Below are 138,059 nucleotides of genomic sequence, written 5' to 3'. Positions count from 1 at the left end.
AATATATATAGAGAGAAATGATAAACACAGAAAGGGCACACTGATGTATGGCAATGTGGATGTTGAGAAACTTAGGAATTTTTTTCTTGAAGCGAGCTGGGAAAAATTCTACAAAGATGAAAAACAAGTGGAAGAAAAATGGATGATTCTGGTGAAGATTTATAAAGGAGTGGAATCACGTGTTCTTGCGATTTATTCGCACAAAGGAATGGAAAAACATGTACCAAAGCAAAAACAGAAAGGGGGTACATAAAGTGTTCGTTTAATAGAAGTTGCAGTGAAGCGAAAGATAGAATAGACAAAGCTTGGAAGAGATGGAGAAAATACAAGAAACCTATAAAGTGGCAATCATATGTTAACCAAAGGAACAAATACGTAAAAATACGTAGGGAAGAAAAGTGTAAATATAAGAAAGATATAAAAGTTAAATGTAGAGATCAGCCAAAACTATTCTATGGATATGTAAATGAGAAACTGAAAAACAAACAGGAAATAGTGAAACTACGCCAAGGAAACACAGAATACACTGAAGATACCGAAATGGCAAACATTTTAAGTCGGTTTTCACTAGAGAAAAAATGCAACAGGTTAAAGGGAGAGAAGGGAACCCCCCCCCCCCATGAAGGAAATTATAACATGTAAAGAAATGATGGGTCAAATAATGAACCTCAATGTCAGAAAATCACATGGCCCGGATGGAATAGCAATTTGGATATTAAAAGAATGTGAAGATCTAGTAGACAAAATATACAACATAATATATTTCTCGTTCAAAGAAGGAAAAAAGCCACAAGACTGGAAAATTTCTGATTTTGTACCAATCTATAAAGGAGGAAATAAAGAAGACCAACAAATTACAGACCAATTTTCCCTAGAAGCACAGTAGCAAAAATCTGCGAAAATTTTATAAAAAATAAAATAAAATAAAAGTAAAAAGTAGATGGATAAAAACCTGGAGGAGAACAATATACTAAATCCGAGACAATTTGGATTCAGACAAGAAAGATCGTGCACCACAAATTTTATCTGCTTTTACTCAAGGCTACTAGATATAATACAGGAAAGGGGTGGATGGGCCGATTGTGCTTCCCTAGATCTACAAAAAGCTTTTCATAAGGTCCTTTACAAAAAAAAAAAAAAAAAAAAAAAAATTAAGAAAGATGGAAACTATAGGAGAGATACAATGTAAACTACTGAAATGGATGGAGGACTTTTTGCGTGGAAGAAAAATAAGGGTAGTGGTCAGACAAGACTTCTACTTGGGAAGAGGTAATTAGTGGAGTTTTACAAGGATCAGTGCTGGTTCCAATAATATTTGCTATTTGTGTGAATGACATGGACGAGGTAGTGGAATGCTATACGAGTTTCTTTGCAGATGATGCAAAATTGTTAAAGAGAGGACTGAAACGGACTGCGAATCATTACAGAGAGATCTAAACAGGGTTTGGGAATGGAGTCAGAGGCGGGAAGTGGAATTCAACACTAAAATGTAGCATAATGGCATTTGGAAAAAGTAAAAAAAAAAAAAATGAAAACAAATATATCTGGAAGATATAAACTTGGTGAAAAAGAAGTTAAGAAAGTGGGATCTGAAAAAGACCTGGGAGTGATCATCACAAAAGATATCTCCCCTAACAAACATATAAACAAGATTGTCGGCGATTCCTACAACTTACTAAGAGCAATAAAAGTGGCTTTTACTTACTTGGATGTAGAAATGGTAAAGAAAATACTAGCCACAATGATGAGACCTAATATAAAAAAGAATATAAAAAAGATTGAGATAATCCAGAGAGCAGCTACAAGGATGGCGCCAGAACTATCAAAACTCCCATATGAAGAAAGACTTAAAATTGGAGTTACCGACTCTGGAACAGAGGAGAGAAAGAGGTGACTTGTTGACCATCTATAGAATTATAAAGGGCATGGAAGTCCTTGACAGAGAAGACTTATTGAATTGGGATAAAAAAAAAACCGCAAGAGGGCATGGAAAGAAGCTTAAAAATGACAATTACCCATAGATCGGTCGTATAAGCTCTGAGCTCTCTTCCAGGTCCAACATGTGATCTAAGACCATGGTGAATCATACACACTAACACAGCAACGCATAGTCACGGCAGAAAGAAGTGGGTTGCATCGACGCTACAAAAGAAAGCAAATTATCCGTCTTCATTGATTTATTTGCCTAGTGTGTCATAAAAGGAGCAGTTAGATGTCGGAGTTCATCTTATGCCGTTGTTACACTATGCGGGAGTGCCGGATGTGGTAAGATTATGTTTGCAAGTTCAGTTAGCTTAATAAAATCAACTGAACTTTATATAATGATCACTATCCCCCCCTGGTCGTAATACTATCATAATCTTTTGAGTCTGATGACTCATAAAACTTTGCTAAAGCCAACAACAAGCTGCAACGGCGGCGTCGGACAGTGAGACACATCTTACGAAGCGAAGAACAAATAAAGTCATACGTCACAGATGTGTCAACCAGCTTTTCTATCCTTGAACGTAAAAGACATCACCACGCCAAAAAGAGTATCATAGAGTTGGTAAACGAGAGATTTAAAGACACTAGAAGAAAGGAGGGATTGTAAAATTTGGAAGTTATCAACATCGTCTCCTGGGTATTAATCTCCAATCACAAAAGAATGTTGCGTGGCTTTGGTCCGTAAGAATGCCATTAGAATTCTTGAAATACTAATTCTGTAAAACTTAATCAATATTCCATACGGAGAGAGAAAGGCAGGGAGAGATTTTTTTCTCTCGTGGTAAATTCCAAGACTTACCGATTACTTCATTTGCCATGGCTTGCGACTTGAACTTTATTTTCATTGGACGCGCGCCATTACTCTTCTTTTCCTGACCAAGCCGAAATATGTTATCAGTCTTTTCTATTACATCCAAATATTTCACCAGAATCACATAGTTAATTTCCCTAACCTTTTGTATCTCCTGTTTCTGGTGAACCTTTCATGAAGTGACGTGGTGTTCTCGTCTATCAACTATATCTCTGACAAAAGACCTTTTTTTTAATAATCTTTACTATTCCTTCTTCTAGCCAATTAGTTTCTCTTCTCTGTTGCTCCATAATATCTTTAACCCATTCAACTCCGATGACAAGATGTCTTGTCATTTGGTCAAATAAAACAAAAAATCATAAAACACCAAAATGTTTGATCAAACACCAGAAAAATATGACGTCAGTCCTCGCTTCGCTGCGAGCGAAGCGAGGATTGACGTCATATTTTTCTGGTGTTTGATCAAACATTTTGGTGTTTTATGATTTTTTGTTTTATTTGACCAAATGACAAGACATCTTGTCATCGGAGTTGAATGGGTTAAAGGTTACCTGAATCCCGTTTATCCTCGTTTACTGACCTGGCCTCGCTTTTTTCATGGTACTGAGAAAACTTGTTCTCTCGTTTGGCAAAATTTCATTTTCCCTTTTATAGTTTAGCAATCCCTGTTTTCCGAGCCAGGCTTCATTCTTTTTCTGGTTCAAGCTTTCGCTCTAGGTTATGTAATCTTGTGTTGCAAGATGATTGAAGGAAATATTCAATCCTTTGGATGTCCAGCGTGCACACGCGTACACGCACGCATTAGCTACAAGATGTCAGGTCTGACCTCTCCAGAGAACTCCCGCGGGACCGCTTATTGTGTCTGACCTCACCGCGGTCATTTTCGTCCGAGCGCGAAAGGACACCGGCGTCTGAAATTGCCAATTGCAAGTCATCATATGACCAATATAAAACTTGATACATGTTCCATGCTTGTATATTAATAACCTATGCATAAATACCGAGCGTCCATACTCAGTTCATGCATCGTACATTGTAAAAGTAGAGTAAGCAGTCGTCGTCGGCACCAGCTCGTGTCCGAATATTGGTTTCTGTCGACGATCTTTCGCTCTCTTCATTGTTAGTGCTTATGAGTGATGTGACTTAAAAGGCCTAATCTACGATGGAAGAGACGCGGGCAGTGTTCGCAGGGGAGGGTAGGAGGTGGGCGGGGTTATTCTGCTCTCTCTTCTTCTTTTTGCCTCTTCGTTCTCTTTCCTAGAGTAAGCAGTAGATAGTAAAGAATAAATCATCTACAGCTCTTTAATTTGGCAACAGCCACATGTTTATGTAAATGCTACCATTGGCAACTGCCAGTGTTTTCCTCGGGGAATGTTCAGAGATGCAGATCAGTCTAGACGGAGAGATTAAAGACCATAAACCACAGCGTCGTTTGTCTTGACGCCTCCAGGTTCAATGTAGACCACAAACAAATCTACACTTGACTCATGGGAACCTCTAAATCGTTTAAAATCAACTGAAATTTCACGTACCTCCATGGAATAGTTGCATCCATCTCGTAACCAATATTTTTATTCTTTGTCCCAAGCAGCACACTGATGAATTTCCTCAATGGAATTACTCGTTTGTTGGAAATTTTCAAAAATTGCCATATTTAGTGTAAGTGCAACAAAAAGACAAACTTTGTATTTTTTTTATTTTTTTTTATCGTGAGCGACGTCGGCGATAAGGAAAAGAAATCTATATCTCCCTTCCCTGACTATTCCCAAAGTTGGAATCAGCAATTCTGTGCCTCTACAGTGACTGAATAGCGTTGATTCGCCCCTGTCCACTCGATTGGCAAATATTTTCATCTGGATGCCTTTAAAAGACTAAATCTCTAAATGTCAATCGTCGGCCGTCAACCTTCATCGCGTGTGCATGTTCGAGTGCAGAATGATGAGGGCGTGTTCCTTACAGCACAACACGTATTAATTACTTCTAACATTCTTGCATTCTTGTATGCATAAAAGGGGACGGAAATAAAGAAAATCCTCTCACTTTATTTTCTCTTAGTATACATTTTTCAACTGTCTCGCTTACTGCTCTTCCATTTTCTTTGATTTACTACAATTTCATTTCGTTCTCGTTAGATTTTATCATTTGTAATTATTTTTATTTATTTATTTATCTATTTTGCAATCTCTTCAATACTTGTAAATCCATAACAAAGAATTAAAATGGCATTTGTTGTCCACGAATACAAGCTTATCCTTCAAATCTTAGGATTTGAAAGCTTTATAATTATGATAGGCGTTGCTCCAGAAAACATTTGTATTTTTTTTTCTTTTTTGCAAGTTAAAAACTAAATTAGTTTTCAATGGAAAAGTTATCTAAAATGGTATATCTAGCCATGAATGCCTCAGAACTATAGATGTACTTTGGGACTTTTTCTTTTATTGAAGTCAAGGAGAGACCCATGGTTAGATAGCCATGTTTTAAAGTTACAAAAGAAGGAGAGTGTGATGAAAAAGCGAGGGACTCGAGACCCCCTGTGTTTTCATCGGGGGTTAACCAGGCTTGCTTGCCTTTAGGTTGTTGTTTTTTTCATTGCAGTGTATATAGTTACGGGGTTGTTCTGATGCAGAATGTATTGGTAGCATTGTTTATCTCTGGGTTTTGGTGTCATTTTGGTCACTCTTGGATTAAACCACCATCTCACCCACAGGTCAAGGGCCACCAGGCCTCCTCCAGATTTCATTTGGACACCACTCAGGCACTAGAGGCGGAAATCTGATATGAAAATGCCTTATCTCTGGCTGGGCCCCATGCACACGTTCTTGGGTCCAGGTTCGTCACATGTACATAGAAGTGCCCTGTGCACGACTCTTTTCTTCTGGGGGAAGTGTGGGCCAAATTGGGCGACCTGAGTTTTGGCAAAATCCATGGGTTACCTTTTTTTATTTTGGTTTCTCTCCGATTTGGGCCACTATCTCCCTCATAAATCGAGGCCCATGAGGCCTCCTGTAGATTGAACTTGAACACTACTCAGGCCAAAGGTGCGGGTGCTAGAGGTGGAAATATGAAATGAATATATATATATATATATACATATATATATAAACATATACATATATATATACATATACATATATATATACATATACATATACATATATATATATATATATATATGTGTGTGTGTGTGTGTGTGTGTGTGTGTGTGTGTGTGTGTGTGTGTGTGTGTGTGTGTGTGTGTGTGTGTGTGTGGAAATAAGCTCTACCGCAAGGACTCGAACCTTTGCCTTAGCGACTGCTTACTATGAAGCAAAGTCGATAGCATCGGCCTGTCTGGCTCGATGCTACCGCCTTTGTTTCATAATAAGCAGTCGCTAAAGCAAAGGTTCGAGTCCTTGCGGTGGAGCTTATTTCCATTTGTCAAAATGCAAAATGACACACACACACACACACACACATATATATATATATATATATATATATATATATATTATATATATATATATATATATATATACACACACACACTTTGGCAGGGTCCCACGCACATGCCCTTCGGTCCAGGTTTCTCATTTACTTGTCCCTAACAGTGCCCTGTACACGACTCTCTTCCTCAGGTCGCCCAATTTGGCTCAAACTTGCCCCAGAGGGAGAGTCATACACAGGGCATTGTGAGGTACATGTGAAGAACCTGGACTAAGGGCGTGTGCATGGAGCCCTGTCAAAATTCAAGCTCTGGGTGGATTTTTGCCTTTCCACCTCTGGCGCCCGCACCTTTGGCCTGAGAGGTGTCCAAGCAAAATCTGTACGAGGCCTCGTAGCCCTCGACCTGTGAATAAGATGGTGGCCCAATCAGAACAAATTACTAAAATTAACCCCGAAAACCCTAGAGGACCAATATTGTCAGAACGGCCTATCTGGCCCAAATTTCTCTCAGAGGGAGTCATACCCAGGGCACTGTGAGGTATATGTGAGGAACCTGTACTCAAGGGCGTGTGTGGGGGGCCCAGTCATATTTCTGGCTCTGGGTGGGTTTTTTGCTTTTTCACCTCTGGCGCCCGCATCTTTGGCCTGAATGATGTCCACGTGAAATCCGCACAAGGCCTCGTGACCTTCGACCTGTGGGTGAGAGGATGGCTAAATCGGAGCAAGTGGCTAAAATGACCCCCCAAAACAGACGAGACCTATGGACTTGGACCAAAATCATCAGGATGGCCAATTGGTCCCAGACTTGCCCCACCGGGAGAGAGTCGTCCACAGGAGTCATGAAGAACCTGGACTCAAGGGCGTGTGCATAGGGCCCAGCCAAATTTCAGACTTTGTGTAGACGCTTGCCTCTCCGCCTCTTGTTACAGTCAACATGTGCAACACTTCGGTGACTTGCACATTTTCATAGTTGATCATCTTCGTAGCTGTGCCTCCCTTCGATATTGGCGTGCACGCGCGCGCACGCACAATATGCTACAAGATGTGGTTTCAACGAAAGCTACGAATCTCCCTAGGTACTTCTGTGACCAAGCTAACCGACCTTTCTTGACAACGCCCTTTTTGACAACAAAAGATTCTGGGCTCTCAGGTCAAGAACAATAGCCCAGCTGTGTCTCTCGGGTCAGCCACCTGCAACCGATCGGCCGATGTCTCAACCGACATGACCTAACTTCTAAATATTCTTCATATGGCAACCTTGTATTTTGTAAAATATGTTTGGCAACACTCCAAGCATTCCTGGGGGCTTGCCGTGTATGTAGTAGTTAGAACAGAATAGATCCTCAACTGAAGTATTATAGCCAAGAATTCCGCCTGAGTATCCTTCTCCACCAATTCCAACGTAGAACACACTTTCTACATTCTGGCGGGCAGCGGTGGGATGACGAATCTACACTCTACATACTGGTGGCCATCGCTGAAGCAACTTACATACGAGGCAACCCCTCGTAGCTGCACCGCCCGCAACCACGAAACGAAGCCCTAGTTCTACACCGATCCCTCTCAGCTGCTTTCTCCACCACCACCACGCCCGCCGCTCCACCACGTCAACATACAGACGTATTCTTCAGCCCCAACGGAAAATCTCCACCAGAGGCATTTCTCCACCACCACGACTCCTGCCGCTCCACCACGTCAACATAAACGCATGCTCTAACACCTACAAGGAAATCTCCATCAGAGGCAATTGTCCACCACCAACCATGCCCGCCGCCTCCACCACGACAACACAGAGACATTGGACTACCCTTCACCGCTGCACGAGTCGGGCCATCTCCCCCTCCAACATCGTATCACGCTCCGCCCGATAATCTCCACGAGCCAGAGATCGTCGCAACATCTCCGAGCCAACGCTCCACCACTCACCGCATCTAAGCTACACAAGAATCTCTCACCTTTATCTCATTCTCGTATGATCCAGTCACATCTTGATTGCATATACTCTTTCCCACAACCATTTACTAATTGATTACCCTGTTTCCAGCAGTGCATCCTTACATATCTTCTCGCCCCCACTGCGCCCCCCCCCCCACTGCAAAACCTGATATAACACCAATTAATTCTAGAACAACTGTTCAAACTAACTCTGCTTCATCACACAAGGATGCACCAGCTATTAACTCAGATGGCACTGACACACACACACATTCCCACGAATCTAACTCCTCTATCTCATGCCCAGCTGTAGACATTCTTTCCAAGTGAAACAAATGCACTAACTCTCCACACATGTCAAAATCAGCGAAACTCAGGACAAGACGCCCTGTAAATACCATTGATGTTTACATTGTTTACATTTCTAATTACACCCCCATTTCAATGCTCTCCCCCAAACTCTCTGGAACCTATTGTATCTTTGGACATCAGTCAAAGAACAAAGTCAAAGAACTCAGTTTGCACAATCTTATAGAGACCGTCTTGCAATCATAGAATCACACTATTCCTGCTATAGAGGACCATCAACAAGCCTCTCAACCAAAACCTTCAGTTCCCCTTCCCTGCTATATAACCTTAGAAATCAAGCAACAAATTCATAGAATGTATATTCTTGCCTAGGTGAATGGAAACAATATCTACTTTCCGCATGTCCATACTACTGTTCATACCATTAAGCATATTTCCTTATATTCATGAATGTTTTACAGTTACCACCATCCTAACACCATTTTGTGAATATGTCTTCATGCTCAGGTCCTGTAATCAGGCCTGGCTGGCCTTGGGTTATTCTCTTTTTTTATCTCTGTAGCACCAATATCACTGGGGTCAGTGATAGTAGCGAACCGAGCCATGTTATAGTCAACATATACAATACTTCAGTGACTTGCGCATCTTCGTAGCTGTGTCTCCCTTCGATATTGGCATGCACGCGCTCACAGGCACAATATGCTACAAGATGTGGTTTCAACGAAAGCTACGAATCTCCCTAGGTACTTCTGTGACCAAGCTAACCAACCTTTCTTGACAACACCTTTTTTGACAACAAAATATTCAGGGCACTCAGGTCAAGAACAATAACCCAGCTATGTTTCTCAGGTCAGCCACCTGCAACCGATCGGCCGACGTCTCAACCGACATGACCCAACTTCCAAATATTCTTCATATGGCAACCTTGTATTTTGTAAAATATGTTTGTCAATACTACGAGCTTTCCTGAGGGCTTGTTGTGTATGTAATAGTTAGAACAGAATAGATCCTCAACTGGAGCATTAAATCCAACTGTGGGTGAGATGACCAAATAGACAAAGTGGCCAAAATACCCCACAAATATATATACAGTACTACCTCTCATTAACGGGCTAAAAGGGGGGTAACAGTGTCCATTGATGTGAATAATCCGTTGATTTGGAGTGGTTTTTGGGTGGCATAGTGATTGCACAGCACTAAACAGCACCAAAAACATCGAAAACACAGCGAAAACACCACAAACACAGCTAATTAATGTCCGTTAATGAGAGGTAGTACTGTATATGTATATATATATATATATATATATATATATATATATATATATATATATATATATATACTCCCTTGCTCAATAAGTAATGAGAAAATGTCAGGAGAGACACTATTTATTTTCATAAGCTTACAAAACTTTGTCTCCTTCAAAATAATTGCCTCTTACATCTACACACTTCTGCATGCATCTTTCTCAATCCTGGAAGACCTCAAAGTAATTTTTCAGTAGTCCCTTCAGGTAACTTTCTGATACCTCTTTCAGCTCCTCTGTAGACTGGAATCTGGTTCCACAGAGGAGCAGGAAGAATTCACAAGGAGCTAGGTCAGGGCTGTAGGGTGGGTGTTGTACCACTTTCATTCCCCTGTCGGACATCCAGGTGGTCACTAGCATTGACTTGTGGCATGGGGCATTGACCACTCCTCCACTGCTGAGGCCTCTTCTTCTTCCTCATCTTCTCCCTGAACCTTTTCAGAACAGTAAGGTAATATTCCTTATTGACGGTTTGACCCTGAGGAACCCATTCAACATGAATAAGCCCCTGGGAGTCAAAGAAAGGAATGACCATGGCCTTCTCTTGCGACCTGCTCATCTTTGCCTTTTTGGGTCTGGGGGAGGTCGCGTGCTTCCACTGAGCACTCTGATGTTTGCTCTCAGGGTCATAGATGAACACCCAACTCTTGTCACAAGTCACTACCTTATTCAGGAAACCTGAATCAGCCTCTATCATTTCGAGAACGTCAGAGAAACATTCCACACGAAACTGCCTCTGGTCATTGGAGGGGATCTTTGGCACGAACTTGGCACAGATTTTAGGGAGCTTCAGATCTTCAGTCAGAACTGTCTCTACTGTGCCAATACTAATACCAACAGCTTCAGATATCATCCTCACAGATATTCGACGGTCTTGCATCACTAACCTTTGCACTTCCTCAATGTTTTCCTCCTTGCGTGCACTTTTCGGTGCTCCAGATCTGGGTTCATCCTAAACCTGTTCATTTCCCTCAGAAAATCTGTTAAGCCACTGATAGAAACTTGCTTGGCTCATCTGTTCATCCCCATAGGCCTCCTTTAACATTCCATAAGCTTCTTGTTTGGTTTTCTTAAGTTTAACACAAAATTTGATGGCGTAACGTTTCTCCATGTTTCCCTGCATCTTGACAATTGTTCACAGATCAGCAAACCGAATCAGACTGGTTCCACCCCGTTCACCGCTGCACTCAGACCTACAAATATAGAAAGTTGCCAGTTAGTCATCTTATAGAATATATGTATGTGTACTTCACAATGAAGTAGTATTTTGATCAAATCATATTTAATGTCTCGCCTGACATTTTCTCATTACTTATTGAGCAAGGGAGTATATATGTATAATATATATATATATATATATACATACATATACATGTATATATATATATATATATAATATACATATATATATATACACATACATACATATACCAAAGGCTTTTTCCCCCTTACATGGGGGGTAGCCAAAAAGAAAAAGGCATAGAAATCACTCTCACCCATTTTCATTTCCCATATATTCCACTCCCCTCCACCCTCCTCCCTCCTTCCTATCTTGGCACCTCCTGGATGACGGGTCATCCCTGCATCCTGTCCACTGCCCTGGGTCAGAAGCAGTGTCACAAGACACAGTACATCCACAGCAAGGCCGCTTCATAAATTCGGCGACCCCCCCCTCTCCATCCCCTCATGCAGGAAAGGAGAAGACAGGGAGAAATCCCTTTGGGCTGCATCAAAATTTTTCTCATACATACTTCCTCACTCCCCATCCCCCACCCACTCCCCCTCATGCATCACAGCACAACCCTTCTCCATTCACCCCTATCTTATGTCCTCTCCCGTCCTTCCTCTACAGACATTCGCCTCCTCTTCCTCTTTTAACTTCCTTTCAAAACATTTTTTTATTACTTTCAAAATTTGCTGTCATACTCTTTTCCCATTTCACATCTGCTCTCCTCTTTGCTTCCTTTATCTTATGCTTAACTTCCTTTCTCTTTACTTTGTACCTCTCATACAATTCCCTCGTCCTAATTTGTAGCCAATCTAGGAATGCCTGCTTCTCTTCTACACCCTTCTTTGCTTCCTCATCCCACCACTCACTACCCTTCCTTCTATTTCCTCCCGCCCTCCTTGTTCCACACACCATCTTTGCACACCTTATGACTCCCTCCTTGAACCATCCCCATTCCTCCTCAACTCCTAGTTCTACTCTATCCTTTACTCTCTCCCACTCCTCTCTCAACTTCTTATACTCATTCTCCTTTTTTTCCTCATTTAAGCAATTCACTCTAAGCACCTCCCTACCTTCTGACCTTTTCCTCTTTCTCCACCTATTCTCCACTCTCAATTTACCTTCCACCAGGTAATGATCTGATATTCCCCCACTCTCTCCCCTTAGAACATGTACATCCTTAACTCTTCCTACCGTACTCCTGGTCACCACTATATAGTCCATTAATGCTCTATCTGTCACCCTTCCATCCACCACTCTCTCCCATGTGTACTTATGCTTGACTTTCTTCTTAAACACTGTATTTGCTATCATCAACTCTCTTTCAAGACACATCTCCACCATCAATTCTCCACTACGATTTTTGCCTCGAACTCCATACTTCCCAATCACTCCATCAATTGGTTCATTTCCTACCCTAGCATTTAGGTCTCCTAATACAACTACATTGACATTTCTCCCTAATCCCTCTATGCACTCATTTATATCTACCCAAAATGCCTCCCTTTCCTCTACGTTCTTCTCACTACCAGGTCTATACACACTTACAAAAACCCACATCTCCTTTCCCAGCTTCACCTTCATCCACGTCAACCTTGATGACACCTCCTTCCACTCCACTACCCGCTTACTTATCTCTTCACTTACTAGTATAGCCACCCCTTCTCTCCCTCGTCCCCTCTTCACTCCTGAGTACCTCCCAGCTACACTACCAAACTCACAGTTGCCCTTTCCTTTCATTTTAGTTTCACTCAAAGCCAGTACATCCATCTTTCTTCTCACAAACATTCTGCCTATCCCTTCCCTTTTACTCTCATCTGTACCACATCCATGCACATTAAAAGACCCAAACCTTAGGGTACTGGTTGCAAAGCTCCCAGACCCGCTTATGCCTTTACTTTCTTTTTTAGGAATGTCCCCTTTTGGGGCTACAGGTAGTAGGACTCCTAATCCCATCCCCCATCCCTTTTTTGTTGCCTTTTAAGACTCAAGTGGAAATACTTAGTGGCAGTATTCTTTTCCCCCACCACAGGGTAGGTAGGCAAAAAAAGGAAATCAATATTCAGAGAAATGGTACAGGACAGTAACAAGAGGTTGGGGGGACAGCATAACAGAGGGACAGTCATAGTATGTGTATATATATATATATATATATATATATATATATATATATATATATATATATATATATATATATATATATATATATATATATATATATATATATATATATACATATATATATATATATATATATATATATATATATATATACATAACTATCTTTCCTTCTGTTCCCATCCATCTTCCTCATACCACATATGAATTTTACCCATTTTGTCACTTCCTCCTTCAATTCCTTCTTCTACTCCTTCCCCTTAATTCTTCACCACCTCCTACACTTCTCTCAGCTTCTGGTAATCATTCTTTTTATCATTCTCATTCAAATTGTTTACTCTCATCACCTCTCTCACTTTTCTTCCACTTTCAATTTTCCTTCTCTCAAATAATTATCCAACACTTCCCCACCCTCTTCTTGGAAAACATGTACATCCAGAATTCTTCTAATCTTTCCTTTAGGTACCACTACTTGATACTATATATGTGTATTTACCTAACTGTAATATACAGGAAAGGATCATGTCTCTCTCCATTTATTATACCTTATTGAAGGGAGGATAGAACAACTTTCTTTACTGCATCCAAGGTTAGAGTTGGATAAGAAAATGCAATATATCTTTATACAAATTATATTCCCACAATTTCAATGTGTTGTCACCATAGGAAATATGAGAACATTTCTGTAAACAAATATTGTTCTGTACTCATCACATAAGTAACACTGATAACTTTGTGCCTTTTGAAATGTACATCCTAACTACTGAATTCCATTTAACACTGTACAAAATTTACATAGTACTTACACTGTATGTGGCAGTTACATAAAGCTGACTAGATGGTTTCCAACTTAGGAAGTTTGGGTTATTTACTTTTTACTTCAGTTTTGTAAAAACTGAAATTCATAAAACAATAAATATAATTTATGGTGAATTTACTTTGGTAATAATGCTTTAGAAATTTATAACTATATACATGCTGAAAGTTGAAAAATCATCAATATGGTCAATCAATCTGCCCTTGGTCTATTGCAAATGACACATGGCCTCCAGGAATTCAGCAACAGCCCATGTGCAGAACCACAAGTCACTCAGAGAGATTTTGTGTTGTCTGGGGATTGTTAGTGTGGGGTATGGGGTGTTCCATGTCTTCTGTGAGGTGATTGCATCTGCACTTTAGAATCAGTGGCCAGCCCTATTCTGTGTTTGGTACTGTCTTAATACTGGATAAAGTCCTGAGCACAGGCATGCCCAGTGTGGTTCTTGTCAGGTATGTGAGGGTTTTCTCTGTCAGACTTATATGTAGGGGTTGTTGTTGGAGTATTGAGTTTGGTGGCCTTTTTTTGAATGGCTTGTTTAGTTTTTTGGGTGTGAATGTGTTTCTGTGTGGTATAATTGGTAGATTCTGATATATGTTTGAGGAGTATGATGCTGGTGCAGTTTTTTATTGCAATCTGTTGGTGGTGCTAGTGAAATGTAGTATGAAGGGTGTGTGTTGCTTAGGGTTCTGGCATAGAATTATGTCCCTGTCATTTTTACAAGATGCTATGTTGGGAGGATTTTGGTTTCTTTGTGTAGGTGCATCTTGTTATTCTCAATGCTTCATCCTTCAGTCTTTGTGCACTCTGTTCAATTTGCTGATTGTTGAGAACCATGCTGCGGAGGCAAAATCTAGGGTGGTTCAGTTTATGGTTCTTATAAACTGTTTTAAGATGGTTATTAGTATCTTTTTGTTGTTCAAAGTTTGTGCAGATGATGGTTTTTAACCTCTTCACTCCGGGGCACATCGCACGTCTGGCAGCATTAGCTGCCCGACGTGCGATGTTGCGTCATAATAATCGCATTATAAAAAATAAAGTCAGGGCTCAATCGTTCGTTCTCTTTCACCCGTGTATTTTGATAACCATAGAAAATTTATAAAACCAGTTTAGAGAGAATGGAAATTACATAGGTACGACTACAATAAATATAATCAAGATGGCGACGTCGGCATCATCGAGTACCCACTTGCTCCTCATGCCACCTACGTAGGCGTCACCGTATGGAAGTGGTTAATTGGTTTGTTTCCTTGTAAATTTTTTGCTGCCGAGTCTTTGACATGTGAGCAGAATGTCATACGAGTATCAAATGTTAGGCCCAGAAGTTTTGGGTTCCTTTCTAGTGGAAGATTCTGGCCATTTACTTTTACTTTAGAGTGGTGTTTTGATTCACGGTTGTCTGGAGTGAGTATTGTTACTGTTGATTTCTGGGGTGAAGCTTCCATTCTGTTATCTTCAAGCCATTATTCCAGTTTGTTCAAGTAAGCTTGAGTATTCTTTGCTCCTATGGTTCAGAAATAATGGAATGGAAGCTTCACCCTTGAAATCAACAGTCATTGCTCACTCCAGACATCCATAATATATATATATATATATATATATATATATATATATATATATATATATATATATATATATATATATATATATATATATATATATATATAATATATACATATATATATATATATATATATATATAAATATATATGTATATATATTATATATATATATATATATATATATAGATATATATATATATTATATATATATATATATATATATAGATATATATATATATATATATATATATATAATATATATAATTATAAATATTTTTTTATATAAATATATATTTTTATATATATATATATATATATATATATATATATATATATATATATATATATATATATATAAACATATACATATACATATATATATATATATATATATATACACATATTATGTATATACATATATATACATATATATATATATATATATATATGCACACGATATATACATATATATGTATATATATATATATATATATATATAAATGTTTTGGGCAAAGTCTTTCTCGTAAACAATTCCTATCAAATGCTAAAGCACAAGTGGCGTCAATGATTTTAAGAGAACATTTCTCTAACGCTCTGTATTTCCTTTTCTCTTCATATTTCAAACTCTGTAGGAAATAGTAAAAGGCTTCATAATGTTGATTCATTTTACCATTCTGAAGCCTTTTACTATTTCCTTCAGAGTTTGAAATATGAAGAAAAAGGGAAATACAGAGAGTTAGAGAAATGTTCTCTTAAAATCATTGACGCCACTTTTGCTTTAGCATTTAATAGGAATATATATATATATACATATATATATATATATATATATATATATATATATATAGATAGATATATAGATATATATATATATATATTAAAATCAAATTACCAAACCTTTCCATTAGAAAGGAACCCAAAAATTCTGTGTCCAACTTCTGATACTTGTATGACATTCAGCCTACATGTCAAAGATCTAACAACAAAAATAAAAAAAGCATTAACTTTGGACAACACAAAGAAATTTTAATAACCATTAATAAACAATTCATGAGAACTACCCTTGACTATGCCTCCACAGTATGGTTCTCAACAATCAGCAAATCAAACACAAACTTACAAATACTACAAAATGGAATACTAAGAGGGCTGCACTAAAACCACCCCCTACAAGACACCTACAAGAAACAAAAATACTCCCAATAGAATATTGCATGAAAATGATAGGAACACATTTCTATGACAGAGCCCTTAACAACACACACACAGAACTATACATGATTTTAAGAATAAACTGGATGTGGAGAGATACAAAAACGGGTCACTATGAGCATATCTCTCGTCCTGTGAAATACAACTAGGTAAATACATCTAACAAGCATGACCAACAGAATACAACAAAACACTACACCAGCAGCATTCTACTCAAATATCTACCACAACCTACCACCCAAACCACGCAAAACATTCACACAGAAACACATTCACATCCCCAGGAGGCTGTAGGTCTTTAGCAAGAGAGATCAAGGTCAATGGATTGGTTGATTGCTGCCATTTCGTATTTACCATGCTGGGTTATTACTGTCAAGTCATCTACTGTACATATGAGAAAACATTGGTGTTTAGTTCTGGTTCTGGGATTAATAGATACCTCAAGAAGAGGATGAACAGCAAGCATCAATACGAATTAAATTCAATTTGAACTTCTTACTGCCATTTAATATGGCAGTCCTTTTGACTTCTACTAGACTGGCAAATCAAACAAAGATGCCACACTGATTATTCTCTTAGGTAGTCTGGGGCATTCTTCAACAAGAGTCACTCATCCATTAACAAACATCATTATTTTTTGTGCACAAAAAACATACAACACAATTAATCCCTTCCATACTGGAGACACTTATCCTTTTGTTCTTGTGAATGAAAGGTCATGATCCTTCATCCACAAAGAGCTCAGATAAGAGGGAAACAAGGGTGGTACATGGGAGTGGAATGAGTGGGAGTGGGTGCATGCCTCTGACTCTGGTGACCTCCCTTATAAGGAGGAAGAAGCCCTTGGTATACAGATATAGATAAACCATTTGGATATCTTATTAACAAGTTAGCAATCATAAGGGTGATACATATCTGAATCAATCATCCTGGCAGTAGCCATGATAGAAATCCACCAAATGTGAAGAGGTTACTAAAGACAGATTGAACTCACTGCTACTAATAAGGTATCACACAGGTTATTAAAAAGAGCCTAGCAGCAGCTGCAACAAAAGGATAATTGCCACCTATTACAGCAGGTTTAATCAAGATAGGATGATTTCTTCACTAACACTGGGGTACCACAAAGATGGAAAACCTAGGCAGCAGTCAAAATAAAAAGAAGTGTCACCTGGTACAAATGATGTTCTGTGGTAGTACCCCTTCAGTATAGAAAATGTTAGAACCTGCAGGGTTCAATGATGGATACCTGCACATGTGGTGGTCCTGCAAGGTGGATAAAGATAATCACTTCACCACTAATCTTCATATCCCACCAACCTCCTTACTTCTTGGGTGCAGGCACTAGGTCTATGGACTATGCCCAAAATCTCTCTTTATCAACTTCAACTATCATATAAAGAGAGTTGACAACTAGCAATAACCCTCCTCCTAATCCTATCTGGTGATCAATCAATCAATCAGTCTGTTTCCCTAGTTTTCTTGCAGCTTACCCTTGGCTCCCATGTACCCAGCAACAGTAACCAAGTTGACCCACAAGTCATTCATAGAGATGTTATGTTGTCTGGGTATGTTAAGAGTAAGGTAAGACATGGTGGTGGTGTACCCACCCAGGGCAATGCTGACATCCAAGAGGAATCAGCAACCTGCAGGGCAACCCAGAGATCCCGTGAGCCCTTGTTATCTTCAGGATGCAAGACACTACAACACACCCCACTTCCACCCGTCGGTGCAGCCTCAATGATCCTGGTCTTTGGAACAAGCCCAGAAACTCAGTTGGCGAAATAGAAAGAGACTCACACTAATACTACACAAAAAGTATAACATTTCTATCTGGAGAGTTATTCAGGAGGACCCAAGGATTTGCAGACTACTGTGGAGCTGCAATTTCCAGCCAGATGAACTCTTGGAAACAATTATTATTATTATTATTATTATTATTATTATTATTATTATTATTATTATTATTATTATTATTATTATTATTATTATCATTATTATAAGGAGTTTGAATGTGTTTGAGATGAGGTGTCTGAGAAGTATGGTGGGGGTTACTAGGCTGGATAGAGTGAGAAATGAGGAGGTGAGGAGGAGAACAGGGGTGAAAAAGGATTTGGGAGATAGGGTTGATGAAAGAATATTAGGATGGTTTGGACACATGGAAAGAATGAGTGAAGAAAGACTAGTAAAAGAGGTATGGAAGGCAGATGTGGAGGGAGTGAATATGAGGGGACGTCCTAGGATGAGGTGGATGGATGGGGTGAAGGGGGCTTTGGGGAAGAGGGGAATGTCTGTTGAGGAAGGAAGGGAGAGGACGGAAGACAGAGGTGAGTGGAGAATGGTTGTATATGGATGATGTTGTGACTGCATGAGGAGAAATGGGTGGGGGGGTGGGGGGTGGGGTAGTATGTGTGAGTGAATTTTGACGCAGCCCGAAGGGATTTCTCCCCGTCCTCGCCTTATATGCAAAGGGGGACGGAGAGGGGGGGTCGCCGATTAAATGAAGCGGCCTTGCTGTGGATGTACTGTGTCTTGCGACACTGCTTCTGACCCAGGGCGGTGGGCAGGGTGCAGGGATGACCCGTCATCCAGGAGGTGCTCAGATGAGAGGGAGGGTGGGAGGGGTGTGGAGTGTATTTAGGGATGAAATGGGTGGGATTGTTTTTATGCCTTTCCCTTTCTGGCTACCTCCCTTGGAAGGGGGAAAAAGCCTTGGTATATGTATGTATGTATGTATCATTATTATTAGCCATCTGGTATGGAGTGGGTGGAGAAGGTGTGGAAGATGAGGTTGCTTATCCATTTATTTTTATTGCTACCAGCCTATTTTATGTAGATGTTTGGTATCCCTTCAGTAAGAGCTTCCATTTCCTTTTTACTTCAAGTAAAAATTATGACTGTTTTACATCAAACTTTTAAAGAAGAAGGTGAGGAGCATACACCAGGAATTGTATAGCTGCAGCTGAAGCTGTCTCCTTTGCTCTGTGCATTTTGACTGTTTGGGCAGAGACCAAACCTTTAATTAAGTGAAGGTGAGACCAGCATGCTTACAATAATGCCACAAGCACACAAACTTTTGAATATTTCAAAATTTAACAACACAACACTGTAGTGGTTGTAATGATATAATGTAATGTGTAATTTATAACAGTGTGTGACCTGAATAGAATTGCTGATGATGGCAATGTCAATCAAATAATTCCAACAGTCATCCCCAGACTCGAACCGTCAGCCTTGCATCTCACAAGACCTCGGTTTGAGTCCGGGGACGACTGTTGGAATTATTTGTTATAACTGTGTATTTATCTACATGCATTCTCTAGTGCAGCAACCTAACATACGCCAATATGTCGATGCCACATTGTATGATATATAACTATGAAGACCTATGCATATATTCTATCTGAATCCAGCCCTACCTTTTCATGTAACACCTTAGCATGCTCATAATGTAATTCTGTATATACAATATACGTATGTCCTATGTAGATAGGTTAGATGTGGCAACTCTGTATGTCCAGGCAGAGACGCAGGAGGCCTACGACCTAGGGTGAATGAGATGGAGTAAGCTGCTTGCATTGGTTACTTGCTATGCTAGAAAATGTGCATAGATAAATACGCAGTTATAAATTACACATTACATTATATTACATTATATTACAACTGCTACAGCACACATGCTACCAAAAATAAATACATACATATATCAAAGGCTTTTTCCTCCTTACAAGGGAAGTGGCCAAAAAACAAAGGCATACAGTAAAAACCACTCCCACCCATTCCATCCCCACATCTACTCCCATTCACCCACCTCCCTCCCTCTTATCTTGGCTCCTCCTGGATGACAGGTAATCCCAGCATCTCGCCCACTGCCCTGGGTCAGAAGCAGTGTTGCAAGACACAGCACATCCACAGCAAGGCCACTTCATTAAATCAGTGATCCAACCCCCCTGTCCCCTAATGTAGAAAGGGAGAAGATGGGGAGAAATCCCTTTGGGCTGCATCAATTTATTTCTAACACACTCCCTCACCCCCCATCCCCCACCCACTCCCCCCATGCATCACAGCATCATCCATATACAACCATTCTCCATTCACCTCTGTCTTCTGTCCTCTCCCATCCTTCCTCAACAGACATTCCCCTCTTTCTCAATGCCCCTTTTACCTCACCCATCCATCTCATCTTTGGTCACCCCCTCATGTTCACTCCTTCCACCTCTGCTTTCCAAACCTCTTTTACTAATCTTTCTTCACTCATTCTTTCCATGTGTACAAACCATCCCAATACTCTTTCATTAACCCTATCTCCAGCTCTCTTTCCACCCCTGTTCTCCTCCTCACTTCATTTCTCACTCTTTCCAGCCTAGTAACCCCTATCATACTTCTCAGGCACCTCATCTCTCATTCAAACTCCTCTCTTTTTCTCTTATGTTCCATGTTTCTGCCCCATACAGTACTGTCAGCAAAATCACTCCTTCATACAATCTCCTCTTAGCATCCATTCCCAAATGTCTATTTCTCATTACATATTTTAATCCACCAAGGCATTTACTTGTTTCTCTCAATCTACATTCTACCTCCACCTCCATTCCTTCCTTTCCCACCACATTTGCACCCAAGTATTTAAAACTATCCACTTCCTCCAGTCTCCCTTAATATTCACTTCCAGTCAGCTGCCACTTTCTCCCCTTGTACATCTCATCACCATACTTTTACCCACATTTATCTTCAACTTCCTTCTTTTGCACACCCTTCCAAACTCTGTCACTAACTTCCTCAATCCCTCTGATCCTGCCACAAGTGCAGTGTTGTCAGCAAACAACAACTGGCTTATCTAACACTTTTCTGCATTTTCTTTAACCATCTCCAATCCCTGACCCACTACTCTTGCATTTACCTCTTGCACCACCTCATCCATGTACAAATTGAACAGCCAGGGCAACATAAAACATCCCTGGCAAAGTCCCACCTTTACCTCAAACCACTCACTCTCTCCATTTCTGATTCCAACACAAGCTCTACTACTCTTGTAAAAACTCATGACTGCTCTTAACAGCTTTCCTCCTATCCTGTCTACCCTGTCATAAGCTTTTTCTAAATCCATAAAAGCCCAAAAAACATCCTTACCTTTTCCTAGTTTTCTCACATATCTGTCTTACCAGAAAAATCTGATCCATACAACCCCTACCTGTCCTAAATCCACACTGTTCCTCACCAATTACTCCCTCTGTTCCTCTCCTTATCCTCTCAATCAGGACCCTCCCAAAAATAAATGATTACACAAATTAATATTAAGTAGATGATAATCTCTTTTATCAAATGTTTAAATAGCCTGTTTCAGTGTTTTATTTAGTCTCTTGCATATATCTCAAAAAATATATTAATCTTGTCAAAAGTTTGATTCTATCAGGTTTTACCCCCTAACAATGCACTCCAATTTCATATGGTGATATCCAGTACTTTGTTTTGGTTTCCTTAATTCATGTTGTCCTAATAATTTTCCCATTCTGAACCCTAATACTTTTTTTTAACCATTGCACATGTGTGATCAGTATTTTCCAGACCACAAGTCAATCTTTCTCTGAATTAATCTTAAAACTTTTCAACATTTTTACTGGTTCACTACTTTCAAGATCACTGTTTTTAGCTGTCATGAACCCATTTATTCTTCTTTGACTTTTGGAGTCCTACGTGACAAAATGCATGCCAGGACTGCACCCACTCCTGCTGAGAAAGTACCAGTCAAACCAGGTCCATATACACTTATCTCCTGAGTTATTCCAGCAATAAGGGGAGTCATCATACGTGATATGGATGTGATGCTTTGACTAAATCCAGTCACTGAACCAATCTGGAAAAAATAACAACAAATTTGAGTTATAATAATGTTTTTTATATAAAATTCACACTACATTTCTATACTCTATAAAACACATACAACACCTCCAAACTAGAGCTCCAAAGGCTTTGAATAAGATGAAAATTCTCAATAGTGCAAGGAAAACAAGAGGCCTGGTTTGTATTGAATGGAAGGGGGACCATTTGTGGTTACCCAAAAATATTTATCTCCACTGTTAAATTAATCTAATCAGTGAAAATGTAAGAAAATAGAAATTATCATTTTGAGCCAAATGTCAACTATGCTGAAATTAAATGTAAACAGAGGCCTTCAAATGCCTAAGATGTTTCAACTGTATAATGAAGACACTTTTTCTGGTTTTGGTAGGTACGAAAGAAGAAATTTTAGTCAAATCTTAGACATGGAAAGGTGTGCACCACTTTGATGACTTGCGCATCTTTGTAGCTGTGTCTCCCTTCATACTTGCATGCACACGCATGCACACACATTTACAAAGGATTACAAAGGATTACAAAGGCGGAGCATACCGACAGGAGACCTTTTGATCCATATCTAGGTCGGATGCGAAAAAAAAATCATATTAATAATAAAATAATAAATAAAAACTATGATAATGTAAATAACAAATAAAATACATAAATAAATGCATAGGTATAGTTAAATAATAAACAAACAGGTAAATAGTAAATAATAATAAATTGACATACAACTAATAATAAATAAAAATCAGACAGACAAATGATAACAAAACAAAAACAAATAATATAAGATAAATTATAATCATTACAGCATCTTACTTAGGTATTTATCTAAATGATTCTTAAAGCTTTGAACTGAACTACATTGCACTACCTGTGCAGGAAGTTTATTCCATTCATTAACTACACGGTTGGCAAAGTTGTTTCTACCTACTTCCAAATTGAATCTATTTCCGGACAGTTTGAGACCATTGTTTCTTGTCTGATTCTCATTCAATGTAAAAATTTGGTCACTTTTGATGTTGTCAATTCCCTTTAGAATTTTAAAGACCTGTATCAAGTCACCTCTGAGTCTACGCTTTTTTAGGGAAAACAGATTCATATGTTTTAGTCGATTTTTGTATGATTTATTTTTGATATTTGGAATCAGTTTTGTGGCTCGCCGTTGTACTCTTTCCAATCTGTCAATGTCTTTAATGAGATTCGGTGACCATACGGAAACAGCATATTCCAAATGTGGACGAACTAACGATTTATATAGCTTGTTAATGAGTGATGGACTTTTGAAATCAAAAGATCGCGCAATCAGTCCTAGAATCTTATTCGCTTTCTCAGAGGCTGAAATACACTGCTTGGATGATTTGAGGTCGTTACTGATAATTACGCCGAGATCTTTTTCACTATCCACTTTTGTTAACGAATTTCCAAATAACTTGTAATCGTACTTACTGTTATTTTTACCTATGTGTATTACCTTGCATTTACTTGTGTTAAATTTCATTAGCCACTTTTCAGACCATTGCTGTAATTTATCTAAATCTTCTTGAATATCTAATTGGTTTGAGTGATCATTTGCCACTCCGCACAGTTTTGTATCATCAGCAAATTTGGAAACAGTAGATTTTAGTCCATGGTCTATATCATTTATATATACTATGAATAGAAGTGGCCCAAGAACGGAACCTTGAGGAACTCCACTTGCAACACTTTTCCATTCAGAAGTTTTTCCATTTAAAACAACTCTCTGTTTTCGATCATTCAACCAATTACTAGTCCAACCTAATAGGCTACCACTTATTCCATGCAAAGCTAATTTAGTAAGTAGTCTTTCGTGTGGGACGGTACTTTCAATGACAAGACTACTGTCCCAAGGCCCATTGTTTTCGGTGACCAAACCATCCAACCTTTCTTGACAACACCCTTTTTGACAACTAAAGATTCTGGGCACTCAGGTCAAGACAGAAGCGCTGCATCCTCGGGTCAGCCACCCGCAACCGATCGGCTGAGACCTTGACTGAAGCGACCCAACTTCCATATATTCCTCATATGGCAACTTTTGTAAATATTTGGTATACATGTCTGGCAACCCTCCAAACTTTGCTGAGGGGTTGCCATGTATGTAGAACAGAATAGATCCTCAACTGGAGCATTAAAACCAAGAATTCTGCCTGAGTTTCCTTCACCACCAATTCAAATGTAGAACACATTCTACATTTTAGTGGCCATCGATGGACGACAACATTACAACTAAAATTCTGATGGGCAGCTCAAACACTATGACTACGAAGACTACAAAACTTACACATACATTCTAGTGACCATCAGAGGGATTCAAATCTACACACTAACTTCTACAACTGTGGACATCAAAGGACCAGTGCAACACTAATTACTTCAAAGCATCTTCCAGCAGATAATTTAGGTGAGGAAAAATTGCAGAACATTAAGAAATGGAATGAAAACAGAGAAAATGAAAAATTGCTTTTAAGGAAACAGTACAACAACAGATACAAATTGGGTCAGAGACGCAGTGGATAAGAAAAAGTGTATTGCGGTATATGGACTAAAGAAAAAACATGGTCTGGAGAGGTACATGAGAGAAAAAGCAGAAAGAGAAGTAGCAATAACAATTCTAAAAGAAATACAAGATGGTGACCAGGAAGTAGAGAAAGATATAGAAGTGTATAGCATACATACATACATACATACATACATATAACAAAGGCTTTCTTCCCCCTTACATGGGAAGTGGCCAAAAAACAAAGGCATAGAAACCACCCCCACCTATTCCATCCCCTACATACTCCACTCCCCTCTACCCTCTTCCCTCCCTCTTATCTTGACACCTACTGGATGAGGTGTCATCCCTGCATCTTGTCCATTTCCCCTGGGTCAGAAGCAGTGTTGCAAGACACAGCACATCCACAGAAAGGCCGCTTCATTAATTCAGCAACCCCCCCTCTCCATCCCCTCATGCAGAAAAGGAGATGGGGAGAAATTCCTTTGGGCTGCAACAATTTATTTCTCCTATATACCCCTTCATCCCCCACCCACTCCCCCTCGTGCATTACAGCATCATCCATATACAACCATTCTCCATTCACCCCTATCTCCTCCCATCCTTCCTCAACAGACATTCCCCTCTTTCCCAATGCCCCTTTTACCCCATCCATTTCATCCTAGGTCGCACCCTCATGTTCACTCCTTCCACACCTCTTTTACTAGTCTTTCTTCACTCATTCTTTCCATGTGTCCAAACCATCCTAATACTCTTTCATCAACCCTATCTCCCAGCTCCCTTTCCACTCCTGCTCTCCTCCTCACCTCATTTCTCACTCAATCTAGCCTCGTAACCCCTATCATACTTCTCAGACATTTCATCTCAAACACATTCTAACTCCTCTCTTCCTTTCTTATGTTCTATGTTTTTGCCCCATACAGTGCTGTCAGTACAATCACTCCTTCATACAACCTCCTCTTTGCATCCATTCCCAACTGTCTATTTCTCATTACATTTTTTAATCCACCAAGGCATTTACTTGCTTCTCTCAGTCTACATTCTACCTCCACCTCCACTTTCCTGCCAAATTCACACCCAACTATCTAAAAGTATCCACTTCCTCCAGTCTCTCTCCTTTAATAATCTGCTGCCACTTTCTCCCCTTGTACATCTCATCACCTTACATTTACCCACAATTATCTTCAACTTCTTTCTTTCATACACCTTCCCAAACTCTGTCACTAACTTCCTCAATCCCTCCTCTGATCCTGATACAAGTGCAGTGCTGTCAGCAAACAACAACTGGCTTATCTAACACTTTTCTCCATTTTCTTTAACATTCTCCAATCCTGAACCACTACCCTTGCATTCACCTCACACACCACCCCATCCATGTATAAATTGAACAGCCAGGGCAACATAATGAAGTCCCACCTTTACCTCAAGCCACTCACTCTCTCCATTTCTAATCCTAACACAAGCTCTACTACTCTCATAAAAACTCTTGACTGCTCTTAACAGCTTTCCTCCTATCCCATATATCTGCAGTACCTCCCACAGTGCCTTCCTGTCTACCCTGTCGTAAGCCTTTTCCATATTCATAAAAGCCCAAAAAACTTACCTTTTCCTATAGCTTTCTCACATATCTGTCTTACCACAAAAACCTGATCTACACAACCCCTACCTGTCCTAAACCCACTGTTCCTCACCAATTACCCCCTCTGTTTCTTTCCTAACCCTTTCAATTAAGACCTCCCATAAGCCTTCCCAACTACATTTAACAAACTGATCCCTCTAAAACTACTACACTCACACTTGTCCTCTTTTCCCTTGTAAAGTGAAACTATACAGGCACTCCTCCAGTCCTCTGGCACTCTAGCCTCTCTTAAACAAACATTAAATAACTTCACCAGCCAGTCCACCATCACTGTACCTCCTTTTTTCAGACATTCTGCATGGCATCCATCCAATCCGGATGCCTTACCTGCTCTCATCTTAACAGCTGCTTTCACTTCACCTTTCCTAATTTCTCCTCCATTTTCCTCACTAATCACTGTCATTTTCTTAGTGCTTCCCACTGCAACTACCTTCCCCTCCCTATCCTTCACATTTAGCAACTCCCTAAAATATTCTAAAGAAAGAAATCAACATCTAAAGATGAAACTAAGATCACAAATGGTAGTAGAAGACATATTAGAAAAACTAGGCAAGTTAGCAAAGAGTGAACATTATAATAAATATATGGTTAAAGAGAGAAATGAATGTTGAGGAAAGAGAAAGTGAGAAGACACTAAGAGGTGAAGCCAAGGGGAAAAAATGCAAAGAGAATGGAGACCAAAAGCAAGGAGTTCTATTGGAAGGTCTTAGACATAAGGCTGAGAAAATGGTACACTACCACTTAATAGTGCTGGACATGGGTTATACAATTATTGTAACAAAAACAGAAATGTGAAACAGGGAGGAATTATGTTCTTGGCCAGGAAAAACTGAAATGTGACAAAGGTTACTGAGGGTAAAAACAGTGAAAATGATCATGAGGTGTATAGAGAAACTCAAAATTAATAAAACACCAGGGTCTGATGGTTAGCATCCAAGAATCGTAAAGGAAATGAAAAATTAAATTGTTGTTCCATTAGAAATTATTTTCAAGAAATCCATCATATCTGCAGATGTCCCAATAGAATGGAAGCTAACAGTACTCCCATATTCAAAAAAGATGACAAAAAGAAGCCAAATAACTACAAGCCTAAAGTTTGACATCAATCATTGGAAAAATGATGGAAATTATCATCAGAGATGCTAACAAACATCATTTAGAAAGTAACTATTTGATAAATGGTAGCCAGCATAGATTCAGATGGAAACATTCTTGTGTGACTAACTTGCTCAAATTCTACAACACAGTCATCTTGAATTATGACAAAAAAAATATAGATTTAATATATTTAGACTTTGCAAAAGCTTTTGATACTGTCCCCCACGAAAGGCTACTTACTAAATTAGCTTCACATGGAGTAAGTGGTAGCATATTAACCCCTTCCATACGGTGCAGCACACGTAAGCGTCATGGGGAGCGAGTGTATTCACAAGGCTGCCATATCGGCGTCTTGATTATATTTATTGTAGTTGCCCCTCCATAATGACATTCTTTCTAATTCTTTTGTAATCGCATTTTCTATGGTTATCAAAATTCACGGGTGAAGAGAGAACGATCGATATAAGCGGTGACTATATTTTATGATGCGAGTATTATTACGACACGTCGTACGGCTGGCATTGGCTGCTGCCACCGAGATCTAAGTCCATGACGCCTACGTGTGCGGCACCGTATGGAAGGGGTTAAGTTGGACTAGATATCAGTTGAATGATCAAAAACAGAGAGATATTCTAAATGACAAAACTTCTAGATGGAAAAATATTACGAGTGGAGTTCCTCAGGGTTTCATTCTTGGGCCACTTCTATTCATAGTATATATAAATGATGTAGACCACAAACTATAATCTATTGTCTCCAAATTTGCTGATGATACAAAATTGTGTGTAATGGCAAATGATCACTTAAATCAATTAGATATTCAAGAGGATTTAGAAAAATTACAGCAATAGTTTGAAAAGTGGCTAATGAAATTTAACACAAGTAAATGCAAGGTTATGTACATAGGTAAAAATAACAGTAAGTACAATTACAAGTTATTTGGAAATTCATTCACAAAAGTGGATAATGAAAAGGATCTCAGCATAATTATCAGTAACAATCTTAAATCGTCTAAGCAGTGTATTTCAGCCTCTAAGAAAGCAAATAAGATTCTAGGACTGATTGTGCCATGTTTTGACTTCAAAAGTCCATCTCTCATTAACAAGCTATATAAATCATTAGTTCATCCACATTTGGAATATGCTGTTTCTGCATGGTCACCGAATCTCATTAAAGACATTGAGAGATTGGAAAAAGTACAACGGCGAGCCACAAAACTGATTCCAAATATCAAAAATAAATCATAAGAAAATTGACTAAACCATGTATGTTTTCCCTAAAAAAGCGTAAAATCCAAGGTGACTTGATACAGGTCTTTAAGATTCTAAAGGGAGTTGAGTACATCAAAAGTGACAAAATTTTTGCACTGAATGAGAAGACGACAAGAAATAATGGTCCCAAACTGTCAGGAAATACATCTAATTTGGATGTGGGTAGAGACAACTTTGCCAACCATGTAGTTAATGAATGGAATAAACTTCCTGTAGAGGTAGTACAATGTAGTTCAGTTTGAAGCTTTAAGGGAGTGTTGTATCGCTTCATAGAGTAGGTGAAATTAAATTTTCAAATATGTATTTAATGAACTTGTGAAGCTCTAATTACTTAATGGAAAATCCTTCCACATCATTCAGCTTGGTATAAAATTAAAGTTTAGAGTCTGGGGAACAAAAACTATTGAATACATTTTTTCAAACTTATACCTCTGATTTTTATTAATTTGTTTCTCTGAATAATTAAAAAATGCTGCAAAATTCAGTTTCACAAAAAAAAAAAAAATCATATTTCTTATTTCTTTTATTTTTACTGTAGGAAAGAGAGAGCATGATGTTTTCTTTCAAATGAAACAAAAATGACAAAAATCCATAAAGAACAACCAAAGATATTACAACAGAACAGAAAGAACAAAAACATAAACTTTACAGGATGGAGAATTTAAATTTTTGCCACCATTTGTTTGATGGTTGTGATGTCTAGCAAATTTCCAATTTCCTCTTTGCTGATGAGGTGTGAAGTGAGGGTGAGTGGTGTGGTGTGGGTGGAAGAGGTGTAAGGTGGGCATGGCTAGTAGATGCTTGCGAAGTGCTGGGTGCAGCTATTATGCCTTTCTCCTCTTTCTTTTTTCTTCTAGTTTCTTTTTCAGGCACTCACGGGCCCTCTCTATATTCTGCTACTTCACTCTCTTGTTTCTTGTTAATTTTCCCATCATCACAGCAACAATACAGGGTGAGGAATCAAAATTGTGTTGTATGGTGAGAGCGCCAGGAGCAACATCATCTTACTTTTTGACATTTTCAAGAGTAATGATACCCTGTCCACTGTCTTTGTTGGGTATGCTGGTGGGAGGAGTTGTCAAATATCTCCATAAACACAATTCTGTAGCAAAAAATTAAATAGCTATAGAAATGTTGATGTTATGTTGATTGTTTCTTATGCAATGGGGTTCCCAGAGATTGCCAATATTTTATATATTTTATGTTGTATAAAATGATGCATGAGGTGGAATGGGTGGGGGGATGAGGGGTGAGGTAGTATGTTTAAGTAAAATTTGACGCACCCCGAAGGGATTTCTCCCCGTCTTCTCCTTTTATGCATGAGGGGACGGAGAGGGTTTTTTTTTTTTTTTTTCGCCGATTTAATGAAGCGGCCTTGCTGTGGATGTGCTGTGTCTTGCAACGCTGCTTCTGACCCAGGGCAGTGGACAAGGTGTAGGGATGACCCATCATCCAAGAGGTGCTAAGATAAGAGGAAGGGTGGAGGGGTGTGGAGTGTATTCAGGGATAGAATGGATGGGAATGATTTTATGCCTTTTCCTTTTTGGCTACCTCCCTTGTAAGGGGGAAAAAGCCTTAGTATATGTATGTATGTATGTTGTATAGAAAAAACAGAAATGAAATACAGCTGCATAACTTTGTATGAGTGTTGCCACCATCATAGAGATTCTTATGAAATGTTTACCTAAAATTCGCTCGTGTGCCAGAATTTTTCAAATGATCGCTGGCGACACTCCCTTAAGATGCATTTAGATAAACACCTAAGCAAGATACTGTAATGTCTCCCATTTATTTTATATTATTTATTTGTTTGTTATTGTCTGTTTATTATTTGTTTGATTTTCATTTATTATTAGACATCTGTAAATATATTATTTACTATTTACCTGTTTGTTTATTATTTAACTATACCTATGCATTTATTTATTCTATTTATCATTATATTATTAAAAAATTTATTCATTCATCATTATCATAATTTTCTTTTCGCATCCAACCTAATTATGGACCAAAAGGCCTTTTGTCGGCATGCTCCACCTTTGTAATCCTTTGTAATATAACATAACCCTGGTACAGTCCCACCTTCATTGACTTTCTCCATTCACCACATTCACACAAGCTCTACTGCAAACATCTTTTAGAAATTTTCTTACCTGTAAAGGATCACAGCTGGAAACAATGAGAGATGTGGTGCTAACTCTGATGACAGCAGAACCAACACACAAAGGCACAAGGCACAGTAGCAATAGTGTCAAGGAGGGAGCCACAGTTAGTAAAAATAGAGAAGTAGTTAATAAAACTGAGCTATGGAACAATTCTTGCTTTGAATTGCCATAGTAACGAGACACTGCTCCAGTTGAAAATCCAGCCAAGGCACTGATTATTCCCTGAAATTAAAATGAATATGTCTTTCATCATTCATTTAAGGAGTATAACATTTTGTTAATTTTACAGCATTAATAATAAAGTAACAACATATACACAAAGAAAATATACATTTGATAAAAATATCATGGTAACCTCTTTCACATAGTGGCACAGTTTATATATCCTGCTCTGGCAATCAACAAATAATTTTACTTAGTTAAGAATGGCCCATAGCATCTCAAATGATAATGGCCCCTTTCAGTCCTGGATTTTCCCACTAATTAAATTTAACTTCCTGGTATCTGACACAGCAAAATACATAAACTACCAGCATGTTGCAGGCACCCAACTGACTTTCAGTAAAGACATAAATACCTGAAAAGAAATGAGGTAGCCTATGATTTTTGGGCTGGCTCCAAAGTTCTGGTCAATCAACAGAGAGAAGTTGGATCGATAGACTAAAGCAGAGAAGCTTAACAAAAATCTAATCATGAATATCTCCCCAAATATATCCCAATTGATTTCTTTAACAAAAGTAAAGAACCCTCCAAGATTCTCTGCTTCAGTCTTAGGTGTAGATTCTTTCTTTACATTCTCAATTTCTGGCAAATAAAACCAACAAAGCACTGCAAGAATAAAAGAAAATATAAACTTTAACATACATAAAGGGTACAGATTGCATAAGATAATATTAGTCAATATTTCTGGGGTCATACATTATTCTTTATACTTGTTCACAAAAGAATGCAGAGACATTTTGTAATTTTTACTATTCTTCCTTACTACTATACTTGCTCACAAAAGAATGCAGAGCCATTTGGTAATTTTTACTATTCTTCCTTCAATCTCAGTTTAATCTTACAGTTTGAGGTGAATCTGGGGCTGTGTCAGGGTTGTGTAATGTTGCCATGGTTTGATCAACCAATTATTGCCAAAATCACAAAGAGAAAAACTTGCAGCTCTACAGTGACTGGCACTGGTCCTCAGAACCTACCATGGAGAGATGAGATGAAGCAGGAAGAGATTTTGGACTACTGTTTGTGCTGTATCAATATGGAACTGTCTCTATGTCACTGACTCAAAGTGGTAGGTAGAGGAGAACAATTCCAGTTGTCAACTCTCATATATACATATACCAATGGCTTTCTTCCCCCTTACAAGGGAGGTAGCCAAAAAACAGTCATAAAAACCACTCCCACCCATTCCATTCCTATCACACTCCACCCCCTTCCCTCCCTCTTATCTTGGCACCTCCTGGATGACGGGTCATCCCTGCATCTTGTCCACCCCTGTCTTCTTCTGTCCTCTCCCGTCCTTCCTCAACAGACATTCCCCACTTCCCCAAAGCCCCTTTCACCCCATCTATCCATCTCATCTTAGGTCACCCACTCATGTTCACTCCTTTCAAATCTACCTTTCACACCTCTTTTACTAGTCTTCACTCATTCTTTCCATGTGTCCAAACCATCCTAATACTCTTTCATCTACCCTCTCTCTCAACTCCCTTTCCACCCCCGTTCTCCTCCTCACCTCCTCATTTCTCACTCTATCCAGCCTAGTAACCCCTATCATACTTCTCAGACACCTCATCTTAACCCCTTCCATACGGTGCCGCACACGTAGGCGTCATGGGGAGCGAGTGTATTCGCGAGGCTGCCATATCGGCGTCTTGATTATATTTATTGTAGTCGCCCCTCCATAATGACATTCTTTCTAATTCTTTTGTAATCGCATTTTCTATGGTTATCAAAATTCACGGGTGAAGAGAGAACGATCGATATAAGCGGTGACTATATTTTATGATGCGAGTATTATTACGACACGTCGTACGGCTGGCATTGGCTGCTGCCACCAAGATCTAAGTCCATGACGCCTACGTGTGCGGCACCGTATGGAAGGGGTTAACAAATATGTACCACAAAAGGAACAAAAAGAAATTTATATAAAATGTTGGTTCAACAAAAGATGTAGTGAGGCTAAAGCCAGGAGAGACAAAGCCTGGAAAAAAATGGAAAAAATACAGAAAAACATCTAAATGGCAAACATACACTAAACTTAGGGACGAATTTGTAAATATACGCAGGAAAGAAAAAAGATAATATGAAAGGGATATCATAGACAAATGTAAGGATCAACCAAAACTCTTTTACAGATATATAAATGACAAACTAAAGGATAAGCATGATATAGTAAAACGCATGATGGAGATAAAGAATACATAGATGACACTGAGATGGCAGAAGTTATGATCAGACATTTCAGGTCTCTTTTTACAATTGAGAGCTCACAATCCTGGGAGGATGGACAAGAAAGATCACCCATGATGAAAGAAATAAAAATAACACAATGGGAAAAAGAGACCAAATAAGAAGCCTAGATATCAGAAAGTCGCACGGACCAGATGGAATTGCAAATTGGATACTAAAAGAGTGCATGGATGAACTGACAGACAAACTATACAAGATAATTGACTTCTCACTCAAAGAGGGAAAGGTACTGCAAGAGTTGGAAAGATGCAAACATAGCACCAATACATAAAGGAGGAAATAAGGAAGATCCTACAAACTTCAGACCGGTGTCCTTCACAAGCACAGTAGCAAAAATATGGGAAAAGGTCATCAGGAACAAATGGACCAAACACTTGGAAGATAACAAAATAATAAATCCCAAACAATTTGGTTTAAGATGTGGAAGATTGTGCACGACAAACCTGATCTGCTTTTACTCGAGACTAATTGAAATAATACAAGAAAGGGATGGATGGGCAGACTGCACCTTCTTGGATTTGCAGAAAGCATTTGACAAGGTACAACATAAAAAATTAATAAGTAGAATTGAAAAAATAGGAGGAATTCAAGGCAAACTGTTGGAATGGGTGAAGGATTTCTTTACTGGGAGAAAAATGAGAGTGGTACTTTGAGACAAAAATTCGAAATGGGAAGATGTAAAAAGTGGCGTCCCCCAAGGCTCTGTTTTGGCTCCTTTAATGTTTGCCATATACATAAATGATATGGATGAAGGAGTAAATTGTTACATGAACTGTTTTGCTGACGATGCCATTACTCAAGAGAGTGAAAACAGAAGAAGATTGCAGATTGCTGCAAGATGACCTGGATAAAGTATGGGAATGGAGCCGGAGACATGATTGGAAACAAAGAAGTCAAAAAAAGTAAACTCAGAGAGGGACCTAGGAGTAATCATCTCTAGTGACTTGACACCTGACAAACATGTAAATAAATTATTTGGCGAGACTTTCAACTTATTAAGATCAATGAAAGTGCCCTTTGATTACATGGATGAGGAGATGGTTAAGAAAATAATTGTTACACTGATAAGACCAAAATAAGAATATGCTGTATCAATGTGGGCACCTACAACAACAAAAAACATAAGAAAATTGGAAAGAATCCAAAGAGCAGCGACAAAAATGGCACCCACACTGTTAAATCTGACATATGAACAAAGATTGGAGAAATTACTGCCGTCAACACAAGAGCAGAGAAGGGAAAGAAGCGATTTGTTGACCATTTTCAGAATTATGAAAGGGATGGAAGTTCTCAATAGAGATGACCTATTAAAATGGGACAAAAGAGAAACAAGAGGACATGAAAAGAAACTAAAGAAAGACAGTTACAGAAGAGACCTGAAAAAAATTAGCTTCCCACAGCATGATCGATGTCTGGAACAAACTGAACAGAGAAACAGTAAATGCCATCTGAGAGGTACAAAGAAAAAAGAAGAGAAGTAAAGCATAAGACAGGGGAGGCAGAGGAGAGCAGATGTGAAATGGGATAAGAGTATGACAGAAAATTTTGAAAGCAATAAAAAGAAGTTTTGGAAAGAAATTAAGAGAGAAAGAAGAGGTGAATCAAGTAGAGAAGAAAAAGTAAAAGGTGCAGATGGAGAGATGATAATGGAAGAGTAGGCAGTAAGAGGAAGATGGGCAGAGTATTTTAGGGAGTTGCTAAATGTGGAGGATAGGGAGGGAAAGGTAGTTGCAGTGGGAAGCACTAAGAAAATTACAGTGATGAGTGAGGAAAATGGAGGAGAAATAAGGAAAGATGAAGTGAAGTCAGTTGTTAAGATGATGAGAGCAAGTAGGGCTGGTGAGTTTATTAAATGTGTGCTTAAGAAAGGGTAGAGTGCCGGAGGACTGGAGGAGTACCTGTATAGTTCCACTTTACAAGGGTAAGTGTAATACTTTCAGAGGGATCAGTTTGTTAAGTGTAGTTGGGAAGGCATCAGCGAAAAAAATACACGGGAGCAACGAGCAATTTCGCTCGGGAAAGTTCCAATGTCGCTCTCACAAATCCAATAGCGGGAGCGATCCCCCACAAAAAAAATCGCTCCCGCGGCAAGATTCAACATTTTTCATGCATTATCTATCATTTGGCAATCCCTGAATCCCATCACCATTGATGAAAGGATCAGAACAAACACAACTTACCACAGATCAATCATTGCATTATCAATCGATATCATAAACGCAACGCATCAATCAACTTTAATTTGTTGCTGTACGTACATATGTGTACGCGGTATAGCTGCTAGAGTTCAATGGCTTACCTAGCCTAGCTTCGTATCAGCTACATGCGCGCATATACTAGTACATGTTGACTAGACTCTACATGACTATCGTGCTACATAATGTCACTAGTTTTGAATTGCATGGTACCTGTATGCAGGGAAGTTCATTGGTTGCATGCAGCTAGCTGCCCAATCGACGCGCTGACTACATGTACAATGCACCATACCTAATACCACATCACCGCATGCATATGTACACTGTTCATATGCAAACTTGCTCCAACATGAGTAATGAGTTAGCCTTCCAATAGTTTGAAGGAAATCAAACCTGCAAAAACATGGCTCTGGAAGTATCAAAAATGGCTCTGGTAATTAAAAAAATGGCTCTGGTGAAATTAAAAAAAAAAAAAATGAAAAATGGCTCTGGAAAAAAAAGAAAAGTATTTTTTTCCCTGGAAGGCATATGGTAGAGTTTTGATTAAGAGGATTAGGAGAGGAACAGAGGGAGTAATTGGTGAGGAACAGTGAGGGTTTACAACAGGTATAGGTTGTGTGGATCAAATTTTTGTGGTAACACAGATATGTGAGAAAGTTATAGGAAAAGGTAAGGATGTCTTTTTAAGCTTTTATGGATTTGGAAAAGGCTTATGACAGGGTAGACAGGAAGGCACTGTGGGAGGTATTGCAGATACATGGGATAGGAGGAAAGCTGTTAAGAGCAATCAAGAGTTTTTATGAGAGTAGTGGAGCTTGTGTTAGAATCAGAAATGGAGAGTGAGTGGTTAGAGGTAAAGGTGGGACTTTGTTTGGGATGTGTTATGTCATCTTGGCAGTTCAATTTATATATGGATGGGTGGTGTGAGAGGTAAATGCAAGGGTAATGGGTCAGGGATTGGATATGGTTAAAGGAAATGGAGAAAAGTGGGAGATAAACCAGTTGTTGTCTGCTGATGATACTGCACTTGAGGCAGGATCAGAGGAGGAATTGAGGAAGTTAGTGAGAGTTTGGGAAGGTGTGTGAAAGACGAAAGTTGAAGATACATACATACATATACCAAAGGCTTTTTTTCCCCTTACACAGGAGGTAGCCAAAAAGAAAAAGACATAGAAACCACTCCCACCCATTCCATCCCCTGCATACTCCACTCCCCTCCACCCTCCTCCCTCCCTCCCATCTTAGCACCTCCTGGATGACTGGTCATCCCTGCATCCTGTCCACTGCCCTGGGTCAGAAGCAGTGTCGCAAGACACAGCACATCCACAGAAAGGCCGCTTCATAAATTCGGCGACCCCCACTTTCCGTCCCATCATGCAAAAAGGAGAAGACGGGGAGAAATCCCTTCGGGCTGCATCAATTTTTTTTCTCATACATACTTACTCACCCCCCATCCCCCACCCACTCCCCCTCATGCATCACAGCATCATCTATACACAACCCCTCTCCATTCACACCTATCTTCTGTCCTCTCTTGTCCTTCCTCCACAGACATTCCTCTCTTTTGTAATGCCCCTTTCACCCCATCCATCCATCTCATCCTAGGATGCCCCCTCATATTCACTCCTTCCACACCTCTTTTACTAATCTTTCTTCACTCATTCTTTCCATGTGTCCAAACCATCCTAATACCCTTTCATCAACCCTATCTCCCAGTTCCCTTTCCACCCCTGTTCTCCTCCTCACCTCCTCATTTCTCACTCTATCTAGCCTCATAACCCCTATCATACTTCTCAGACATTTCATCTCAAACACATTCAAACTCCTTCTCTCTTCCTCTCTCATGTTCTATGTTTCTGCCCCGTACAATGCTGTTGGCACAATCACTCCTTCATACAACCTCCTCTTAGCATCCATTCCCAGATGTCTATTTCTCATTACACTTTTTAATCCACCAAGGCATTTACTTGCTTCTCTCAATCTTCATTCTACCTCCACCTCCACTCCTCCCTTTCCTGCCACATTCGCACCCAAGTATCTAAAACTATCCACTTCCTCCAGTCTTTCACCCTTAATGCTCACCTCCAGCCTGCTGTCACTCTCTCCCCTTGTACATCTCATCACCTTACTTTTGCCCACATTTATCTTCAGCTTCCTTCTTTCACACACCTCAAACTCTGTCACTAACTTCCTCAATCCCTCTTCTGATCCTGCTACAAGCGCAGTGTCGTCAGCAAACAAAAACTGGTTCACCTCCCAATTTTCTCCATTATTTTAATCCTCTCCAACCCCTGACCCACTACCCTTGCATTCACCTCTCGCACCACCCCATCCATGTAAAGATTGAACAGCCAGGGCGACATAACACATCCCTGACGAGGTCCCACCTTTAACTCAAACCATTCCCTCTCTCCATTTCTAATCCTAACACAAGCTCTACTACTCTCATAAAAACTCTTGACTGCTCGTAACACCTTTCCTTCTATCCCATATATCTGCAGTACCTCCCACTGTGCCTTCCTGTCTACCCTGTCATAAGCCATTTCCAGATCCATAAAAGCCCAAAAAACATCCTTACCTTTTCCTATAGCTTTCTCACATATCTGTCTTACCACAGAGATCTGATCTACACATCCCCTACCTGTCCTAAACCCACATTGTTCCTCACCAATTACTCCCTCTGTTCCTCTCCTAATCCTCTCAATCAAGATCCTCCCATAAGCCTTCCCATCTACACTCAACAAGCTCCCTCTGAAACTAGTACACTCACACTTGTCCCCCTTTCCCTTGTAAAGCGGAACTATACAGGGACTCCTCCAGTCCTCCGGCACTCTACCCTCTCTTAAACAAACATTAAATAACCTCACCAACCAGTCCACCATCACTGCACCTCCTTTCTTCAGACATTCTGCATGGCATCCATCCAGATCAGGTGCCTTGCCTACTTTCATCATCTTAACAGCTGCTTTCACTTCATCCTTCCTTATTTCTCCTCCATTTTCCTCACTCATCACTCTCATTTTCTTAGCACTTCCCACTGCAACTACCTTTCCCACCCTATCCTCCTTCACATTTAGCAACTCCCTAAAATACTCTGCCCACCTTCCTCTCACTGCCCTCTCTTCCATTATCATCGCTCCATCTGCACCTTTTACCTTTTCTTCTCTACTTGATTTGCCTCCTTTTTCTCTTTTAATTTCCTTCCAAAACATATTTTTATTACTTTCAAAATTTTCTGTCATACTCTTACCCCATTTCACATCTGCTCTCCTCTTTGCTTCCTTTATCTTATGCTTAGCTTCCCTTCTCTTTACTTGGTACCTCTCATATGATTCCCTCGTCCTAATTTGCAGCCAATCTATGAATGCCTGCTTCTTCTCTTCTACACACTTCTTTGTTTCCTCATCCCACCACTCACTACCCTTCCTTCTTTTTCCTACCGCCCTCCTTGTTCCACACACCATCTTTGCACACCTTATGACTCCCTCCTTGAACCATCCCCATTCCTCCTCCACTCCTAGTTCTACTCTATCCTTTACTCCCTCCCACTCCTCTTTCAGTTTCTTCTTAAACTCACTCTCCTTTTCTTTCTCATTTAAGCAGTCCACTCTAAGTACCTCCCTACCTTCTGCCCTTTTCCTCTTTCTCCACCTATTCTCCACTTTCATTTTACCTTCCACCAGAAAATGATCTGATATTCCCCCACTCTCTCTCCTTAGAACATGTACATCCTTAACTCTTCCTACCATACTCCTGGTCACCACTATATAGTCCATTAATGCTCTGCCACCCTTCCACCCACCACCCTCTCCCATGTGTACTTATGCTTGACTTTCTTCTTAAACACTGTATTTGCTATCATCAACTCTCTTTAAAGACACATCTCCACCATCATTTCTCCACTACCTACAGTACCCACAGTATTGTATGGAGCTAAGGGATGCAGAGAGGAAGAGACCAAATATTTTAGTGATGACAAAATTGAGGAATATAATAGGTATTACAGGAATAAAGTGAAAAATGTAAAAGTAAGGTAGAGTGGAGATGAGAAAGGAACTCTCATGTAGGTTAGAACAGAGAGTGCTGAAATGGTTTGGGCATATAGAAAGAATGAACAAGGAAAGTACTAGTAAAGGGAGTGTGGAAAGTAAAAGTAGACATAGTGAACTTTAGAAGAAGATTGAGAATGAGATGGATAGATGGAAATAAGGAACTTTGGATGTACAAGGAATGTCTCATGAGCTTGGAAGGGTAAGTGCAAAAGACAAAAGTGAATAGATGACAGGATGATACAGCCTAAAAAGGAAATTTTTCTCATCTGCATTATATTTTACTTGAGGGAGGTTGTCAGCATTCCTTGGCTAGCCACCTCCCTTATATGGAAAAAAGGGTCATTTGGTATATGTATGTATGTATGTAGGTATAGATGAGTGACAAGGGGAGGGGGTGGTCACCATATGGTGAAGTGGTAGGGGTCACCATATGGTGAAGTGGTGGGGGTACACCATCATCACCTGTCAGGTCCTGCTGAGTGAGCTGTACCTCACTGCATTGCTTTTGACCCAAGCAGTGTCATGGAAGGCATGGCAACCCTTTATCTTCCAAGGTGTTGAGATGGAAGGGATGGTTAAATATTTTTTCCTTCTTTATTTATAATGTGGGTGTGTGATTTGACTCATCCACCCCCATGAGAAAAAGGGTCTCTGTTATATGTACAAGAGATGGTTACTTCTTACAACATTGGCAAGGAAATATGGACCAACCTGACTGAGCAATCAATGTCCAATAGCTAACTGGACTCAAGATTTAGACCTGTCATACTAAACAACCAATGACCAAGAGGTAAAACTAAACTCAAAACCACTTGAAGAAACTGCATTGTTAGTATTAAAATTCAACTACTTAGTATATTTTCTCAAGAAAAGCCACACCCTTCATGTATTACTCTGGAATGTTAATTGTCAGTTGTTCTTCCATATGAAATAGCTCCAACTGTTAATACATATAACCCATAGTTTCATGGGAACAACAGATTTACTACATATAAATACCAAAAGGTCTCTTCCTTCTTATAAGGAAGATAGCCAGCCAAGGCATGCACCCACCCTTCACCCATCCCACATCCATTTCTTGTCCTCTCTTTGTGGATGAAGGGTTGGGATGGCCCTTCATCCACATCCAGGATGTCCTCTGCCCACTGCCCAGGTCAGAAGTAATGTAGTAAGACACAGAACTTCCACAGAAGGGCTCAACATTCAAAGCTGATTTACCCCAATTGCTTCATTACATGGCAAGCCTCCCCTCCACATCCACTCAAGAATTTATATAAGACAAGAAGAAATCATTTCAGACTACATCAATTTATCATCTATTCACAATCACCCTCCACTCACACCTATCTCTTGCCCTTTCCCTTCCTTCTTCAAGATATTCCTCTTATTTATTTTTTCCATATGCTGAAACCATCTCAGTATTCATTACATGGCAAGCCTCCCCTCCACATCCACTCAAGAATTTATATAAGACAAGAAGAAATAATTTCAGGCTACATCAATGTATCATCTATTCACAATCACCCTCCACTCACACCTATCTCTTGCCCTTTCCCTTACTTCTTCAAGACATTCCTATTATTTATTTTTTTCCAAATGCTGAAACCCTCTCAGTATTCTTTGATAAAATTCATCTGCCAACTTTTTCCACCCCTGCCCTCTACTACATCTCATTGCTCATTCTATTCATCCACATTTCTTGGCCACTTCATCTCAAATATTTTTAAAACCCTCCTTTCTGCCTCCCTTAAAATCCAAGTCTCTACCACATACAGTGTCATGAGCACAATTCTTTTCATACAGGATTCTCTTTGCATTCATCTCCTCATACCTATTTCTCATGACACTTTTCATTCCCCCCAAGACATATATCTGCTTCCCTTACTCTTTAACTTACCCAACTCCTCTATTCCCTGGTAAATGTAACCCAAAATACTTGAAACTCTTCACTTCCTCCAGCTTCCCTCCCTTATGACTTACTTCTAACTTGCTGCCACCTTTTCCCCTTGTATATCTCATCACCTTACTTTTACCCACATTTACTTTCAGCTTTCTCCTTTCATAAAGCCTCAGACTAAGTCACAAGCACAGTTGCCTCAACTTCCACTGACTGGAAACCAGCAACCCCACAATGACTGGCAATGGTCCTCAGGCCCCCACGCCCCTATAGATTTTGATGTAGAAAAACTAACTGTAATGCTGCATTAGTGTGGGACTTTCTAAGTTGCTGACTGACAGGAGGAGGACAGCATTTGCCAGCTGTCAGTTCTTCACATACAAAAATGCAGAAGAAATAGCTAAAGTTGATAGAGATATCCTGGGCCCAGTCCAGAGACTAAGTATCAGCCCCTCTGGGCTGCACCTTCAGATAGAAATTAGGGGATTGGTGGATTTTCAAAATGAGCAGCAGAGAGATGATCCTCTCTGCTGTCCATGTTGTAGGACCACCACTAGCAGGTACCCATCATTGCTCCCTAGCTCAAATTACTTACCAAAATCCAGAATGAAAAAGGATGCACCTATTAAGCAGACCCAAAAGAATCCATGTTCAACTTCAGACAAATGTCCTGAAAAAAAAATAATAAATTAATATATATATATATATATATATATAAGGACATAAGAATGAAGGAGACTGCAAGAGACCATAAGGCCTACATGTATATATATATCAAAATTACATAAATAAAATACATAATCCACACTTATGTATAGTGAGAAATGAGGAGGTGAGGAGGAGAACAGGGGAGGAAAGGGAGCTGAGAGATAGGGTTGAAAGAGTATTAGGATGGACACATGGAAAGAATGAGTGAAGAAAGATTAGTAAAAGAAGTGTGGAAGGCAGAGGTGGAAGGAGTGAATATGAGGGGGCGTCCTAGGATGAGATGGATGGATGGGGTGAAAGGGGCATTACAAAAGAGAGGAATGTCTGTGGAGGAAGGACAGGAGAGGACAAAAGATAGGGGTGAATGGAGAGGGGTTGTGTATAGATGAGGCTGTGATGCATGAAGGGGAGTGGGTGGGGGATGGGGGGTGAGGAAGTATGAGAAAAAATTTGATGCAGCCCGAATTGATTTCTCCCCGTCGTCTTTTCTGCATGAGGGGACGGAGAGAGGGGGGTCGCCGAATTTATGAAGCGGCCTTGCTGTGGATGTGCTGTGTCTTGCAACACTGCTTCTGACCCAGGGCAGTGGACAGGATGCAGGGATGACCCGTCATCCAGGAGGTGCCAAGATAGGAGGGAGGGAGGAGGGTGGAGGGGAGTGGAATATATGGGAAATGAAATGGGTGGGAGTGATTTCTATGCCTTTTTCTTTTTGGCTACCCCCCGTGTAAGGGGGAAAAAGCCTTTGGTATATGTATGTATGAACTACCACTTCATCAAATGAACCAGAACTTGCAGATATGTTTAAAAGAAAGAAGGCATGGATGAATGTTAAGTAGAGTATGATCAGGCACTTAAAAGGCTGAGAGGGATGGGGCTCCATTGAAAAAAAAGAGTACTTCCCTAACATTGTCAAACATGAAATGCATAATGCCATGTGAGCTATATGTAAATACACACAAAGAAGTTTTAGAATTGTATGTGATGAGGCACCTGAATTGATTGGGTGTCCTGCATTGTCTGACAAAAGGAGGAACAGTACTATTGGATTGGCTAGTAATATTGTTTAATGTGTGCCTCAGGGAGGAGTGTGCCAGAGAATTGGAGGAGTATATGTATGGTTCTGCTTTACAAATGTGACTGTAGAAGTTTTAGAGGGATCAGTTTGTTGAGCATAGTTGAAAAGGTATATGAGAGGATGTTGACTGATAGCATCAGGAGTGGAACAGAGGGAATAACTGGTGAGGAACAGTGTGGGTTTAAAAAATGTAGAGGGTCCATGAATCAAATTTTTGTAGTAAGGTAGATTTGTGAGACATTTTGGCAAGAAAAGAAAGAGAGAAAAAAAAAAAAAGGGGGGGGGATATTTTTGGGCCTATATTGTGGGGTAATATCAGATCATTTTCTGGTGGAAGGTAAGTTGAGAGTGGAGAGCAGCTGGAGAAAGAGGAATGACAAAAGGTCGGGAGGTGCTTAGAGTGAACTGCTTAAATGAGAAAGAAAAGGAGGAGTACAAGAATAAGCTGAGAGAGGAGTGGGAGGGAGTGAGGAATAGAGAAGAGCTAGGAATGGAGGAGGAATGGGGATAGTTCAAGGAGGGAGTCACAAGGTGTGCAAAGATGGTGTGTGGAATAACGAGGATGGGAGGAGATAGAATGAAGGGTAGTGAATGGTGGGATGAGGAAGCAAAGAAGGTTGTAGAAGAGAAGAAGCGAATTTTCACAGATTCGTTACAAAACAGGTCAAGGGAAACATATGAGAGGTACAAAGAAAAGAGAAGTAAAGCATAAGATAAAGGAGGCAAAGAGGAGAGCAAATGTGAAATGGGGTAAGAGTATGACAGAAATTTTTGAAAGTAATAAAAAGATGTTTTGGAAAGAAATTAAGAGAGGAAGAGGAGGCGAATCAAGTAGAGAAGAAAAGGTAAAAGGTGCAGATGGAGAGATGATAATGGAAGAGAAGGCAGTAAGAGGAAGATGGTGATAGTATTTTAAGGAGTTGCTAAATGTGAAGGAGGATAGGGAGGGAAAGGTAGTTCCAGTGGGAAGTGCGAAGAAAATGAATGTGATGAGTGAGGAAAATGGAGGAGAAATAAGAAAGGATGAAGTGAAGGCAGTTGTTAAGATGATGAGAGCAGGTAAGGCACCTGGTCTGGATGGATGTCTTGCAGAATGTCTAAAAAAAGGAGGTACAGTGGTGGTGGACCTGGTGAGATTATTTAATGTTTGTTTAAGAGAGGCTAGAGTGCCAGAGGACTGGTTTATACTTCCACTTTACAAGGGAAAAGGGGACAAGTGTGAGTGTAGTAGTTTCAGAGGGATCAGTGTTAAGTGTAATTGGGAAGGCTTATGGGAGGGTCTTGATTGAGAGGATTAGGAGAGGAACAGAGTGAGTAATTGATGAGGAACAGTGTGGGTTTAGGACAGGTAGGGGATGTGTAGATCATATTTTTGTGGTAAGACAGATATGTGAGAAAGCTATAGGAAAAAGTAAGGATGTTTTTTGGGCTTTTATGGATTTGGAAAAGGTTTAAGACAGGGTAGACAGGAAGGCACTGTGGGAGATATTGCAGATATACGGGATAGGAGGAAAGCTTTTAGTAGTTGTCAAGAGTTTTTATAAGAGTAGTAGAGCATGTGTCAGAATTAGATATGGAGCCAGTTAGTGGTTTGAGGTAAATGTGGGACTTCGTCAGGCTTTTCAATTTATACATGAATGGGGTGGTGCGAGAGGTAAATGCAAGGGTGGTGGGTCTGGGATTGGAGATGGTTAACGAAAATGGAGAAAAGTGGGAGGTGAGCCAGCTGTTGTTTCCGGACAACACTGCGCTTATAGCAGGATCATAGGAGGGATTGAGGAAGTTTGTGACAGAGTTTGGGAAAGTGTGTGAAAGAAGGAAGTTGAAGATAAATGTGGGTAAATGTAAGGTGATGAGATGTACAAGGGGTGAAAGTGGCAGCAGACTGGAAGTGAATATTAAGTGAGCTTATATCAACATAGCATGATTTCAGGACTGAATGATTTAACCCCTTCCCTACGGTGCCGCATACGTAGGCGGCATGAGGAGCAAGTGGATACGCGAGGCTGCCATATCGGCGTCTTGATTATATTTATTGTAGTTGCCCCTGCGTAATGACATACTCTCTAAACTGTCTTCATCACATTTTCTATGGTTATCAAAATTCACGGGTGAAAGAGAGAACGATCGATATAAGCGGTGACTATATTTTATGATGCGAGTATTATTACGACACATCGTATGTCTGATAGCTAATGCTGCCCGCGAGATTTTGGCCCGGAGTGAAGAGGTTAAACAACTATCTGACATTAGAAAAACGAGACGTAGACTATCTGGAATTAGAAAAACCAGACGTAATGGGAATTGAAACTAAATTAAAAATGCCTCTACCACCAAACACTGTGGGACAAGGTCTATACAATCATTGGATGAAAAATAGAAAAAGAGAAACAGGGTGAAGGAGTCATGTTTATGACTAAAAAAGAATTAAATGTGACCAAGATAACAGAAGGAAAAAATAATGTGGAACCGATTAATATGAAAGTTGAAAACAGTGACATGAAAAGTAGAAAATTTGTAGTAATGTATGTACCCCCTAAAACACAGTCCTGGACAGAGAGTGATCATTCCAGAATGTTGGAAGACACAAAGAATGTACAAACTGATTTACTGGAAGGAGGAAATATAGTAATTATGGTTGACTTTAACTCAAAAGAAATATGTTGGGAAGAAATGACAGTGAAGGGTGGAGAAGACCTCTGGGGAAACATACTACTAGATATGACCATTGAATACATATAGACTCAATGGGTAAAGGAAAATACCAGATATAGAAACAATGAGCAACCATTGAGACTAGATTTAATACTTAGGTCAGAGCATGAAATTGTGGACAGAATAGAATACAAAACTCCAATTGGGAAGAGTGTCCACTTACTAATAGAGTTCGAACTAAAAGAACAATTTGATTTGAGAGGAAATGAAAAACATAGAAATGGAAGACTTATGTACAACAAAACAGATTTTGAGAAACTCAGAAAATTCTTTCAAAATGCAAATTGGGAAAACTTCTAAAATGAAGAAACAAAGATGGAAGAGAAATGTAACACTAAAAGAAATTTACAATGAGGGAATAATCAAATACATACCATAACAGAAGCAAGAAAGGGTATACATAAGTGCTGGTACAACAAAAAATGTAGTGAGGCTAAAGATAGAAGAGACAAAGCTTGGAAAAGATGGAAAACAGAAAAAAACCAGCAAGTGGCAAACATATATCAAACTAAGAAATTATTATGTAAAAATACACCGAGATGAAAAGAGAAACTATGAAAAGGACATAATAAAAGAAATGCAAAGAACAACCTAAACTATTTTAAAGGTATGTAAATGGTAAACTAAAAGACAAACAAGAAATAGTACAAATGCATTAAGGAAATTATGAATATAAAATGTAGAAATGGCTGAAATTATGAATAAACATTTTAAATCAGTATTCACAATTGAAAGTTCACAAAACTGTGAGGAAATACAGAGAGAAAGATATCCCCCAATGAAAGAAATAACTGTGACACAGAAGGAAATCAGAGACCAAATAAAAAAACCTTGATGTCAGAAAATCACACGGTCCAGATGGAATTGCAAACTGGATATTAAAAGAATGCATAGATGAGTTGACGGACAAAATATACAAGATAATTGACTACTCACTCAAAGAAGGAAAGGTACCACAGGACTGGAAAAATGCAAATATTGTACCAATATATAAAGAAGGGGACAAGGAAAATCCAAATAACTACAGACCGGTCTCCGTTGCAAGCATAATAGCCAAAATATGTGAAAAAGTTATCAAAAGTAGATGGGTTAAACATCTAGAAGAAAAAAATATACTGAATCCAAATAAATTTGGATTTAGACAAGGAAGATCATGTACCACAAACATGATTTGCTTCTACTCGAGACTAATAGAAATAATACAAGAAGGGGATGGATGGGTGGATTGTGCTTTTCTAGATCTAAAAAAAGCATTTGATAAAGTACCACACAAAAAACTATTAAGAAAAATGGAATCAATAGGTGGTATTAAAGGAAAATTATTGGAATGGATGGAAGGCTTCTTGAACTGGAGAAAAATTAGGGTAGTAATTAAAGACAAATTCTTGACCAAGGAAGAAATGATAAGTGGTGTCCCGCAAGGTTCGGTATTGGCTCCAATCATGTTTGCCATATACCGTATTTTCCGGCGTATAGTGCGCGACTTTTTTCCGTTGGAAGGGCCTAAAAATTGGGGGTGCGCGTTATCTGGTGGTGCGCATTATCTACGGCCTACGATAAAAATTCTGCGGCTGTGTGTGTAATTTTTTTCACAACGTGACGATGTTGGCCGTCATAAAGTCAGGACGGCACACTTCTCCGTGACGTTCCGTGAGAACAAGAAGAACAGCCATGGTGACATGAAAGAATACGCCAGCATGGGCTACCGTATATAAATATTTAGTATAGGTAGGTATCTATCGAATCTTATTTTTCATGTTTAAATAGGCCTAAATACCATGAAACATGATCAATATTCATGATATTTGCCCTCGTTCACAGCATCCTAGTTTGAATTTTTATGTTGGCTTTGTTGCTTCACTTTAGGTATGGTACAAATTCCGTTGCGGCCGTTCATAAACTCGTGTCAAACACCTGACTACAACACCCTCTTTCGGGAGTTATATTAACTAAACGTCACCTCGATGACTGTCCTATTTCACCACTGTCATTGCAGGTTCAAAGCTAAAACGAAACAGTCTGTAGTTTGATTCAGTATCAAATAAAAAATGGTAAAGACGAATTATTTCCTCAAGATATAAAATGAACATTTTCAGTAAAAATCCCGAAATTTTTCTGTATATTTTACTTTCAATAAACATTTTTAGATCATATTTCCTACAAACTATTTAAGCTACAAAGTAATAAGGGACCAACGCACAACATGGTTCTCGATTCTCTCGCTAGATGGCGATCGGGCATGCGCGTTATACGTCGGTGCGCGCTATCTGTGTACTGAGATAACGAAGTGCATGGGTGCGCATTATAACCCGATGCGCATTTTAAGCCGGAAAATACGGTACATAAATGACATGGATGAAGGTGTGGAATGCTAAATCATGACAGAAAGACCTAGATAAAATCTGGAAATGGAGTCAAAAATGGGAAGTGAACTTTGACATCAAGAAATGTAGTATAATGGAGTTTGGAAATAGTAAAAATAGAATATCAAGGAAATATAAAATTGATGAAGAGGTCATCAAAAAAGTGAGCTTGGAAAGGGACCTAGGAGTAATTATCAGTAAAGACATGTCACCGGACAAACATATAAATAAAATAGTCGAAGAAACCTTCAACTTACTAAGGTCAATGAAAGTGGCTTTTACAAAGGATTACAAAGGCGGAGCATGCCGACAGGAGACCTTTTGATCCATATCTATTTCAATGAGGAAATGGTAAAGAAAATATTAGTTACACTGATAACACCAGAATATAAAGAAATTAGAAAGAATACACTGTGGATTTAGGACGGGTAGAGGTTGTGTAGATCAGATCTTTGTGGTAAGACAGATATGTGAGAAAGCTATAGGAAAGGGGAAGGATGTTTTTTGGGCTTTTATGGATCTGGAAAAAGCTTATGATAGGGTAGACAGAAAGGCACTGTGGGAGGTTATGCAGATTTATGGGATAGGAGGAAAGCTTCTGGGAGCTGTCAAGAGTTTTTATGAGAGTAGTAGAGCATGTGTTAGGATTAGAAATGGAGAGAGTGAGTGGTTTGAAGTAAAGGTGGGACTTCGTCAAGGATGCGTTATGTCGCCCTGGCTGTTCAACTTATACATGGATGGGGTGGTGCGAGAGGTGAATGCTAGGGTAGTGAGTCAGGAATTGGAGATGGTTAAAGAAAATGGAGAAAAGTGGGAGGTGAGCCAGCTGTTGTTTGCGGACGACACTGCGCTTGTGGCAGGGTCAGAGGAGGGATTGAGGAAGCTGGTGGCAGAGTTTGGGAGAGTATGTGATAGAAGAAAGCTAAAGATAAATGTGGGTAAAAGTAAGGTGATGAGATGTACAAGGGGTGAAAGTGGCAGTAGACTGGAAGTGAACATTAAGGGAGAGCGACTGGAGGAAGTGGATAGTTTTAGATACTTGGGTGCAAGTGTAGCAGGAAAAGGTGGAGTGAAGGTGGAAGTAGAATGTAGATTGAGAGAAGCGAGTAAATGCCTTGGTGGTTTAAAGAGTGTAATGAGGAATAGACATTTGGGAATGGATGCGAAGAGGAGACTGTATGAAGGAGTGATTGTGCCAACAGCACTGTATGGGGCAGAAACGTGGAACATAAGAGAAGAAGAGAGAAGGAGTTTGAATGTGTTTGAGATGAGGTGTCTGAGAAGTATGGTGGGGGTTACTAGGCTGGATAGAGTGAGAAATGAGGAGGTGAGGAGGAGAACAGGGGTAAAAAAGGATTTGGGAGATAGGGTTGATGAAAGAATATTAGGATGGTTTGGACACATGGAAAGAATGAGTGAAGAAAGACTAGTAAAAGAGGTATGGAAGGCAGATGTGGAGGGAGTGAACATGAGGGGACGTCCTAGGATGAGGTGGATGGATGGGGTGAAGGGGGCTTTGGGGAAGCGGGGAATGTCTGTTGAGGAAGGAAGGGAGAGGACGGAAGACAGAGGTGAGTGGAGAATGGTTGTATATGGATGATGTTGTGACTGCATGAGGAGGAATGGGCGGGGGGGTGTGGGTGGGGTAGTATGTGTGAGTAAATTTTGACGCAGCCCGAAGGGATTTCTCCCCGTCCTCGCCTTATATGCAAAGGGGGACGGAGAGGGGGGGGTCGCCAATTAAATGAAGCGGTCTTGCTGTGGATGTGCTGTGTCTTGCGACACTGCTTCTGACCCAGGGCGGTGGGCAGGGTGCAGGGATGACCCGTCATCCAGGTGCTCAGATGAGAGGAAGGGTGGGAGGGGTGTGGAGTGTATTTAGGGATGAAATGGGTGGGAGTGTTTTTATGCCTTTCCCTTTTTGGCTACCTCCCTTGGAAGGGGGAAAAAGCCTTGGTATATGTATGTATGTAGAAAGAATACAAAGGGCAATGACAAAGATGGCACCAACACTCTCTAAATTGACATACAAAGTTTGTCCAAAATGGAACTACCAACCCTGGAACAAAGAAGAGAAAGAGGATTTCTACTGACTATTTATAGAATTATGAAAGGAATGGAAGTCCTAGATAGAGACGATTTATTAAAGTGGGACAAGAGAAAAACAAGAGGATATGGAAAGAAACTCAAAAAGGATAGTTATAGAAGAGATCTGAAAAAGAATAGATTCCCACACAGAGTGGTGGATATCTGGAATAAATTAGATGAGACAATAGTGTATGCAAATACTATTCAAGAATTTAAGATCAAACTAGATGCTGAAAGATACAAAGATGGGTCACTATGAGCATAGCTCCCTTCCTGTATAATACAACTAGGTAAATAGGCAGACAAGGAGGGCATGTCACCATGTAAATGAAGCAGTTGGCCTTGCTGTGGATATGCTGCATCTTGCTGCATTGCTTCTGACCCAGGCAATGAGTAGGGAACAGGAATGAATCTACACCTACAAAGAGCTAAAACAAAAGAAAAATGGGTGACAGGTGGGAGTGGGAAGAGCAGGGGTAGGTGCATGCCTTGGCTGGCTACCTTCCTTATTAGGGTAAGAAGCATATTAGTATATAGATAGATTAAAATATATTCTTTATTTTAACGAAACAGGCACCTGATATGAAGAATAAATATGATACGGGGTTCAAGCACACATACAATTACAAAAACAGATACACACCAAAACCCCCACATCATGCATGTCTAGTGAGATGGCAGTGAGGGGAAGATGGGCAGAATATTTTAGGGAGTTGCTGAATGTGAAGGAGGATAGGGAAGGAAAGATAGCTGCAGTGGGAAATGCGAAGAAAATGAGAGTGATGAGTGAGGAGAATGGAGGAGAAATAAGGAAGGATGAGGTGAAGGCAGTTGTAAAGATGATGAAAGCAGGTAAGGCACCTGGTCTGGATGGATGCCATGCAGAATGTCTGAAAAAGGGAGGTTCAGTGATGGTGGACTGGTTGGTGAGGTTATTTAATGTTTGCTGGAGAGAGGGTAGAGTACCGGAGGACTGGAGAAGTGCCTGTATAGTTCCTCTTTACAAGGGAAAAGGGGACAAGTGTGAATGTAGTAATTTCAGAGGGATTAGCCTGTTGAGTGTAGTAGGGAAGGCTTATGGGAGGATCTTAATTGAGAGGATTAGGAGAGGAACAGAAGGAGTAATTGGTGAGGAACAGTGTGGATTTAGGACGGGTAGAGATTGTGTAGATCAGATCTTTGTGGTAAGACAGATATGTGAGAAAGCTATAGGAAAGGGGAAGGATGTTTTTTGGGCTTTTATGGATCTGGAAAAGGCTTATGATAGGGTAGACAGAAAGGCACTGTGGGAGGTTATGCAGATTTATGGGATAGGAGGAAAGCTTCTGGGAGCTGTCAAGAGTTTTTATGAGAGTAGTAGAGCATGTGTTAGGATTAGAAATGGAGAGAGTGAGTGGTTTGAAGTAAAGGTGGGACTTCGTCAAGGATGCGTTATGTCGCCCTGGCTGTTCAACTTATACATGGATGGGGTGGTGCGAGAGGTGAATGCTAGGGTAGTGAGTCAGGGATTGGAGATGGTTAAAGAAAATGGAGAAAAGTGGGAGGTGAGCCAGCTGTTGTTTGCGGACGACACTGCGCTTGTGGCAGGGTCAGAGGACGGATTAAGGAAGCTGATGGCAGAGTTTGGGAGAGTATGTGATAGAAGAAAGCTAAAGATAAATGTGGGTAAAAGTAAGGTGATGAGATGTACAAGGGGTGAAAGTGGCAGTAGACTGGAAGTGAACATTAAGGGAGAGCGACTGGAGGAAGTGGATAGTTTTAGATACTTGGGTGCAAGTGTAGCAGGAAAAGGTGGAGTGAAGGTGGAGGTAGAATGTAGATTGAGAGAAGCGAGTAAATGCCTTGGTGGTTTAAAGAGTGTAATGAGGAATAGACATTTGGGAATGGATGCGAAGAGGAGACTGTATGAAGGAGTGATTGTGCCAACAGCACTGTATGGGGCAGAAACGTGGAACATAAGAGAAGAAGAGAGAAGGAGTTTGAATGTGTTTGAGATGAGGTGTCTGAGAAGTATGGTGGGGGTTACTAGGCTGGATAGAGTGAGAAATGAGGAGGTGAGGAGGAGAACAGGGGTGAAAAAGGATTTGGGAGATAGGGTTGATGAAAGAATATTAGGATGGTTTGGACACATGGAAAGAATGAGTGAAGAAAGACTAGTAAAAGAGGTATGGAAGGCAGATGTGGAGGGAGTGAACATGAGGGGACGTCCTAGGATGAGGTGGATGGATGGGGTGAAGGGGGCTTTGGGGAAGAGGGGAATGTCTGTTGAGGAAGGAAGGGAGAGGACGGAAGACAGAGGTGAGTGGAGAATGGTTGTATATGGATGATGTTGTGACTGCATGAGGAGGAATGGGGTAGTATGTGTGAGTAAATTTTGACGCAGCCCGAAGGGATTTCTCCCCGTCCTCGCCTTATATGCAAAGGGGGACGGAGAGGGGGGGGTCGCCGATTAAATGAAGCGGCCTTGCTGTAGATGTGCTGTGTCTTGCGACACTGCTTCTGACCCAGGGCGGTGGGCAGGGTGCAGGGATGACCCGTCATCCAGGAGGTGCTCAGATGAGAGGAAGGGTGGGAGGGGTGTGGAGTGTATTTAGGGATGAAATGGGTGGGAGTGTTTTTATGCCTTTCCCTTTTTGGCTACCTCCCTTGGAAGGGGGAAAAAGCCTTGGTATATGTTTGTATGTATCTTTGCAAAAAGTCCTCATGCATGAATTTTAACTTTTAAGACATAAAAACCTCTATGGATTACTCCAATAGTACTTTTATTATTTTGAAGTAAAATTGTGACCTTAAAATAGATTTTAACTCAGTATGGGTTGGAAATAGTACATACATACATGCATATACCAAAGGCTTTCCCCCCCTACAAGGAGGGTAGCCATAAAACAAAGGCATAAAACCACTCCCACCCATTCAACACCCAACATACTCCGTTCCTCTCCACCCTCTTCCCTCACTCATATCTTGGCACCTCCTGGATGACGGGCCATCACTGCACCTTGCCCACTGCCCTGGGTCAGAAGCAGTGTCGCAAGACACAGCACATCCACAGAAAGGCCGCTTCATTAAATCGGCAACCCCCCTCTCCATCCCCTCATGCAGAAAAGGAGAAGATGGGAGAGATCCCTTCAGTCTGTGTCAATTTATTTCTCACACATACTCCCTCACCCCCATCACCCACCCACTCCCCCTCATGTATCACAGCATCATCCATACACAACCATCCTCTATTCACCCGTCTTCTGTCCTCTTCCATCCTTCCTCAACAGACATTCCCCTCTTTCCCAATGCCCCTTTTATCCCACCCATCCATCTCATCCTTGATTGCCCCCTCATGTTCACTCCTTCCACCTCTGCCTTCCACATCTCTTCTCTTTTACTAGTCTTTCTTCACTCATTCTTTCCATGTGTCCAAACCATCCCAATACTCTTTCATCACCTCTATCTCCCAATTACCTTTACACCCTGTTCTCATCCTCACCTCCTCATTTCTCACTCTATCCAGCCTAGTAACTCCTATCATACTTCTCAGGCATCTCATCTCAAACCCATTTAAACTCCTCTCTTCCTCTCTTATGTTCCATGTTTCTGCCCCATACAGTGCTGTTGGCACAATCATTCCTTCATACAGTCTCCTCTTCGCATCCATTCCCAAATGTCTATTTCTCATTACACTTTTTCATCCACCAAGGCATTTACTCGCTTCTCTCAATCTACATTCTACCTCCACCTCCACTCCTCCTTTTCCCGCCACATTCACACCCAAGTATCTAAAACTATCTACTTCTTCCAATCTTTCTCCCTTAACCCCTTCCATACGGTGCGGCACACGTAGGCGTCATGGACTTAGATCTCGGTGGCAGCAGCCAATGCCAGCCGTATGACGTGTCGTAATAATACTCGCATCATAAAATATAGTCACCGCTTATATCGATCGTTCTCTCTTCACCCGTGAATTTTGATAACCATAGAAAATGCGATTACAAAAGAATTAGAAAGAATGTCATTATGGAGGGGCGACTACAATAAATATAATCAAGACGCCGATATGGCAGCCTCGTGAATACACTCGCTCCCCATGACGCCTACGTGTGCGGCACCGTATGGAAGGGGTTAATACTCACTTCCAGTCTGCTGCCACATTCTCCCTTTGTACATCTCATCACCTTACTTTTACCCACATTTATCTTCAACTTCCTTCTTTTGCACACCTTCCCAAACTCTGTCACTAACTTCCTCAATCCCTCTTCTGATCCTCAGGAAATTGTAAATAAAATAAGAACAGATGTGAAATGCTACTCGTAAGATAGTTAATACTAAAGAGTGAAATGGGTGAGAGTGGATGTGTGCCTTGGCTAGCTACTTCCCTTATGAGAAGGAAGAGGCCCTTGGTATATAGATATAGATAAGAGGGAAAGTCTAACTACATGGAGACTATCATACATCAAGGTAATGACAAGGTCTACCATAAATTAATATGTTAGTGATGTCTTAATTACATCTTACTAATATCAAAGAAAATAACCAAGGCATAATACCTCCAAGCATAGGACCAATAATAAATCCCATGCTGGATGCTGCATTAAATCTTCCAAACATCAATGAATGTTCTTTTTCTGGTGTTATATCTGCTAGAAGAGCTCTGGCAATGGTCTGGCTGTGTTTGAAAATACCTGTCAAAAATATAAAATCATTGTTCATCTCATGTAACAAAATTTCATGGCACTGGTAACCCAACCAATCCCCTCCCCCCACTGTAAAGGTGCAGTATATTAGAATAAGATGGACTGCAATATACTACCATGACAAAATATGAAAAAATGATAAAATCATTTCCTCAACAAGTATATGGGGTATAACAAATTGTCCTGACTTCAAATTTACAATTTTCTAGCCAAAATCCATAACATTTCTCTTTCAAAAATATAAATAAATAATTATACCAAAAAGTAAATAAATCAATCCACTGTGCCATTCTCTCTTGCAGGAGAACTACCACACACAGGAACCTGGTCAAACCCACCAGCTCACCCCAGATTATTCACCAAGAGCAAATGATTCAGTAAATCAATCATTGGGGGTAAACACAGTGACAGTGCATAGTTACTAACCCTTCTCACCCAGCTCTGGGGACCAACCCTCACAAGCTCCCAATCAGGCTCTACATGTATGCCTACCTTTTCCTGGAAGACAATTCATAAGACAGCTATATTTTCCATAGCCCTGCCTCACAACTCTGCCCACTCAAGTTAACTCTCTCTGAGATTAAATGTGAGGAGGCCATCTGGGAGGTGACCCATATGACTGTAATAATTCTATTAGCATTTATTGTCTCATGTTATCATTCACATTAATTTCCTGGTTTGATACAAAAATTCCAGTGATATCCAACAATCCTCCACAGAAACTGTAGACCAAAGGTATTTTGTCCAGTATTTTGACATTAGTCCTCCTGGACAAGTATCAGGTTAAAATTGTCCAGAATTCTAAAGATATTTCCCAAATACCTAAGGATTTCCAAGTATGAACCTATAGGTATATGAATCTCATTACCAAGACAGCTTAATCTCTGATATCATCAGATTCTCACTAACAACAACAGACTGCTCAGTCTCATCTACAGCAGTCCCAAACACATACATTTTGTTCTAATGCAAAATATATAAATCTTAAAAGATTACGTCATAAAAGATGCAGGAATGCTAACACAGTGAAGATGTTAAGAGATCATTGTGCTGTTATCCAAATACATTATTGTGCATTGCATTCAACAGTTCTTTTAACAGTATGTGGCTTAGGACTTTGTCAAAAACCTCTTTTATATCAACTGCCATTATTTCAACCTGTTAGCTGACACCATTAAAACATTATCAGTGCAGATTAAGCCTGACCACAGATTCAAACCACCATACAAAAGACAAAGAGCATATCATTCTACAGTGCCCCATACTAACAGCCCCTCAACAATAATATAATATCTTTTCCCTGAGTGACTTATGGGCCTGCTACGTGGCTGTTGCCAGTTACCTGGGAACCATGGGTCTCCTCCAAGAAAGACCTGGGGCAACAGACTGACTGTCAGGTGACATCATCTTCTTGAAAACATCTAATATTTGTTTGTTAATGTTTGACAGCAGTGTGTTAGTAAAATGGCCTTCTTTGAGGTCATGTTGATTTGGTGAAGAAGGTATTGTTAATTTTGATATGGTAAAAAAAGAGATTGATCAGTAAGAGGCTGGGTTTTCAAGTTGTTGTTTTTTTCTACTCAAATGCAAGTACAATAGTTGCAAAATCTTCTTACTACCATGATAGGCTCTTTTATAATATAAATAGGGATGACAGTACATCTTCATTATAATAAACAACCCTTACCTGCAACAACTCTTCCCAAGACCATGACAAGGATGGACTGTGAGGCTCCAAGTATGATATAGCTGATTGCTGTTGCTAGAAGACATACCAACATCACTGGCCTTCTACCCCAAATGTCACTCCATCGTCCCTATGCACAATCAAGAAAAATATAAATATACAGATGCAATAACATGACTAGACCATATAAATTTACTTTGAATGATGTAATGTAATGTAGATATTTCATGTCAGTCATATGTTGAAACATGTTATATCATTTACACGTTATGAATAAAACAGAGTACTTTCCAACCAAAGCTTTCAAAGTGCCTTTAAATAGTTAAGTAAAAACAAACCTACTTTACTAAGCAAGCATGAATAAAGGAAAAAGTGAAGGTAAATGCAGTGAGTTAGTAAAATTATTCAAAATGGTGTAATAAAAACTGTAAGCCAAGAACTACAGAAATTATGGAAAATCTGATATAAGATGATTTAAAAAGGAGCTTTATCTTATTACATAGTTTTGTAAGAAATAGAAATTATAAAAATAAATTATAAAAACTATTTAGTTTCTTTGGCAACTGAAGTAGTATTATGTCGTCCAATTCACCCATTCATATCCTCAGCAACAAAAGTCAAAATTAATATACATTAATTAACTATTACCTAAACCTAGATATGTTTAACATACCACAATTGGACTGGTGGCAAGTTGTAAGATTCCATATACTGAACTGATGAGGCCTGACAGTAGAGGAGAGATGCCCTGTGATTTCACTTGTAGAATTATCAAAGGAATTATCAAACTGGCTCCTAGTAAATCCTGAAACCAATAACAATAAGTCTACAACACCAAAGAACTACCTAAATCTAAAATAAAAACCGAGCCATGTAAATAGTAATACCTTTGAGAAGTACTGTACATACATACATATACCAAAGGCTTTTTCCCCATTACACGGGGGGTAGCCAAAAAGAAAAAGGCATAGAAACCATGCCCACCCAATCCATTCCCTACATATTCCACTCCCCTCCCTCTCATCTCGGCACCTCCTGGATGACAGGTCATCCCTGCATCCTCTCCACTGCCCTGGGTCAGAAGCAGTGTCGCAAGACACAGCACATCTACAGAAAGGCCGCTTCATAAGTTCGGCAACCCCCCCTTTCGAGAAATCCCTTTGGGCTGCATCAAATTTTTTCTCATACATACTGCCTCACCCCCATCCCCCACCCACTCCCCCTCATGCATCACAGCATCATCCATACACAACCCTTCTCCATTCACCCCTATCTTCTGTCCTCTCCCATCCTTCCTCAACAGACATTCCTCTCTTTTGTAATGCCCCTTTCACCCCATTCATCCATCTCATCCTAAGATGCCCCTTCATATTCACTCCTTCCACCTCTGCCTTCCACACCTCTTTTACTAGTCTTTCTTCACTCATTCTTTCCATGTATCCAAACCATCCTAATACTCTTTCATCAACCCTATCTCCAAGCTCCCTTTCCACCCCTGTTCTTCTCCTCACCTCCTCATCTCCATGTTTCTGCCCTGTACAGTGCTGTTGGCACAATCACTCCTTCACATAACCTCCTCTTAGCATCCATTCCCAGATGTCTATTTCTCATTACACTTTTTAATCCACCAAGGTATTTACTTGCTTCTCTTAATCTACATTCTACCTCCACCTCCACTCCTCCCTTTCCTGCCACACTCGTACCCAAGTATCTAAAACTATCCACTTCCTCCTCTCACCCTTAATGCTCACTTCCAGCCTGCTGTCACTCTCTCCCCTTGTACATCTCATCACCTTACTTTTGCCCACATTTATCTTCAGCTTCCTTCTTTCACATACCTTCTCAAACTATGTCACTAACTTCCTCAATCCCTCTTCTGATCCTGCTACAAGTGCAGTGTCATCAGCAAACAACAACTGGCTTATTTCAGACTTTTCTCCATTTTCTTTAACCATCTCCAACCCCTGACCCACTACCTTTGCATTCACCTCTCGCACCACCCCATCCATGTATAGATTAAACAGCCAGAGCAACATAACATCCCTGACGAAGTCCCACCTTTACCTCAAACCATTCACTCTCTCCATTTCTAATCCTAACACAAGCTCTACTACTCTTGTAAAAACTCTTGACTGCTCTTAACACCTTTCCTCCTATCCCATATATCTGCATAACCTCCCACAGTGCCTTCCTGTCTACCCTGTCATAAGCCTTTTCAAGATCCATAAAAGCCCAAAAAACATCCTTACCTTTTCCTATAGTTTTCTCACATATCTGTCTTACCACAAAAATCTGATCTACGCAACCTCTACCTCTCTTAAACCCACTGTTCCTCACCAATTACTCCCTCTATTCCTCTCCTAATCCTCGCAATCAAGACCCTCCCATAAGCCTTCCCAACTACACTCAACAAGCTGCTCCCTCTGTAACTACTACACTCACCAGTCCCTTGTAAAGCAGAACTATACAGGCACTCCTCCAGTCCTCAGGCACTGTACCCTCTCTTAAACAAACATTAAACAACCTCACCAGCCAGTCCACCATAACTATACCTCCTTTCTTCAGACATTTTGCATGGCATCCATCCAACCCATCTTAACAGCTGCTTTCACTTCATCTTTCCCTATTTCTCCTCCATTTTCCTCACTCGTCACTCTCATTTTCTTAGCACTTCCCACTGCAACTACCTTTCCCTCCCTATCCTCCTTCACATTTAGCAACTCCCTAAAATACTCTGCCCACCTTCCTCTCACTGCCCTCTCTTCCATTATCATCTCTCCATCTGCACCTTTTACCTTTACTTCTCTACTTGATTTGCCTCCTCTTCCTCTTTTAATTTCTTTCCAAAACATCTTTTTATTACTTTCAAAATTTTCTGTCATACTCTTACCCCATTTCACATCTGCTCTCTTCTTTGCTTCCTTTATCTTATGCTTAACTTCCCTTCTCTTTTCTTTGTACCTCTCATACAATTCCCTCATCCTAATTTGTAGCCAATCTAAGAATGCCTGTTTCTTCTCTTCTACACCCTTCTTTGCTTCCTCATCCCACCACTCAATACCCTTCCTTCTTTTTCCTCCTGCCCTCCTTGTTCCACACACCATCTTTGCACACCTTATGACTCCCTCCTTGAACCATCCCCATTCCTCCTCCACTCCTAGTTCTACTCTATCCTTCACTCCCTCACACTCCTCTCTCAGCTTCTTCTTATACCCCTTTTTTTCTCATTTAAGCAGTTCACTCTAAGTACCTCCCTACCTTCTGCCCTTTTCCTCTTTCTCCACTCTCAACTTACCTTCCACCAGAAAATGATCTGATATTCCCCACTCTCTCCCCTTAGAACATGTACATCCTTAACTCTTCCTACCATACTCCTGGTCACCACTATATAGACCATTAATGCTCTATCTGTCACCCTTCCATCCACCACCCTCTCCCATGTGTACTTATGCTTGACTTTCTTCCTAAACACTGTATCTGCTATCATCAACTCTCTTTCAAGACACATCACCATCAATTCTCCACTATGATTTTTACCTGGAACTCCATACTTCCCAATCATTCCATGTATTGGTTCATTTCCTACCCTAGCATTATGGTCTCCCAATACTACTACATTGACATTTCTCCCTAATCCCTCTATGCACTCATTTATATGTACCCAAAAAGCCTCCCTTTCCTCTATGCTCTTCTCACTACCAGGTCCATATGTACTTACAAAAACCCACATCTCCCTTCCCAGCTTCACCTTCATCCACATCAACCTTGATGAAACCTCCTTCCACTCCACTACATGCTTACTTATCTCTTCACTTACTAGTATAGCCACCCCTTCTCTCCCTCGTCCCCTCTTCACTCCTGAGTATCTCCCAGCTCCCTCCCCCAAACTCACACTCGCCCTTCCCTTTCATTCTATTTTCACTCAAAGCCAGTACATCTGTAACTAATGCTGTTACTGAGCTAGTGACACCAGGGAAGATTGAGTCAGTTGCGGTTCCGCACTTTTATTTGCAAGACACTGGTATACACACGCGAGTGGGCCGGCCGAGCCTTAGAAGGATACTGACCTTGACCTGACCTCACACCTGCCTTAAGTACCCGCGGGGCGTACCGAAAAGTAGCGCCCCTCTGGCTGAGGCAGGGTTGCCGTGCGTAGCCCGAAATTGTGCTTTCCTATGGATACATGTAGTACAGCCGTAATATTTCCTTAACCTACACAAATGTACTATGAGGCCAAAGGCCAGCTGTCTGTCCCCTCACATTTACACTTATTGTCTCGCCCCTTACTGCAACGGCGATATTACAAGCCAAAATACTGCGTAGAAGCACATGTGGGGAACTCCGTTCACCACACATCCATCTTTCTTCTCGCAAACATACTGCCTATCTCTTCCCTTTTACTCTCATCTGTACCACATCCATGCACATTAAAAGACCCAAACCTTAGGGTACTGGTCGGAAAACTCCCAGACCCTCTTATGCCTTTACTTTTTTTAGGAATGTCCCCTTTGGGGCTACAGGTAGCAGGACTCCTAATCCCATCCCCCATCCCATTTTTTGTTGCCTCTTATGACTCAAGTGGAAAGACTTGGTGATAGCATTCTCTTCTCCCACCACAGGGTAGGCGAAAAAAGGAAATGAATATTTAGAGAAATGGTACAGGACAGTAACAAGGGTTGGGGGACAGCATAACAGAGGGACAGTCGTAGTATAAAAGTGTCATAATTTCTCTATGAAAAGAGTTTTCCTTTATCACAGACAAAATTATGTAAGAAGTGAAATACATTAAAATCTTATCTAGTATTATTTTTGTCCATCCTGCAACCAACAATGGGTATCTGCACAAGATGGTCCTGCATGATGGACATCAGAGTCATCTCCATGATGTCCATCTTAATAACCCTTCAACATCCTTACCTCCATTTAGAGGTGTAGCCCCAAGGGGCTGAAACTTGGTCTTCAGACTAGGCCCAAGAGCTCTCTCTCTCTCTCTCAGGCAATTTCAACTTCACTTCTTTCAACTTTTTACAAAAGGAAAGCTGACCAATGACAGCTCCCTTCTTGCCACTATGACTACAAGTCAATAACAGAAACAGTCCAACACTAATACAATGTAGACATCAGTTCAAAAATTCTTCCCAGAGAGATCTATGGTAGGATCCAAGGACTGTTGCCACTTGTTATGGGGCTGTGGGTTTCCAGTCAGTGAAATTTGAATCAACAATTGATTGCTTATCCTAACAGTCTTGTTATATATTCTGAATCAAAATTAAAACATCAATCTTATATCAACTTTTCCAATGCTGGTGTTTTTCTTGATAAGCATGATAAACAATTACACTAACAGCAGAAATGAAGACCAAAGTACCACCCACAGGATGCAAAATCAACCTGAACTCAGGTATAAAAAGTATGCTCTTAACTAAATCAAGAAAAACAAGGATTAAAAGTATAAAGAAACTACTGTGTGTTACTGGAATAAGCAGGTATAACACTTAAAACTTCAGTGTAATAATACTGAAAACATTACCACAGTTGGACTTGAACACAGCTGAATGCCTCCGTATAGAGAATTAAAGACCCCTGACACTGTTGGAGATATGCCCTTGAACTTCAGGAATGGAAGAATTTGGGGAAGAATAAGGCTTACTCCTAGAAGGTCCTGTAAAGAACTTGTTATTTATGCTGCTCTGCTTGTCACATATCTGGAGAACTTTTACAATATCTATAAATAGACTTTCAATCAGGGTCACATATCAAGGAAAATATCTAAAATAACAATGTATCCCAAAACAGTGATATCTATAATCACATAATACCAATAAACTATACAAAATACTAAAACAAAATTGTGACCAGTATACTTACATTGTTCTCCAAATTTGAATAAATTCTAATATTTCAAGATACCAGTAATACATAAATTTTTCCCATCCAATCAGATGGTACCAGCAAAATTAAGTGGCTAGGTGTAGGAGAGAAAAATCCTCATTCCTTTCACTCACACAAAATAAACGCATATTTGCACAAAATAGACTTGATTGTCTGGTGGCTTCTTACCACCACCCCTTGGGACTAGATACATTGTGCACATTTCGGACATTATCGGCGCGGTCAGGTCTCTGTACATGACCAGGGGTCAGGTTACGGAGGGTAATATGCATACCTTGGGTCAGGTCACTTGGAGGCGGGGGCTCAACAGACAGGTCAGCGGTTTGGATGAAATGTATAACAATCTAACTGATTTAATTATTAATGCATAAAATACATTTATCCCCTGAAGTCAATAGGGAAAAATAGTAATAATCTCAAATGAATGACGGACAGATTGAAACATGAGATCGGAATGAAAAGAGGACTTTACTTAAAAATAAAAAATGGGGAACACACCTTAGATCAAGACATAACAAAATGGCAGTGCTGGTTAAAAAGAATACACGTACAGTGAAACGTAATTATGAAATTAAGGTTGCTAGTCAAGCAAGATTCAACCCAAAGGGTTTCTTTCATCTCTATAGAACAAAAATAAAGAAAGAATAGGACCAATTAAAAATGATGAAAATGTCATGATAGAATTGGAGGAAAAAATGAGTGAGGAGTTTAACAAATATTTTCTCTCGGTGTTTACTAATGAGAGGTTAGATAAAGTATCTGACTGCAATCCGATTTTCAGTGAGGATGAAGAAAGTAGTCTATCCAATATCAGCATTAGTAAAGTAGAAGTAGTCAAGCAGATTGAAAGACTTAAAGCTACAAAACCATCGGGTCCAGACAAAAAATTTCCGAGAATGCTTGTGGAGTTTAAATTTGAAATCTGCGACCAGTTAACTGAAATATTTAATAAATCGGTAGACACTAGTTTTGTGCCTACTCCTTAGAGGCAGGCAAACGTTGTTCCTGTTTTTAAGAAGGGAGATGGATCATCTATATGCAACTACAGGCCAATCAGTTTGACATCAGTTATAGGTCAAATACTTGAATCAATAATAGTAAATAGACTCAGAGAACACATTGAAAGACATAATTTAATTTGTGATACACAGCATGGTTTCTCGAAGGGTAAGTCATGTGTGACTAAACTTCTATCCTTTTACACTAAAATATATAAGGCATCAGATAACAATGATAATTACGATATAATTTACCTTGACTTTAGCAAAGCACTCGACAAGGTGCCACACCAGAGACTACTAAATAAAATCAAAGCCCATGGCATAGGAGGAAAAGTGTTAGAATGGATAAGAGCTTGGATTAGTAACAGAAAACAGCGAGTCACCATAAATGGAGTAAAATCTAGGTGGGACAATGTTACTAGTGGGGTCCCCCAGGTCTCGGTTTTGGGTCCCTTGTTGTTCATTATATACATAAGCAACTTAGATGATGGGATAGTGATGTTAGTAAGTTTGCACACGACACTAAAATAGGATGCCTAATTAGGTCAGGAAACGATGCAGAGATTCTGCAGGATGATCTTAACAAAATGTTCACATGGTCGGTGAAATGGCAAATGAACTTCAATGTCTCTTAGTGTAGCATGTTAAACGTAGGGCTACACAACCCCAAAAATAGATACAGCTAAGATAACACGCTTTTAGAGAAAACTGAGTGTGAGAGAGACTTGGGAGTTCTAGTGAGTCCGGACCTTAAAACCAGGAAACAGTGCATTAGCGCCAGGAATAAAGCTAACAGAGCACTAGGTTTCATTGCTAGGATGGTAACGAATAAAAGTGCAGAGGTAATTATCAAACTATATCTAGTGACAGACCCATCCTTGACTATGCAGTACAGTTTTGATTTCCATCATACAGAATGGACATCAATTCACTAGAATCAGTACAAAGAAGAATGACCAAAATGATACATGGACTCAGAAATTCGCCTTACAAAGAGAGGCTTAGGCACCTTAACTTACACTCTCTGGAAAGACGCAGAGTGCAGGGTGATCTAATTGAGGTGTTCAAGTGGATCAAAAGCTTTAACCACTTCCATACGGTGATGCCTATGTAGGCGGCATGAGGAGCAAGTGGGTACTCGATGATGCCGACGTCGGCATCTTGATTATATTTATTGTAGTTGTACCTACGTAATTTCCATTCTCTCTAAACTGGCTTCATCAATTTTCTATGGTTATCAAAATACACGGGTGAAAGAGAATGAACGATTGAGCACTGACTTTATTTTTTATAATGCGATTATTATGACGCAACATTGCACGTCGGGCAGCTAATGCTGCCAGACGTGCGATGTGCCCCAGAGTGAAGAGGTTAACAAGGGTGATGCAAACAAGGTCATCATATTAAAACAATAGGGCAGGACTCACAGTAATGGATTTAAACTGGATAAATTTAGATTTAAGAAGGAAATAGGCAAGAACTGGTTTACTAATAGGGTGGTCAATGAATGGAATAGACTTAGTAACCATGTAGTAAGCACTGAAACTATCAGTTGTTTTAAGAAATGATTAGACAACTTTATGGATGGGGATGACAGGTGGTGATGGATACGGAGCTGCCTAGTATAGGCCTTATGGTATCTTGCAGTCTCCTTCATTCTTATGTTATGTTCTTATGTAATCCTAACAAAATATGTTGGACACCGACAGAAGACCCCACTACACATGCAGTAGCCAGACACAGTTGAGTGAAGGTGTGTACAGTTTGACCATCACGTCTCCTGACCCATGAGCAGAAAGAATTTCATGTTAAAACTTCACAGGACATGCTTCAAGCTTCTATAAATGACTCAAATTTCCTGAAACAAGTAATAACCAGAGATGAATTATGGGCCTTCCATACCTCTTTTACTAATCTTTCTTCACTCATTCTTTCCATATGTCCAAACCATCCCAATACTCTTTTATCAACTTTATCTCCCAACTCCCTTTCCACCCCCCTTCTTTTCCTCACCTCTTTGTTTCTCACTCTATCCAGCCTAGTAACACCTATCATATTTCTCAGGCACCTCATCTCAAACACATTCAAACTCCTTCTCTCTTCCTCTTTTATATTCCATGTTTCTGCCCCATACAGTGTTGTCAGCACAACCACTCCTTCATACAATCTCCTCTTAGCATCCATTCCCAAATGTCTATTTCTCATTACTTTTTAATCCACCAAGGCATTTACTTGCTTCTCTCAATCTACATTCTACCTCCACTCCTTTCTTTCCAGCCACATATCTCAGCCAAGTATCTAAAATTATCCACTTCCTCCAGTCTCTCTCCCTTAATACTCATCTCCAGTCTTCTCCCCTTGTACATGTCATCACCTTACTTTTACCCATATTTATCTTCAACTTCCTTCTTTCACACACCTTCTCAAACTCTGTCACTAACTTCCTCAATCCCTCCGCTGATCCAGCTACAAGCAGTGTCATCAGCAAACAACAAATGGCTTATCTAACAGCTTTCTCCTTTTTTTAACCATCTCCAATCCCTGACCCACTACCCTTGCATTTACCTCTCACACCACCCCATCCATGTATAAATTGTACAGCCTGATGAAGCACCTTTACCTCAAACCACTCACTCTATTCCTGATTTTAACACAAGGCTCTACTACTCTCATAAAAACTCTTGACTGCTCTTAAAAGTTTTCCTCCTATCCCATATATCTGCAATACCTCCCACAGTGCCTTCCTGTCTACCCTGTCAGTCTTTTCCAAATCTATAAAAGCCAAAAAAAACATCTTTACTTTTTCCTATAGCTTTCTCACATATCTCTTACCACAAAAATCTGATCCACACAACCCCTACCTGTCCTAAACACACACTGTTCCTCACCAATTACTCCCTCCATTCCTTTCCTAATCCTCTCAATCAAGACCCTCCCATAAGGCTTCCCAACTACACTTACCAAATTGATCCCTATGAAACCACTACACTCACACTTGTCCCCCTTTCCCTTGTAAAGTGGAACTACACAGGCACTCCTCCAGTCTTCTGGCACTCTACCCTATCTTAAACAAACATTAAATAACCTCACCAGCCAGTCCACCACCACTGTACCTCCTTTTTTTAGACATTCTGCATGACATCCATCCAACCCAGGTGCATTCCTTGCTCTCATCATCTTAATAGTTGTCTTCACATCATCTTTCCTCTTTTCTCCACCATTTTCCTCACTCATTACTGTCATTTTCTTAGTGCTTCCCACTGCAACTACCTTTCCCTATCCTCCTTCACATTTAACAACTCCCTAAAATACTCTGCCCACCTTCCTCTTACTGTCTTCTCTTCCATTATCATCTCTCCATCTGCACCTTTTACCTTTTCTTCTCTACTTGATTCGCCTCATCTTCCTCTCTAAATTTCCTTCCAAAATATTTTTTATTACTTTCAAAATTTTCTGTCATACTCTTACTCCATTTCACATCTGCTCTCTTCTTTGCCTCCTTTATCTTATGCTTTACTTCTCTTTTCTTTTTACATCTCATATGACTTGTCCTATTTTGGAACCAATCTGTGAAAGCTAAAGTGTAACCAATCTGAGAAAGTAAAGTGTTATGTAGTATATAGGTAAATTGGATGGATTGGTTAGTATAGATGAATCTGATGTGGTGACACTTGTCAGGTCTAATAGTCAATTGCCACTTGACTTCCCAGTCTTCGAGGGCACATAAGTCTGTTGTAGGTAAAGACAATCATCTCTGTTACCTATCTATTAAACTATCATCCACAAAGAGTTTAGTAGTAGAGGAAAATAATAGTGGAAGATTGTTTATGTAAGAAAGGAAGAGAAGAAGTTCCAAGACAGTGCCCTGGGGAACCCCAGAAGTTATAGGAACAGTTAAGGATTGACCCTCAAGAACAATGTGCTGTTCTCAAGAAGACAAGAACATCTTAATCCAGTGTAGAATAGGCCCTCATATGCCATAATAATCTATTTTTGCTAACAGTCATTTGTAAGGACTTTGTTGAAGGCTTAGGCAAAGTCTAAAACTATGGCATCTACTTGTCTAATTTTAGGGTTGTTGAGTAATTGGGATATGCCATGCATTGTCTCTAGTAATTGCATCTCGCACAAGCATTTAGGCCAAAAGCAGTGTTGATTTTCAGTCAGTTCATACTTTTTGACTATCAAAGTGGTCCATTATGTGTCTATGGATAATAAGTTCTACAATTCTGCAGGGGACTGAGGTAATCAAGACAGGCCTATAATTGGATGGGAGGATTCTGTCACCTGACTTGAAAATTGGTGTCACTTTTAACAAAACCCAGTCACAGGGAAGAATTCCAGTTTGAATAGTCTGAAAATTTACCTGCAGAACAGGAGTAAACACATCAGTACTGACCTCAAGTATCCTGCACGGTATATTATCAGGTCCAGTTGCTTTAGTCATGTCTACCTCACACATTAGGTTTTCAATCCCTTGGACATTTATAACCATGGGAGGAATTGTTGGGTGTGGTGACGGTGGTATGTCCATAAGGCCTGCATGTTCTTGTGTAAAGACAGACTGAAATTGCATTTTTAGTGCATGTGCTCTTTTATGTGAATGTGTAACATTGTGCAGTGTTGGGATACCGGTAGAGCCTTGTCTGCATGCTTTGAAAAAGATGCAAAATTTCTTGGAGTTTTGTCTATTGTTTGTGAGGAAAGTGACAGTGTAACCAGTTTTGGCATGTCGGATTTCTTTCTGGAATGTTTTCTGTGTATTTCTGTACTCTTCCCAGAGTCTTGTATCATTGTATTTTCACTGCGTTGTATGCTTTTACTTTGCTTCTGTGTAAGGTCTGTAACTGTCTATTAAACCAGGGTGGTCACTGGTTTTACATTAGAGTTTTCTTTGGTATGTGTTTCTTCATAGTGTCTTGTATTACATCCTTTAGTTTGGTCCAATTAATTTTGACTGAATTGGCCATTGGGTTGATGTCCATGAAAGTCTTTGAAGTCTGCTAAATCTCAAGATATGGCACCCATGATGGCTCTATTGTATAAGTAAACGTTCCTGTGTTTCTGCTTGGTTTAATGTTTGCATCAACTAGTACCATGTCATGATTGCTCAGACCTGGTACTACTCGTATTCTTGTGATGTGACCCCGTGTCTTATGTTAGGGTTGTTTCTCATGACACTAGTGTGTGTGCATGTTGGTTCATGCACAGATTATTCACATCAAAGGACACCATTACCCCCCTTTTAGTCTGTTAATGAGAGGTAGTACTGTACATAAGAATGAAGGAGACTGCAAGATACCATAAGGCCTACACTAGGCAGCTCCGTATCCATCACCACCTGTCATCCCCATCCATAAAGTTGTCTAATCATTTCTTAAAACAACTGATAGTTTCAGCGCTTACTACATGGTTACTAAGTTTATACCATTCGTCGACCACCCTATTAGTAAACCAATTCTTGCCCATTTCCTTCTTAAATCTAAATTTGTCCAGTTTATATCCATTACTGCAAGTCCTGCCCTATTGTTTTAATATGATGACCTTGTTTGCATCACCCTTGTTAAAGCCTTTGGTCCACTTGAACACCTCTATTAGATCACCCCGCACTCTGCATCTTTCCAGAGAGTGTAAGTTAAGGTGCCTAAGCCTCTCTTCGTAAGGCAAATTTCTGAGTTCATGTATCATTTTGGTCATTCTTCTCTGTACTGATTCTAGTGAATTGATGTCCATTCTGTAGGACGGAGACCAAAACTGTACTGCATAGTCAAGGATGGGTCTAACTATTGCTAGATAGAGTTTAATAGTTACCTCTGCACTTCTATTTGTTACCATCCTAGCAATGAAACTTAATGCTCTGTTAGCTTTATTCCTGGTGCTAATGCCTCTTCTGGTTGTCTACCCAGTGTGTAGAGCACTTGTTTGCAGTAGCAGAGCCGAGAGTCAAGTGATTGTATTCGGCCTGGCACGTTTATATACTATACAGTGTTTCCAGCGGAACCCTTTGTTGTGTCACTTTTATCTTGCGAACAATGTTTCCGGTGGTACCATGTCTTGTGACGCTTTCATCTCATCGAGTCAGCACCAGGTCTGCTGCTGCAGCCTGTATATGTAAGCATGCTAACTCTGTGGCACATCTATGCAGCTACACCGCCACAATCCCACTGACACATGAATCACACACACTTCCTCACATGCTCAATTGCATCAATATACAGTTGTCATGTGGCACAATTTATCCTCGCTAACAAACAAAATTCCTCTGTGGCTCCCCATGACCTCCCGTGGCCCCCCATTTCTTAAAATTAGCCGTGTGGCCCCCTGAAAAAATCACGTGGACCCTGTTGAGAAACACTGATCTAAATGATTCTTAAAGCTTTGAACTGAACTACATTGCACTGCCTCTGCAGGAAGTTTATTTCATTCATTAACTATACAGTTGGCAGTTGTTTCTACCCAGTTCCAAATTAAATCTATTTCCTGACAGTTTGAGACCATTGTTTCTTGTCTGATTCTCATTCCATAAAAAAAAATACATCTCTCATATGGAAAAAAAATAGTGTGACAGTGGAATAGAACTGGTGTGGCACTGGTGGCGATGCCAAAATATCTACACTATGCATGTGTGGCGACGAGCCACTGGTCTCATGGTTTTATGTCTGATTCTTATTATCATAATAAGAATCAGACATTATGGAAATTACTGTCATTCTTTTGAGATCATAACAAATTAACAATAATAATATGAATATATATCTTGCTCACAAAACCTCTGCAACCAATTATTATAATTAATTGGGTAAAAGTTGTAGGTACAATTAACATACACTATTTCATTACTAAGATTAGATGGTCAAAAATTGTACTAGAATGTCTTCCTAATTTAAAATTAGCTACTAATGTTACGTAACTTCGCCCTACACCTTTGTTTATGCAACGAAATAAGCTTAATCTACTGTTGATTTACAAAAACTTACCAGAAATCCAACTACTAATATGAGCATTTGTGTATTTTTCACATCCATGGTTAATTTAAATATTTCCTCGCCATGGGCCACGACGTCCTTCAATATACTTATGCTTATCTCCAGCCTTCACAACGTCCTCTCTTTTAATTCGCTCGCATGTTTATGTTTACATTCGACAATGCGTTCGAGTTAAAAGATATGTTAGACGCAAAATCTTTATGTAAATTTTACGGAACAGCTTACTTTAGTAAGCATATTTAAAAAGATAATAATCACTAATGGATTATATGCATAAAGAGAAGTCAATATATTCAGTCGCCTATAATTATCGCTCCTATCCATGGGAATATTATCGCGTCGATGAGTTAGACATAGTCATGGTTCTGGCTCTGGTTGAGTAATTATCTCAAGTAATTATCTCGCATAGGTCAGTATGGTATTCATTATATCTTAAAGCATGCCATTTTGACAGATCAGTAAGATGCGAGATTCTATGTTCCCTGGAGCAAGGCGAATTTTACTAGGTGACTTCTCTTCTACTCTGGTTGTCTTTAGTAATTGAAATATTGGCAGCGCTAATTAATTATTCAAGTTTAAAGGTGTTACTGTGGTAGGACCAGAAATATGTATTGCATGTCTGTTCTTACCCTGAGTTTGCTTCCCTGGTTGGCGGTAAATTTAAAGGTGTGATTCAGTGAACTTCTTGTAAATGGTAAGTAGTCTCAGCCGGATTTTACGAAACTCCAAGGTGTTCCATTTCTAGAGTATCATATCACACATGTTTTTTTGCATATGGTCGGTACTGCACCTTTTTCAAAGTGGTCTTCGGCACGATCTTTATTATATATTTTCATTGATCTATTTATTTTAAGTTTGTAAACAAAGATTTGAAAACCAATGAGAGCAGCAGTAGCTCCTTTGGTGAAAAATATGAAAAGTTTAAAGCAGCCTATGATCCGACGTTGTCAGCATTTTTTGAGAAGTAACCCATGACAATATTGAGAACTCAGCACCAGTGCTGCCACTCCTTGGGATTTCCCCCAATATATTGGGATTTTGGGTGATGTCTTGGGATATTGGGATTTTTAAGCTAGATTTTTGGGATTTTAAAGTCTTCTCGTTGTATCTTCCATTATTTAAGTTTGCATCTTAATATTCTATCTGAATGCAATGGTAATATCCAGGTACTTTGTTCTCCTAAATTTAGCACCAACATATACACTTTGCCTGGCCAGGCAGTGTAGATAGTGGTGCTAGATTTAGGAGAACAAAGTACCTGGATATTACTATTGCATTCAGATAAAATATTAATTTGCAAACTCGAGTGAGCAGTGCTAGTATGATAACTGCGTAAACTCGTGTTGTTATTAACACTAAGGGAAAAAAAAACAAAGTGACGCAAATTCCTGGACAGTGGAAGAAGGTGGTAGATGAGGTGGTGTGGGTAACACGTACCTTAAGTGATTGATGAAGGGAGGGGGAAGATAGCTGCAGTTGGGGAACCGAAGTCCAGGCGATTTGTAACACATCTCGGGACCACTCGCCTTCCCTCCAAGGCAAGCGTGAGAGTAGATCAAAGAGGGGGGAGGGGTATGATGGGACAACTCATTAAGTGAACCGTCCTAGGCTAATGAAACCCAGAACTCCTATTGTGAGTTTTAATTAATTGAATAATTAAACACTAGAAATATGCTACTTGACATTAAATAAGGGTTTTAACAGTTGGATTCACACATACATCCTATCTATCCTATCTCCCTGCGCGCCTATCTAGGGGTCCTATCTAGTAAATACTCTTTGTTACTTGCTATTATCCTTAGAGGGTCTCTGCTGGGTGAGGGGATGACTTCCATGGGGTATTGTTCCTCGTTCTGGCAGGATGCTTTTGCTATTGAAGGATATCGGTGTTGTCGATCACGGCGGGAACCCGGGTCATCCTTTGTGATTACCCTCGTGGTGGGGGAGCGGGTTTGAACACGTAGGGGGCTTCTTGTATTCGCTATCCAGTTCCTTTCAGGTCAGTGTCCCGAGGAAAGGGGTACAGGTACGTACGTGACCCCTTGATACACGAATGATTTGTTCACTGGAGGCTGGATGCCTCTAAACACTATTCACATCCCCATGATGGTCGGGATGTCACACACAGCACTCCACCTGATAAGTTTCGGAAGGGGATTTGTCCCGCAATCACTCTTCGAATGTCTACAGTGCGTAAGCGCTCACTTAAGGATGTAAATCCTTAATAGCCACATGAGGGAGGATAGGGCGCGATTGGGCTCTCAAGGACGTGAGCGGTCCGAACTTCCCTGCTTGACCCTAATGGATAGACTGACCTTTGTCTCGCGGCATGTGAGGTCGAGATGCCCGCTAGCCGGCTTCCGACGTTGCCAATAGTTCTATGTCTCCGTCCCTAGTTGCGAAGGGTACTACGAATAATGTTCATGTGGGAGGTGACACAGTTGCAATTGTTCCTTGAGGTAGACACTGTTCACGAGCGTGTTTGTTTGGGCGCGAAAACCGTTGAGCTTGGCTCTGAGAACACAAATCAAAAGGGGGGGTGTTTCTAGATAATTAGAAGTCTCTCCCTTCGTTAAGGCACTGAAATTGATTGTCAAAATAGCACGACAGTTGAAGAGGATAACGAGGAGGAGAAAGGACAGGATGTACCTACTAGAAGTCTTAAGGACTCTGGTAATTCCCCCGAGTATAGGGAATGAAGGGCCGAAACGGTGAGAAATCAGACGAGAAAATGGGAAGGGGAGACAGCGAGCCGGGTGTCACAATTTAAAAAATTGTGACACAAAGGATGGTACCAGCAGTCGTTTAATCCTGAGTGGCTGGAAGACCCTGAACTGAAAGACTGGGTAAAACCAGAGCCAAAGGACAAAAATTGTGCATTTTGTCGTGTGTGTGACTGGAAACTCAAAAACTGTAATAAGTCTGTCCTGATGAAGCATAAAGCTTCCTTAAAACACATAAAGTGTTTTGAAGCAAAGAAACGCACTGTTAACATTCAGCAATTTTTTAAGAAGCCCACAGAATCAGAAAAGATTCAAGATAAGATAGCAAAGGCGGAATTGCATTTAGAAGCACAAGTTGATCATTTAGTGGAAGAAAATGACCCCTGATTGAGAAATTCTTTAAGGCATGAAGACTTAAAAAAAAAAAAAAAAAAGTACCATAATACCATGATACCATAAGACGGCAGTATTGATCATTTATTTTCTCCTGTGGTTCTATGTCCACTTCAACATAGATTGTATATATATATATATATATATATATATATATAAATTAATAACAATATTTGAGCCTTAGCTCAACTCTAGTAAGGCCAAATTTACTCCATGTAATTTAAACTATTGTACGTAATTCCCCGTCTGGGGTATTGTCTACATGTTATTGTGGTAATATAAGGTAGCATGCAGTTGATACTTTAGGGTCTATATGGGGGGCCCCTACGGACCAGAACCACACACCATTTTGTCTGTGATAGAGGAGGACTCTGTTCGCAGAGAAATCATGACACTTTTATTATACTGCGACTGTCCCTCCGTTATGCTGTCCCCCAACACCTTACTGTCCTGTACCACTTCTCTGAATATTCGTTTTTTTTTTTTTTTTTCCTCCTACCCTGTGGTGTGGTATAGAATGCTGCCACCAAGTATTCCCACTTGAATCGTAAGAGGCGAAAAAAAACGGGACGGGGATTAAGACTAGGAATCCTTCTCCCTGTAGCCCCACAGGGGACATATCTAAAAAAAAAAAAAAAAAAAAAAAAAAAAAAAAAAAATTAAAGTTGTGATCCACCGAAGATCGAAACCTTTTTTTTTTTTTTTTTTTTTTTTTTTGGTGGACAGCACTGGGATCCGAAGAACAATTTAACCAACATTTTCAACCAATATTACCGAGTAGCGGAGAAGAGGAACTACAACTTATTTCAACCCAGGGCCTACTACGAAACAAGCCCTCACCCTGCAACGAGACAAAAGACCATCCACTTCGCTGCGAACTCAACCCAGTGCAGCCGGACAAAACCCCATCCGTTATCACGCCGAACACTCCAGCGCGGCCGGACAAAACCCCAGCCTGCCACATTGCTCAACACTCTAGCTATGCCCCAGAACCTTCCCAAGGTAAGCAACAGACATCACCGCACTATTCAACGACTACACTCAGCCAGCGTTCTCGGACAGAACCCCACAACAAAGGACGTCGTAATTTTCCTCGACACACCTGTAGTAGTATTTGGTTCGGAACAACGGCAGGACAAATGAAAATCAACACAAACTATCTAATCTCTTTCTCTTGGTAAATAGCCACAAGGTGCGACACTAGAAGTGTCACATGAGAAATATAGGTGAAGCTCGGACTAAGGCCACTGCTTAGTGGAGCTTATGGTTGTAGCTGGACGTGGAGCCTAACGTCAGCGAGGCGGTAGCAGATGATGACGGCGAGGCTCGATGGGACGGCTAGAAGGCTGGACGAAGAGAGGTTGTTGTGTATGCTGGTAGTCACAGTTCTGCCCATCTCGGCGAAACGCCGACCTTTTAAAGGAGGCTGGCGGGAACGTGAGGAGCTTTGCAAGTTCCTGATTGGCTGACCGCTGGCTGGTCAGGACGTCCTTGCGAGCTACGCTTGCTAACTATGTGTGTGACGGGTCATGGGATGCGTCACGTCACTACATCACTCCCCCCGCTCTTCGAAAGCGGGCGTCGAGGAGGATAGGGAGCGACGCGCGCGACGTACTTGAACCGGTCTGGCCTTCGGATCAATCGCCCCGAACGAGTGGTCATGCCGTCAGGGGGCATGTCTGGCGAGGAGGGCCTTGATGGAGGGGGGCTCGAGTGCAGGGTGGTGTTGTCGAGGTCGGAGGCCTGGTGATGGAGGCCGGTTGAGTATGGAGCTGTGGAGACATAAGGTTGGGTGAGAATTGTTGCCTTGCATGGTAGAGCGGGGGCGTGGGGTGGGGAGGATCTTGAGGGGTGCCGGGAACAGTTGTAGAAGGGTGTGGTTGTGGGATAGAAGGATAATGGTTCGCCGTCGCGTACGCGTGATCTGTGTGAGTTTGGGGGGGGGGCTGCTGCAGGTGCTGTGGTGGTGGGGAGTTAGGGGCAGGAGGGGAGTATTGGTTTGGAGGGGAGAGTTTTTCGGGGGGTGGGGAATGACTTGGTTCGGTGGTGAGGATGGGGTTAGGACCATGTTGTAAGATGTATTGTAGTGGCCCTGGAGGTTTGGTAGGGGGAGTGGTGGGGAGGTGGGCCGGCTTGAGCCTGTCGATGGAGACACGATCCGGTTTGGCATCTCGGTTGATCACGAAGTGTTTTGTTGATCTGGTGAGGACTCGGAAGGGGCCATCGTATGGGCGTTGAAGAGGAGTTCGTTTAGAGTCTCGCCTGAGGAAGACGTAGTCACTTGTAGACAGGGCTGGGGGAAGGTGCTCCGGTTGAGGTTGTGGTGGGCGAGGGGGGGTTGGACGGGTGTTGGCGAATGTCTCCTTGATAAGTTGGAGGAGGGCGTGACGGTCAGGATCGCCGACGGCAGGCGTGGTAATTTCCCCAGGGAGGCGAAGGTTCTCAGCGTAAAGTAGCTGAGATGGGGAAATGTCGTTGTCGACCTTTGGTGTGACGCGGATCGTGAGAAGCACCAGGGGAAGGGCGTCGACCCAGTCGCATGAGGGTTGTGCCTTCAGCGACTCCTTCAGTTGGCGGTGGAACCGTTCCACGAGTCCATTGGCTTGGGGGTGGTAAGCGGTAGTCCGGTTGCGTTTGGTGCCAAGGAACCTGAGGAGGCTGGACCATAGGTCAGATTCGAATTGAGGGCCCCGATCGGTGACAATGATGTGAGGTGCGCCGAATCTGGATACCCAACCGGAGAGGAAAGCACGGGCGGTCGTCTCGGCGGATATATCCGGAAGGGGGATCGCTTCTGGCCACCTGGTGTACCTGTCGATACACGTAAGGAGGTAACGCATGCCACGAGAAGGCGGAAGGGGGCCCACAATGTCCACATGGACTGACTGGAAACGTGCCGTGGGTGTAGGAAAACGCTGGAGTGGTGCGTGGACGTGGCGCGTAACCTTGGCCGTCTGGCAGGGGAGGCAGGTCCGGGTCCATTGTCTGACATCCTTGTTGATGCCTGGCCAGACGACTCGATCCGTGATGAGGCGTTGTGTCGCGCGGATGCCCGGATGACTCTGGTCATGGAAGGAGGTGAAGACGTCCTTACGGTGGCAGGCGGGGATGTACGGGCGGGGCTTGCCTGTGGAGACGTCACACCACAATGGTACGGGGTTGTTAGGAAGCTGTCTTAGCTGTAAGGATGAGGTGTCGTGCATACGTAGGAGGTGGAGTTCACTGTCATTATTTTGAGATGCGGCGATGCGTGAGTAGTCTATGTTGTGGTCAGGGAGGATGCTGGATGTGATTCTAGACAAGGCGTCGGCCACCTGGTTATCCTCTCCCTTGATATACTCAATTCGAGTATCAAATTGGGAGAGGAATGACAGCTGCCGGGAGACTCTTGGGGAGTGATGGTCGGAGACCCTGTCTAGGGCATGGGCGAGTGGCTTGTGGTCTGTAAGGATGACGAAAGGCCGGCCTTCAAGGAAGTTAAGGAAGTGCTTGACGGCCGAGACAATGGCTAGCAGTTCCCTGTCAAAGGCGCTGTACATAGCGAATTTGAGGAGGGTCCAGACGTTTGGAGAAAAAGGCGATAGGCTGGAGCTGGCCGTTGATCTTCTGTTGGAGGACGGCGCCAATTGCTGAGGAGGAGGCATCGGTGGTAAGGAATGTGGGGGCGTGAGCTACCGGGTAGGATAAGCGGGCGGCCTCAGCGATTGCCGCCTTGACTTGCCCGAATGCTTGGGTCGCTTCGGAAGACCACTTCACAGGTTTGACCGACCGCTTGGAATGGTTCTTCGTGAGGTCGTTCAAGGGAGCGAGTTTTGCAGCTGCGTCGGGGACGAACCTATGATAATAATTGACGATTCCTAGGAATCGTCGGAGCATTTTGACGAATGTTGGCTGTGGGAAGTCTTTTATGGTGTCGATTTTTTGAGGGAGAGGATACAGGCCTGCCGTTGAGATACGGTGTCCGAGGAAGTCGAGAGATGAAACTCCGAGGAGACACTTGGACGGGTGTACCCGGAGACCATAATCTTGGAGGCGGCGAAAGAGGAGGCGGAGGTGTTGGCGGTGCTGGTCGTGAGTATCGGAGGCTACGAGGATGTCGTCGATGTAAACGGTGATGAAGTCGAAGTCTCTCAGGGCATGGTCTATGAACCTTTGGAACGTCTGGGCGGCTTTCCGGAGGCCAAAGGCCATCATCTTCCATTCGAAGAGGCCGAATGGAGTGGCTATGGCTGTCTTCTGGACGTCTTCCGGCGCTACAGGGATTTGATGAAACGCCCTGACCAGGTCGATCTTAGAGAAGACCTGTTTCCCGTGAAGCTTGAAGTGGAAGTCCTGAGCGTGAGGGATGGGGTAGCGGTCGGGCTTCGTGATGCGGTTAAGTTGACGGTAGTCTCCGCAAGCCCGCCATTGGTTGGGCGGTGGGGGTGGCTTGGGAACCATGTGGAGTGGTGATACCCAAGCACTCTCCGATGGTTGGATGATGCCCTGGTCTAGGAGTTCTTGGAACTCCTGTTTGGCAGCGGCCAACTTTTCTGGGGAAAGTCGTCGAGGCTTGCTGTATACTGGTGGTCCAGATGTCTGGATGTGGTGCATGATGTTGTGAGGGGTGGTGGTGGTGTTGGTCTTGTCTGGCGATGTTAGCTGGGGAAACTCCTGCAGGATGCGAGCATAATCGCCATCGGGCTGAAGTGACGATATCTGGTGGGAAGTTGCGTTAGTGGTGGTTCCTGGTATGCTTGTTGTGCCATGGTACAAGCAGTTGTCCTTGGCGCTAACTACCATATTGTAGTGCTGGAGGAAGTCGTAGCCAAGGATGGGTTGCTGTACCGCTGCTATGACGAACGTCCAAGGGAACTTGACATCGTGGAGTTCCAGGACGCTGTGGTGGCTGCCGTACGTTGCGATGGGCGTACCGTTGGCTGCAAGCAGGTCGTAGGATGGCCAACGTGTACCGTGGTTGGGTTCTTCCGTCGGGGGTATGATGCTGACGGCTGAACCTGTGTCTATCAGGAAGGATAGGCCAGAATGGCGATCATGCACTGAGAGGAGGGTGTGGGTATGGTTAGCGGGGGTAGGGGTGGTTACCGGCCCCCGCGTTTGGCGTTTCCCTGCGACCAACTGCATGGTTGCGTGCATCTGAGCGCCTTGGCTCCGAAGCGGGTATGGTACCAGCAGGTAGTATCCTGTCGTGGAGCGGGGCTACGTGGTGGTTGATGGCTTCCCTGCTCGGCTAAAAACTGGTTGAGCAAAGTCTTCATGTCGGCCACTTCCTGTCGTAGCTGCTGCAAACTTTGGTCACTGGCACTATATGACACGGGAATGTTTTCACTCACAGCACTGATGTCACTAACACCTGGGTCGTCACTACACTGAACATTTTGCACCAGTTTGCCATTGGGGTGGAAGCTGCTGGCTGACCGGACTTGTACAGAGATATGACGTTGGAACAACCTATCTGCTATTTCGCAGTATTGTTCGTCGTCCTTATCGCCGGCTAGAGCTTCCAGGTGTAAGTGGAGGGCGTCCGGCATCTTGGAGAGGTGAATGGAGCGGAGCAGTTCCTTGGGCAATGACACCTTTGCCCGGGTGTTGAGGGCGGCCATACGGGTGTATAATTGTGACGGGGTGGTGTCGCCGAGTTCACTATGCTGGATATCTCGGTAGAGCTGGTCGTCGGGCTTGGTGTAAAGCTTCCGTAAGGCAGTCTTGAGGGCGGAACACTTGCCTTCTTGCGGAGGAGAGGAGACGACGTTACGGAAAAGGGCGATGATGTCCGTTGGTAGAGCGGCGATGTACGCGCCGAAGGCTTGGAGGTCCGGCACGTTACCTTGAGTGGCTAAGTAGGCCTCTGTGTGAATCAGCCAGCTCTCCAAGTCACGGGAGAAACTGGGAAGTTTCACTTGTGTGCTTTCCATAATCCTGGTTGTCCTTCACCGGGGTCACCACTTTGTAGTAGTATTTGGTTCGGAACAACGGCAGGACAAATGAAAATCAACATAAACTATCTAATCTCTTTCTTTTGGTAAATAGCCACAAGGTGCGACACTAGAAGTGTCACATGAGAAATATAGGTGAAGCTCGGACTAAGGCCACTGCTTAGTGGAGCTTATGGTTGTAGCTGGACGTGGAGCCTAACGTCAGCGAGGCGGTAGCAGATGATGACGGCGAGGCTCGATGGGGCGGCTAGAAGGCTGGACGAAGAGATGTTGTTGTGTGTGCTGGTAGTCACAGTTCTGGATTCTGGATTCTGGATTCCAAGAAAAGACCACCTCGCTTGCGCGGGATCGGGTTTTGTGGGAGGGGAAGAATGTCTGTAAGAAAATGAAAAGATAGTAGCGTATAAAAGAGGGCTATTGCCACCGGGCGAATTGCGACCTTTTAAAGGAGGCTGGCGGGAACGTGAGGAGCTTTGCAAGTTCCTGATTGGCTGACCGCTGGCTGGTCAGGACGTCCTTGCGAGCTACGCTTGCTAACTATGTGTGTGACGGGTCGTGGGATGCGTCACGTCACTACACACCTGTTACGCTCCACCTACGCACATCCAACTCTCCGACCCCCACCCCCACACTCCAAGGAAGTAGCACTTCTACGAGTCCTCCACATATATCAAATCTCTTTCCATATTGTAATTTTTCTCGCATTCTTTTCAACTTTGGTGAGTAAATACAATTCACCTTACGTTCCCCAAGTGTTTCCACAGTGTTTTAGAAGTGCACGAACGCGGTCCAGAAACCCAACGCGACACACGGCTATTATACACGCTATAGTTCCAAGATGCCCAATACAAACTCTACCCCACCTCAACCAGTATCACCCACGAAAAACATACACTCATTTCACATGAGAACACGTTACCTAAATTTAACGGTTTCAACGTCCCACTCTACACGCTTTTGGCTGACGTACGATCAGAAATAGATCGGACAGGCACAAAGGACGACAAGACTAAGATCGCTATTGTCAAATTGAGAATTAACCTCAATGACACTGTGCCGTTACGAGCAGTAACGGGGCCTTTTCCATGATTCTATGTATCTCATTTTTGCATATATTTTGTCTTAAGCCCGTTTCCCCTGGAAAAGGTATCAGTTTCGTTTCTGTAATGTATTTATTTTCAAGTGCATTCCGAGCAGAGCCTATTTCTGTTTATTTCCAATTTTCTGTAAGTTGTCTGCAAGCTGTGCTCCAAGATAACATCCCATTATTTGTACGATGTTTGCCTTTAATTTAGAATAAGATAAGTTGTGTGAAGAACCTTTGCCGTTTGTGACGTCACGGCTAGCGACTAACGCCATTAGTGTTGAATGAGAACTCTGTGTTTACACCCATTTTCGACCCTCTTTGCGGCTAACTCAGTAAGTTGTATTTTGAGCCAAATTTATGTTTTATTGGAGTATCTGCTATTTTGAAAGGCGTATTCTTAAGCTTGCGTATATATATTGTGTACATATTCTTTGTAATTTTCCCAATTTTCATGTTTTTTGGCTCGTAGGTGTGTGAGCCTAACCAGTACTTTTCCGTGTTTTCAGTATTCATCTCCTCTCATGTAAAGGGGCAATTCTTCTTATGTAAAGGGGCAACTCCTCCTCTTTTCTGTTGTCTAAATATACATGGCAATTACACAAGTGATCCTTCTTGCCCTTCCGTGTGAGTGAACAATCCAAACATGTAAGAGGGCAACACCAAGAGCCATGTTTTTACCTCCAGAACAAGCCAGTTCGCTGCGCCACAGACACGGTAGCAGGAGACATCGTACAGAGTGACATTTTTCAAGAAACGAAGACATGCGACGACTTTCTCAAACAATTTCAACAGTCTTTCGCCAAATTCAACCAACTCGGTTCCCTTTCACCACTCTACGCTCTAGCCAAGACATACAACACCGGACCATACAAAACAAAAACACGAGCGGTCAAAATAGCTAGTGATTTCAAAAGTGAAATTAGGGAAAGCCTCACCCACTCTGCCTGGGTAACGGATGGTAAGATCGACCTCGAACACCTTGTCTCCCTCCTCGCATATTTCCGTCTACTCTCACAGCTCCACCCAGACACACTCCAAGCAGCTGGTAAATTCGCTTTTACACCAGGTACCACCTTAGCAGAATTCTCTAGAAATTTTTCAGACACAGATCAGACACTCTCTTCCATCCACAGAAAATCTCTTCCTCTCCCCTCTACTCACACCATCACAGTAGCGCAAGTCAATACATCTCACTCCCAAACCAACAGATCGAGACAAATGTCACGCTCACGCACACGCTCGCGCCATCGATCACCCTCACGAACATCCTTCTTCTGCATTTACTATAAAAAACCCGGACACACAACGAACAGATGCTACTATAGATACCTAACACAGCCAACCACGGTGTATGCTACCACACCACTGAACAATGTCGAGTTCTCCAAACGCAAACACAGCAGAAGCATGTTTCACCACAACGCTCCCCTACCAGGAAAGCACGCCATACTACTTCAGCATGACTGCCAGACAGGAGCAACACACGCACCCACACATAATCTCAACCATACAAGGACTTTGGCTCACACACTCTCCCCGTACTTACCATGACCAACGCAGGGAATTCCTCACCTTCCATGGTTTTCAAGGCTACTTCACACAACAGCAAACTAACCATATTCTTAGACACTGGCTGTCCAGTGAACATAATGTCTACATTGACCCACGACAACCTCCGTTTGAAAACTAAGAGTCACGATCCTAGAGCCCCTTAATATTCACTTAGCAAACGTCGATGGTGTACCCATCCCTATACTTGGTAAATTCTCGTTGGATATTTCCCTCCAAGCTCAATGCCCACCCATCCCACTTACGGTCTACATAGGTGATGTCTATTTCCCCACCGACATCCTTATAGGCTTGACCTGGATACAGCAGAACGACATTGTCATATATCCTGCCCAGCACGGCATCCTATATGCCAACTATTTCATTCCTGCCGTAAATCCCCCAAGCACATAAACTATCAACAAAACACATGTGGCCAAGCTAGAGCATGCAGACACAAGGCAAACAGACACGTGCTCACACACTCATGTTCCACCACAGCACTCCACTTCTAACCTGTCCACACCGAGTGACACACATCACAAACTCAACAGACGTAAGAACGTAGCTCACATGTCAAATTCCTCTTGATGCACAGTCCAGACCTCTCACAGATTTCAGCACAAACATTGGACACTATCAATTCAAACGCTTTGCCATAGGACTTGTTTCAAGGCCTTCTGTCTTCACTCGTTTCATGTACACAGTATTAGAAGGAATCATAGGACACTTAGTATTCATGTACTTAGATGACATTATAATAGCTTCTAAATCTATCAGTGAACATTTACACACACTTGAAACTGTCCTCTCCCGGCTAACAAAGGCAGGTCTTCAACTGAAGCTTAAGAAGTGTTCCTTCCTTCAGAAGGAAACACGCTTCCTAGGGTACGTCCTAACTCACAAGGCATATTAAACTCACAGGACAAGGTCAAGGCAGTCATAAAGTTTCCACGCCCTACTTCTGATCATATCCGATCCTTCCTTGGTCTCCCAGGCTTTTACAAACGGTTTATCAAAGGATACGCTGGCATAGCAGCACCCTTAACCGCCTTAAGAAAGATACTCCCTTTAATTGGACACCAGGCCAAGAGAAAACTTTCAATGACTTAACAGCCTGAACAACGGCACCTGTCCTAGCGTTCCCCGACCACAAGCTTCCATTCACACTCTACACAGACGCGTCCTACACAGGCATAGGCGTGGTGCTCATGCGACAACACTACTCAAAACTCAAGCCTATTGCTTATGCTAGCCGCACACTTAACAACCACAAACAAAATTACTCAGTCACCAAAATTGAAGCACTAGCTAATATTTACGCACTCAAACACTTCAAAAATCATATCTGGCTATGAGATACATATACACACAGATCGCCAACCAATTCTGCACCTTTTCAAAGGAAGAAATCTCACAGGCAAACTAGCACGTTGGTTCCTTACGATTCAAGAATTCATGCCCACCTTCCATTTTGTTCACGGCAAAGCGAATGTCGTCGCTGACGCCCTAAGTAGACATGTAGCGACCATCAGTCAAGTGTCAATTCCAGTAAACCTTACGCAAGCGCGCATTGCCGCAGCGCAAAAGTCAGATCCCATTTGGAAACGCGTGATATATTTCCTCACTTCAGGCGATACAACGAACACTGATGATTTCCCTCCAAACATCGAAAACTACACCATGATAGACGAAGTCCTGAATCACAAAACAACACTCAAAAACAAATACGAACCTAACCGCTCAGTGCTCCAGTTCGTAGTTCGTACCGAACTCATTCCTGAAGTACTGAAGCTGGTACACGACCCACCCATTGTTTGTCACCCAGGAAAGGACAAGTGTCTCTCACAAGCCAGACTGAAATATTTCTGGCCGTCTATGAGGAAAAATATCCACGATCATGTAGGTTTTTGTCATCCATGCGCGTCCCACAAAGGTCACATTAGCAGTCAAGCTCCAATTTCAACATATCCAGCCCCTTGTAAGCCTTTCGAGAAAAATGCTATCGACCTTCTTAAATTGCCACGCACCCCTAGTGGAAACCAATCCCTCTTTTTCTGTGTAGATAATTTCGCTTGTTTCTCCATTCTCTCACCACTGCAAGACAAGACTGCACAACAAGTTGTACAGACACTGATTGACAAGGTCATATGCCTATACACCACACCAAAAACACTCATCTCAGATAACGGCACCGAATTCAACAATGCCATACTCACAAACATTTGCAACATTTTTAGCATAAAAAAATGTAACACCTTACCTTACCACCCTATCTCCAACGGACTAGTGGAGCGTCAAAACAGGAAAATACTTAATGTTTTCAGACACCTTACCTCAGATATACACTCATCTTGGAATGAACATGTGCCAATGATCCAAGCCTCCATGAACAGTGCAATTTATAGATCAATATCGGAGTCTCCACATTTTGTCCTTTTTAGTTCGGATGAAAAGCTCCCATATGATCTTTTCACTTCAGACTTACCCCCATATATAACTTCAGTGATTATGTTAAAGTCAAAATCCAGAATTTCAACACTCTCTTCAAGAGAATTCATGACTCCCTTAATCTCTCAAAAATGGATATGGCACGGCTCCATAATGCAGGAGCAAGGCATTGCAACATTGCAATCGGAGACATTGTGTACGAACAAAACCATACTCCAACATCAAAACTCTCTGAAAAGCTCGTAGGACCATTTCGCGTTCTTGACATCCTACCAAATAATAGAATCAAAACCATTTGCTTGCAGCACGCTTCCTCGCAACACTCAGCAGAAAAGATCCTCCACATAGACAATTGTAAGATTGTTCTCCGAGGCCTCGACTAGCACCCGTTCCGGCTCAAGTTTCTCCCACCCCGCCTACCCCAACTCCTACTCCTCTTCCGAGATACAGTCTAAGACAAAGACCAACCTTGTAGACACAGATCCTTGGGTGAACGGAATTGTATCTACTTTTCATCATGTAATCATAGCTATCCTTATGTTTTCCATCTCTCTCATATGGTACCCTTAAAAATTCCACATATATCACGTCTATGCCACTATCTTTACTTTTAAGGTGATTACTTATGCCCTATACGAGCATTCCGCGTGAAGTCACCGGCTGGCAGCCGGACCGAGCATTCATGTTGCACACATTTGTATATCGACAGTCTGCATTCTTACCAGCCAACCACCAGTGTGTGTGTATACATATATATATATATATATATATATATATATATATATATATATATATGTATATATATATATATATATATATATATATATATATATATATATATATATATATATATATATATATATATAACTTAGGATTAAAATTAAAGGATGTAACCTAATAGCAAACATTTGAGCCTTAGTTCAAATCTAGTCAGGCCAAATTGGCTCCATGTAAATCAAACTATTGTACGTAATTCCTTGTTGGCAACTCATCCGAGTTCCCCCTTATAAGACCCAGTCATCAGGCCTGTGAATACGCTGCCCCAGCTCTCATAAATGTGGCGACTGCCAAGCTTGAAGACCTGGAGTCTTGCCAAAATGCCGCAGCAAGGATTATCTTGGGAGCTCAACCTTGGACTAAGATCGTTAACCTCCAGATGGAGGCTTCATTGCCTTCATTAATATCACGGGTCAGAAGGCTGGAGGTCGACTTTCTTGCCAAGATAGTCCAGAGCCCCAGGATAACTGAACTGAGTCAGAGCCTTGTGATAGCTCTGGGACGAGTGGGTACTCTTATCCACTCCGGTACCTGGCTATCACAGGCGGCTGGGCTCCTGGACTCCTTCAGGCTTACCAGCACTCTCCTTGAGAAGGGTAGGGACTCTCCACACCCAGAGATCAAGCCCCCACCACCATGGCTATCGATACCTGCAACCTTCGTTGTCGCAAAGCTTCCCAGTAAGAAGAAGTTATGTGATCAGGAAAGAGTACGAGCGCAGGCCCTACAAGGCATCCGCGCACTGTCGGAACCTGGAATGGCGGTCTATTGCACAGATGGCTCCGTAGACCCCAACACGCCTCGCAGTGCGGGGGCTGCCTTCGTGACGGATGGTTTGACCTTTGGCAGGAGAGTATCTGATCATGCGTCCACTCTTCAAGCTGAGGCCGTAGCGGTCCAAGGAGCGTTAGAGCATGCTCTAATATCTCGAGCTGGTCCTGTGGTGATCCACACGGATTCACAGTCTCTGCTAGGCAGCTTGGAATCGACACAGCCCAGCGACAATGTACGCCTACTGACCTCCATCCTAGCACTCCTGCTGAAGCTACATCAGCAAGGCAGGAGTGTTACACTCAATTGGGTGCCAAGCCATGTGGGCGTCCCAGGCAACGAGCTAGCCGACGCCGCAGCAGAAGCGGCGCGCCAAAGACCCGAAGTCGATGTTGTCGTCCCTCTCAGCAGAAATCAGTTGCGCCTACGCACTAGGGCTCTTAATCAGGTACAACGGTTCCTTCAGCACAGACTGGAGGCAGAGGTGTCAGAGAGGGCGAGGTGGTACAGGGCAGTCACAGACTATGAGCCCCTTGTATTTCCTCGCTCCACACCTAGAAAAGTGGAAACTCTGCTCTTCCGTCTGCGTCTGGAGGACCGTTGTTTCTGGGAAATCAAGAGAGATTCAACACTTGCAGAAAGAAGATGCCACCACTGTAGCCACCCTGAAGCCACCCTCAAGCACTACCCCCCGCAACTGCTTTTCTGAGGAGAGTGCCTCCGACAATATCTGAGGGTCTTGTGCGTCGCCTATGCCGCCACTTAAGCGATTATGAACTGCGTCGGCTGGTGGAGTGTCAGCCCCCCCTATAAATTTATATATATATGTATGTCTTCACTTAGCACCATTCACTAAAGTATTCACTTGTAACATCATCACTTGAAACACCAACACTGATACATCATTAAGGGTGCATTCGCCGGGAGCTGCATATGCATTTTACATGAGTATGCACATCTTGTGAATGTATGAGTGTGTGTGGTTGGGCCCACACACACTCATAAGTCAAATCACCCTCCAAACGGGCTCACACTAAAAGCCCGTGGGAGCTTCACTCCCGAATTTAACAGAACAGAACAGGCCTGTGAAGGCACGCAGAGAAAAGATAGATTCCATGGAGAGAAGACCTACGCTGGATCGCCTCACCGTTGAAGATACGCCTTTTTTGCCGTCTACTACTCTAGACACTAGCTCTGATAGACGTACCAAAACGAAAGTACTGCTACCCGAGTTAATTCCCCCTTCATGTGGAATCTCGCTCTGGCAGGATTATGTACCACATAACTCTCCTTGTACGATTGGCATAGCCCGTGTGTTTTTTTTTTTTTTTTTTTAATTGCCTTTACGACGGGGGAGGGGAACCCCTCAAGAAGAATAGCCCGGTCTCGCGCGTCTAGGCGCACTCGGGCCTCGTATTCGTTGATTGTTGCGTAAGCGACTTTGTACCGACGCGCTCGTGAGCACCCCCCCCCCCTAGATTTACGTTTTTTCACATAACCGTACCGAGACAACGTTTAGCGTTATCAGTACCGCCATGGCGGATACTGATACCATGACTGGCGTACCGAAAAGACGGCGCTGCGCTTCAAGATCAGAGCCTCCATCTGATGATCAAACTGCTGTGGCGGTGGTCCCTCCCCGTAACAAGGGTGGCAAGCTCCCCACGTTCAAGGATAGGACACAGCTTTTGAGGTGGCGAGAGCTTTGGAGAAAGGCCCCCTCCACGGCAAACTTGTATCCCTCCGGCCCCTTGGCGAAGGTAACTTGCTACTGTTACCAAGCAGCTACCAACTCGTTGAGGAGCTGGAGGCAATTACATCATTGGATGGCAAGTCTCTGACCCTGGAGCAACTTAATCCAGAGGACAAGCTGCACAGACTCGTGGTACACGATTACTCGACCTCCAACATGACTGAAGCCATTGAAGACACAGTTAGGTAATTGGAGCCACGAGAATGCGCCGTTGGGATAAGACGCCCACACGCCAGGTCTTGATCACCATTAAAGGTGAACCATTTAATAGAATTGACCTGGGGATGTATGGCAGCTATGATGTACGAACGTACATCCCTGATCCTCTCAGTTGCTTCAAATGTCAACGTTATGGTCATCACCAGGCGCGGTGCACTGCTAAGCAACCCAAATGCGGCATTTGCAGCATGTCTCATGCCACCGAGACTTGTTTTAACAAATTTAAGGCTGGCACGGAGACTGTTGCCAAGTGCCCCAATTGTGGCAAGAAGCACCACGCCTGGAATACTTCTTGTTCAGAGCGTAAAGCTCAGGCCATTGCCTGTAAGGGGAGGGCAGAGAAGCAACAGGACTTCATACCTGCCCCCCAGGTACATTTGTATGGGGCAGCAGGAAGCACTCTCCCACCGTACCACAGCCACCTACACCTAGTGCTCCTGATCTGAACAATCAGGAAAAACTTTCCCGCACTTAAAACAGCTACTACACATACACCTAATCGAAAACAGCCAGCTCCCCCCAAAAAAAACCACGCCCAAACCCAAGCCCATGCCCCCAGCACCAACCCCACGAGCACAGGAACGGCAGCCCCCTCCACCTCAATATCCGTCTGATGTCATCCCCCCACGGGAAGATGATATCAGTCTGATTGTGACTGGTGTCGTCACTGGGATCACAAGTACCCTAGGGGAAAGTGATGCAGAGAAGACACTAGACATGGTGAATAAGGCTGTCACGAATGTGCTCAAGCTATTAATAGAGAAGAGTAACCCCTCCAAAAGTCCTAGGCGAAAGGAGAGGACTCCCTCCCCCTCCACCTCTTCATCTTCCACCTCCTCCTCCTCCCCTGCCTCCTCCCCCGCCTCTGCCTCCTCCTCCTCCCCTTCTACTTCCCCCAAGCCAGCCACACCCACTTTTAACATTGGCAAAGCGACACCCACAGCATCATTGAAGACGAGGAAAGCGCTTGCTGCTAAGCCCCAACGTCAATGTGCCCTTCGGCTTGAAGACTCCTCTTCTGACGAGGAGGAAAATGTTTCCACTGTTCAAAAGTCGCAACCCATCTTATCTTCTGACCGGGGAGGACAAGATGAGGACGTAATGGAACTCGACAGGGAAGAAAGTCGCCCTGTTCAATAGTCAATTAAGGTTGCTGCAGTGGAACATAAACGGGTTCCACAGTAAAAGCTCGTATCTCCTTGCGCTTGCGCAAGAGTATGATTAAGATATCATACTTCTCCAAGAGACAGTGGTGAGCGATGAGGTGCGATTTCCGGGATATCGCATCTTCACCCTCCCTCGCATACCCACTACTAGGGGGTGCATGATCTTGGTCAAATCATCTATCCCCTGTAGTGAAATCATGGACCCTGTATCATGTGGAGATGGTGTAGAAGTTCTTGCGGTTCGACTCCATCAGGCCCACGAAACGTACACCATCTATAACATATACAGGGGCCATAGTGCGGTACTGTACCTTGGAGAAGTGTGTGCTCTTGCTGCGGACAGGCTCCTCATCATAGGGGGTGACTTTAACGCCCATCATACAATGTTGATGTCGCCCCAAAGGTCCAATGTCGCTGGGCGCCACTTAAATTACGCGTTAGATGAATGCCCTGACATTGCGTTGTTGAATGATGGTAATCCGACGCACGTACAAGGTGGACGACTTGATCTGACCTTGGCGACGGCCACTCTCCTCCCTAGGGTAACTTGGGAGGTGCATCCTAGTATCACTAGTGATCACTTCGGTGTCTCTGTGTACATACGGGATACACCACCCATACCAGATGTATTACCTGTTCCCAGGTGGAAGACTGCTCTGGCAAACTGGCCGGCCTTTGAGAGATCTGTTGAACAATGGGCAGCTTCTTACGTTCCACCACAGGACGTGGAAACGTTAGAGGCTGACTTTTCTGCAGCCCTTCAGGTGGCTCCCAACAGAGCCATCCCGAAGACTCGCCAGTCCCCCAGGGAACATAAGAACATTTGTTACTATACCCCCGAGGTGAGAGAGGCCAACCATCGGGTCACCTTGCTTAGCGTGTTTTCCGACGGCGCCGAACTCAGACCAATTTGGCCAACTTGCGCGCTGCAGTTCGTGACGCACATGTCACGGCTGCAGATGCCATAAGAGCAAAGTTTCTTGAATGGTGTGAAGGCTTTAACGCTCACACCTCCCTAGCAGAGCTATGGTCCAAGCTCTGTAAAGCAACTGGCAGGACTCAACCGCGACGCACTCATCATGCCCCTGATACTGAGGCGCAGCGACTAGTGCAAGAGTTTGCCTCTCGCTCCAGCAGCACCTCACTCCCGCAGTGTGTTCAAGATGCAGCAGGACCTACAAGGAGTGAGGCGCCTTGGTGTTGAGGACATGATGAGTCGGTCGGATGATGCTGACACTAGCTTTACGCTTCAGGAGCCACGGGTCACACACAAGACCAGCTGGAGAGGACCTCGTCACCTATTCCATGCTGACCCACCTTGGGCCAGCGGGTAATGAGGTACTTCTAAGGGTGATTAACGCGTCTTGGAGGACTGGCACGCTACCAACAGCCTGGAAGACGGCAATCATAACGCCAATTCCAAAGTCAAAGGAACCTGGTGCCTATCGCCCCATCAGCCTGACAAGCTGCATGGGGAAGACAGCGGAGAGTATGGTGCTAAACAGGCTGCTATGGAAACTGGGCCCAATGCATGAGCATATACATGCTTATTGCCAGGGCACTAGCACAGCAAACAGTATAGCAACACTCCTCAATGCTGTCAGTGGCACACCGTCCATTGTGGTCTTTTTGGATTTGGAAAAGGCGTTCGAACTGGCCAATCCACTTGTGATATTAGACACCCTTGCTCGCAAGGGTGTAAAAGGCAAGCTGCTTTCTTGGATTGCTGACTATCTCAGTCACCTGTCTGCGAAAGTATGATTTCAGGGTCACATTTCAGAGGCCAGAATGCTGGAGAATGGCACTCCACAGGGGGGGGGGGTCCTCAGCCCCACTCTGTTCAATGTGCTTGTCTCCAACATTCTGGAAGTATCTCTACCAACTGGGTGCAAGGTTATCTCTTATGTAGATGACCTTGCGCTTATAATTACTGGAAGGCGGCGGTGCTTCAGCAGGGCCCAGCGCTGCTTAAGCACCGTAGCGACAGAATGTTGCAGGTTAGGGTTAAATATCTCCCCTACCAAATCGAAAGCCATGGCGTTAGGACTCTGGAGTGAGAGGGAGCACCTCACCATCCAGGACCTTAGGCTGGACTGGGTCCACCAGTTTCAGTACCTGGGGGTCTGGATTGATGGGAGGTTCACCTTTCAGAAGGAACTAGCCTATCTCAAGGAGAGGCTGAAGATGAGAGCCACAGTTATGAAAACAATGACGGGGAGGGCACTTGGTGCCACGCACCAGGTCCTTCACACATTCTATGTGCAAGCAGTCCGCAGTTTGGTGGACTACGCTGCCCCAGCTCTCATAACTGTGGCGACTGCCAAGCTTGAAGAACTAGAGCCTTGCCAAAATGCCGCAGCAAGGATTATCTTGGGAGCTCAACCTTGGACCAAGACTGTTAATCTCCAGATGGAGGCTTCATTGCCTTCATTAGCATCACGGGTCAGAAGGCTGGAGGTTGACTTACTTGCCAAGATAGTCCAGAGCCCCAGGATAACTGAACTGAGTCAGAGCCTTGTGATAGCTCTGGGACGGGTGGATAATCTTATCCACAGCGGTACCTGGCTATCTCAAGCGGCTAGACTCTTGGACTCCTTCAAGCTCACCAGTCCTCTCCTTGAGAAGGGTAGGGACTCTCCTCACCTAGAGTTCAAGTCCCCACCTCCATGGCTGTCGATACCTGCAACCTTCGTTGTCACTAAGCTTCCCAGTAAGAAGAAATTATGTGACCAGGAAAGAATGTGAGTGCAGGCCCTACAAGGCATCCGCGCACTGTCAGGACCTGGAATGGCGGTCTACTATACGGATGGCTCCGTGGACCCCAACACGCCTCGTAGAGCGGGGGCTGCTTTTGTGACTGATGGTTTGCGTCCATTCTTCAAGCTGAGGCCATAGCGGTCCAAGGAGCGTTAGAGCATGCTCTAATATCTAGAACTGGTCCTGTGGTGATCCACAAGGACTCACAGTCTCTGCTAGGCAGCTTGGATACGACACAGCCCATCAACAATGTACGCCTACTGACCTTCACCCTAGCACTCCTGCTGAAGCTACATCAGCAAGGCAGGAGTGTTACACTCAACTAGGTGCCGAGCCATGTGGGCGTCCCAGGCAACGAGCTAGCCGATGTGGCGGCAGAAGCGGCGCGCCAAAGACCCGAAGTCGATGTTGTCGTCCCTCTCAGCAGAAATCAGTTGCACATACGCACCAGGGCTCTTAACCAGGTGCAACGATTCCTTCAGCACAGACTGGAGGCAGAGTTATCAGATAGGGCGAGGTGGTACAGGGCCGTCACAGACTACGAGCCCCTTGTACTTCCTCGCTCTACACCCAGAAAAGTGGAAACTCTGCTCTTCCGTCTGCGGCTGGAGGACCGTTGTTTCTGGCAGATCAAGAGAAATCCAACACCTGAAGAAAGAAGATGCCACCATTGTCGCCACCCTGAAGCCACCCTCAAGAATTACCTCCAGCATTGCCCCGCAACTGCTTTTCTGAGGAGAGGGCCTCCGACAACATCTGAGGGTCTTGTGCGCCGCATATGCAGCCACCTTAGCGAATTTGAATTGCGTCGGCTGGTGGGGTGTCAGCCCCCCCTCCCCTTCAATTATCATGTTCAAATTATTCTGATTACATGCGCTATTATTGTTAGGAAAAGGTGCATTCTTCGGGATGTGCATGCATATATCACATATGTATGCACATCTCGTGGTTGTATGAGTGTGTGGCAAACCACACACACTCATACACAGAATCACCCTCCAAACGGGCTCATCTTAAAAGCCCGTGGGAATCTTTTTCCCGAATTTATTAGAATAGAATAGAATAGCCTGTGAAGGAAGAGAAAAGATAGATTTCATGGAGAGAACACCCACGCTGGATCGCCTCACCACTGAAGATACGCCTTTTGTGCCGTCAATTACCCTAGACACTAGCTCTGATTGACGTGCTACAACCCATTCACCAAGACGAAAGTACTGCTACCCGAGACAATTCCCCCTTCTTGTGGAATCTCGCTCTGGCAGGATTATGTACCACATTACTCTCTCTGTACGATCGGGATAGCCCGTGTTGTTTTTAAACTTGCCTTTACGACGGGAGAGGGGAGCCCCTCGAGAAGAATAGCCCGGTCTCGCGCGTCTAGGCGCACTCGGGCCTCGTATTCGTTGACTGCTTGCAAGGTAGACAGGTTTCGTGCGTTAAGCGACTTAGTCCCGACGCGCTCGTGAGCGCCCGTGCCCCCCACTCACTTAGATTTACGCGTTATTTATTTTTTTTTTCTCGCGTTAAGACCCGTATAAAGACTAGAGTTCAGCGTTATCAGTACCGCCATGGCGGCTACTGATAACATGGCTGGCGTGCCGAAACGACGGCGCTGCGCTCCAGGTTCTGAGCCTTCATTTGATGATGAAGCTGCCGTGGTAGTGGCCCCTCCTCGTAGCAAGGGTGGCAAGCTCCCCACGTTCAAGGTCGTACCCTCAGCAGGATACGACACTGCGTTTGAGGTGGTAAGATCTTTGGAGAAAGGCCCCCATCCATAGCAAGCTTATATCCCTCCGACCCCGTGGCGATGGTAACTTGCTTCTGTTACCAAGCAGTTACCAACTCGTTGAGGAGCTGGAGGCGATCACATCGTTAGATGGCAAGCCTCTGAACCTGGAGCAACATAATCCCGAAAATAAGAAGCACAGACTCGTGGTACACGATTACCCGACCTCTTACATGACTGAGGCCATCGAAGACCATGCTCAGGTAATCGGGGCCACCTCTTCCTCTTTTAATTTCTTTCCAAAACATCTTTTTATTACTTTCAAAATTTTCTGTCATACTCTTACCCCATTTCAAATCTGCTCTCCTCTTTGCCTCCTTTATCTTATGCTTGACCTCCCTTCTCTTTACTTTGTACCTCTCATACGATTCCCTCGTCCTAATTTGTAGCAAATCTATGAAAGCTTGCTTCTTCTCTTCTACACCCTTCTTTGCTTCCTCATCCCACCACTCACTACCCTTCCTTCTATTTCCTCCTGCCCTCCTTGTTCCACACACCATCCTTGCACACTTTGTGACTCCCTCCTTGAACCATCCCCATTCCTCCTCACTCCTAGCTCTACTCTATCCTTCACTCCCTCACACTCCTCTCTCAGCTTCTTCTTATACTCCTTCTTCTTTTCCTTCTCATTTAAGCAATTCACTCTAAGTACCTCCCTACCTTCTGCCCTTTTCTTCTTTCTCCACCTATTCTCCACTCTCAATTTACCTTCCACCAGAAAAAGATCTGATATTCCCCCACTCTCTCCCCTTAGAACATGTACATCTTTAACTCTTCCTACCATACTCCTGGTCACCACTATATAGTCCATTAATGCTCTATCTGCCACCCTTCCATCCACAACCCTCTCCCATGTGTACTTATGCTTGACTTTCTTCCTAAACACTGTATTTGCTATCAACTCTCTTTCAAGACACATCACCATCAATTCTCCACTACGATTTTTACCTTGAACTTCATACTTCCCAATCACTCCATCCATTGGTTCATTTTCTATCCTAGCATTATGGTCTCCCAATACTACTACATTGACATTTCTCTCTAATCCTTCTATGCACTCATTTAAATCTATCCAAAAAACCTCCCTTTCCTCTATGCTCTTCTCACTACCAGGCCCATATGCACTTACAAAAACCCACATCTCCCTTCCCAGCTTCACCTTCATCCACATTAACCTTGAAGAAACCTCCTTCCACTCCACTACATACTTACCTATCTCTTCACTTACTAGTATAGCCACCCCTTCTCTCCCTCGTCCTCTCTTCACTCCTGAGAACCTCCCAACTACACTCCCAAACTCACACTCGCCCCTCCCTTTCAATTTAGTTTCACTCAAAGCCAACACATCCATCTTTCTTCTCACAAACATACTGCCTATCTCTTCCCTTTTACTCTCATCTGTACCACATCCATGCACATTAAAAGACCCAAACCTTAGGGTACTGGTTGGAAAACTCCTAGACCCTCTTATGCCTTTACCTTTATTATTTTTCTTTTTTTTTTTAGGAATGTCCCCTTTGAACTACAGGTAGGATGATTCCTAGTTCTAACCCCCATCCCATTTTTTGTTGCCTTTTACGACTCAAGTGGGAAGACTTGGTGGCAGCATTCTATCCCCCACCACAGGGTAGGTGAAAAAAGGAAATGAATATTCAGAGAAATGGTACAGGACAGTAACAAAGGGTTGGGGGACAGCATAACAGAGGGACAATTGTAGTATGATAAAAGTGTCATCATTTCTCTATGAACAGAGTCTTCCTCTATCACAGACAAAATGATGTGTGGCTCTGGTCCATAGGGGTGCCCCATATAGACCCTAAAGTATCAACTGCATGCTACTTTGCCACAATAACATGCAGCCAATACCCCAGACTGCACGACTGGACCTGACCCTTACTAAAGAACCAAAAGTGATAGAATCACTGGATTAATGATGCCCATTAGGTAAGTGATCAGTCAGTACTCAACAGGGATGAAGAGAATGAGTGAGAAAAGAATGTATACTGAATGGATAAGATAAGGAGAGAAGAGGTGGTTAGAGTGTTAGAAATATTGGAAACTAGGAAGGCCTCAGGACCCAATGAGTTATCAAAGTAGATACTGAAAGAATGCAGAGAACAGTTGGTGAACAAAGTACACACTTTAATAACTAGTTCACTAGAAGAGGGTAAAGTACCATTAAACTGGAAATCAGCAAATGTAATGCCAATTTACAAAAGGAGGTAAGAGAGAGGTACCACTGTCCTTAACTAGTACATTGGTGAAAATGTGCAAGAAAATAGTAAAAGTTAGATGGATAAAACATTTAGTACACCCAGGAATATTAATAAACAATCAATTTGGAGTCTAGATGCATGAGAGAGGTATGTGTTGACTGTATATATTTAGACTTGGAAAAAGACTTTGACAAAGTGTACCACAGGGCTCAGCTTTGGTTCCTGTATTGTTCCTCATATACATTAATGATATGACAGAAGAAATAAATAGCTATGCAAACCTATTTTCTGACAATGCAAAAATTATGAAGAGGTTGAGAAAATTATATAATGTTGCAAAGGGACCTGGATGTATACAAAGTGGAGTCAGGGTTGGAAAATGAACTTCAACATAAAAAAATACAATTGCACTCAGGACACCATCCATACATACATACATACATACATATACCAAAGGCTTTTTCCCCCTACATGGGGGGTAGCCAAAAAGAAAAGGGCATAGAAACCACCCCCACCCATTCCATTTCCTATATATTCCACTCCCCTCCACCCTCCTCCCTCCCTCTTATCTTGGCACCTCCTGGATGACGGGTCATCCCTGCATCCTGTCCACTGCCCTGGGTCAGAAGCAGTGTCACAAGACACAGCACATCCACAGAAAGGCCGCTTCATAAATTCGGCAACCCCCCCTCTCCGTCCCCTTATGCAGAAAAGGAGAAGGCAGGGAGAAATCCTTTCGGGCTGCGTCAATTTTTTTTTTCTCATACATACTTCCTCATCCCCCATCCCCCACCCACTCCCCCTCATGCATCACAGCATCATCTATACACAACCCTTCTCCATTCACCCCTATCTTCTGCCCTCTCCCATCCTTCCTCCACAGACATTCCTCTCTTTTATAATGCCCCTTACACCCCATCCATCCATCTCATCCTAGGACACCCCCTCATATTCACTCCTTCCACCTCTGCCTTCCACACTTCTTTTACTAATCTTTCTTCACTCATTCTTTCCATGTGTCCAAACCATCCTTATACCCTTTCATCAACCCTATCTCCCAGTTCCCTTTCCACCCCTGTTCTCCTCCTCACCTCCTCATTTCTTACTCTATCTAGCCTAGTAACCCCTATCATACTTCTCAGACATTTCATCTCAAACACATTCATCTAGCATTGAAAAAGTATCAGCACAGAATAGGCCTGGCCACAGATTCAAACTGACTCAGATGAAACCACCACACTGAACTCCTCATATACAATGCCCTACACTAGCAATCCTTAGACAACAACACAGTATATCTTCCCCAAGAGACCTGTGGACTGCCCAGAGGTGCCAGTTACCTGAAGGCAATGGGTCTTCTGCAGGAGATTCTAGGGGCAATTTATTATATTGCATCACACAACATATCTTTACAAATCACAATCATACTCAGATCTCAAAACAAATACTTCAAAGACTAACAACTGAACTCCATACTCCATTAAACCCCTCCAGACCTATGCTCTACAAAAAAATCCCTCCCAAATGAATCAAGAACCATACTAGCAGTACTACATTCTTATCACCATCCAGCACAAAAACAATACTAACACAGAATTGGTTTATCAGAAGAGTGTTTGTGGAGGGTAGTGGTCTAAAACCATGTTGTGATTCAACAAGGGGGGTATGTGGTATGATGAGTTGCAGTACGAGGCATTCTATGAATTTGGAGGGGGTACAGAGAAGTGTGATTGAGCAGTGTGATGCTGGAAATGCTGGGTCTTTGTTGGGTTTGGGGATGGTAATGATTTTCCCATGCTTCCAGATGTCAGGTTGTTGTGTGAATAGCTGTAGTTTGCAATGTTGGTGAGTGCATGTATGCCATGTGGTCCAATGTGTTTTAGCTGGATGTTACTTATATTGTCACTTCACACTAAGAGTTTTTGATGGCATTGATTTAGATAAGCCCCCACATAGAACACTTCTCATAACACTAGACATTAGTAAAGCTTTCAATGCCATTGCATCATAATCTCACAAACAGACATGCACAATAATACCAAAAGATGGCTGGGCAATTATCTGGCAGATAGAAATACCTGTGTCATATAATGACCAATCATCGCACACCAGAAACTTTAATAACAGAGTACCATAGGGCTCAGTTCTATCCCCCACACTTTAATCTGTACATGCATGATATACCCACACCTAACATCTCAGAAATACAAATATCTTCTTACACAGACAACATAATTACATGCACACACTACAACACAGACAAAGCTACAGAAATACTACAACCATACCTCAATACCTGGTTTACTACAAATAGACTCATAATAGCCCTAACCTAATCTGTCACACTTCTCACCACTTGGACAATGGAACACAATATATACCATGCCTCTATATCAGTGGTTCCCAACCCCAGGGTCGCAACCCAAACTAGAGTCGCGAGGGTGTTTTGAGGGTCGCCAGAGGGTCTTTTACTTTTTTTTTTTTCATTCAAGTTTCAAATGTATTCATTCATTGTGCTAGTAGATATAACCTGAACTATAAAAACGAAAGTTTATAAACATTATGCAAGTATGTAGAAATATAACATGAAAAGGTTGAATTTATTATTACAATTAGGGTCGCAGCCATAAAATGGTTGGGAAACACTGCTCTATATCAACAACACTGTCATACAGGTAAGGTAAGGCTGGATTATTTCTGCAGCTTTATCGTAACACAGACAAAGCTGCAGAAATAATCCAGCCTTACCTTGACACACTCAACACATGGTTCATCACAGACTCAAAATAGCTCCAACCAAATCTACAGCAACACTTCTCACCAACTGGACAAAAGAACACAAATACATACCTCATCTCTACATCAACAACACTCTAATACCACCCACAAACACACCGAAAATTCTTGGTGTAACATACGATACATCCATGTCTTTCAAACAACACCTCACAAACATAAAAAACAAATGCACACCTAGACTTAATGCACTTAAGTCAATCACTGGAACAACATTTGGACAAAACAAAGAAACTAATATAACAATATACAAACAATGCATACGCTCAGTGATGAATTATGCAAGTCCTGCATGGGCTCCTAATCTCAGTGAGACACACCACAACACCCTTCAAATCATACAAAACAAAGCCCTAAAAACAATTACAGGCTGCACAAATACAACACCTACAGACCATTTACACCATGAAACAAAAGTCCTCAGAGTCAAGGACCACCTCGACATGAGAGGCACACAAACACTTGCCGCAGCCACCACAAACACATCACACCCGCTACACTACATAGCAGAACACCCACACACACCAAGAAACATTAAAACTACACCCAAAGACCTTTATTACGCACAGATACTCTCTTCTCTTCCTCCACAACCACCAAATACCAGCCTCCAGAAACATATTCATAATCATATCACTCACCGCTCCATTACCACACTGAAAGACAACACACTGCTGCATGCCAGACCCCCTGATATCCACCCTTCTGAATCCTCTCTCCCACGAAAGGACAGAGTCCACTTGGCCAGACTGCGATGCAGTCACCACCCAGCACTTCTAAGCTACCAGAAGAGGCTGGACGACCGTGTTGTGAACAGCTGCCCAGGATGTAACACTTCACCCCATACCATACAACACATAGTGGAAGACTGCATTATACACAATCATGCACGCAAACAACACAACATACACTCTATAAAGGATTTGTGGGAAAACCCAGTTTCGGCTGTGGCCTTCCTTGGGGAGACGGGACTGCTCGGACAGACAGTCTAGGGAACGACAACAACAACAACAACAACACTGTCATACAACACACGTCGATCATCACAGTGTAAAGAGACACGCATGTTGGTCTTCACAGTGTAAAGACATCTCAACTAGAGCTCCTGAGAAACAATGGAATTTCTCAACTATAAATATAACAGTAAACCTTGTTTGTAATAAATGGGAAGGGGAATATTTGTAGATGCCCGTGATGATCTAATATAGTGGAAAAAGTGAGTATTGAAGAAAATGAAAATGAATCACACCAGACCAGGAAATGGCGATGAAATTAAACCCAGCATAAACATTGAGAGAGCAGAGACTGCTACTGGCACAATACCAAGCCATAGCGAAAACTTCGAAACACCGTTAGGTGTTGTAAGGTATGATTAAGACATTTTTTCTGGATTTAATAAATATGACAAAATACTGAGTCGAATTATATAGAAAAGGAGATGAGATCATGGAATCAAGAGATTATGGAATTAAAGAAATCACGCATCTAAAGAATGAGCACAACGAAACCTACAAAGAACTGAGGGAATTAAAGAAAGAAAATGCAGAAATAGATAACGAGGTAAATACATACATACATATATATATTTAGCCAAAAAACAAAGACATAAAAACCATTCCCACCCATTCCATTCCTAATACACTCAACTCCCCTCCACCCTCCCTCTTATCTTGGCACCTCCTGGATGACGGGTCATCCCTGCATCTTGTCCAATGCCCTGGGTCAGAAGCATTGACTCAAGACACAGCACATCCACAACAAGGCCGATTCATTAAATCGGCGACCCCCCCCTCTCCATCACCTCATGCAGAAAAGAAGACGGGGAAAAATCCCTTCAGGCTGCGTCAAATTTTTTCTCATACATACTACCTCCCCCCCATCTATTCTACCTCATGCATGTCAACATCATCCAAATACAACCATTTTCCATTCACCCGTCTTCTGTCCTCTCCCGTCCTTCCTCAACAGACATTCCCCTCTTCCCCAAAGTCACTTTTACCCCATCCATCTCATTCTAGGTCACCCCCTCATGTTCACTCCCTCCAAATCTGCCTTCCATACCTCTTTTACTAGTCTTTCTTCACTCATTCTTTCCATGTGTCCAAACCATCCCAATACTTTTTCATCCGCCCTATCTCCCAATTCCCTTACCGCCACCGTTTTCCTCCTCACCTCCTCATTTCTCACTCTATCCAGCCTAGTAGCCCCCATCATACTTCTCAGACACCTCATCTCAAACACATTCAAACTCCTTCTATTCCTCTCTTATGTTCCCTGCTTCTCCCCAATACAGTGCTGTCGGCACAATTACTTTTTCATATAATCTCCTCTTAGTATACATTCCCAAAAGTCTATTTCTTATTACACTTTTTAATCCACCCAGGCATTTACTTGTTTCTCTCAATCTATATTCTACCTCCACCTCCACTCCTCCCTTTCCTGCCACATTCACACCCAAGTATCTAAAACTACCCACTTCCTCCAGTCGCTCTCCCTTAATGCTCACTTCCAGTCTGCTGTCACTTTCACCCCTTGTACATCTCATCATCTTACTTTTACCCACATTTATCTTCAACTTTCTTCTATCACACACTCTCCCAAACTCTGTCACCAACTTCCTCAATCCCTCCTCTGATCCTGCCACAAGCGCAATGTTGTCCGCAAACAACAACTGGCTCACCTCCCACTTTTCTCCATTTTCTTTAACCATCTCTAATCCCTGACCCACCACCCTTGCATTTACCTCTCACACCACCCCGTCCATGTATAAGTTGAACAGCCAGGGCGACATAACACATCCCTGATGAAGTCCCACCTTTATCTCGAACCACTCACTCTCTCCATTTCAAATCCTGATACATGCTCTACTACTCTCATAAAAACTCCTGACAGCTCCTAGAAGCTTTCCTACTATCCCCTATATCTGCAAAACCTCCCAGAGTGCCTTCCTGTCTACCTTGTCACCAGTTGAGCAGTAGTCGTCACTCAGGTCAGGTCAAACCGGGTAGCTGCTTCAGTTAGCGATATGGCGAGTGAATGTGTCACTGTGTTCAGCGCCGAAGAGGTACAATCTCTACTTAGTAGAATTGAAGCCTTGGAGGATGCTGTTAAGTGCCTTAAAGAGGAGAATCGAGTTCTCCGCTCGAAGGCCCATGATTCGGAAGGCAATATTAGCGATGAGCATGGATGGAATACGGTGAGAAATAAGATGCGGAAAAGTGGAAAAAAGTCCTCACCAGCCCCACTGAAATGCAAAAACTCGTTTCAAGTGCTGGCAAATCTGCAGGAAGAAGGAACTAATGAAATCCAAGAGAAGAAGGAAAGGGCAGACGCTGGATCCCTGCCCACAGGTAAGATTTTGGTAGTAGGAGACAGTCAAGTGAGGTATTTAGACATGGTTTTCTGCAACAAAGATAGGAAGCATAGGACGCAGGTGTGTTTCCCCGGCGCGGGCATAGGTGATGTTAGAGATAGGTTTGAAGAGTGTCTAGTAGAGGAAGGTAAGGACCCAGTAGTTTGCTTAAGTGCCGGAGGAAATGATATAGGTAAGTTAGGGAGTGAGGAATTATTTGTGCGGTACCGAGATGCGCTAGACAAGATCAGAAATAGGGGAGGTGTTCCTGTAGTATGTGGAATCCTTCCGAGGCATAGAGTTGGAGGCATGTGGCATTCCAGGGCTATTGCAATGAATTGCAGGCTGGCAAAACATTGTAAGGCTAATGGATGGGCATTTGTTGACAACTGGGACCGCTTTTATGGTAAGAATCACCTATACACAAGGGATGGAGTGCACTTGTCTCCCAAAGGATTTCGGCTCTTTGCTGAATCCCTTGAGCGAGAAGTAGGCATCCTACAGGGTTTTTTCGGGTAGATTATGTGGGAGTAGGGGGGAAGTATCGGAATATAGTTTAGGCAATAGAAACAACTTAGAGGACTGTACAAAAAATCACCAAAGCAGGTGGAGGGAAGATAAACTTAAAGTTTACTATACAAATAGTAGGAGCATAATTAACAAAATTGATTTACTGCGAGGTAAAGCATGCGTAGAAAATTTCGATATTATAGCCATTACTGAATCCTGGATCAACATGGCTGATAAACATTTCCTTCCGGAAATCGAAATAGAAGGATATAAGTTTTTTCATAAGGATAGGGTCGGCAGGAATGGGGGAGGTGTAGCACTTTTCGTTAAAAATACATTAAACTGTATTATCAACAATTCGATTAAGGAAGAGGACTGTACGGAATCTATTTGGGTAGAGATTATAGGCAAGAATAAGAAAGTTATTATTGGCGTCTTATATAGACTTCCTAACCTTAGCATTGAGCAGACTGATTCCCTAATTCATGAAATTCACAGAGCGTCCCAGTACAAAAAAGTTGTAATCATGGGAGATTTTAACTATAGAAACATTGACTGGGAAACTTTAATAGATCATGAAGCGAAGAAATTCCTAGATGTGGTGCAGGATAATTTCCTAAAACAAATGATTACCGATCCTACGAGGGGACAAAATACCCTAGACTTAATTCTAACAAATAATGAGCACCAAATTAGCAGCGTAATAGTGGGCGATAGTCTAGGCTTTAGCGATCATCAAGAAATAAGATTTAATATTATTTGGGAAAAAATAAAAAGTACAAATAACGTCCAAGTACCAGACTTCAGGAAAGCAAACTTTGACAATATAAAAACCTATTTGAAATTGAATACGAAAAACAATCCGGACGTTTCAAACACTCTTGATTCTTGTTGCGGGGCTGATAATCAGAAGTGGGTCAAGGAGGGTAATACGCATACCTTAGGTCAGGTCTGGGTCAAGGAGGGAAATACACATACCTTAGGTCAGGTCTGGGTCACAGAGAGTAATACGCATACCTTAGGTCAGGTCGATTCGGGGCGAGGGCCCAAAAATCAGGTCAGTACTTTAGATGAAATGTATAACAATCTAACTGATCTAATTATTAATGCACAAAACACATTTATCCCCCTAAAGTCAATACGGAAAAATAGTAATACTCCCAAATGGATGATGGACAGATTAAAACATGAGATCGGAATTAAAAGAGGACTTTACGTAAAAATAAAAAACGGGGAATCACACCTTAGATCAAGATATAACGAAATGGCAAAGCTGGTTAAAAGGAATACACATTCAGCGAAACGTAATTATGAAATCAAGGTTGCCAGTCAAGCAAAATCCAACCCAAAGGGTTTCACCTCTATAGAACAAAAAAATAAAGAAAGATTAGGACCAATTAAAAACGATGAAAATGTTATGATAGAATTGGAAGAAAAAATGAGTGAGGAGTTTAACAATTATTTTCTATCGGTGTTTACTAATGAGAGGTTAGATAAAGTACCTGACTGCGATCCGATTTTCAGAGGGGATGAAGAAAATAGCCTAACTAATATCAGCATTAGTAAAGAAGAAGTTATCAAGCAGATTGAAAGACTTAAAGCTACAAAATCTCCGGGTCCAGACAAAATTTTTCCAAGAATGCTTAAAGAGTGTAAATTTGAAATCTGCGACCTGTTAACTGAAATATTCAATAAATCGGTAGACACTGGTTCTGTTCCAACTGCTTGGAGGCAGGCAAACGTTGCTCCTGTTTTTAAGAAGGGAGATAGATCGACCATATGCAACTACAGGCCAATCAGTTTGACATCGGTTATAGGAAAAATGCTTGAATCAATAATAGTAAATAGACTCAGAGAACACATTGAAGGGCATAATTTAATTCGTGATTCACAGCATGGTTTCTCCAAAGGTAAGTCATGCGTAACTAATCTTCTATCTTTTTACACTAAGGTATATAAGGCATCAGACAACAATGAAAATTACGATGTTATTTACCTTGACTTTAGCAAAGCGTTCGACAAAGTGCCACACCAGAGACTACTAAATAAAATCAAAGCCCATGGCATAGGAGGAAAAGTGTTAGAATGGATTAGAGCTTGGATTAGTAACAGAAAACAGCGGGTCACCATAAATGGAATAAAATCTAGGTGGGGCAATGTTACTAGCGGGGTCCCCCAGGGCTCGGTTTTGGGTCCCTTGTTGTTCATTATGTATATAAACGACTTAGACGATGGGTTAAATAGTGATGTTAGTAAGTTTGCGGACGACACTAAAATAGGACGCCTAATTAGGTCAGGAGACGACGCCCAGATTCTGCAGGATGATCTTAATAAACTGTGAACATGGTCGGTGAAATGGCACATGAACTTCAATATCTCTAAGTGTAGCGTGTTAAACGTAGGGCTACACAACCCCGAAAATAGATACAACTTAGATAACACGTTTTTAGAAAAATCTGAGTGCGAGAGGGACTTGGGAGTTCTAGTGAGTCCGGACCTTAAAACCAGGAAGCAGTGCATTAGCACCAGAAATAAAGCAAACAGCGCATTAGGCTTCATTGCTAGGACGGTAACGAATAGAAGTGCAGAGGTAATTATTAAACTCTATCTAGCGATAGTTAGACCCATCCTTGACTATGCGGTACAGTTTTGGTCTCCGTCCTACAGAATGGACATAAATTCACTAGAATCGGTGCAGAGAAGAATGACCAAGATGATACAAGGACTCGGAAATTTGCCTTACGAAGAGAGGCTTAGGCACCTAAACTTACACTCTCTGGAAAGACGCAGAGTGCGGGGTGATCTAATAGAAGTGTTCAAGTGGATCAAAGGCTATAACAAGGGTGATGCAAACAAGGTCATCATAATAAAACAACAGGGCAGGACTCGCAGTAATGGGTATAAACTGGACAAATTTAGATTTAAGAAGGAAATAGGCAAGAATTGGTTTACAAATAGGGTGGTCGATGAATAGAATAAACTTAGTAACCACGTAGTAAGCGCTGAAACTATCAGTTGTTTTAAAAAACGATTAGACAACTTTATGGATGGGGATGACAGGTGGTGATGGATACGGAGCTGCCTAGTGTAGGCCTTATGGTCTTTTGCAGTCTCCTTTATTTCTTATGTTCCTATGTTGTCATAAGCCTTTTCCAGATCCATAAAAGCCAAAAAAACATCCTTACCTTTTCCTATAGCTTTCTCACATATCTGTCTTACCACAAAAATCTGGTCTATGCAACCTCTACCTGTCCTATATCCACACTGTTCCTCACCAATTACGTCCTCTCCTAATCCTCTCAGTCAAGATCCTCCCATAAGCCTTCCCAACTACACTTGACAAGCTAATCCCTCTGAAACTACTACACTCACACTTATCCCCTTTTCCCTTGTAAAGTGGAACTATACAGGCACTCCTCCAGTCCTCCAGCACTCTACCCTCTCTCCAACAAACATTAAATAACCTCACCAGCCAGTCCACCATCACTGTACCTCCTTTTTTTAGACATTCTGCATGGCATCCATCCAGACCAGGTGCCTTACCTGCTCTCATCATCTTAACAACTGCCTTCACTTCATCCTTCCTTATTCTCCTCCATTTTCCTCACTCATCATGGTCATTTTCTTAGCACTTCCCACTGCAACTATCTTTCCCTCTCTATCCTCCTTCACATTTAGCAACTCCCTAAATTACTCTTACTGCCTTCTCTTCCATTATCATCTCTCCATCTGCACCTTTTACCTTTTCTTCTCTACTTGATTCGCCTCCTCTTCCTCTTTTAATTTCTTTCCAAAACATCTTTTTACTACTTTCAAAATTTCCTGTCATACTCTTACCCCATTTCACATTTGCTCTCCTCTTTGCCTCCTTTACCTTGTGCTTCACTTCTCTTCTCTTTGTACCTTTCATATGACTCCCTCATCCTATTTTGTAACCAATCTGTGGAAGCTCGCTTCTTCTCTTCTACACCCTTCTTTGTTTCCTCATCCCACCATTCACTACCCTTCCTTCTATTTCCTCCCATCCTTCTTGTTCCACACACCACCTTTGCACACTTTGTGACTCCCTCCTTGAACCATCCCCATTCCTCCTCCACTCCCAGTTCTACTCTATCCTTCACTCCCTCACACTCCTCTCTCAGCTTCTTCTTATACTCCTCATTTAAAGAGTTCACCCTAAGCACCTCCCTACATTTTGTGCTTTACCTCTTTCTCTATCTATCCTCCACTCTCAACTTGCCTTCCACCAAAAAAGGATCTGATATTCCTACACCCTCTCCCCTTAGAACATGTACATTCTTAACTCTTCCTATTATACTCCTATCTACCACTACATAGTCCATTTATTAACACTCTACCACCCTTCCATCCACCACCCTCTCCCAAATGTGCTTATGCTTGACTTTCTTCCTAAACACTGTATTTGCTATCATCAACTCTTTCTAGACACCATCTCCACCATCAACTCTCCACTATGATTCTTTCCTGGAACTCCACATTTCCCAACCACTCTGTCCTTTGGTTCATTTCCTACCCTAGCATTAAGGTCTCCCAATACCGCTACATTGACATTCCTCCCTAATCCCTCTATGCACTTATTTAAATCTATCCAAAAAAACTCCCTTTCTTCTACACTCTTCTCGCTACCAGGCCCATATGCACTTACAAAAACCCACATCTCCCTTCCCAGTTTCACCTTCATCCACATTAACCTTGAAGAAACCTCCTTCCACTCCACTACATGTTTACCTATCTCTTCACTTAATAGTATAGCCACCCATTCTCTCCCTCACCCTCTCTTCACTCCTGAGAACCTCCCAACTACACTCCCAAACTCACATTCACCCTTCCCTCTCATCTCAGATTCACTCAAAGCCAACACATCCATCTTTCTTCTCACAAACATACTACCTATCTCTTCCCTTTTACTATCATCTGTACTACATCCACACACATTAAAAGACCCAAACTTTAGGGTGCTGGTTAGAAAACTCCTAGACCCTCTTATGCCGTTTCTTTTTTTTAGGAATGTCCCCTGTGGGGCTACAGGGAGAAGGATGCCTGATCCCAATCCCTGTCTCGTTTTTCTCGCCTCTTACAATCCAAGTGGGAATACTTGGTGGCAGCATTCTTTTCCCCCCACCACAGAGTAGGCAAAACAAGGAAATTAAATTCAGAGAAATGGTACAGGACAGCAACAAGGGGTTGGGTGGCAGCATAATGGAGGGACAGTACCAGTACAGTATAATAAAAGTTTCATTATTTCTCTGTGAGCAGAGTCCTACTCTATCACAGACAAAATTATGTGTGGCTCTGGTCCATAGGGGTGCCCCATATACCGGTAGACCCTAAAGTATCAACTGCATGCTACTTTGCCATAACAACATGCAGCCAATACCCCAGATGGGGACATGCAGGCAATACCCCAGACAGGATAAGTAAATTGAAATAAATAGATAAATAAATAAAAAAAAGATAATAACAATAATAATAATAGAGTAAAAAGTGAAATGAAAGGATGAAAAACAAAAATACCACCAATAGTGAGACCTTAAGAAAAGAAGTGAATAAACAAATTAAAGTGGTGACTCAGAAGGTTGAATGAGATATAGGGGAGGAAAACTTACAGAAAATCAGAAAAGAATGGGAAAAGGACCAAGAAAACCAAAATATAGCTTTCAAAGAAATTATCCAACAAATGCAGGAGAATGCCAAAGACACAGTTATTCAATTAAAGAGAAAGAAAATTGGGTTAGAGATACGGTAGACAAAAAAAGTGCATGGTAGTATATGGTATAAAGAAAAAACATAACCTAGTTAGGTACTTGAGAGAATAAGAAAAGAAGGAAATAACAAGAAAAATTCTGAAAGCAGTACAAGACAAAGAGCAAGAAATAGAAAAGGAAACAGAAGTACATAGAATGTGACACTACCCAAAAGCAAAAAAATTTACCTCTAAAGATCAAACTAAGGTCTTAAATGGTAGCAGAAGTATTAGCAAAAGCAGGACAGTTGGCAAATAGTGAAAACTAAAAGTATATGGACAAAAAAATAAATGAATGATGAGGAAAAAGAGAGAAGACACTAAGAAGTAAAGCTAATGGAAAAGAAAAGAACAGAGATCAAAAAGGATTTCTATTGGACAGTACTAGACATAGATATGAGGCTGAGAAAATGGTATATTAAAAAAAAAAAAAAAAGGAAAAGAGAATGAGATAGAAGGAAAAAAATCAAAATTAACTTATACTAACATGGACAGTTTGATCTCAGGATTAAATGAACAAAATTATTATCTGTCAGAAGAAAACTGTGGAGATGAAATTAAGGGGTCCACCACCAAATAGTGTTGGACATGGATTATATAATCACTGGATAAAAAATAGAGAGGAAAAACAGGTTGGATTCATGTTCTTGACTAAGAAAAATTTAAATATGATAAAGGTTACAGAGGGAGAAAACAGTGTGGAAACGATCATGATAAAAGTTGAAGATATTGGCATGAAAAGTAGAAAATTTGTGGTGACTTGTGTGCCACCAAAAACAGGTTCTTGGAAAGAGATCGATTAGTCAAAAATGTTAGAAGACACAAGACATTCATTAAATGAGATGCCGAAGGAGGAAACATAGTACTTATGGGAGATTTTAATTGCAAAGAAATATGCTGGGAAGAGATGATAGGGAAAAATGGAGAAAACCTTTGGGGAAATATATTACTTGACATAACTATAGAATATACAATAACACAATGGGTAAAAGAAAATAGCAGATATAGAAACAATGAAGAACTGTCTAGACTAGATCAATATCTACATCAGAGCCTGAAATTGTGGATAAAATTGAATACAAGAAACCAATTGGGAAGAGTGACCATATACTACTTGAGTTTGAACTAAAAGAGGAAATATATATGGAAAGAAATGAGAAATACAGAAAAGGAAGACTGATGTATAACAAAACAAACTTTGGAAAATTTAGAAACTTCTTTCAAAAAGCAAATTAGGAAAAATTCTACAATAAAGGGACACAAGTGGAAGAGAAATTATTTTTAAAGAAATCTAAAAATGAGTGGATAAATATGTACCAAGACAAAAACAGGAAAAGGTCTATATTAAGTGCTGGTCTATCAGGTGCAGTGAGAAGAGATAAAGCTTGGAAAAGATGGAGACAGGATAAAAAAACTGGAAAGTGGTAAATATATATCAATCTAAGGAATGAATATGTAAAAGTATGGAGGAAAAAAAATATATGAAAAAGACATAATAGAAAAATGTAAGGATCAACCAAAATTCTTCTATAGATATGTGAAGATTAAAAAAAAAATAATAAAAAAAAAGTAAAATTACGCCAAGGGAATATAGAATACACAGATGATATAGAAATGATTGAAGACATGAACAAACACTTCAAGTCTGTGTTCATAAGAGAAAATATACAGCATGGGGATGAAAGAAGTGAAGCAAGGTCCCCACCCATGAGAGGTATAATTGTAACAAGAAAAGAAACAATGGACCAAATAATAAAATTTGATATCAGGAAATCATACAGCCCAGATGGAATTGCAAACTGGATACTAAAAGAATGTATAGATGAACTAATAGACAAAGTATAGAAGGTAATAAGCTGCTCACTCAGATGGAAAAATACTGGAAGATTGGAATAATGCCAAAATCATACCAATACATAAAGGGGGAACAAGGAAGACCCAACAAATTACAGACTGATCTCCCTCACAAGTACAGTAGCCAAAAGTTGTATATATATATATATATATATATATATATATATATATATATATATATATATATATATAATATAATATACTACATCCAAGACATTTCAGATTTAGACAGGGAAGGTCATGTGCCACAAATTTGATCTGTTTCTATTCAAGACTAATAGATATAATACAAGAGAGGGAAGGATGGGCTCATTGTGCTTTCCTAGATTTACAAAAAGCTTTTGATAAAGTACCACACAAAAAATTAAGAAAACTGGAAACCATAGGAGGGATACAAGGAAAACTATTGAAATGGATGGAGGATTTCTTGCATGAAAAAAAAATGAGAATAGTGCTTAGAGATAAGAGTTCTACTTGGGAAGTGATTAATGGTGTTCCACAGGGATCAGTATTTGCTCTGATAATGTTTGCTATTTATGTAAATGACATGGATGAGGGTGTAGAATGTTACATGAACTTCTTTGCAGATGACGCAAAACTGATGAGGAAAGTACAGAAAAGGACTGTGAGTCACTACAGAGATCTAAACAGGGTTTGGGAATGGAGTCAAAGGTGGAAAGTGGACTTCAACATTAATATAGCAAAATGGAATTTGGGATAAAGAAAATATCAGGACAATATAAAATTGGTACAAAGTAGAGAGTTCTGAACATAACCTGGTAGTGATTATCACAAATGTTATGACTCCTAATAAACAGATATATAAAATTGTCAGAGAAACCTACAACTTGTTAAGATCAATAAAGATGGCCTTTACCTACTTGGACAAAGAAATGGTGAAGAAAATACTAATCACACTGATAATGACTAGACTGGAGCATGCAGTGACACTATGGACACTGTACTAAAAAGAGCAATTATGAAGTTGACCCCAATACTTTCAAATCTGTCATATGAGGAGAGATTGTCAAAGTTGGAAATATAGACTCTAGAACAAAGAAGAGAAAGGGGTGACCTATTGACCATCTATAGAATCATGAGAGGCATGGCAGTCCTTGATAGAGAAGACTTACTAAGTTGGGATATTAGAAATACAAGAGGACATGAAAAGAAACTCAAAAAGGACAGTTATAGAAGGGACCTGAAAAAGAATAGCTTTCCACACAGTCTGGAACAAATTGGACGAAACAATAGTATGCAAAAACCATACATGAACTTGAGTGCAAACTAGATACTGAGAGATACAAATACAGGACAACACATGCATAGCTCCCCTTCCCGTAAGATACAACTAGGTAAATACACACACATACACCCAAGATTCTTGGTGTAACATACAACACATCCATATCACCCGACCAACCCATCACAAACATAAGTACTAAATGCACTTCAAGACTTAACATGCTTAAATCAATTGCAGAAACAATATTTGGACAAAACAAATAATAATGTATACACTGGAGTAGTGAGAAAAAAATCATGCTTCGCTTCAACACCAAGAGAATATCAAAGACTAGACGTAAGTAGATTTTCTGGGTTTGAAAGGGAAGGAAATGGATTATTAAGAATAGAGATGGATAGAGAACCCAGATACAGGAACATAATGAGGAGTAGAGATCTAAGTGATATCGTAGACGAACTATTAGAACTTAAAAGCGAATATAAGATAATGTACCAGGAAGTATCAAACCTAAGGAAAGCCAACGAGGAAAACAATAGGGAGATAGACGAGTTGAAAAAGGAATTAAAACAGCTTAAGGGTGAGAATGAGAGGTTGAAAAGTGAGGATAATAGTAGGAACGAGGTTCTGAAACGAGAAATCAAAAGTCAAATGAAAGAAGTGACCGAAAAGGTGGAGGAAAGAATTAGGGAGAACGACCTACAGGAAATAAAAAAACAGTGGAAAATTGAGAAGGAAAGTCAGGAAATATCTTTAAAGAAAATAATGGAACAAGTAAAAGATAATACAAAAGAAACTGTAATTCAGGTTATTAAAGAGAAAAGTAACCTAGTTAGGAACATAGTGGATAGAAAAAGATGTATAGTAGTCTATGGCATTAAAGAAAAGCACAATGTACCAAGATACCAGAGGGAAAAGGAAGAAAAAGAGATTGCCAAAGAAATACTAAAGGAGTTACAAACAGATGAGTTAGGCTGGGACAGAGAAATCGAGGAAACTCATAGAATGGGCAGGTACTCTAAAGATAAGCTATATAGACCATTAAAAGTAAAACTTAGATCGCAATCAAGTGTAGAAGAAATTTTAACTAGAACAATGAGACTAGCAAGTAGTGAACAGTACAAAAATATATGGATCAAAAAAGAAATGAGTGAGGAAGAAAAAGAGAAAGAAAAGGAACTTAGGAATGAGGCAAATGAAAGGAATGAGACTAGAACTGAAAAAGAAAAGGAAGAGTTTTTTTGGAGAGTGATAGACATGAGGCTGAGGAAAAAGTACATAGAGAAAATGGAAACAAAGAAGACAGAAGGGGAGGAGGAGAAAGGAAACTAAAAATAGCTTACACAAATATAGACGGAATAATCTCAGGAATAAACGAATTAAATGATTATCTAGTATTAGAAAAACCAGACATAATGGGAATTGTAGAAACCAAATTAAAGTTCATACTAACACCCCACACTGTGGGACAAGGAGAATACAACTGTTGGACAAAGAATAGAAAGAACAAACAGGGCAGAGGAGTTCTGATTTTGGCCAAGAAAGATTTAACTGTAGCAAAAATAACTGAAGGAAAAAATAATGTAGAATCAATTATAGTACAAGTTGAAGGTAAAAAAATGAAGAAAAGAAAATTTGCAGTGGTATATGTACCTCCTAAAACACAAGCCTGGTCAGAGAGGGATCACGCTGAGTTACTAGATGATACAAAGGAAGAACTAATTGAAACACTGAAGGATGGAGGAAATACAGTAATTATGGGTGACTTTAATTCAAAAGAAATATGCTGGGAAGATATGACAGTGAAAGGGGGAGAGAAACACTGGGGCAATGTACTCCTTGACTTGACCATTGAATACACAATGACCCAGTGGATTAGAGAAAATACTAGATATAGAGGAAATGAAGAACCCTCAATATTGGACTTAATACTTACAACAGAACCTGAGATAATCGATAATATTATTTACAAAACTCCGATAGGAAAAAGTGACCATGTACTAATAGAAATGGAATTGAAAGAACAACCAGACCAAAGCAAAAATGTTAAACATAGAATAGGAAGACCTATGTATAACAAAACAAACTTTGAGAAACTTAAAACATTCTTTCGCAATGCAAACTGGGAAAAATTCCAAAACGAAGATACAGGGATAGAAGAAAAATGGAACATACTAAAAGAAATTTATAATGAAGGAGTGGACAAATTCGTACCACAACAAAAAATGGAAAAGGCATACATAAAGAACTGGTACAACAAAAAGATGTAGTGAAGCAAAGGAAAAAAGGGACAAAGCTTGATAAAAATGGAAAAGAGATAAGAAACAAAGCAAATGGCAAACATACATCAAACTAAGAAACGAATATGTAAAAATACGCAGAGATGAAAAGAGAAATTACGAAAAAAAGATAATAGACAAATGTAAAGAAGAACCCAAACTATTTTACAAATATGTAAATGGAAAACTGAAAAACAAACAAGAAATAGAAAAACTGCGCCAAGATATAAAGGAATTTACAGAAGAACTGGAAATGGCTGAAATAATGAACAACCACTTAAGATCAGTATTCACAATAGAAAACTCGCCTAACAGTGAAGTTAGAGAGAGAATTATCCCCAGCAATGAAAGAAATAAACGTAACACAAAAAGAAATCAGTGATCAAATTAAAACCCTGGATGTCAGAAAATCACATGGCCCAGACGGAATAGCAAACTGGATACTGAAAGAATGCATGGAAGAATTAACTGACAAAATATATGATATAATTAAATCATCAATTAAAGAAGGAAAAGTACCATTGGACTGGAAAAAAGCAAACATTGTACCAATTTATACGGGAGGTGATAAGGAAGATCCATTTAACTACAGACCGGTCTCACTAACAAGCACAATAGCAAAAATTTGTGAAAGAGTGATCAAAAACAGATGGGTTAAGTACCTGGAAGAAAAATCTATACTGAACCCAAATCAATTTGGATTTAGACAAGGGAGATCCTGTACAACAAATCTGATTTGCTTTTACTCAAGATTAGTAGACATAATAGAAGAGATGGATGGGCAGACTGTGCTTTTCTAGACCTGCAAAAGGCATTTGATAAGGTACCTCATAGGAAACTAATAAATAAGATAGAGTCAAAAGGTGGCATCAGAGGAAAATTATTGGAATGGATGAAAGACTTTCTGATTGGGAGGAAAATGAGAGTTGTAATTAGAGAAAAATTCTCCAACTGGGAAGAAGTAAAAAGCGGGGTCCTGCAAGGATCAGTACTGGCACCGATCATGTTCGCTGTATACATTAATGACATGAATGAAGGCGTGGAGTGCTATATAAAATTTTGTGCAGCTGATGCAAAATTACTTAAGAAGGTAAAAACGGAAGAGGACTGCAACTCATTGCAACAAGATCTGGACACAATATGGAATTGGACTCAAAAATGGGAAGTAAAATTCAATATTAAGAAATGCAGCATAATGGAATTTGGAAAGAGTAAAAATAGAATATCAAAAGATTATAGAATTGGGGAAGAAAAAATAAATAAAACAAACTATGAAAAAGATCTTGGAGTGATGATTGGAAAGGACATGAAACCAGATAAGCATATAAACAAGATGTTTGGAGAAACCTACAACTTATTGAGAGCAATCAAAGTGGCATTTACCTATATGGACGAAGAAATGATAAGGAAAATACTTACTACACTAATAAGACCAAAACTCGAGTACGCAGCATCACTTTGGACACCCAGTACCAAAAAGAATATTAAGAAACTAGAAAGATTACAAAGAGCGACAACAAAACTAGCACCGACACTCGCCGAACTAACATATGAGCAAAGACTATCCAAATTGAACCTACCAACTCTGGAACAAAGAAGAGAAAGAGGAGATTTACTAACTATCTACAGAATAATGAAAGGAATGGAAGTTTTAGACAGGAACGACCTATTAATGTGGGACAACAGTAAAACAAGACACGGAAAAAATTGAAAAAGGATAGTTATAGAAAAAACTTGAAAAGGAACAGTTTCCCACACAGAGCGATAAATACATGGAACAAATTAGACAACAAAACAGTATGTGCTAACACTATACAAGATTTTAAGATAAAACTTGATGCGGAGAGATACAAAGACGGGTCACCACGAGCATAGCTCCCCTCCCGTATATTACAACTAGGTAAATACAACTAGGTAAATACAAACAATGCATATGCTCAATGATGAATTATGTGAACCCCGTATGGTCCCCTAATATCACAAAGACACACCACAACACCCTTTAGACCAGGGCTTCCCAAACTTTTCAGCTCATCGACCCCCTAGTAAAGTTTAAGATTTTCTATAGACCCTCAAAGTATTAATTCACGAATTATGTCAGTTTATCATTATTGTTGTTGTTATTGTTATTAATGCTAGTAATATTACTATTATCATTATTTTATTATTGTTATTATTGTAATTTTAGTTATCAATAGTGTTATTATCATCATTTTGATCCATTATAAAAGGGCTAAATGACAACATTCATCAAGGCAACGGCGTTCCAATAATGATACAGACACATTTGCATAAACATAAGTGTTTTAAAATAAATATTTATAATTTACCAATAGCTTTAAGAGTGATATAATATATTCTTTATTATATTACTACAAGGTGGAGTGGAGGTGGAGGTAGAATGTAGATTGAGAGAAGCGAGTAAATGCCTTGGTGGATTAAGAAGTGTAATGAGGAATAGACATTTGGGAATGGATGCTAAGAGGAGACTGTATGAAGGAGTGATTGTGCCAACAACACTGTATGGGGCAGAAACATGGAACATGAGAGAGGAAGAGAGAAGGAGTTTGAATGTGTTTGAGATGAGGTGTCTGAGAAGTATGATGGGGGTTACTAGGCTAGATAGAGTGAGAAATGAGGAGGTGAGGAGGAGAACTGGGGTGGAAAGGGAGTTGGGAGATAGGGTTGATGAAAGAGTATTAGGATGGTTTGGACACATGGAAAGAATGAGTGAAGAAAGACTAGTAAAAGAGGTATGGAAGGCAGATGTGGAGGGAGTGAACATGAGGGGAGGGAGTGAACATGAGGGGACGTCCTAGGATGAGATGGATGGATGGGGTGAAGGGGGCTTTGGGGAAGAGGGGAATGTCTGTTGAGGAAGGACGGGAGAGGACAGAAGACAGGAATGAATGGAGAATGGTTGTATATGGATGATGTTGTGATGCATGAGGTGGAATGGGTGGGGGGATGGGGGGGGTGAGGTAGTATGTGTGAGCAAAATTTGACACAGCCTGAAGGGATTTCTCCCCATCTTCTTCTTTTATGCATGGGGGGACGGAGAGGGGGGGTCGCCAATTTAATGAAGTGACCTTGCTGTGGATGTGCTGTGCCTTGCGATGCTGCCTCTGACCCAGGTGGGTGGACAAGGTGCAGGGAGGGGAGTGGAGTGTATTAGGGATGGAATAGGAGGGAGTAATTTTGTGCCTTTTTCTTTTTGGCTACCTCCCTTGTAAGGAGGAAAAAGCCTTGGTATATGTATGTATATTACTATAAGTAATATTCAAGCCAATAATATCACACAAGCTCGTCATCTTGATGTTCATTCACGATGTGGTTGTGTGTATGTGAGATTCTCCCTACATAGATAGAATGGGGAGGATTTTTGACTCAGAGTGAACTGACATGGTTTTTCTTTTTCAGATATTGGTTGATTGATTATTCTCTTTCAGTACGGGAAGAGAACAGGATCATTTCATGCTAACCATTTAATTTTAAAGACTGCCTTTCAACCCCATAGTAATTTACTGACCCCTTTTGACCCCCTAGCAATCTACTGACCCCCTTTCGACGCCTTGGATGGTCTCATCAACCCCCTAGCAATCTACTGACCCCCTTTCGACCCCTTGGCTATTTGTCGACCCCTTGGATGGTCTCATTGACGACTTTGGGAACCCCTGCTTTAGACCCTACAAAACAAAACCCCAAAAACAATTACAGGCTGCACAAATACTGCACCTACAGACTATTTACACCATAAAATGAAAGTCCTCAAAGTGAAGTATCACTTTGACATGAGAGGCACACAAACACTAGTCTCTAAAACACACCACACACACTTCACTACATAGCAGAATATCTACACACGCCAAGAAACATCAAAACAACACCCAAATATATCACACAAATACTCTCTTCTCTTCCTTGACAACCACAAGACACCAGCCTCCAAAAGCATATCCATAATCACATCACTCATTGCTCCATCAACAAAGTGAGAAAATACATTGCTAGATGCAAGATCCCCTGATATCTATCCCTCTGAATCCTCTCTCCCCCAAAAGGACAGAGTTGACCTGGCCAGACTGTGATGCAGCCACCATCTAGCCATTCTTATCTACCAGAAGAGGCTGCATTGACTTGTGTTAAATTTCATTAGCCACTTTTCAGACCATTGCTGTAGTTTTTCTTAATCTTCTTGAATATCTAATTGGTTTAAGTGATCATTTGCCATTCCACACAGTTTTGCATCATCAGCAAATTTGTAGACTAGATTTCAGTCCGTGGTCTGATCATTTATATATACACTCATGCCTCGATTTAACGGACTAAAAGGGGGGAACACCGGTCCGATATACCCGATTGTCGGAAGTTTCCGATACTACTGTATTTCAACGATTACGTTACGAAAAAATGAGGAATGAATACAGTACGGTACTTTTACTTAAGCACACTATCCAATCTGTTAGTATAAATACCTGGGATCTGGCCCAAAATTGTCACCCCTAGAGTCCCAAGTCCAAAATTTTCATCAACCGGATACTTCAGCGAATATTGGGTAAGTTGTTCCTTTTGTTTACGAATATCAGACACAGTTTGTTTCTTTACTCCATATCCTCTTCCATACGGTGCCGCATACGTAGGCGGCACGAGGAGCAAGTGGATACGCGAGGCTGCCATATCGGTGTCTTGATTATATTTATTGTAGTTGCCCCTGCGTAATGACATACTCTCTAAACTGTCTTCATCACATTTTCTATGGTTATCAAAATTCACGGGTGAAAGAGAGAACAATCGATATAAGCGGTGACTATTTTTTATGATGCGAGTATTATGACGCTACATCATAAGTCTGGCAGCTAATGCTGCCCGCGAGATTTTGGCCCAGAGTGAAGTGGATATTCATCACACACCTGCTTCACCGACACTCCACTTTCCAACTTTTTAATCAACTCAAGCTTCTGTGATACTGTTAAATTGACTCTTTTCCTCTTTTCTACAGGATGTACAGGTGCCATGGTTAAAAAAACTGTTGAATTATTTCACAAACAACACACAAAACAGGGCCAAAAAGGTAAAAAAACATGGACCAAACAGCTCCACATGTTCCGGCACAGTTGTAAACAAAGCGACCATAGGTCATCTGGCAGTCAACTGCAGAAACATCGAACCGCATCCGGTCGCTCTGGGCGATCCGGAAGCCACAGATTTTGTCCGTTGCATCCGAAATCCGTTAAAGCGAGGTCCGTTTAATCGAGGTATGAGTGTACTATGAATAGAAGTGGCCCAAGAACAGAACCCTGAGGAACTCCAGTCATAACATTTTTCCATCTAGAAGTTTTGCCATTTAGAAAAACTCTTGTTTTTGATCATTCAACCAATTACTAGTCCAATTTAATAGGCTATCACTTCTTCCATGTGAAGCTAATTTAGTAAGTCTTTTGTGGGGGATGGTATCAAAAGCTTTTGAAAAGTCTAGATATATTAAATCTATATTGTTTCTTTTGTCATAATTCAAGATGACTGTGTTGTGGAATTTGAGTAAGTTAGTCACACAAGAATGTTTCCATCTGAATTAATGTTGGCTATCATTTATCAAACAGTTACCCCATCTGGGGTATTGGCTGCATGTTATTGTGGCAAAGTAGCATGCAGTTGATACTTTAGGGTTTATATGGAGCCCCCCTATGGACCAAAGCCACACATCATTTTGTCTTTGATAGAGGAGGACTCTGTTCACAGAGAAATGATGACATACATACATACATATGCCAAGGCTTTTTCCCCCTTACAAGGGAGGTAGTCAAAAAGGGAAAGGCATAAAATCATTTCCACCCATTCCATCCCTGAATACACTCCACACCCCTCCACCCTCCCTCTTATCTGAGCACCTCCTGGATGACGGGTAATCCCTGCACCTTGTCCACTGCCCTGGGTCAGAAGCAGTGTCGCAAGACACAGCACATCCACAGCAAGGCCGCTTCATTAAATCGGCGACCCCCCCTCTCCGTCCCCCCATTGCATAAAAGGAGAGGACGGGGAGAAATCCCTTCGGGCTGCGTCAAATTTTGCTCACACATACTACCTCACCCCCCATCCCCCCGCCCATTCCACCTCATGCAATCACAACATCATCCATATACAACCATTCTCCATTCACCCCTGTCTTCTGTCCTCTTCCATCCTTCCTCAACAGACATTCCCCTCTTCCCCAAAGCCCCCTTCACCCCATCCATCCACCTCATCCTAGGACGTCCCCTCATGTTCACTCCCTCCACATCTGCCTTCCATACCTCTTTTACTAGTCTTTCTTCACTCATTCTTTCCATGTGTCCAAACCATCCTAATATTCTTTCATCAACCCTATCTCCCAGCTCCTTTTCCACCCCTGTTCTCCTCCTCACCTCCTCATTTCTCACTCTATCTAGCCTAGTAACCCCCATCATACTTCTCAGACACCTCATCTCAAACCCATTCAAACTCCTTCTCTCTTCTTCTCTTATATTCCATGTTTCTGCCCCATACAGTGTTGTTGGCAAAATCACTCCTTCATACAGTCTCCTCTTAGCATCCATTCCCAAATGTCTATTCCTCATTACACTCTTTAATCCACCAAGGCATTTACTTGCTTCTCTCAATCTACATTCTACCTCCACCTTTTCCTGCCACATTTGCACCCAAGTATCTAAAACTATCCACTTCCTCCAGTCGCTCTCCCTTAATGCTCACTTCCAGTCTACTGCCACTTTCACCCCTTGTACATCTCATCACCTTACTTTTACCCACATTTATCTTTAGCTTTCTTCTATCACATACTCTCCCAAACTCTGCCACCAACTTCCTCAATCCCTCCTCCGATCCTGCCACAAGCGCAGTGTCGTCCGCAAACAACAGTTGGCTCACCTCCCACTTTTCTCCATTTTCTTTAACCTTGCATTTACCTCTCGCACCACCCCATCCATGTATAAGTTGAACAGCCAGGGCGACATAACGCATCCTTGACGAAGTCCCACCTTCACCTCGAACCACTCACTCTCTCCATTTCCAATCCTGACAAAAGCTCTACTTCTCTCATAAAAACTCTTGACAGCTCCAAGAAGCTTTCCTCCTATCCCGTATATCTGCATAACCTCCCACAGTGCCTTTCTGTCTACCCTATCATAAGCCTTTTCCAGATCCATAAAAGCCCAAAAAACATCCTTCCCCTTTCCTATAGCTTTCTCACATATCTGTCTTACCACAATGATGACACTTTTATTATACTGCTACTGTCCCTCCATTATGCTGTCCCCCAACCCCTTGTTGCTGTCCTGTACCATTTCTCTGAATATTCATTTCCTTTTTTTGCCTACCCTGTGGTGGGGGATAGAATACTGCCACCAAGTCTTCTCACTTGAATCATAAGAGGCAACTAAAATGGGATGGGGATTAGGACTAGGCATCCTTCTCCCTGTAGCCCCACAGGGGACATTCCTAAAAAAAAAGTAAAGGCATAAGTGGGTCTAGATGTTTTCCAACCAGTACACTAAGGTTTGGGTCTTTTAATGTGTATGGATGTAGTACAGATGAGAGTAAAAGGGAAGAGATAAGCAGTATGTTTGTGAGAAGATGGATGTGATGGCTTTGAGTGAAACTAAGTTGAGAGAGAGGGGTGAGTGTGAGTTTGGAAGTGTAGTTGGGAGGTTCTCAGGAGTGAAGAGAGGACAAGGGAGAGAAGGGGTGGCTATACTAGTAAGTGAAGGGATAGGTAAATGTGTAGTGGAGTGGAAGGAGGTTTCTTCAAGGTTAATGTGGATGAAGGTGAAACTGGGAAAGGAGATAAGGGTTTTTGTAAGTGCATATGGGTCTGATAGTGAGAAAAAAAAAAAAAAAAAAATTTTTTTTTTTTTTTTTTTTTTTTTTTTTTTTTTTTTGCATCCGACCTAGATATGGATCAAAAGGTGTAAGAGTGTAGAAGGGAGGCTTTTTGGATAGATTTAAATGAGTGCATTAAGGGATTAGTGAGAAATGTCAATGTAGTAGTATTGTGAGGTCTTAATGCTAGGGTAGGAAATGAACCAAAGGACAGAGTGGTTGGGAAATGTGGAATTCCAGGAAAGAATCATAGTGGAGAGTTGATGGCGGAGATGTGTCTAGACAGTTGATGATAGCAAATACAGTGTTTAGGAAGAAAGTCAAGCATAAGTACACATGGCTGAGGGTGGTGGATGGAAGGGTGGTAGATAGAGCGTTAATGGACTATGTAGTGGTAGAGTATAATAGGAAGAGTTAAGGATGTACATGTTGTAAGGGGAGAGGGTGGGAGAATATCAGATAATCTTTTGGTGGAAGGTAAGTTGTGTGTGTTTTTGGGTTATTATGGATTTGGAAAAGGCTTGATAGGGTACATAGAAAGGCACTGTGGGAGGTATTGCAGATATACAGGATAGGAGGAAAGCTTTTAGGAGAGAGTAAGTGGTTCGAGGTAAAGGTGGGACTTCGTCAGGGATGTGTTATGTCACCCTGGCTGTTCAATTTATACATGGATGGGGTGGTGTGAGAGGTGAATGCAAGGGTGGTGGGTCAGGGATTAGAGATGGTTAAAGAAAATGGAGAAAAGTGGGAGGTAAGCCAGCTGTTGCTTGTGGACAACACTGCACTTGAAGCAGGGTCAGAGGAGGGAGTGAGGAAGTTAGTGACAGAGTTTGGGAAAGTGTGTGAAAGAAGGAAGTTGAAGATAAATGTGGGTAAAAGGTGATGAGATGTACAAGGGGTGAAAGTGGCAGCAGACTGGAAGTGAGCATTAAGGGAGACTGGAGGAAGTGGATAGTTTTAGATACTTGGGTGTGAATGTGGCAGGAAAGGGAGAAGTGGAGGTGGAGGTAGAATATAGATTAAGAGAAGCAAGTAAATGCCTTGGTGGATTAAAAAGTGTAATAAGAAATAGACATTTGGGAATGGATGCTAAGAGGAGATTATATGAAAAAGTAATTGTGCCGACAGCAATATATGGGGAAGAAACATGGAACATAAAAGAGGAAGAGAGATAGATTTTGAATGTGTTTGAGATGAGGTGCCTGAGAAGTATGATAGAGGTTACTAGGCTGGATAGAGTGAGAAATGAGGTGAGGAGAACAGGGGTGGAAAGGGAGTTGGGAGATAGGGTTGATGAAAGAGTAATGGGATGGTTTGGACACATGGAAAGAATGAGTGAAGAAAGATTAGTATAAGAGGTGTGCAAGGCAGATGTGGAAGGAGTGAACATGAGGGGGCGACCTAGGACGAGATGGATGGATGGGGTAAAAGGGGCTTTGGGGAAGAAGGGAATGTCTGTTGAGGAAGGACGAGAGAGGACTGAAAACAGGGGTGAGTGGAGAATAGTTGTATATGGATGATGTCATGATGCATGAGGAGGAGTGAGTGGGGAATGGGGGGTGACGTAGTATGAATGACAAAAATTGGACACAGCCTGAAGGGATTTCTCCTTTTCTGCATGAGGAGATGGAGTCGGGGGTCGCTGATTTAATGAAGCGGCCTTGCTGTGGATGTGCTGTCTTGTGACACTGCTCCTGACCCAGGGCAGTGGACAAAATGTAGGGATGACCCACCATCCAGGAGGGGAGTGGAATGTGATAGGGATGGAATGGGTGGGAGTGGTTTTTATGCCTTTGTTTTTTGGCTACCTCTCTTATAAGGGGGAAAAAAGCCCTTGGTATATGTATATACCTTCTAAATGATGTTTAATTGCATCTCTGACGATAGTTTCCAACATTTTTCCTATGATTGAAGTCAAGCTTATACGCCTGTAGTTATTTGGTTTCTTTTTGTCACCTTTTTAGAATATGTATGTATGTACGTTAGCTAGCTTCCATTCTCTTGGGACATCTCCGGATATGATGGATTTCTTGAAAATAATTTCTAATGGAACAACAATCTCATTTTTCATTTCCTTTAAGATTCTTGGATGCCAACCATGAGGCCCTGGTGATTTACTAACTTTGAGTTTCTCTATACACCTTTTAATTTTTTTTTTTTTTTTATATTTACCATAGTAAGTTCACCCTAGACTTTTCACAGGTTTCAGTTTGGAGTTGACTTTGAGGCGTTTCATTTATGAATACTGAGCTAAAATAATTGTTTAAAATATCACACATTCCTTCATTTGAATATTCAAGTTGACCGTCAACAGATAATAGCGGGCCAATGTGATTCCTAGTAACCCTTTTATCTCTAATGTAACTATAGAATGCTTTGGGATTATCTTTGGATTTATAAGTGATATTCATTTTGTATTGTTTTCATTTTTTGTCTTTTTTAAATCTCTGTATCATTACATAACTTTGATAGGCATTAGGTGCACCCGAGCACTTGTATTTCTTATAAGCCTGTCTCTTTTCAGCAATACATTTTTCAGTTTCTTTGTCAAGCCATTTTGGGCAAGCCTGGCCTGGGGGGGGGGGGGGTCTGTCCTTAAATGGGATGTAAGTAGGCATCTTATTAAGCGTATTTTGAAATATTTCCTACATCTGATCTACTGGTCTTTCATTTAATTTTATCTCCCAATCTGTAGCTGATGCTCCTGACATGGTCTTATGAGCTGAGCTTTACTGAAATAAAATATTTTAGATACACAAGTGTCTATTCTAAAAAAAATTAGCAGTTTGAATCTTCTAAGTTGTGATTATTATTTGCAATAGTTTCACCAACTTCTACATTGGTTATCAAGCTTTTGCAGCTAGTGATCAGTAGATCAAGTAAATTTCCATGTCTTGTGGGCTTTTTTTACATTCTATTCCAGTACATTCTATTTCCCCTTCCCTTTGGGTTTCTATCCCAAAAGAGTAACTAGTTCATTACAAACTCCCATAATGAGGTTTGTAGGAACATTTTTGCCTCTGGGAGTAAGGTGGATCCCATCAGAAGCATAACGGTTATGACACAGTTACAGAAATTTAAAAAGGAACAGCTTCCCACACAGAGTGATATACATGGAATAAATTAGACAACAAAACAGTGTGTGCAAACACTATACAAGATTTAACAAAATACTTGATGCTGAGAGATACAAAGAAGGGTCACCATGAGCACAGCTCCCTTCCCGTATAATACAACTAGGTAAACACCTGGAAAAGAGATACCAAGGATCAAGAATGTGGTATTCCAGTTGCGTGCACAATTGTGATATCCTCTGATTGATCCCTATGGCTCTACTGTTCCAACATGAGACAGCATAGATCCTCTGAAGGATCCCACAGACTACGTGACAGCTCCCACATTCCTTCATCTCCTGAAGAAGGACTTTGTAAATCCAAACAAGTTCCTATGATCTCACTCTACCCACATCGTTACTTCCCATGTGAACAATTGTAACCATGTTCATTTGCCTTTGCTCCCTGATAGTCTGGGTAAAATCAGCGATCCCGCAGCCCTGTTGACATACAAGCTTGCAACGTTGTTTAGTCTTCCGCTGAAGGATGTCATGATAGCCTCGCATGATAGAGTCCTCCACTACCAAGAACTCCTGATTCTCAGCCACCTCATCTTCCAGCAGAGCAAAACGATTGACTAGAGCCAGTGGTTACTCCGCAGGGCACCCACTTACCGAACACAGGCTCAACAAACGGGACCCCACAGAGCGCCACTCATTCACAGCAGTGGCAGAAGTGGAAGAGGTGAATCGCTCTTTGGGTTGTGGGGAGGATTCACTCTTCTCATGGAGCACACTCTTGAAAAGACAAATTTCCACCTCACACATCCTGAGACAGTCGTCCACACAACCTTAACCAGCCATTTTGCTCCTTCTTTAGCAATACAAATGGCAAAGAAAAAATATAAGTCAACAAAAGCAACAAAAGTGGTCACTAAATAAACTAAATACACAAAGCTTACTCTGCTTACCTTATACTATTACTCCTACCTTTGGAGTACAGTAACAGACTACTGTTTTGATTCTAAATTACTAGAACACTACACTTTATCTTATACCTGTAACTGTATAATGCTATACGTATACAATTACAAAAACACAACACAATCACTTGTCACTATTTGAAGATATACTGTAAACTTCACAGGATGTAATAAACTTAACAAGAGGTATTCGCTAGCTGGTGTCTCTGCAGCAACAGAGTTCACTAGCTGAGGTCTCTGAGCAGACTGTGCTGAGGTCTCTAAGCAGAATGACAACAACAACACAGAGTTGGTCTGACCACAGAAAAACTGTCCACTGCCCCAGATTTAACCATCACACTTCTTACACTGCCCCAACTAGGCCATAACCAGACAAGAACACAATGTTTCTTCCCTGGGAGCTGTGGGTCTTTTGCAAAATGGATTGGTTGATTGAAGACCACAGTTGTCTTACAAAAATGTATCCTTCTTTTCATCCTTCCTTCAATGTCCACACCTTACCTTAACCATAGTGTGCAATACTGATGCCAAACCCCTTTCTTACCTGTTGCAATGTATCATAACACAATGGGGAAGAAAAACAAGGCACTAACTAAAACAAAAAATTAAAAAGCACACTTCATTTATTTATTAAACATAATGATGGAATAATTATACAACATGAGGCTTAAAATGCCTGTGCTCCAAGTTGCTTGTTACAGAGGACAGGGTGTAGCTTGCCCCTGGGGAGAACAACAACAACAAGTGGGAACAAAGATTAGCAGGGCTACAAGGACAACACAATAAACTGCTTCTTCCAACAAAACCATTTCATACAATATTTTTTCCTTTAGATGATATTCTTTTATGAATCATGATAAATGTAACTGTAATAAAAGCCTTAAAAGCAAAAAAGTGCTTCTAGAGCCCAATATCATTTAATAATGTCTTTGTAGATAAAATAGATGGAGTATCTTGTTGACCATGGGATGTGTTGAGAAGATCCGTTGGTGCGGCAGCACATGTCCCCAAGGCAGCAGCAGCAGCCAGGCCTGCATGAGGCCCATCGGTCAAGTATTGTCAAAGGTGCCCCGCCAAGCACCAAGGCATCGTATATGCAGGTGGCGGCTCAAACACAAAGGATGGAGACAAAGGAAGAAGGGGAGAGATAAGAAAGGAGAATTATCATCTGGCCTTCTGGTGGCATAGTGGGTGTTGTGTGGCACCACCAAAAGGCCAGTAATACATGAAAGTGAGGGGAAAACTGGATTTTTCAGCATGAAATCTGGTGATGGACGTGATATGATATGGATCCTACAATGTCTTTGGCTGCGAAAGATTAAATGCTGTTGGAGTGTTGTCACCATTGTGGGCTGCTAGCTGGAGGCTTGCAGCATAGTATACAAGGTCACTTGGGTGCTGCTCTAAGCACTACACATCCAAGAGCCCAACAAACCTGACCACAGCCACAGAGGAACCTCTGCCGCACAACCTGTCTTCTCTTATCAAGTGCGCTTCATTTCTGTCCAAGATATTTATTACAAGAGGGGCACAAGTCTGGTTTGTCATTTTAACCCATTCATGTAGTGGCCACTTTACAGATTTGATCTGCACCAATACTGAATGTTTTCACTCAGCTGAGGAGGGCCCCTGGACTAAATGAAGTACTATATAAATGACCTCAAGTAACATGAGATGGCATATAAATAATCTTATTCAGCTCTAGGGCCTCTCCTCAGCTGTATAACATCCAATATCAGCCACAATGAAACCTGACATAACCATTGAGCATAAATGGATTGGAAAAAAGTAGAAAAGGAGAAGACAGTAATGCCATGGTGACCAAAAAGTGTTAGTCTGCACCAAATGTTTTTTGAATGGTTGGAAGAGGAGGGGGCACACCGCACTATATGACCTAACGGCACACACACCTCAAGTCCATTCTCTTTACCTTCACGGTGGAGGCAGACCCAACATATTCCTATACTGTAATGCCTGTACTTTGAAAACAAAGGGGGAGAGGAGGTACAAAAAGCTAATGCTACTGAGATACACAAGAAGGAAATGGTACAAGTGCAACCAGACAGACCAAGGCCTTGTCCCCTTGATAAACTTTGTGAAGGACTGGGGGAAGGACCGGGGGGGGCAGGGAGGGAAGCAGGTCATCACGGCAATGGGCTACACCAAGTGCAATTGTATGCACTGATACACATCAACATTATAAAAAACTTTGTGTAAATACATGGTATCTAAATGTACATAAAAGTAGGGCAACTACTACTACAGTACTTGATCATTTTCCATCCCTCTGTAACAGATCTTTTAGCTCATAATATTGAACCACCTTGGCAGTGCTTCTGCACACTACTTCATCAGCAACGTCTCATTCCCAACACATCAATTATATCAGGTGTCTATAGGCTTATGCCATGCCATGGAAATTACATAAAAAAAGCCAAGGCCTTATATTACCCAAGAATCCTGAACAACCTAGCTGATGGTGACATGGGGTCACCAAGAAAACTACCATGCCTGGTTAGTCTCAGCAGTCTTTGACTATTCAAGAACATCATTGTGTGACAGAGCCACAAATGGTTAAACGTGGATGACTGCATATCACTCCAGGCACCATTCTCTATACACCAGCAGAACCAGAACTCCTATGTCTGCCTCTGGTCAAGCAAACACATAAACAACCTTCTAACCCCTGATGCACCAAACTTGACTATGGTCATATATGTAGATACTCCGACATTCACAGCACACAGATGAGTTACTGGTTTTCCATTTTGTTATGTGCCTATGTGTCCGGACCTTACAGGCCTTGGATGTGACTTGTCCACTTATACTGCCCTCAACCACAGTTTCCACACATTACTGTCTTCTTACACTTAAACTAAGCTTTTATCACCATCCGTGTAATGATTAAAAAATAAGTCAACTGTTTCTTTCTTATCAAGTTGTTTTGGGTTATCTATGATCCCATGGGCAAACAATGACTTGACAGTCTGTAGGTCGGGGTCACTCTGCCCTTTGGTTTCTCACTCACTCACTTTGGAATCAAACCTGTGCAGACGACACACAGCAGTGCATGTGTAGGTGCTGCGAATCTGAAAGAACTGCGAAGAGTTTGTCTCACAATGTTTCCTTCTGGTGCAAACTAAACTGCCGTCAGGTACTGGTTGTGATGGAAGTTGCATTGGTGGTGATGGTGGCAGCAAGTGATGTGGGCGGCACTGGTCCTTCCTCTTGGTGGCACAAATACAACAGTGTGCCAATCTTGTGCACACATTGGCCAGGTAATGGGTGTGTAGCTCGGCAGGCAGTTGACACTTCCATACGGAGGGGATGTGGGCATATCTTTCATCCATACAGTCATACTATCACATACTCACTCCCCTAAAGGAGGGGCTGATGCTGAAAAGGAAAACACCATTTAATATTTCCACTTCAAGTTGTGAAACTCTTTTATGAGGAACATAAATGCAATGTTTAAAATAACCTAACCCATGAAAAAAAAAAAAAAAAAAAAAATCACAGTACAATATTGGGGGTATTTCCTGTCATAAATAAAATTAACTGAAATATATATCAAATAGTTTCTCATTATATATATATATATATATATATATATATATTATATATATATATCATATATATTATATATATAATTACATTTTCTCCTTTTTTACTTTCCCTGGTGTAGAATTACCTAAAATAGAAAAATGTAACAAAAATATCTATTCTTGGTTTGCAACATTGGCCTCTTCAATCAAGTGATACTCATAACAAATATTTGTTCTGGCTAAGACCATTTCATCTTTTCAACTGGATTCTCAAATGATCAATACTTCATTTCTTCATTTGATCCAGTCTACCCATTAACAGAGGTAAAATCATCTTCCATTAAACGTAAACAAACCAATAAATAGTATCACTGATTTGAAGGTAATATATATGTATGTATATATATATATATATATATATATATATATATATATATATATATATATATATATATATATATATGAATTTCTTGATTTATGTGATACATTCCTGAAGGGATTATGTAATGTAAAAATCATATACAGTGAACAGTAAAGTTTTACTATTGCTTACTTGATTTTTTTATATCGTGTTATTCTAAATAATCTGTGCAACATGAAAGAATGACTAAGTTTTTTACCTCATGTTATTCCAAAACCTCATATTCTAAACACACATAAATCAAGAAATCCTTGTATGTATTTACCTAGTTGTATTTTGCGGGAAGGGGAGCTATGCTCGTGTTGTCCCGCCTTTGTATCTTGCAGTGTATACACATGTGTGTATGTGTGTGTGTGTGTGTATATATAATATATATATATATATACATATATTAAATATATATACATATATCTAAACAGAAATGTAGTAGCACATTTGTAAATGACACACAGGAAAAACCACAGTCGGAGAAAAAATCTTCGAATAAAGAAGATTCCTATGTTTCGGCTATCAACTGTAGCCCTCTTCAGGTACTTTCCTGAAGAGGGCTACAGTTGATAGCCGAAATATAGGAATCTTCTTTATTCGAAGTTTTTTTTCTCCAACTGTGGGTTTTCCTGTGTCATATATACATATATATACATGTAGTCAAAGGCCACTTTCATTGATCTTAGTAAATTGTAAGTTTCTCCAACTATTTTGTTTACATGTTTGTCTGGTAACATGTCATTTGATATTACTCCTAGGTCTCTTTCTGAGTTTACTTTTTTAACTTCCTTTGTTCCCATTTTGTACTGACTAGATATTCTATTTTACTTTTTCCAAATTCCATTATACTACATTTCTTATTGTTGAAATTCACTTCATTCTTTATACTCCATTTCCAGACTTTGTCCAGGTCTTCTTGAAAAGATTTGCAATCTTCTTCTTTACTTACTCTCTTCAAGATTTGATTCTTTCATCCATGTTGTTTGTATAAACAGTAAACATTATTGGAGCCAACATGAAGCCTTGGTGGGCTCCACTTATCATGTTTACCCAGTTTGAGTTTTTTCTCTGATTACCACTCTCATTTTTCTTCTGTTCAAGAAGTCTTTCATCCATTCCAATAATTTTCCCTGTATTCCACCTATTGCTTCAATTTTTCTTAGTAGCTTTTTGTGTGGTACTTTGTCAAAAGCTTTTTGTAAGTCCAGGAAAGCACAGTGTGCCCAGCCATCTCTTTCTTGTATTATATCTACCAATCTTGAGTAAAAGCATATTAAGTTAGTAGTACATGATCTTCCACTTCTAAATACAAATTGGTTGGGGTTTAGTATTTTGTTCTCTTCCAAGTGTTTAGTCCATTTAGTTTTGATAACTCTATCACATATTCTTGCAATTGTGCTTGTAAGGGATACCGGTCTATAGTTTGTTGGATTTTCTTTATCTCCTCCCTTATACATTGGTACAATATTTGCATTTTTGAAGTGTTGTGGTACTTTTCCTTCTTTGAGTGAGAAGTCAGTTATCTTGTTTATTTTATCTGCGAGTTCATCTATGCATTCTTTTAATATCCAGTTCGCTATTCCGTCTGGCCCATGTGACTTTCTGACATCAAGTTTCTTTACTTGGTCCATCATTTCTTTCTGTGTCACCATTATTTCTTTCATTTTAGGGGATACCTCTTGATGACCATCATCCTACATTTGTGAGCTTTCAACTGTAAATACAGAATTAAAGTGTCTGGTCATTACTTCAGCCATTTCTACATCTTCTGTGTATTCTTTATTTCCTTCATGCAGTTTCACTATTTCATGTTTGTCTTTTAGGTTATCATTTACATATCTGTAAAATAGTCTAGGTTGGTTTTTGCATTTTGCTATTATATCTTTTTCATAGTTTCTTTTTTCCTCTCTGTGTATGCCTACATATTCATTTCTCAGTTTGATGTATGTTTGCCATTTATTCACTTTTTAGTCTCTATTCTATCTTTTCCAAGTTTTGTCCCTTCTATCTTTAGCATCGCTACACTTATTATACCAGCACTTTATGTACACCCTCTTCTGTTTCTGCTTAAGCACATGTTTATCTGTACCCTCCTTATATATTTCTTTAAAAATTTTCCATTTATCTTCCATCTTTGTTTCATTTGCAAATTTTTCCCAACAAACATTTTGAAATTTTTTCTTACTTTTACAAAGTCACTTTTGTTGTACATTAATCTTCTTTCTCTATGTTTCTCGTTTCTTCTCACAACATTTTTTTTCCTTAAGCTCAAACTCTATTAGTATGTGGTCTCTTTTTCCAATTGGTGTCTTATAGTTTATTTCTTCTACAATTTCAGCCTCTGAGGTGAACATCAAGTCTAGTCTCAATGGTTCTTTGTTTTGTCTGTATTTAGTGGGTTTTTTTTGACCCATTGAGTCAATGTGTGATCAATGGTCATATCCAATAGGACCTTGCCCCAGTGTTCCTCTCCACCTCCCATTGTCAATTCTTCCCAATTTATTTCCTTTGCATGAAAGTCACCCATAATTACTATGGTTTCTCCATATTTCAGTGTCTCAGTTAATTCATTCTTTGTGTCTTTAGTAATTTTTAGTGTTCGCTGTCAGACCAAGTCTTAGTTTTTGGGAGCACATATACAACTATGAACTTTCTACTTTTCATACTGCTATTTTCAACTTTGTGATAAATTCCACATTATCCTTTCCTTCTGTTGTCTTTATTACATTTAGGTCCATTCTAGTCAATAGCATGACTCCTCCCCCATTTGTCCATTCTATTTTTCGACCAAAGGTCATATAAACTTTGTCCCACCATACTTGGTTGTATAGGACCTTTTAGTTTTGTCTCAACAATTCCCATTATGTCAGGTTTCTCTATTGACAAATAGTCATTCAATTTTATTCCAGTAACCATACCATCCATGTGTGTATATGCCACTTTTAATTTTTCCTTTTCTCTTTTTTGGTTTATGTTTTCATTTTTCTGATGTACAGTACTATTTTCTCAGCACAAAAAAAAAAAAAGAAAAAAAAAAAAATCAGTCTCCATTCTTTTCCTTGGCTTCACTTCTCAGTGCCCTATCTTTCTCTATTTCCTCTTCATTCATTTCCTTTTTTATCCACACATTTTTGTATTTTTCACTGTTTGCTAGTTTTGCTGCTTTTGATAGTATTTCTTCTGCTATCATTTGAGTTCTTAGTTTGATTTTCATTGGTCTGTAGTTTTTTCTTTTGAGTATGTACTCATCCTATGCACGTCATCGATTTCCTTTTCCAGATTCTGTCCCTTGTCTTGAACTGCTTTTAGTATCTCCTTCATTATTTCTTTCTCATCTTTTTCTCTTTGGTATTTGTATACATTGTGTTTTCCGTTGATACCTTAAACCACAATGCATTTATTTTTGTCCACTGTGTCTTTCACCCAATTTTCCTTTTCTTTGATTATCTTAATCACTGTTTCCTTTGCATTCTCTTCTACCTGCTGCTCTACTATCTATTTGCACAAGAGTTTTTTATTTTCACTTTCCTGTTCCCAAGGATTTTTTATTTTGTTCAGATCTGTCTCTTTGATTTATTCTTCCATCTTTTCAGTTCCTGCTTGTAATTGTTCTTCAACCTCTTTCTTCAGTTCTTCATTTGTATTTCTAACCTTGTTTTCCCTTCTTTTATTTTCTCTTTTTATCACACTCACTTCACTTTTTAGCTCATTTAATTGTCCTAGTATCACTTTGTTAGTTGTGCATAAGATGGATACCTCTAGTTGTAAAGCTTTATGGTCTAATTTTAAATAAATCAAATATTTTGCTAAGTTGTTTATTTCTTGATTCCTTATTGCTCTGCTAATCCTAATATCTCTGTGTCCATAGGTTCCCCTTGCCTCCTAAATCCCACGAATAAATCATCATTGACGTACAACTCCCAATGTGGACTCCAGTCTCCTCTTGGGTGATTCGTTAATCCTTATTTCTTCTTTGTTACTTTCCATTTTGTGCTAAAACTATGATTCCAAGACCTGGATACATACCTTGCCAGTCCCACAAAAACATTTTGTTTTACCCTGAAAATGACAAGGCGTTTGTCCTGTAATAGCAACAAAGTGCTAGTTTGGAGCTCACTGTCGACACCTCCTTCCTCTTCAACTGCTTACGACTGTGTGTGCATTTACCTAGTTGTATTTTACCAGAAGGGGAGCTATGCTAATGATGTCCCGTCTTCATATCTCATTTTATCTAGACTGTTTTTAAATTCATGTATCGTTTTTGCACACACCACATTTTCATCTAACTTGTTCCAAATGTCTATTACCCTGTGAGGGAAGCTGTTCTTTTTCAGGTCTCTTCTATAACTGTCTTTCTTGATTTTCTTTCCGTGTCCTCTTGTATCTCTACTATCCCATTTTATTAGATCCTCTCTATCAATAGCTTCTATGCCTTTCATGATTCTATAAATAGTTATCAAGTCTCCTATCTCTCTTCTTTGCTCTGTCTGTAGCTCAAGTTTTGCTAGTCTCTGCTCATATGATATCTGAGAGTGTTGGTGCCAACTTGGTGAACATGTCATTGCTGCATACTCCAATCTTGGTCTTATCATTGTGACTAGTATTTTCTTCACCGTTTCTTTGTCCAGGTATGTAAATGCCACTTTGATTGTTTTTATCAAATTATAAGTTTCTCAAAAATTTTTATTTATGTTTCTCAGGGGACATATTATTCATGATAATGACTCCCAGGTCCTTCTCATTTTCTACTTTTTTAATTTCTTCCTCTCCCAATTTATATGATCCCACTATTCTTTTTTTGCTTCTTCCAAATTACATTATACTACACTTCTTAATATTGAATTCCATCTCCCACTTCCTACTCCATTCCCATACTTTATTGAGATCACTCTGCAGTGACTCACAATCTTCTACAGTGTTCACTTTTTTCAACAATTTTGCATCATCCGCAAAGAAGCTCATATAACTTTCAATTCCTTTATCCATATCATTATATATAGCAAACATTATTGGGGCCAGAACTGTTCATTTGTGGAGCTCCACTAATCACTTCATACCATTTAGAGTGTTTCTCTCTTAGCACCACTCTCATTTTTCTTTCATGGAAGGAGTCTTCCATCCACTTCAGCAGTTTGCCTTGTATTCCTCCTGCAGTTTCTAATTTCTTTAGCAATTTCTTATGTGGCACCTTATAAAAAGCTTTTTTCAGGTCTAGAAATGCACAATCAGCCCATCCATCTCTTTCTTGTATTACATCATTAAGTTTGTGATACATGATCGTCCTTGTCTAAATCCAAATTGCCTTGGAATTAGTACTTTGTTATTTTCCAAATGCCTTACCCATCTAATTTTGATCATTCTTTCACAAATTTTAGCTATTGTACTTGTAAGAGAGACCGGTCTACGTAGTCACTTTTACTTATTGGTGTCGTATATTCAATCTGGTCCACTATTTCAGGTCCTGATGTGATTATTAGGTCCAGTCTCGATGGTTCTTCCTCATTTCTATACCTAGTATCTCTTGTATCCATTGTGTCATTGTATGTTCTATAATCATATCAAGTAGTACATTTCCCCATAGGTCATCTCCACCCTTCACTGTCATCTTTTCCCAGCAGATTTCATTATGATTAAAGTCACCCATTATAACTATTCTTCCTCCATCTTCCATTATCTTATTTAGTGTTATCCTTGTGTCTTCTAACATATTTTTGTGTTCTCTCTCTTCCCACAAAGCCATATTAGGAGGCACATAATTTACCATAAACTTCCTGCTCTTCCCATCCCTGTCCTCCAATTCCATCATAATCATCTCTATTCTTTCCATATCTGACATTCCTCACATTTATATCCTTCTTAGTCAGGAACATAACTCCACCCCCTTGTTTTACCTGTTTCTAATCCAAAAATTATATGCACCATGTCCTACACTGTTGGGTGGTAGTGGACCTTTCAAGTTTGTCTCTACAATTCCCATTATGTCCAGTTCTTTTTCCTTCAGGTAATCATTCAGTTCATTCAAACCAGTTATTAAGCCATCTATATCTGTGTAGGACACTTTTAATTTTCTGTTACCTCCATCCTGTTTTCTGTTTCCCTTCTGTTCTTCTCTGCTATGAACCATTTCCTCACTTTCATATTCACTACTCTCCAATAGAATTTCTCTTTGACTATGTTCTATTCTCGTTTTTTTCCTTAGCTTCCATTCTTTTTGCTTTCTCATCCTCTTCTTTATTCATCTCTCTTTTTATCCATACCTGTTTATACTGATCACTTTTTGCTAGTTTCCCTGTTTTTGCTAAGATATTCTCTGCTGTCATTTGTGACCTGAATTTAACCTTAATTGGTCTGGTCTTACCTGCATTGTATTTCCCTAGTCTATATATTTCTTCAATTTCTTTCCCTGTTTCTTTTTCATCCTCTTGAACTACTTCTAATATCTTCTCCTTTACTCTTGTAGTCCTATTTGGATTATGCTTCTCTTCCATCCCTAATATAATTATACATTTCTTTTTATCTGCTATGTCTCTTACTATATTCTCCTTCTCCCTCATCATTTTAATAACTGTGTCCTTAGATTATTCTTTCATCTGTTGGTTTACTATTTCTCTAAATTGAATTTTGTTGTTCTCTTGGACTTTTCTCCAACCCTGTACCTCTTTTACTATACTCTTTATTTTCTTTATCATTCTTCTTTAATTCCTCATTCTCATCCTTTACTTCTTTAACTGTCTTTTTAATTCTTCTATTTCTTTATTTAAGTTTTGGTTCTCCTTCTTTGGTTCTTCTGATTTATTAACTCTTTGTGTAATCCATGTAAGTTGACTGAACCTAACCTCCCACTGTGCATTCATTTTCTCTAGCTTTTCCTCTAGACTTGCCAATCGGGGGAGGCTATCTCCCCCCCTCATTAAATCCATGGAAATAATTATCTTCACCTTCCATTGCACTGCTCTTATCTATATTTCTAATTTTTACATTTTTACTAATCTCTTCAATTTCACCTCTATCGTCTGTGTATCTTTTGTTGACATTCCTTCTGACTTCTGGGGCCCGTTCCTTCCTTTCGTCATTTCCTTCCATTTTCCTCAGTAATCCCTCCCCTTCTCCTTTTTCTTGAACTTCCCACTACACCACAAGCCTTCCCCTTCCTTACTAATACAATACAGGTACTCCCCTCGTTGAGATCCACAAAATTTGAATTTTTTTCCTGGAGTTCCAAACTTTGCTGTCACTTTGACTGTCGTGTGTATTTACCTAGTTGTATTTACCTAATTGTATCTTACGGGAAGGGGAGCTATGCTCGTGGGGTCCCGTCTTCATATCTCATTTTATCTAAACTATTTTTAAATTCATGTATTGTTTTTGCACACACCACTTTCTCATCTAACTTGTTCCAACTGTTTATTACTCTGTGAGGAAAGCTGTTCTTTTTCAAGTCTCTTCTATAGCTGTCTTTTTTTATTTTCTTTCCGTGTCCTCTTGTATTTCTGTTATCCCATTTTATCAGATTCTCTCTATCAGTAATTTCTATGCCTTTCATGATTCTGTAAATTGCTATCAAATCTCCTCTCTCTCTTCTTTGCTCTAGTGTCTGTAGTTCAAGTTTTTCTAGTCTCTCTTCATATGATAGTTTTGAGAGCGTTGGTGCCAGTTTTGTAATTGCTCTTTGTATTCTTTCAAGTTTTTTTATACATTTTTTTGTACTTGGTGACCATATCACTGCTGCATATTCCAATCTTGGTCTTATCAGGGTGATTAGGATTTTCTTCACCATTTCTTCATC

General features: G+C 41.1%; 2 protein-coding genes across 8 annotated transcripts in view; both read right to left on the bottom strand.

Annotated features, from left to right (window-relative positions):
• Positions 1 to 19,252: 19,252 nt before the first annotated feature.
• On the bottom strand, positions 19,253 to 71,207 carry LOC143036399 (major facilitator superfamily domain-containing protein 9-like). 4 transcript variants are annotated; one of them, XM_076203726.1, is made up of 8 exons: positions 71,044 to 71,207; positions 62,704 to 62,835; positions 57,174 to 57,303; positions 55,340 to 55,474; positions 42,445 to 42,519; positions 31,814 to 32,064; positions 31,225 to 31,458; positions 19,253 to 22,558 (listed from the first exon to the last, which is right to left on the bottom strand). In XM_076203726.1, the coding sequence occupies exons 1-8, from the start codon at positions 71,089 to 71,091 to the stop codon at positions 22,370 to 22,372; spliced, it is 1,194 nt and encodes a 397-aa protein (XP_076059841.1). In that variant the 5' UTR covers positions 71,092 to 71,207; the 3' UTR covers positions 19,253 to 22,369. The 4 variants fall into 4 exon arrangements, with proteins under 4 accessions (XP_076059841.1, XP_076059842.1, XP_076059843.1 ...); XM_076203725.1 differs by lacking the exon at positions 62,704 to 62,835 and adding an exon at positions 57,847 to 57,978 and having other exon boundaries at positions 19,258 to 22,558; positions 71,044 to 71,205; XM_076203727.1 differs by lacking the exons at positions 42,445 to 42,519; positions 62,704 to 62,835 and adding an exon at positions 57,847 to 57,978 and having other exon boundaries at positions 19,255 to 22,558; positions 71,044 to 71,206.
• Positions 71,208 to 126,924: 55,717 nt separating this feature from the next.
• kuz (zinc-dependent metalloprotease kuz) overlaps positions 126,925 to 138,059 on the bottom strand; it is a 594,360-nt gene continuing 583,225 nt past the window's right edge. For all 4 annotated transcript variants that reach the window (XM_076203724.1, XM_076203722.1, XM_076203723.1 and 1 more), the window contains one exon: positions 126,925 to 129,715. Coding sequence is in view for 1 of the 4 variants with exons in the window: in XM_076203722.1 (XP_076059837.1) it covers positions 129,690 to 129,715 (26 nt within the window). In the remaining 3 variants the exon portion in view is untranslated. The remainder of the gene's footprint in view (positions 129,716 to 138,059) is intronic.

Source organism: Oratosquilla oratoria, chromosome 20, assembly GCF_046742065.1.
Source record: "Oratosquilla oratoria isolate Oo_2021 chromosome 20, ASM4674206v1, whole genome shotgun sequence".
Taxonomy (NCBI): domain Eukaryota; kingdom Metazoa; phylum Arthropoda; class Malacostraca; order Stomatopoda; family Squillidae; genus Oratosquilla; species Oratosquilla oratoria.
Note: the sequence above shows the minus strand (reverse complement) of the source record. Positions and strands in the feature narration are given on the sequence as shown.

What these genes read in the sequence shown, in the direction of transcription:
- LOC143036399 (XM_076203726.1), bottom strand. Translation starts at nt 71,091, where the DNA reads ATGGATGTGAAAAATACACAAATGCTCATATTAGTAGTTGGATTTCTG. An exon ending in TATTGGTCCTATGCTTGGAG is followed by an intron (nt 42,520 to 55,339) that starts GTATTATGCCTT and finishes TTTTTTTTTCAG; the next exon opens with GACATTTGTCTGAAGTTGAA. An exon ending in GCTACCTCATTTCTTTTCAG is followed by an intron (nt 31,459 to 31,813) that starts GTATTTATGTCT and finishes TTTTAATTTCAG; the next exon opens with GGAATAATCAGTGCCTTGGC.